General features: G+C 43.6%; 1 protein-coding gene across 1 annotated transcript; it reads left to right on the top strand.

Annotated features, from left to right (window-relative positions):
- The first annotated feature begins 25,091 nt into the window (after positions 1 to 25,091).
- FGF18 (fibroblast growth factor 18) lies at positions 25,092 to 133,081 on the top strand. Its single transcript, XM_032768766.2, has 5 exons — positions 25,092 to 25,823; positions 26,045 to 26,081; positions 71,341 to 71,521; positions 101,242 to 101,348; positions 132,220 to 133,081. Exons 1-5 carry the CDS (start codon positions 25,792 to 25,794, stop codon positions 132,484 to 132,486), a joined length of 624 nt encoding a protein of 207 aa, XP_032624657.1. The 5' UTR covers positions 25,092 to 25,791; the 3' UTR covers positions 132,487 to 133,081.
- Positions 133,082 to 144,179: the final 11,098 nt, after the last annotated feature.

The following is a 144,179-nucleotide window of genomic DNA, read 5'->3' as shown; positions in this document are numbered from 1 at the left end:
CCAGACTATTACCTTCTGCATTCCTGTGAGGTATTTGAATTACCCTACCCTCCAGTAGGTACCCAACACCACCTTTTCACACCATCCATACTTAAGTTCCATGGCACTCAAAAGTGGTGAGGCAAAGGCCACAGGTCGGTCCTTTGCCCTAGACATATGTGTTAATGCACACCCAATGGTAGTGTCGGATATCAAAGGGTACAGGTAAGAGTTTCTCCCCATCTGGGGATGCCAGCACTCACCAGGTGTTCCTTTAGTACCCTCACTGCCTCAGTCAGGGCTGGATTAACTTTTTTGGGCCCAGAGCCAAACATATTTGTGGGCCCCTCTGGGGAATGAAGGGGGTGGGGCAAGAGCACAGCAGGTAGTGTGGATTTAATTTAAATCATGATTTAAATCACTAGTTAGGAAGACTTGATTGAATCATGGTTTTCTACATAAAAGTGCTTTCTTGTTGGTTGTTATAACTTTAATACATATTCTTCACAACTCAGAGATAGATGTAGGTTTCATTTTTAGAAGGGACACACTATGCATTTTTAAACTGATTTATTTTGAAAACTTTTCAGGTGAGTTTTACAGCTATATCAAAAAATGAATGATTGGTTGGTTATTTCATTTACCAAAGATAATTGAAGCAGATATTTATGAAGTCATTGGGAGGTGAACTATCTCCAGTTCAACAGGTTAATCATTAATGTTTGGAGGATTTTCTTGCCAGGCTGTATTAGGAGGAGAACATCACCAGACAGACATTTAAATTGTTTTATTTAACTAAAACAACAACATTAAGTATTCTGGATTTTTTTTCTTCAACAGCAAACAGTATTTTTACCAAAAAAGCATATGTCCCTTGCTTCTCACATTTATTTCCAGACTTCTTCTCCCTGTCCAGATCTATTCCACCCCCAGCACTCTTCTATTTATTGAACTTTTTGAAACTCTTCACTTTTAAAGAGAGGTAAGGGATTTACTCTGTGTACACAAATTTGCAGAGGGACAATAGGGTTAAGGTCTGTTATTTCTCACCTCTATATATTATTTATTTATTTAAAAACATCTTTGCTGTTAGCAAGCATGTTACCTCTGGAGACACACATCCACAATTTGAGAATTGCAAAAGTAAGTATCTCTGATGGTATCTTCTAGACTGAGCACTGAGTCCCATTGGGTAGATAGAAAGATTAACCTAAATCATCTATACCAGTGGTTCCCAAACTTGTTCTGCCGTTTGTGCAGGGAAAGCCCCTGGCGGGCCGAGCTGGTTTGTTTACCTGCCGCGTCCGCAGGTTCGGCCAATTGCGGCTGTCGGTGGCCGCGGTTCGCTGCTCCAGGCCAATGGAAGGTGCTAGAAGCGGCATGGGCTGAGTGACGTAAATCTGATTTTTTTGAAAAAAGTCATTGATTTTTATCCACTCTGATAGTGGGGCATGGTGTGTGTGTGTGGGGGGGAAGGATTGGTCCCCAGCTGGAGTGAGGCAGGGGCCAGCGGCAGGGGCAGGAGCACAGCAGGTCATGGGGTAGGGATGGGGGAGGATTGGTCCCCAGCTGGAGTGAGGCAGGGGCCAGCGGCAGGGGCAGGAGCACAGCAGGTCATGGGGTAGGGATGGGGGAGGATTGGTCCCCAGCTGGAGTGAGGCAGGGGCCAGCGGCAGGGGCAGGAGCACAGCAGGTCATGGGGTAGGGATGGGGGAGGATTGGTCCCCAGCTGGAGTGAGGCAGGGGTCAGGGGCAATATGAGCACAGTGGGGAGTTGGACGAGAATTAGTTCCTGCTGACTGGAGCAAGGCAGGGCCTGGGGGCAAAAGCACAGCAGGGCAGGAGCTAGGGTTGGTCCCTGCAGCAAGGGAAGGGCCGGGGGTAAACGGCAAGCGCAGCAGGGCTGGGGAGGGGGTAAACAGGATCCCCCTGTCCCTCCCCACATAGAGCGGGTACCTACCTTCTCCCTGGTTCTAGCCCATTCTCTCCCTCTCTCTCTGCACTGAGCTGAGGGTGGAGGTGCACTGAGCACAGAGCTGGGGATGCAGGGTCTGGGAAGGTGTGAGGGTTAGGGAGGAGGCTCAGGGTTGGGACAAGGGGTTGGGGTGTGGAATGCTTACCTGGAGCAGCTCCCATTTAGTGTGAGGGGTGCAGGTGCAAATGGGGGGGGGCATGCAGGAGCTCCCGTTTGGTGCTCAGTGTGGGTAGAGATTGCGGAGGGGGAGTTCAGGAGTCAGGACATAGGGTGAGGCGTGAGCGACATAACTTATGCCCACTTAAGCACCGGTATGGACAGTGCTATGTTGGTGGGAGAGCATCTCCTGCTGACATAGCTATCGCTGTTCGCTGGGTCTGGAGTAATTAAGCTGATGGGAGAGGTCTCTCTACAGGAATCCTGTTTAGCTACCCTGAATGTTAGAAGGGCATTGACCTTCTGCTTAAATAGGCCCAAGCAATTTAGGAAGTCACCTGGGCTCTTCATTTCCTTCACAGCTATATCCATGATGTCCTCGATCTCTACTCAGAGACTATTGAAAGGGATATTTGGATGTATTATCACTTGTTATGGTGCTGCGGACATTCATTTGCCCCCCAAAGGATGATCGCACATTTCAACCAATTCACAGGCAACATCTGTAGCATTACTGAAGAATGTACCGGTATCTGAATTATGTAGGGTCGCTACATGGTTTTCAGTACATATGTTTTCAAAATATTATGCACTGATCCATGCTGTCAGATCTGATATGGAACTTGGGTCTTCTTCAAATGCTTGCTTATGTCCATTCCATTCTAGGTGTGCGCAGCGGTCGGAGATTTTTGCCTTAGCAGTATCTATAGGATTGGCTGTAGTGCCCTCTTGAGTGTCGCACCTATGTATCAGTATATTAGGCACCGGCAGCCCTATGCCCTCTCACTTCCTTCTTACTGCCCAGGGTGGTTAGTCGGAGCGCCTTTCCCTTCTCTTGCAAGGGCTAGGGGTTTTTCTACTTCAGTCTTCGAGCCTTATGGCCTTGTAAATAGTTTGTTTGCAATATTAGTTAATAAATAGTTGTTAAGTAGTGTAGTTAAACTTAGAGTCCCAGCGAGGGCTTTGCCCCAGGCAGGGCATGCCCCGGTCTCCAAGTTTTAAGCCCTGCTCTGACTGTAACAGGCCTGTGCCTGTTAGTGACCCCATAGCAGCTGGTTCAAATACCTAGGGGAAGCACATATGAAGGAAAAGTGTCGCATCTGTAAGAACTTTCTTCCCAGAACTCAGAAAGAGTGAGACATCCATTTGAGGGCTCTCCTCATAGAGGCTACTCTCTGCCTGGCATCTGAGCCTTTCCGTCCAGATTCTGCCCTTGGCACCTCGGCCTTGGTGTGCAGCACATCCCCGGCACCAAGCTCCACCCAGCACCACTCCCCGTCACCAGTGCCTAAGAAGAGGTTGAGAAGAGTGACTCCCTGGCACTGACCAAAAAGGGCAAAGGACCAGTTGAGGCCGACAGCCCACACAGGAGCCACATAGCCCTGACGGATCCTCCACCAACTCCAGGGAGCAGTAGAGGACCCAGAATCATGGTAGTGCCAACGCCTTCCCAGGCTCTCCCAGTGCCCAGAGAGCAGAGCCCCCTACCAGCACCGCTGGCACTGTGTGTGCCACAGGTCGCAGCAAAGGCTCCCAGTGAGGGCAAGCCAGTTGTAAAGACCCCTCCCCCCCAGAGGAAGGGCAAACGATGCCGATCTCCGGAGACGAGACAGTCTCCACACCCTAGGTCTTTGTTTCTGTGCGACGTCCTACATCACTGGCATGATGCTCACAGTCTCCGTCCTCTCAATGGGGGTCATCTAGAGGAAGGCACTGGTCACTGGATCGCCGGCACCAATCATTCTTCTGCTGGCTGTCTCCTTGGCGCAGATCCCTGCAGTGGGAGCAGTCTCTGTTGCAGTACCGATACACCTGGCCTTGGCACTGATCCTCCTACTTGAAGCACTGGTCTCCCATGGCAACGGTTAGCCATGAGATGCAAGCTTCACCGACCCCTCTGTGGTCACTGGACGCTGTTTCCTCTGGTTTGGAAAGATAATTCAGCCCTTCACCAAGACAGCACCAGAGTGAGAGGGCACCTGGGCTGCTTCTACCTCTGCAATGTCGTTATGACAGCAAAGCCAGTGACCAGCACAATGGCCCTACTGGGGCGCCTGGGGTATGCCTGTGATGCCGATGCCTCAGTCAGTTAATTCCTCAGCTGCTGTCTCAGAGCAGCAACCAGTGGCACCGGCAGCACTGAACTTGGAGGCTGGGGTAGAGGAGCAAGTGCTGACCCCAAAGCCCTCTTCCCTCACAGGGGATGATTCCTCAGGGCCTCCCCCAGTGACTCAGTTGTCATCCTTGTCCCTGGATGAAGTGGTGGCGGGCCCCTCCCATGCCAGCCCATCGGACGATTTCATAGGGTGGCTACAAACTTGGGCTTGGAAGGGGAGGAAATGGCCGAATTGGCAAACACCCTATTCAATGTGCTCTCGGTCTCTGCCCCCACTTGTGGTGCTACCAGTACACGATGGGGGACCTAAAAATAGCAAAAGCCGTTTGGCAAACTCCTTCTTCCATCCCTCCCAAGAGGGCCGAGAAAAAGTATTCATCACAACCAATGGGTTCAAATATCTGTATACTCACCCTCCTCCAGGCTCGCTGGTTGTCTCGGTGGACAACGAGAAATACAGTTGGGGCAAACCAGTTCAGCTCCCAAGAATAAAGAGGCCAAGATGCTGGACTTTTTTGGGAGAAGGATTTATTCGATGGCCAGCCTTCAGTTCTGGGTGGCCAATCACCAGGCTCTCTTCGGGAGGTACAACTTCAGGTTATATATCAGAGGGGTAGCCGTGTTAGTCTGGATCTGTAAAAGCAGCAAAGAATCCTGTGGCACTTTATAGACTAACAGACATTTTGGAGCATGAGCTTTCGTGGGTGAATACCCACTTGCATCTGACGAAGTGGATATTCACCCACGAAAGCTCATGCTCCAAAACGTCTGTTAGTCTATAAGGTGCCACAGGATTTTTTGCTGCTTTAACTTCAAGTTATGGGACTCCCTCCATAAGTTCAAGGATTAACTGCTCCAGGACTCGGCCCAGGAATCTGGGGCCCTGGTTGAGGAGGATATGAGGGCTCCAAGGTGCTCCCTCCAAATGGTGTGGGATGTGGCTGATTCGGCAGCTAGGGTGGTTGTGTTGGCGGTGGTCATGAGGCGCAGCTCCTGGCTTCAGACCACTGGCCTTTTCCAGGAAATGCAGGCCTTGATCCAGGGTCTTCCTTTTGGGAATAGTCTCTTCACAGAACAGACTGATGCGAAGCTTCACAGTCTGAAGGACACTTGGGCCACTCTTTGCTCACTGGGTCTGCATATGCCACAGTTGACGAGAAAACAGGTACAGCCACCGCTAAGGCCTTGGCAGCCTTGACAAGGGCCTGCAAGGAGAAGGGATAGAGTTGAGACATGAGTTTTGGTCAACTCCCTGGATCCGCCTCATTCTTTCCATACCCATCTTCGTCCCTACCATTCGGCCTGATCACAGGTCACCTTGGACCGTTGGGTGCTAGAGATTGTTTCTCGGGGCTACACCTTGCAATTCTCAGCCACCTCCCCTCCCACTCTCCTTTCCTGTCTTCCTTGAGGGACCTTTCTCATGAGAAACTCCTCATTCAAGAGGTCAAGAACTTAACACAGCTGTGGGAAGTGGAAGAGGTGTCCTGGAACATGAGGGGAAAAGGGTTCTACTCCTATTATTTCCTAATCTCAAAAGTGAAAGGGGGTCTAAGACCCATTCTGGACCTGCGCCTCAACAAGTCTCTCAAAAAGCTGAAATTCTGCATGGTCTCCCTGGCCTCCATCATCTCCTCCCTGGATCCGGGAGACTGGTACGCCACCCTCAATCTGAAGGACGTTTATTTACATATGTCCATCTTCCAAGGTCACAGACGGTTCCTCCATTTTGTAGTGGCCGGGCGCCATTTCCAGCTCATGGCGCTGCCCTTTGGTCTCTCATCTGCCCCAGGGGTGTTTACAAAATGAATGGCACCAGTGGTATTTACCTCAGGCGTAGAGGGGTTCAGAACTAACCATATCTCAATGATTGGCTCATCAAGGGCAGATCTTGGGATTAGGTGCAAAGAAGTCTCGATCTAGTTCATTCCACTGCTGCGGCCTGGGCCTGTTGATAAATGAAAAAAAATTGACTTTAAGGCTAGTGCAACGAATAGAGTTCACTGGGGCAGTTCTCAATTCCACACAAGCCAGAGCCTTCCTTCTGGAGGCACATTTCTAGGCCATCTTGGATCTGATCTCCCATGTGGAAAACAACCTGCTCACCACTGCTCACACTTACCTGCGGTTGTTAGGACTACATGGCCACATGTACGCACGTGGTCCAGCATGCCCAGCTCCATCTCCGGCCATGGAAAATGTGGTTCGCGTCAGTCTACATCTCCAACAGACATGATCTAGACTGCGTGCTCAGGGTGCCAGTTCACATCTGATCGTCTCAAGACTGGTGGCTGAGCCCCAAATTGGTGTTGGAGGGAGATCCTTTTGTGGCCCCAGCCCTATCACAGACCCTGGTTTCCGATGCCTCGAACCTGGGCTGTGGAGCCCACCTGAATGAGCTCATCACGCAAGGCTATTGGTTGTGGGATGACCTGTCCCTCCACATAAACATCAGGGAGCTCAAAGTGGTTCGCCTGGCCTGCCAGGCTTTCCTGCCTCATGTGAAAGACAAGGTGGAGCATGTCCTGACAGACAATACTGCAGCGATGTATTACATCAACAGGCAGGGCAGGGCCTGATGGTCGGCCCTTTGCCAAGAAGCTCCCCACCTTTGGGGTTTCTGTGTGTGGCATGCCTTCCATCTGGTGCCTGCACATCTGCCCGGGGCCAAGGATTTGGTAGCAGATTGCCTCAGCAGGACCTTCTTGTCTCGCCACACATGGTTGCTCCACCTAGAGGTGGTCAGTGTGATTTCCGGAGGTGGGGGACTCCCCAGGTGGGCCTGTTCGCATCCCATCAGAACAGGAAATGCCATGTGCTCTTCTCATTCCAGAGATTGGACAGGGGCTCCCTGTCAGATGCCTTTCTGCTCCTGTGGTTGGGGGCTGTGATGTACGCCTTCCCACTGGTGCTGCCAATCCACAAGGTCCTTATGAAGATCAAACAGGACAAGGTGAAGGTGATCCTGATAGCTCCTGCATGGCCTTGGCAACACTGGTTTGGCACACTGCTGGACCTTTCGGTGGCTGCCCCACTGCAGCTGACTCTCTGGCCAGACATGCTGTCCCAGAACCATGGCAGTATCCTGCATCTGAACCTGGCGGCGCTGCACTTGACAGCATGGCTTCTGCATGGCTAAAGATGAAAGAACAGGAATGCTTGGTCCGGGTCCAACAGGTCTTATGGGTAGCAGAAAGCCCTCCACCAGAGCCACCTATCTGGCCAAGTGGAAGAGATTCATAGGTTGGGCCTCGAACTGGGGTATCCGGGGTGAGCAGGCCTTGCTGCAGGCTATCCTGTACTATCTTATGCAAATCAAGCTTCAGGGGTTATTCTTGGCATCGATCAAAGTCCATTTGGCTGCTATTTTGGCTTTCCATCCTCTGCTCCAGGGCAGGTTGGTCTTCACTCACGATGTGATGGTCTATTTTTTGAAAGGTCTGAAGTATCTCTACCTACACATCAGGGATCCCGTCCCTCCCTGAGACCTGAATCTCGTGCTGCCGTGGCTCATGAGCCCTCCCTTTGAGCCTGTAACTTCCTGCTCCCTTTTCCTCCTCTTCTGGAAAGTTTCTTTCCTGGTCGCAATAACGTCCGCCCATAGAGTCTCTGAGATCAGGGTGTTTACTTCAGAGCTGGCCTATTCAGTCTTCTACAAAGACGAGGTCCAGCTCCGGCCTCATCCAGCGTTCCTGCCCAAGGTAGTTTCACAGTTTCATACCAGCCAAGACATATACTTACCTGTCTTCTTTCTGAAGCCCCATAAATTGGAAGAGGGGCACAAATTGCACGCCCTGGCTGTCAGGAGGGTGCTTGCCTTCTACGTTGACAGGACCAAGCCATTTTGTAAGTCAACGCAGTCAGGGGCGGCTGTAGACATTTTGCCACCCCAAGCACGGTGGCATGCCGTGGGGGCCGCTCTGCCGGTTGCTGGGAGTGCGGCAGGCAGCAGGTGGCTCCGGTGGACCAGCAGACCCTCCACAGGCACGCTTGCAGGAGGTCCACCGGAGCTGCTTGCCGCCCTCCCGGCAACCAGCAGAGCGCCCCCTGCAGCATGCCGCCCCAAGTACGCGCTTGGCATGCTGGGGCCTAGAGCTGCCCCTGAACATAGTTGTTTGTTGCCTTGGCAGACAGGATGAAAGGTGGCTCAGTGTTGTGCAGAGGATTTTGTCCTGGATCACATCCTGCATCCGTTACTGCTATAACGTGACAAAGGTGCCTCCACCGGCGATCATGACTGCCCACTCGATTAGGGTGCAGGCTTCATCGGCAGCCTTCCTGGCCCAGGTGTTGATTCAGGATATCTGCAGGGCCGCTACCTGGTCATCTATCCACTCGTTTATGTCTCATTATGTGCTTACCCAGCAGGCCAGAAATGATGCTGGCTTTGGCAGAGCGTGATGCAACCCACATGACCGGGAACTGCCAGGGATACTGCTTGTGAATGCTTGTGAATCACCTAGAATGAAATCGACATAAGCAAATGTAACCCACATACCTCCTGGGTGTGGTGTTCTGTCCCATCTAGTGGCACCGAGACCACTTAGCGAGAGAGTTAAATGAGTCTGCTCTACAGCCTTAGCTAAGAGCCAGTTGGCTTTTAGCTCTTGCAGTAGAGGCTCATGCATTAAGCTCCAGAGGTCCCTGGTTGGATCTCGCTCACCAACGGTCGGGGTCTTTCGACGTTACACAATTACTTGAAGAAGAAAAAACGGTTACCTAACTTTTATAACTGTTCTTCTTCGAGATGTGTTGTTCATGTCCATTCCATTACTCACCCTCCTGTCCCTCTGTTGGAGCTGCTGGCAAGAAGGAACTGAGAGGGCATAGGGCCAGCAGCACCTAATATACCGATGCATGGGTGCAGCACTCAAGGAGACACCACTGCCAGCCCTACAGATACCACTAAGGCAGAAATCTCTGATGGCTGCACACATGGGTGCGTGCAAACCTAGAATGGAATGGACATGAACAACACATCTCGAAGAACAACAGTTACAAAAGGAAGATAACCTTTTTTTCTTCTGTACTGTCTTCAGTTCTGGACTCTCTTCTAAAGTTCCCTCCTCCATCTGGGGTTACTGCTTGGAAATCACATGAAGCAGAGCTTTCATAGGGACACTACTCGAAGAAGAGGTTACTCACTTTGTGCAGTAATTGTGGTTCTATGAGATGCGTGTTGCTATAGGTGCTCTGCTAACCACCCTCCTTCCCCTCTTCCTTGGACTGTTCCTTTCAATTGTGAAAGAATTGAGAGCAGTTTGCCCATGCGCCCCCATATAGCCTCAGTATCTGGCATGAGGAGGCATAGAGTGCATGCCCAGTCCAAACAAACATGGCTAACTAGAACATCTCCCATCAGGCACACGTGCAGCTGAAGTGGAGCACCCTCATGAGCACGCATCTCAAAGAACCAGAGTTACTACATAAAGTGAGTAACTTCTTCTGTGTAGCTCAAAAGCTTGCCTTTTTCATCAATAGAAATTGGTCCAATAAAAGAGATTACCTCACCCACCTGTCTTTCTAATACCTGTCCAAGTTAGACTATTATTTCTTTGTGCCTGTAGACTTGGAAGCTCTATGGAATAGGCATTCTGTTTGTCGACTGACACAATCTGCCTGTGGCAGTGCCATGTGCCATGGTGTTCTTGGTAGCAGGACCCTTGCTATGGAATTCCTTACTGGAACAGATCAAATTGAGTGAGATCCTGGCCACCCTCAGCTCAGAATGAGAGACCAGAGCCTTTCGCACATAGCTATTTCGCATGTATGTGCGCAAACATACACTCTGCAGCCATGGGGCACAGAGGGAAAAGTCACTCTTGACTTGTTTGTTTTTAAAGTGAGTAAATTTGGTGCTTGGATTCCAAGATGATAGATGGCTTAGGCATACCTAGGGCAGACAGATGTGTATTATGTATAAATGAGATTAACTAAAAGGGTAGAGAAGCATTTGGACAAGTATATTAGTGGTTTCCTTTGTGTAGATATGGATCTTGAATGCAGCTTTTAACTAATAATATGCTATCTTGCTCTATCATGTGAAAAGCTCAATAAAGAAAATGCTAAAAGGCCAGAGGAGAGAGTTTGGGGAAGGAGCGCTAAATGCTGGACATGACCTTATTACTAAATGGAAAGCTCTACTTCCCCCATTAATTTAGTTACACGACTGAAGTTGTCCACAATCTCATAAATCTATTGGAGAAACACACCACTTAGTAAATTACTACTGTCTAAAAAGAGTCAATAACATTAGTGAGTCCACCATAGTATTAGGTTCATTTAAAAACCAGCTGTCTCAGTTTCACAGTGCTTGATGGGTATGGGCAATTGCAATGACCTGTGGCAATGATAACCAAAGAGTGAAGCGATAACGGCTTGTTGGACACAGTTTATCTGGGTATGTAACAGCATCCTTGCCATCTTTCTGTGAATCTGTGAATTTATCTTGGCATCATATTGCCACCCATGTGGGTCATCAACAAGATTGGAATTTTTAGATCCACCGCACAGAAACTCTGTCCCTTGAGAGAACACAGTAACTGAGAGCAGTTGGTGCAACTGTAGATTGTTTGGAGAATTATTTTTATCTGAGTTCATGCTAGAAGAAATGCTTGTAGTCCTTTTCAGATGCTGAGTGTACCCCAGTAAAGCTGGTTGTACCTGACTCTCTCCATTGTGGATGCACTGATAGTCTGTAATTTCCTTAGTTTTTAATGCTTTTATTTTCCACCCCGTGACATGTGTAATGGTGCACCTTGCACTGAATTGCATTTAACAACATTGGCTAAAACTTTCAAAGGGGTTTAAGCACTAAAATCCCATTGAAATTCACCCCTTTGGCCTCCTTGAAAAACTATGAGCTAAAGTATTCGGAGGGAGGGCATATATCAGAGGTATGGCTCAAAACATGGAGTTTTTTCCCTTTAGGTGTATCAGTGAAAATATATGGCCATTTTGTGACATGCAGAAGAACGTCTAAGCTAGTGAGTTCACAAGAATTCAACAAGGAAGGTGAGATTTTTGTTCCAAAAGCTCCCCACCCCAGCCAGGTTCTCTATTTAACTGAAGTTTTAGCTCCTGCAGACTGCAGGTCAATCAGCAGTGGTATTTCCTGTGTGTCGCCCTCATGTTCCTTTGCACTATTTTTGTTAGAAACAATCACCCACAGCATTCATTTCAACTTTGTTTCTCATGACGGACTGTAGAGGGTCGACACACTGTACGCTGCAAGGATGCACCTTACGTTGTACATAAGGTTTTCAAACTCTAAAATTTGTACAAATTGCACAGAAAATTCAAAGCTGTCAGAATTGATGTAATTTTATTATTTGTATTTTCAGTGAATCAAGTGCTTGTAAAATTGGTCACACCCTCTCTGCCTTGGTGACAACAGTCCTATATGGTTATCCGTAAAACAAGTCCCATACTGACTCTGCTAACATTTCTCAGTCTTGATCTGGAGCATATCATCTCTAGGGGAAAAAGGGTAACTCATTCTGCAGGGCCATTCTGTCTTTAGCCTTTCTTCTGAGAACACCAGCGAGGCTACTAATTATTGAGGTGTGGATATTTCTTCACTAGAAACCAGACTGAGCCCCTGAATTAATTTCACACAGGCTTCAAAGCAGCTGTTAGATGGTGACCTACAGATGAAAGTCTTTATGTCCCTTTACTGAGACCTGAACCATCCAGTCCCTACATAATTGAGTTTAGTTTTATTGAAAATTGCCATGGGTAGAAACATAAGACTCTCTTTTCATATCTGGGCTGTATCCTATTATAACACATTTTACACAAAAATGAAAATTGTTCATTATAGGTACATAAAGTTCAAAACTGAAACATTTGAAACCTAAGAAAATTGATATCGACATTATTTTTAAGATTGGTTTTAAATACAGCTTTTGTTAGTATTAAATTCAGATTATGGTATTGAATTACACACCACACACATGAACAATGATCTAGCAGAAACCCAAATGGAATAATATGAGGAGAAGCAAACTGGAATGTCATGGAGGTGAAAATGAAATAATGAATGTGAGCTCAGCAGAACAGGATATGTCCTGGTGGCCATGGCTGCTAGAAGTCACTGCAAAGGAAAAAAAAAGTCAGTGGAGTCAAAAGAGAATAATCTGACCAAGAAAGTAGAGACTTTAAGCAAAAGTGAAAATATATTGGAAGGTGAGAGTGTAGCCTACAGAGAAAAGCAGGGAACTAGGGAGTTGGGATTCCCAGCTTCTCTTCCTCATCCTGTCGCTTGCTCTGAGAAATTGGGTTAGTCACTAAGGAACAGATTTACAAAGATATTTAGGTGCCTGAAGATGCAGAGAGCTGCGTAGTGAGATTTAGAGACGTACCTAAGTCCTTTTGCTGTCAATAAGGGTTAGATGCGTGACCTGCTTAGGCACATTTGAAAATCCCACTTAGGTGCCCAAATAATTGTAAATCTGGCTCTCAGGCCAAAACGGTCATGTTTGGGTGTCTAAAGTTAGGTATCTAGCTAAATAGCCTGAGCACCCAAACGGCTTCCACTGATTCTGATTAACAGTGATATTAATCCAGAGCACTGCGGGCTAACCCTGCCCTAGGTCCCTATGGATGTGGAAGGCTCAAGAGCTAGTAGAGGTTGATTAGCCATGTTTTAGATGTGCAGAGGGACAAATTGAAGGGGGCCCCTTTGTGCCAGTGAACCCAACTCAATAGACCTTTCTGTACTGTGCTATAGGAGGGTGCAGTGAGTGGGTGAGATGGGGCCAGTGGGTTCATGGATTTGTGAACATTCCTCTTAAGGATAGTGACATAGTCACCACACTGCATTAGTGCCCACAGTGTAGTATCACATTCGAGACTGGGATTGGAGCAGAGAATCCCACCCTTAGGTCCCTATGTACCTCTCTAGGACCCAAAGCCATTCGCTATCCAGCACTTGGCCTATAGGGATTACTATTAGAACAATTCTGAGTTGAGATCGTCCAGTCCTTAGTAAATGGTATAGACACCAAAGTTAAGATTGACCATAAAGCCCCCAACCTCTCTGCATTTTCAGGAAGGAGTCTGGAGCAATGTCCTTCATAGGTAATCACACGTACACTCTTGCCAGGGACGCTGGCTGGAAGAGCTCTAGTAAACATCTGTGTGATAGGAGCAGGGTGTGGGAGCCTGATGGAGTTCTTCCCTCACCCTTCCAGAGGATCGCTGGACTGATGAGTGCATCTGATAAAATAACAGTTCTTTGCCTTACAGTTAGAGAGACTGAACATGTGCTCCAATTTTGTTCCACTGGCTCCATGGGTTTTAATTCTCTGGATGATTTTGTTCAGAGGTAGTTTGATTTAATTTTTCTTTATTTTCATGTTTTATTTCAGTATCTTGGCTAAAGTTGTGGTTGAGCATGATCAGCTCAGTGCAGTGTTGAGTGGCAGCTGTTGCATCTCAAAGACGTAGTCATTCAACTTAAAGCACAGACCTAGTGCATGAGCAACTGTATATACTTGTTATTAATTTGTGGCTCAAATGCTCAATAAGAGAGTTCAGTATTTGGGATATAAGTGTATTTATGACTTTGGAGTTTATGTTCATTTCCTATGCATAAGGGCATTTCCAAAGCACGGGTAACAGGCAGAACCACAGCAGGTGCACAGTTGGTGATCTCACCGGTTAGTTCTTCAGTAGGCTTCAGTCTTGGAAAAATTCCACTGTGAAGGAATTAGTGACATTTAAGCTGTTATGGGATAAGAAGGAAGGTCCTTTCATGGATTGGTAACTGGTTAAAAGATAGGAAACAAAGGGTAAGAATAAATGGTCAGTTTTCAGAATGGAGAGAGGTAAATAGTGGTGTCCCCCAGGGGTCTGTACTGAGCCAGGAATATTCAACATATTCATAAATGATCTGGAAAAAGGGGTAAATAGTGAGGTGGCAAAATTTGCAAATGATACAAAACTACTCAAAATAGTTAAGTCCTAGACAGACTGTGAAAAGCTACAAAAGGATCTCTCAAAACTGGGTGACTGGGCAACAAAATGGCAGATGAAATTCAATGTTGATAAATGCAGAGTAATGCCCATTGGAAAACATAATCCCAACTGCACATATAAAATGATGGGGTCTAAGTTAGCTGTTACCACTCAAGAAAGAGATCTTGGAGTCATTGTGGATAGTTCTCTGAAAATATCCACTTTGTGTGCAGCAGCAGTCAAAAAAGTGAACAGAATGTTGGGAATCATTAAGAAGGATAGATAATAAGACAGAAAATGTCATATTGTCTCTATATAAATCCATGGTACGCCCACATCTTGAATACAGCATGCAGATATGGTCACCTTACCTCAAAAAAGATATATTGGAACTGGAAAAGGTTCAGAAAAGGGCAACAAAAATGATTAGGGGTATGGAATGGTTGCCATATGAGGAGATATTAAGACTGGGACTTTTCAGCTTGGAAAAGAGGCGGCTAAGGAGGGATATGATAGATGTCTATAAAATCATGATGGATGTGGAGAAAGTAAATAAGGAAGTGTTATTTACTCCTTCTCGTAACACAAGGACTAGGGGTCATCAAATGAAATGAATAGGCAGCAGGTTTAAAACAAACAAAAGGAAATATTTCTTCACACAATGCACAGTCAACCTGTGGAAGTCCTTGCCAGAGAATGTTACAAAGCTATAACTTGTGACAATGACTATAACAAGCTTAAAAAAAGAACTAGATAAGTTCATGGAGGATAGGTCTATCAGTGGCTACTAGCCAGGATGGGCAGGGATGGTGTCCCTAGCCCAGGGTTTCTCAAAAGGGTAGCCGCTTGTGTAGCGAAAGCTCTTGGTGGGCCGGGCCGGTTTGTATTCCTGCCCTGTCTGCAAGTTCAGCCGATCGCAGATCCCACTGGCTGCAGAGCGTTGCTCCAGGCCAATGGGAGCTGCAGGAAGTGGCAGCCAGTAAGTCCCTTGGCCCATGCCACTTCCAGCAGCTCCCATTGGCCCGAAGCAGTAATCTGCGGCCAGTGGGAACCGCGATCGGCCGGACTTGCGGATGGGGCAGGTAAACAAACTGGCCCGGCCCACCAGGGGCTTTCCCTGGACAAGCAGTGACCCCTGTTTGAGAAACCCTGCTCTAGCATCTGTTTGCCAGAAGCTGGGAATGGGTGACAGGGGATGGATCACTTGATGATTACCTGTTCTGTTCATTCCCTCTGGGGCATCTGGCATTGGCCACTGTCAGAAGACAGGATTCTGGGCAAGATGGACCTTTGGGCTGACTCAGTATGGCCATTTTTATGCTCTTATATACCCTGAGTTGGTTTGGTTCCTCCACATTGTACCTACTCAGAGCTCATGTATTCCCACTGAGAAATTTCAGCATACTAAAATTTAAAGTTCCGCTTGGGTTAATTGGTAAGTAGCCCACCCTGCTTTTGATGTGCAATAGGATTTTGAAATTGCTGAGGCTGAGCCAGTGGCCTTCCAGCGCTCACCTGTCATGTCTGACAGATTACTGGTTGAACAATGCATCGGTAACACAAAACTGAACTGTGTGCACAAAACACAGACCAGCCTGATAAACATCACAACCGCCCAAACCTTTTCTAATGTTTGGATCATTGTGACATGGAATAACATTGTAAAGTGATTACCTGTGTGTTACATATTGAAGGTCACATGGGGAATGAGCAAAATTGTATTTGTTGCCTCCTGTGAATCGATGGTCCAGGCCTTTTTGAAGTAAGCCTCACTGTTGTTCAGATGTTTGTTGTGCTCTAGATCTCAGAGGTGGGTTTTTTGTTTTGTTTTGTTTTTTTTCAATTTGAAAACTACAGCTTTCCTTGTTAGGGCTTTCTAGGTCTCTTGGTATGTCTCAACTTGATATCATTGTGGCATTTATATATTCTAATGCTCAACTACCACACTGTGGTCTTACACATTTTTGTAGTCCATGTTTGTAGAATTATTCCTGTATGTTGTAAAAAAGTGTCCAAGCAAGGCTCTGGGCTTCAGAATTGAGCCCAACACTTTGTGGTTGGCTGTATTTGAATCCTGACTATCCAATCACTACACCTACAGCCATGTTGTTTGACAGATATTATACTTCTCATGAAAGGATTTGACTACATGTCACATCACAGAGGAAGGCTCTGATGATGTCTATTTGCTCATAGTTGTTTTGAGAGTGCTATTGCAGCAAATACAAACAGTTGCAAAATGTCTCTACCTAGAGCGAGCTAATCTACTGATTTCCATAACTATTTCTAAAGCCCCGTCATCATGGTATCTAAGTGTCTATTTGTGTCCAGACTGGATAAAGCTAGGATATGCACTGCATCCCTACTAAATATTTCTAATGCTTTTAACTGAGGATTTAAAACGCAAAATCCTTCAAAAACATACCTGCTTAATTTTCAGTAACATTGTTTTTTCCCCTTGGGATCGGAATATCTTGGGAGTAAATCAGGCATACGTCACCCATGTGCAGCAGCTCGAGATGCACTGCTAAGCTGTATGTCTTTTTAAAACACGAGACCACTTGTTTTCTTTTTTTAAGAAATCTTGGAACTAAAGGAGCCAAGGGCCGCTTGCCCTGCTGTACGCCAGGTGCAGTATGGCTGGATACAGCACAAGCCTTTTCTCCACTTCTTCCCATTCACATTCCTAAGTTCTGACGTGAAGGAGTGTCCGGTGGCTGTGAAGGTTTCCCACTCAAGCATGCTGTTAATTCTTTGGCCCCATTGAATACACTTCATACTTTGTGAAATGTCTGGTTGTTCAGTGATGTGGACCATTGGAGCAGAGAAAGTGAAACTCATTTCTCTGGGGGGACTTTAACAGCCATATAAGCGGAAGGTCATGCTGATCAGACTTTGAGTTGAATTGGTGAAGACTAGTAACTAGTCCAATAAGCCACCAAGGCCCTGTAGAACATAGTCTTAAATCAAGCCTTTGCGTGTGTGACTGAAAAGGATTTACACTAGGAGATCATAAGGATTGCTCTGCCGTATATAATTTCACCTGACCAGTGCATCGATTAATATAATTTGGTGAATATCAAGCTCTCAGACATATACTGCACTTGCCTTTATGCTATGAATGTGCGCTATCAAAAATAAACAATTTAAAGGTGAGGTGTTCCATTTCCAATGGGAATTTGTTGTGCTGGCTGGCTGTGTCCTGGGAATCAAATGAAACAGCAGCCTCCATCAGTGAATGAATACCATTGGGGCAGTGCTGTTGTTTATATATTTTTGAAACCAAATAAGAGCTGTTTTCCCATAAAAAATGGGAAAATAGGACTTCCAATAAACGACTGTCCTTTACCCAGCTGCTTTCAGACAGTATTCTGTTCCTTACAACTCAGCCTAACATACCATTACTGTAAACATTATTTTCAATATAGCGTATGAGATTTAAAAATTAAAGGGCTCCAGCAGGCAGTTTAAACCCAGAAGATAGGTTTTGTTTAGAAAAAAGAAATCACACACAACTTAAGGTGTCAAGAAATGTTTTAATGATTCAAATAAAATCCAAGGTGCACATCTGAAAACACCCCCTGGCAGAGCTGGCTCCTCAAGGCATCCAGTGAAGGGGCTTAGCGGGGTAGGGGACTCTCAGTGTGTGTAGATCTGTTCAATTGTGGCAGCTGAAGGGTGAGAGGCAGCAGCTGTTGCAGGTGAGCCAAACAACGAGGCTGATTCCATAATGCCAGTGTCAAAGTTGTCTCAGCGAGAAGTTTTTCTGTGCATAATTTGTAGGTTTACCATTTAATTTTCCTCAACTGCTGAGAGAAAAAATATAGCTCTGGCTTCCAAGTCCATAAGTCTGTTGTGTTGCTTCTCATTCTCTGCTAGGATCAGGTGCCATCTGATGCAGCAGGTACCATCTGTTAGTCTTAAAGGTGCCACAGGACTCTGTAGCTTGTATCAAGGATGTTGTCTCAGTCGCATATGATCAAACTGTAACTAAATGCCATCAAAAATGACATCATAAACTACAAAAGTGAAGCTCAAATTCATTCTTAATACTAGCAGCTCACAAAAAGAAGGCATAGCTGTAGGCTGCACTGCTACAACCTGGTCCATATGGGGAAACCCATATGCCCAGGCAGAGTCACACTGAAGTCAAAAGCAAGCGTTAGTCTGCCATGCACATCCTGTGTCAGGATTGATGCCTTAAGATTTTTTTGGGAGGTACCTTGTTTGATACATAATACATCTGACAAACACACTGCTGCTGAAATCTGAACCAGGCACTAATAGGATCACAGGGACAAATTAATCCATGTGTAATTCTGGCAGCTTCGTGGTGTAGCCCAAGGATGCTGGCTGTGAGTCTGCTGCTCAAAATCTCCATTTCATTCCTTCCTACTGTGCCCTGTTTGGACCCAAGTTCTTCTCCTCAAGGGACATAAAACAGCAAGATAACGGGGGTCTATTTCTTTTATTTGTGGGTTTAGATTTTTTAAACTGTGGCCTCGTCAGAACTTGAGGCAAAGCTGTTAAAAATACACATCCAATGCACCCAATGGCCACATAAATAGTCCTTCCCACCAACTCAACAATCACTCTCAATTCACTCAGCCAACCTCCCCAAAAGAGCCTGGGAAAAGAGACGGGCCTTGAGCCACCCTCTGAAAGTCAACACTCTCTGGCTCTTTTGGACCAGTGGATTCCAAAGTTAAGAGTCTTTTACTTCCTCCTTACATTTAAATCTGGGGGATGTTAGCGTGACCTCTTCTACCACCATGAGATACATGGTGCATCATGCATATCGATGCTCAAGTCGGACTAATAATTGCACTGCTATGACGCCTTCCTTCTGAGGATGTCAGAGCACCACACAACTATTGATGAATTATGCCACACAACACCCCATACATGGGAAGCTTATCCTCATTTCACAGATAAGTAAATAGACATAACTGAGGTTCCACATTGAGTGGCAGAGTCAATAATTGAATCCAGGAGTCCTGAATTCCCAGCTATAATCACTAGACAGCAATGCCTATCATGTTTGAAGAGGGGAAATTGGCCCCTTTCAGTTAGTGCCAGATTTCACAAGTTGCCAGAACAAAGCTTAAGGTTGTAAAAGTAGTGGAAAGTCATAGACTGACATTATCAGTGAAGGGACAGGTGAAATGTATGGCAGATTGGGCTATATTTTTTCATTGTTACCATATTTCTCAAAAAAAGTAAAGGGAACATTTTTTAGGAGGGAGAGGTTTTTTCCCCAAAAACGTATTGCAAAATCACCTAGCATCAAGTGTCATTTAAAACTGGAATAGACAAACAAACAATTCCAATCCTGACCTGCTGTGTGATTCTGGGAAAATCACTTCACCTCGCTGTGCCCCTGTGTCACCACCCATCCTTTCTCTGTCTTACATGTTTAGATTGTAGGCCCTTTGGGGCAGATATTATGCCTTCCATAACAGAATCCTGAGCTGAGCTGGGGCCCCTAGGTGCTACCATAATACAAATAAAAAAGATGATAATTTAATGTACATACAGAATGATCCTGCATTAGCTGAGGATGTACAAGGTGGTCTGATAGACCAGTGGTTCCCAAATTGGTCTGTAGAATCACTGCTGGCTTACAGAGCACATGTTAGTGGTTCTTGGGGAGCTGGCTATATTACGATCTGCTTCCAACTGCTTGCCAAAGTATACAGGATTTTCTTTGCCAGGAACAGATTGATTCTATAGACTGTTTCCATATCTGACATCCACATTTGTGTTTAAAAAATGTATATTGACTGTACCTCAGAAAATAGCCTTTGTAGAATTTATTTTTAGGAGGTTATACAATGCTACAGCAGTGGGGAAAACTAGAATTATTTAGCTGTGACTGGAGAAGAGTTAGAGGGAACTTGATGGAAATGCATCAGCTTCTAGAAGGCATGATGACAACGCCTAAGTCCTTTCTTTTTACCTTGTCCCATAATGTGAGAATAAAGGGGGCCTGTCAAGGTATTATTCCCACTTTGAACTTCAGTGTCCAGAAAGTGGGGATCTGCATGTACCCTTCTAAGCTTAATTCCTAGCTTAGATCTGATAGCGCTGCCACCAACCAGAAATTCCAGTGTCTGGTACACTCCCTGTCCCCTGAAACCTTCCCTGGGGGACCCAAGACCCAAACCCCTTGGGTCTTAAAACAAGGAGAAATAAACCATGTCCCCTCCTTTCCCCCTCCCAGACTTTCCCCATCCTGGGTTACCCTGAGAGACTACTGTGACCCAAACTCCTTTTAAAACAGAGAGGAATTAACCTCCCCCCCCTACTCCTTTCCCCCCACCAATCCCTAGTGAGTTCAGACCCAGTCCCCTTGGGTCTTAAACAAGGGAAAAAATCAATCAGGTTCTTAAAAAAGAAAGCTTGTAAATTTAAAGAAAGAAAAAAGTTAAAAACTATCCTGGTTAAAATCAAGATATACGATGATACAGGTTCAGCCATATTAGACTAGAAGGGACTCCCTCTCCCCCTAGCCTAGATACAAAGTTACAAAACAGATGGTAAAAATATCCTGTCCAGCAAAATACAAATTACAAGTTAAAGAAAATACAACATAAGTCTATCTGCCTTTTCTAGCTGAGTACTTACTATTTGGAATTGGAGATTACGTTTTTGGAAAGATTTGAGAAAGATCATGTGGCCACGTCTGAGTCCCTGCTAGCCCAAGAGCAAACAAACAACAAAACAAACAGCACAAACAAAGACTTCCCTCCACCAAGATTTGAAAGTATCTTGTCTCCCGATTGGTCCTCTGGTCAGGTGTCAGCTAGGTTCACTGAGCTTCTTAACCCTTTACAGGTAAAAGAGACATTAACCCTTAACTATCTGTTTATGACAAGGCCACTCAATGAAATCGATAACTAGGAAGCTAGAAAAATAGATACATGAATGTAACTATTTTTCATGCGGTTTGTGGACATCCTGTGGAATTTTCACTGCTGCAAGAGGTCATTGAGGGCCCTCTGACATTGAAGAGAGTGTTACTGTTGATGCCAATGGCAGCTGAATCAGGCCCCAAGTAAATATTGTGGCTGGATTTTAGAAGGCAGGAATAATTTGTTGACCTTTGCTGACATTGCTGGTCATGAAAACTGAGCAGGGGTAGTCAAATCAGATGCTTCAGGGTGCCTAAAGTGAGTGACAGCAGTTGTTAAGCAGGAACTACCTTCCCCTGCCCACCTCCAACCTTCAGATGGCTTTGTGTAATTAGTTATATTCATCATGCAGAATGTTCTTAAGCATCAGATACTGACCACTGCCAGGAACAAGATCCCAGACTTACTGGACCGTTGGCCTGATGTGCGTGGAAAAGCTTATATTTTTCCATTTGGAGTTACTCATCTTCCAGGTATGTGACTGAGCAATGTCCAACTACAGCTAGAAGGAAAAGTCAATTTTCTCCTTCCGACAACACCCTACCAAACACTCTGTCCTAGACAAAATAAAGTAGGCATGAAGTAATACTAGGTAGAAGTTTAATATTTTTACCTCTAAACAGAGATTTTAAAATTAGTCTCCCCATCACAGTAATTAATCCATTAATTTTCGTACCGTCTCTCCCATTGGACAATTTAGGGATTTAAACCATGATAAACAATGAACTTTCAAACCCTAACAGAACAGCTCTGATGATCTTTCACTAGCTGGTCCCTGTAAACAAGGAGCAGCTGCAGAGATGCTATGTGAGTGTCAGAGCAGACCATCATGATCATTATGGCCCGGATCCTGCAAACATTTAAACACATGCATAACTTTATTCACAGGCGTAGACCCCTTCAAGTCAGTAGGATTATTCATGTGAACAAAGATATGCACACAAGTGGCTGCAGGACTGGAGTTTATGGAGTGAAAATGGCAAAGAATAAGGATTTGTTGCTAAAAATACAGAGAGAGCGAGAGCACTGTGTCATTTAAATGTGGATGTGAGAGGGCCTGAAATACACTGGTATTTGAGTGGAGAATTTAAAAACCTTAAAGTTATGAGCTATCCTTAGGTTCTCAATTAATATTGTGTTAACTGACATTATGTTCTCTTTTGAGACTTAGAATAGTTCCAGGCATTTTTCTACTAGAAATGAATTTCCAAAGAAGGGGAAATACTCACTGTACTCTCTCAGTGCAATGGAAATCCATTGGGGTCTCCCCGCGCAGGTTCGCATCCTGCCAACTACGTGTTGTTTTACTGGCTGGGATGATTTAGTTGGGGATTGGTCCTGCTTTGAGCAGGGGGTTGGACTAGATGACCTCCTGAGGTCCCTTCCAACCCTGATATTCTATGATTCTGTGATTTACATGCATGAATGTTGTCATTTATTATTTTTAAAAATGATTTTTAACATGAGTTGAAGCAGACTCACTTGGGTCCATGCTGAGCAGTCTGAGTATTTAGATGAGGGGGTTGGAAGGCATCTATGCTCTGTTGTTGGCATGAGTAGTCCTTTGAATCTTCCTCATTAGGCCCTTACTGCATGACCTAATACCTGGGTTCTGGTGGCTTAGAGAGGCTTGCAGTGCTCCTTAACACAGCAAAGGGAACAGGTAAAACAACAGCTGCATGGGCCCAGGTAGTAGGACTATAGCTTTACAGCTCGCTCCACCTTAATCTCCCAAGGAATAAGTAGCTCTTTGGCGTCCAGCACTATGATAGGCTGGGAGTTGGGTTTTAGGCTGCTGCAGGTGATGCTTGCACATGCAAGGTTCTTCCACTAGATGGCAAGCGAAGCGTTTTGAAACTAAAACTGGCAGAGGTGGAAAACAGCTGGGATCCGGGGAAATTCCTTGACTTGCACTGTGTAAACCCAAACGACCTGCTTCTGCGGTAAATATCCCAACGTGGAAGACGTGGCAATCATAATAAATAATAAATAATAACCTGGTAAAATGCTGCCCACAGCTCCACAGGCTGAAGGGTGTCAGCAATTTCAGGGCTGAAAGCATCTCCGTGGCTGCATTTCTCCATGCGTCTGTGGCTCAGCCGTGTGTTTCAGTGTGCATTTACCATCCGGCTCAGGATGATCCGAGTTGTTTCATTAAGGGTTTACTGGTGTTAACACAGGAGACAGCTGCTGCTTTCAAAAGGGATGGCTGGTCCTGATCAGCCAGGGAGAATGTTTGTCAGGGTCTCAGGGTTCTCCGCCCTCGGGTAGCTTGACAGGTGAATTGAAGCGTGAACCGCCCGTCTGGGAAAGCTGGCCAGCGAGTGGGAATTCCTGCTGCAGCACATCTCGCAGGTGAGTGGGTCTGACACTTTCCTCCTGGATAGCAAAGACAGGCAGACACCGATCCACTCGCCTCCTCCTGCCCCAGATCCGCAGTGACACTAACCCACATTCCCAGGCGGCACACACAGCGCTCCCCTCGCGCCCCCGACACTGCCCTTACACGCAGCCTTGCACGGATTGAATCGGAGTCACTTCTCATTTCCCCTCGAGCGCGTACACACGACCAGAGGAGGATGTTTTGTGCTCACGTACCCACTAACAAAATCTGGCATGAAGCAAGAGGAGAGGGGGGCCTAGAAGCTGTTCTTCAGCAGCATCTTGATACCACCAACAAAGGACATGAGCCTGGGTTCTGAGAGTTTCCCGTGTGCGTGTGTGTGTGAAAGAGAGAGAATTTCATTCTCCTCCCATTCCATGGTTTCACCAGTCTCTTTGCCTATTCTCGGGTGTGTTGCTTTCTGAGCACCAGTGAAACAGCTTCTGTCATTCCTTTCACCCCCCAGAAACGAAGCAGCAGCCCTGGACGCAGTGGGCGCATGTGAAGTTTGGCTAACTTGGCTGGCTTGTCTAGGGATGGCAACAAAGCAACGTGCTGGATTGTTTCAGGCTGACACGTGTCTGCTGCTGTTTTCATGAGCCTTGAGGAGCTGCGCGCTTTGCAGCACACCGGGGAGCGCTCTGGACTGCGGGTGGCTCTTTGCTAGTGGTCAGCACTAAGCTCCTGGACAGAGAAGGGGCAGAGGCGAGGGGAGCATCCGCGGAACTGATGGGCCATCCAAAGAGAACGGTCAAGACGCAGCCGCTTGACTTCCTAGCTCCCACCAAGAAGCCAGTCCAGGGGTGCGGGGTGCGAGGGTTGCTTGCTTGATTTTGGGGCAAGACATTCAGCCCTGATCGGGCTGCGGATTTCCCTGCCTGCTGCTGGAGCTGGGCAAGAGACTCAGGGAGGACTGAAATTGTTTCCAAACCTGTGTAGAAAGCAAGATCGAGCTATCGGAGAAAGCTGAAGGCTGTTGTTTTTGTGGGTAGGGGTGTATGTGTGTCTGGTATTATTTGACACCCACTAGGCAAACCGAGAGAGGTTTTTTGGCTTTGGCATACCCACTCCCCCCTTACAAAAAAAAAAGACTTGTCTGTTTTGTTTTTCAAAGGATGCTTCTACCCTTTGCCGTAGGAACCTGCCCTCCGGCTTTGATGTCACGGCTCTGGATCGAGAAGGACCAGCAGCTAAGCTGTCTCCACCAGATAGTTTTGTGCAGAGCTCTGGGCTCTTCTAGCTGAACGGGACTTTTCGGAGCCAAGCCCTCAGCACTTTCCCCAATTGCACAATAAGCGAGGAGCTTCCTTCCCCTGTCTGCCTAGCCTGGTGCTGTTTCCGGGGTAGGTGTGTTTAGTTCTCACCCATCGATCTAGAACGAACCGTTAAAAATACACCGGGGCTGCCCTTGCTCGCCTGCGGATCGGGGACTCCTGCCCGGGCGCATCGCCTCTCTGAACTGCGGAGAGAGGGAGGGGGGTCAATTGTATTTATCTCGATCGCCCAGCAAGTGGAGAGATTGCTTTTTTCTGCTGCACTGATTGGAAACACCACTGGTCGATGATCTCCCTAGGTGGTGATGCTGAGGGAAGAAGACAGGGAGAGCAGGAAACATGAGCCTGCAAGAGAAGAGAGATCAGGGCTGAAGCCTTTGCTCCAGCATTGTGTGTGCGCGTTCCCCCGGCAGACTGACTATTAGCTGCGCAGGGTGCATATGAGAGCAACGATCCTTCCCCCCGTTCTCTGACCTCTCGAGGAACCTCTCCGGCGGTGGAAGAGACCTGCGAGCTGCACCCTGCCATGCTCCCCCTGAAATAACCTCCCAGGCACCGACAGATCCATCCGAAGGAAGGAGATCAGAGGGCAAACGCCAGCCATCATAACCTTAAGCAAATATTAGCTCTGCTGCTGCTGCTGCTGCTGTTGCGCCTCTATCTGAGGGAGCTGAATCCAGGAAAAGGCTTTATCCTCCTCGCAGGGTTGGGTCCTTAGCAAAGGGGGGGAGGCAAGGGGGGTTTATTTGCTGATGATCGGAAGTTACTGACAATAAGCACCTTCATCTCTCCAAAGGCGGAGAGAGAGAAAGAGGAGGAGAGACGGGGAAGAGGAGAGCTGATGCCTAAGGGAGCCGCTCGGAGGAGGCAGACCAAGCAGTATCTCAACTTCTCATCTTTGTTTACCAGCGCGAAGCGAGATCGCTGGAAATCTGCGGGGGTTTATAACTGGATCGTTCCCATGTCAAGGCTGCGGCTGGGGATTTTGCTCCATTAACTTGAAGCCACTGGCCTCCCGCCCTCCTCACTCAGCGATGTATTCACTGCTCTCAGCCTGCACTTGCTTGTAAGGATTATGACATTTTTAAAAAAAAAATTGGGGGGTTAACTTTAATCTTGTCAGGCTCCGGTTGCATTTTCCTTGCAATCAGGTGGTCATTGAGACCCGAGCCTTTCCTAACCAAAGCATCGATCTGTGTTATTAACAATAATAATAATTAATAATTAATAATAGCAGCCATTTCACGGGATCATTTGATCTTTTGTTGCTTTTTTTCTCCTCTCCAGATGTTTACATTCCCTGCTGCTGTGCTTTCAGGTACAGGTATGTGTCATTTCTGTCTTCTCTCCCTTTGGGTTGGAAAAAGAAACAAAGGAGGCGTGTTGACCTCTGAGTATCAAGCAATTTTGCAAAGGGGTTTCACCCCCCCCTCAGTTTTATAGTTTGATTTAAATGATCACCGCGCCAGACAGTGGAGTGTCACTTGTTCTGGAAACCAGCTGCACCTCCGGCTAAACCTCATTTCAGTGACTACTTCTGTTAATCCACCGTAGGAACAAATTATCTTTAATTTCTCTTACCTCCCCCCCCCCTCCACTTTCCAAATGGTCACAGCTCGATTGTGGATGCCAGTTGCCTACATTAAAAGGATTCTCTGGAGTGCATTAGCCTGGCTAATGATGTGAGCGGAGTGGTGGTCTCTACTACTCGCAGCATGTGGATGGATGGATGTATAGTGGAATAGCAGGCGCTAGATCTTTTCCTAGGGAACTTACACGAAGTGATACTGAAAAAAACCATGAATGTCCTTAGCCAGAAAAAGGAGGCTTCTTGCTCGCCCTATCTCCCCCACCCCCCAGTCATTCAGTGGAAAGCCACCCAAGCAAGATCCTGCCTTCGCGCTGCAGAAATGAAACAATTGAAAAATCAGGGGAGCGAGACTTCTGCCGTCTCGTGAAACTGACAGACAGGCGGGCTGGAGGTGGGGGGGAGGGAGGAGAGTCTGAAATTCGGGGTGGAGTGAGTTGAATCACATTTTCCACGACAACAAAAATACGGTTTAAATACAATGTGGTTTGCTTGGACATAGTTTTCGCTGGAGTAAATGCAACACGTGCGTCCGGAGAGGACACACCCGCGATCTCGAGTGTTTCGGAGTTGGCAAAGCAGGTGCTCCAGTTTTGGGAGCCCTTCTCTCTTGCCTGGCCGTGCTGGTGTGCGCTGGGCTGGGTTCCCACTCGCTTTCTAAGGCGCTGCCGTGTCAAGCGGTGGCGGTCCCAGTCCTTCCGCACCCCTAGGGTCAGTGCCGATGCAAAAGGGCCAGGAATGCACCTGTTCGTCCAGGGTTCGCTGGCGGTGTTTGAGGTGGGGAGGAACGGATCCCGTGCAAACGGATTAAAGGGGCTGAAATACGACCAGTGCCTTGGGCCAAATTTGAAAACTTTGCCATATCCACCCCCCGGAAAAATTGCAACTAGATTATAAAAACAAAAGAACTCCTTATTTCAGTAGAGTGGCCTCCTAGTCAAGAGAGGGGATCTACAGCTGTAAATTACTTTGTGGTTGGAAGGCGTTTGCTGTATTTCTCCAGTTCATCCCCCACCTCCCCCCCAAGAGGCTGGACAGGCAGGGCAATCAGCGGTTGCACCCTTCACACTAAGAAGACATTTTTGAGATTGTGTGGTAACTGAAGTTAATCAACCCTTCATTCCCTCCCCCCACCCCCAGCCCCCTTGTTGCTTTTAGTGAATCAGAAAAAGTTTGGCTCACTGCCTGGAAAGCACTTGCTAAAATCTGATCTCTTATTTCAACAGCCTTAAAACTTGGGAAGTTATTGGCATTTATACAGTTGGAGCTTGCAGGCTTCCAGAGCAATAAAATAATGAAGAAAAAAAGAGAGAGAAAGTTCTGTCCTCTCTTACTATTAGAACCATACTTTTTAGATTTTGTGCTGATTTTGCAGCATTTTGCAAGAAGATCTGACACTAGGATTTAGTCTGAGGTATCTTCTTCTACCACTTTTCTATGGTGGTGAATCAAACTAGTTGTTATAACAAGAGGCAAACGATTATGACTTGGCCTGGGGGAAGCCAAACCGTTAGGTTAGTTATACTCAAGGGCCTGAAAGAGAGTGTTTACAATGTTAATGGTAGATAAAAAGATGTGAATGCAATGAGTTTTTATTGCCCATTTTGTTACACTTGCTCTCTAGATTTATTCATGAGATTACATGTTTAGAGCCTGAATGGGAAGCAGGGATTATCGGATTTCTTTTCTAATGATCGGGTTGGGTAAGCATTAACCTTTGGTGAACTAGAGTAAATTAATGCATCTCTTATGCTTATTATTTGTTTTGCTTAGAAAGCTTTATGTTGGGAGATTTTAGGAATGTCCGAAATGAATTATATTCCAAGGCCTACGTTCACCATCCTATATAAATTAAGATCAGTAAATTGACCTACATATTAATGATTAGAGTTATGATCCATGGTTCCTGAATATTACCTGGTGGTTTAGCCGTCAGTGGTTACAGCAATTTTAGCACCTGCTAGAATATGGTTTTTACTTTTCTACTGAACTAGTACTTAAACAGTGCAGCACATCAAAATAAGACATATGAAGCCAGATGAGATTTTAGCTCATTCCATGACAAAAATCCTCCCTCTGCAGTAAATTTCTAGACAATAGAAGCAGATTACAAATCACCATAATGATCTATAAGCAGTGGGAAATTAGGGTTAATTTTTTGGACTGTCATGTCAATGTGCCATTGCTAGTTAGGTTTGCTTCATATTGTGTGGTGTCTGAAATGGGCATCCAATGTCTTAGAAGAGTTGGGGATCAATACATAGAGGAATTAAGGGAGTTAAGATAACTCAATAGTTTTCAGGAGCAGGTGGGATTTATCCTGAACCCTCAGAGAAAACACTGTGGACAAAGTTCTGTCTTTCATTATAGTCAGCTTGCTAAGACTAGAAGGATTTATCAAGTGAAGGTATGCGTACATAGTACCAGTGTTTAACAGGGACATCCTGGGTCAGCACGTGTCATTTTCAACATAAATACAATTGGGCAAGTTAGAAAAGTACGCCATTGGCAGCAACCTATTGGTAATAGAGCTGGGCCTTAAGCGCAAATGAGCCCTTTGATACGCAGGATTTTGGGGACTATATTGAGAGGAGCAATTTGAGCAAACCACCCCTTCCTCTCCTCCAGCAGGCTGGAAGGAAGGCAGCTGACTGTCCAGCCTCTTCCCCTTTTGGTGGCAAGTTCATCTGGTTTCCTTGTCCAGCTTCTTGGGACCATCCCTCCTTTTCTTGGGCCATTCAAATCCAAAATCCAGCCTTACACATAGTAGATGCCTTCACAAATACGGACGATAGGTTTCATTTATCCATGGTATTTATAAGGAATCTATCTCCATGATATCTAAGATCTATGTGTATCAGTTATGCTGAGCATTCAGCCCCTCCCCAGTTTACTTCGTCCCTGTGTCTCTGTTTCCAGGAACAGTCTGAGTTGGCTAGAATCTTCACTTTTGTGACCTTGTAGATTAGGCCCAAGGCTTTTAATAGAGTCTGGAAGTCAATGGGGAGTCAGTGGGGCGCATGGAGCAAGGCGGCTATTTGGGCACATTGTTTAAGAGCAAGGCTTCTGCATACTATATGAGTTGTAGCTTCTGTTTCTCCTAAAACTGTTCTTGTGGGCACAGTGATTGTCTGGGTTGTTGTAAAGGGAGACATAGAAAAATGTTGTTTCCACACATTCATGGGCCAGATCCTGCGGTCTGGCTGAGCTGAGCATAGCAGACATCGGAGGCATGGTTCTGCCAACATGGTGTGTAGATTAGCTTTGCAATTCCCCATTCCTGTGGTGCCTGATTGTGGGGCTGGTCCCCAGGCATAATTTAGAGCAGACTCACTTACTTGTTCTGGCTACCCAAGGGGCAGGAATTGCTGCCATTGATCTGCATAGGGTCATGCTTTTCCCCTTGGCCATGCCCCCTATGCCAGGAGCAGGATATGTGTTCTGCAGGAGTCTCTACTCAGGCTTTAGGCCACCAGAGGGTCACTCTTGCACTGCATGATCTGTCTGAAGCTAGATATACTAGCTCTGGGGCTAGAATCTGCTGCCACATCACATTAGGGGATCTAACCCATTGTGCTTGTTTTTTGTCATGGATACTAATGATGATTGTCCTTTATGTATGTTCGAAGAAGCACATGTACAAGCTAGGCCAACCTTACCCAATGCTTCAGCAAATATCTCTCCTTGCCTACATCTCCCCACCTATCCCTTCGTTCCCAACCTGTGCAAACAGACACCCAGCCCTTTCCTTCTTCTCATCCCCTCCCTCCCCACATCGCAGGCACAGCTTCTACCTTAAGAGCTGGCTTTGCAGGCTGGTGGAGGCTGCTAGAGGCAGGTGGGTAGTGCTCTTGAGACGCAGCCATGGACTTCAAACCATCCACTATAATCAGCCTGGATCTGAAGTATGTTTATGTGTCCAGTGTCTCTCTATTCCCCAGAACAAAGCACTACATGCAGTTGGAGCGGTGAGGTTACCGCTTCCCATTAATGTGTAGCAGTAGTTTCTGGAAGTGTCTGTGTTATTGGACAGTAAAATGATCACTCAGCTTGGATAGTGGAAGTAGCACGGTCAGTTTCACTCTTTGGTTCTCATGCACTGGTGCAACGTCCCTGTACTTGCCTCTACCTCCAGCCTCACAAGTGCTCTCTGAAATGAGAGTAAAACACATAGATGAAAACATCTGTATTCAGATTAGATGTCATAAACCTTCTTCCACCCGGGTTCCCTTTTCCTCCACAGCAGGACTGGGACTGTGCTTTTACTCCAGCTCAGCTCCTCCTACCCTTGTACAGATGTGCAAGAGAGAGTTGATAAAAGTGGCAGCTTGAGATACCATAGAGAACAAAGGATGCGTTTGGGAAACTTGGGCTCTTCATCCAAGTCATAAGTCTGGGTTCAACCCCATGCCGTGGAGTTTTCTATTTCCATTCTGTGGCTGTGCTTTCTTTTTATACATCCCTACCCTGATGGAAAGATCTTACTGACTGCCAGGGGTTTTGTGGTCTGCTGAGTCATTCCGCCTATCTACAGACAGTGACATTGTGAATCCACCTCTCTCAATCCACATAGTCCTTGGGGCTCACGATTTTCTGGACAAATAGGGCGCTGGTTCCCTGTATGAAAACTTGCCATGCTCATTTGGAATGAGGGAGGTCATAAATAAGCCACTGCTGCTCGACCAATGACATCGGTCTAATTACCTTGTGCTCTGATATAGTTGTTCATTCTACTAGTGGAGGAGGGCAGTAGGATGTGAAACTGAAATCAACATTCCTTGAATTAAGATATCTACAAAATCACTTGTGTACAGATAAGAAAATAGACTTTAAAAAGGACTTGTAACTGATCTGAGCAGCAGACTTTTATCCAGATTCATAGATCTTCCTGAGAAGTGTGGAATGGTATTTGTCCTCTGACACGTGTATCCACTTACCACTATGCAAAAAGGAGTAATGAAAGCTTCCCTCTCAGTGTCTTTTTTTTGATGAAGAGGCTTCCATCTCATTCCTCAGTCTCCTTTCTCCCATCTGTTGCACGAGCTTCTGCACTTGCAGGTTGCCAGTTTTGACCAAAGGCTCCAAAGTTGATGTGCCTTGTGACTAATGTGATCTCAAATGTATGTGACACAGCAATGTTTTCACAGCTCCCAGGGGGGCAGTGCACCATCTACTTTCACTTTCTGATTCAAAATGAATCATATTTTTCTTTGTACATTTAAGATGTTGGGGTAAAAACTATTCCAAACAAGGCACAAAGCATGGTCAGCACAGACACCTCATTTTCTTGCAAAGAAATTAGTTGCCACTCAAATTCTTGTTCCAGGAGTCTTGAAAGAAACACACACATAAATTTGTTCAGGATTTTGTAGCTGGTTATTTTCAATATTACAAGTGCTGACACTGCTGTACGTCTCTGGCCAGAAAAGCAGAACTGCTGCGCTCACGCTCGAATTCTTGAAGGATCTGCTGTGCTTATATCATTGTGGTTATTATTTATCATTATTTTCAAGTGTCGGAAGTGTGCTAGGTGCCTCAGAAACAAGGAAAGACCCAACCCTGCCTTGAGCTTGCAATTGAAATTGGGTGAGACGCAATAAGGGTGAAAGCAGCAAAGAATCCTGTGGCACCAGGATTCACCCCATGCAGGGTCAGGCACAAAGTCTGCGTACCAAATGATGCATAAGCCTTGCAACGGCCATCTGCACAGTGGTGAATATCACCCTGATAGAAAAGTGGGAAAGAGAAGGAAGAGAAGGGTTACAATAATACCATCTCGATGGTTCAGTTGAATGAGTGTTTTTGTCTTCACCTCTCACAGGGCAGAGTGAGGCGTTAGAAGTCATTTAAATGAAAGGAGAGAGGTACATGATTGAACAAGTGTGAGGTGGGTATTCTTTTCATAAGGGTAGCATAGAAGAATGGACAGGGATAAGAACAAATAAAAAAGGGGGGTATTCAGGCTGGCATCCTTGGTGGACTGACATCTTGTCACTTCATGCCTACTGCAAGTCAAGTCTTAATTTACTCAGTAGCTGCCTCACATACTGTGGAACAAACTAAGAACGTACTTCCCACACTGTGCCTGACGTGTGAACGTGCACACCCTGGAACTGCCTCTTGCTAAGATTTGACTAAACTGCATTGGAAGCATTTGGAAAGGGTGCAAGGTCAGGTAGGGGGCTGGTCAGACAGGTCATAGGGCAGTATGTCACTGGGGGTTCCCTTGCAGGTACAGATAAATAACATTAAAGGCCTAATCCAATATGTAAAGAATAAACAATGTACATTTCTCCTGATGTTTCCCTCAGACCTCTCCTCAGTGGTTTGTTTAATTGCATGGTGAGATAGACAGCTACAGCACAACTTAATAGTTACCGCAGCACCCCACCAATTAGTGCTAATGACCAGGAGATTCATTGCTAATTACTAAAATTTGTATATTAATAAGTAAGTGTGTTTATGGGGAAGGGGGAACAACATGAAAATCAGGGAAATTGTGTCACTATAATTGCTTATTCATGTTGTGACAGGAGCATTTTGGTTTTAATTATGATAATTCTTCCTGCTATCCTAAAAATGTACTGTAGTGAAGATTGTAAAAGTAATGGCATTTCAATAACATGAGACCGCATTACGCCATTGTCTATTAAATCATTGCTGGGAAGGCTGCCATCATGATGGTAGTAGTGATGGTTTTTGGGAGGCCTGTGAGGCACAAAAAGGACCAAATTTGCAGATTGACAACATAAGATCAAGCCAGGCTGTGATAAATATTTTTTTTTGAGGAACAGTTGATGTTGCAAAGCTTCCATCCTTACTGCAGCATCGCAGTGTGGCCTCTTCTGTCTTCTGGAGTGTAATTCTGGCATGTGAGCAAAAGAGATGGACATGCCCACCAGCACTGGGGGTCTGAAGCTAGGGGAAAGACTCTCATTGAGTTGGAATTCATTGTAGGCGCTACACCTGCTCCTGATCCCCTCTGCACATTTTTGTTGGTTTACAGTCACATTTTCTTGTTGTTCTTTTAAAATAGCATTTTCTTCTCCCTTGTTCCTGCCTGAAAGACCAACAAAAGCAACAAGGAAACTGATTATACAAGGGAAACACTGAAAATGACCATATACAACTTGCTGTCAAATGCACAAAGAAAACTAACCGGGCCCCTCCCCACAAGAAAAAACATTTTTTTGCTCTCATCTCTTCCAGCGATAGGAACCATACATGAAAAATGTTCAGCTAGTAGTGTGATTTTTAAGTTGATGTTGTCTCTTTAAAACATAGGCTACGGTGTGCTACATGTGTGAAGATAAATACACATATCAAGAGTTTCTGATATGATCACTCCAAACTGTCTACTTGGTTCGGCAAACACCCGTGTAAGTAACTGTTGGCATGGTACTCATGTGTAAAGTTACTCACATGCATGTGTTTGCAGGATTGGAGCCTTTGGGCATAAAGTATGGTTCAACTTTGAAATGTGACTGTGAAAATGGCACTTATCAGATCTGCGCTAGACAGGTGTTCAGAGTTGTAACTGCTTCAGTTTATTAAAAAACTTATAAAACTTGTTTATACAATCATATTTTTGTCACAGCTTTTTGCTCTTGTTAGTTCTGTAGAACTAACATGATATGCAATAGCGAACTGCATTCTCGTTCATCTTGCCTGACCAGCGGAGTTGCATATTATGGTATAATCGGTTAAGGTGAAGTGAATGGGACAAGTGTCACTGAGGGCATAATTTGGATGGCAGAACCTTTTTAGTGGTTATAATCTACAAGAAGGAAAGAACCCAGCTCAACTGTGTGATTCCTGATAGAGTTTGCAGGGTTAACAATTAGTCAAAAAGTATAAAAACGCTTTTTGCTTGTAAATTGAGCACACTGAACACTGAACTCGACAGAGGACAAACAGAAACCAGTGGTGCTCTTTTTACTGTGTCCCTGCTTAAGAGTAGAAGCTTGATTAAGGTTTGATCATGGCTCTTCAAGCAGAACTCCCCCTGAAGTCACTAGGAATTTGCAATGCTGATCAGTAGCAACATCAGGCCTTTTTTTCCCTTTTCTCCTGTGTTGGATTTTATATCGTTGATTGGTCACACTGTAACACCAGTAACACCAGGTTCAGCCAGAACTGACGCAAGTCTGGGACTAACTCAGCCTACCTGGTACCACTTAATATATATACTGAGGATTAGGCATCCAAAGAAATCACTGGAAAAAAGACAATCTGAGGCTGCCAAAGTACTTTCCTGTTGGCATTCAGTGGCCTCGCTATAGAATGAAGAGGGAAATAAAGGAGACCAGTGAGAGGAAAGACTAGACTTACTGTCATGGTTGGCATCTTTTCCTTTGTAATAGTTCCTTCCAGTGATCAGAGTCTGCACTGCGTGGGAGCAGACATGCCAATCATCCTGGTTTGGGAAGGGGAGGTTCACAATTTTGTGAACACCCGGAGCCGTCCCACCCGCTTGCCTTCGCTGCTGTCATTTCTCCCACTTGGCATGCTGCTGTCGATGCCTGAGAGCAGCACTCTGCTGGCACACAGAACAGATAGGCACCTAACTGCCTGATTTTCCCATGCGAACTGGAATTGAAACTAAAATTAAAAAATTCTGCAGCAGATATAATCAAGTTAGAAAAAGCATCTCCTGAATAGATGTAGTAATACTCTTTAGCTTACTTGGCAATATGCCTTGTTTATTATGAAGATTTTGTTATGATCAGATGCAAAGTTCCATTCTTTTCAAATGGAAGATGTGTTACTGTGACACCAGTATACTAGGAAATGCATTGTATTCCTTTAGTACATTAGCCACAGTGTCATAGAGTTGTTACCAAGTCTCACAACATCCTAGAATAGAAGGCTACATACTATGTTCTATGCAGATTTTGCCCAGTGTCTTTAAAGCTCATTCATGTAATTTACTGAAAACCATTCAGAGTATGGCGGTGATCTTTGTGAATAGTTACGCAGGCAAACTTTCCTTAGTGAGTGGATATGAATTTCAAAGTTAAGCAAGGGAGATTTTAGGCTGAGACTGGTGAAAATCTTCTGAGCTGTGGGATGTATTAGATTGTGGAGGAGTCTCACTATGCAGGAGACATTTAAAACTGTACTGGACAAAGCAAAGCACAATAAAATACACTAGGGAACAATCCTGCTTTGGAAAGGGAACAGAGAAGATGATCTAATAGGTCTTTCTCATCTCTATGAATGTTCAACAATTTGTAGGAAAAGAGAGAGTCCAGCTCCCAATCTTTCTCAGGAATCATTGACTCAGACATGAGAGACGAGAGGTCAGTTTCTTTGCTAAATATACCGTGACAAATTTTCAGAAAGTTGAGGCTCGCTTGAAAGTGCAACAAATGAGCATCTACTTGCAGGTAGGTGAGCAGAACCCACTGTGGGATGCAGAAAGGACCAGATTGTTTCTGGACAGGTGCACCCAGGGAGGTGAGCGCAGTCCTGACGAGAAGTCAGACACAGTCCCAGTCTTTGCATTGGGGGGGACATGGAGTGTTCCAGGCTAGTGTTGATAGTGTCACTAACCTCTTAAAAGGAGGCAGTTGGGCTATGGCCCATTTCCCTCTGTACTAGCTAATGCCCACTGCTGCTTTCAAAGGGGGTAACAGCAGCTGTGCGGCCCCCCCCCTGCACATCATGCCTGCTGGGACTCTGACTGGAGTAGCGCTGCTCCATGCAACCCCATACTAAAGGCTGTGCCTTAAAGGGATTGTTGATCTGAGACAGGGCAATTTGGGAGCCAGTGCTGTCTTATGATTAGACAAGAGACCAGGGTTCTGTTCCAGACTTTGCCCCTGACTTGTGGTCTGACTTTAATTAAGTCATTTAAAAGCCTATTCTGGGAGGAGATGAGCCTGCTGTACTCTACTTCAGTGGGAGTTGAAGGGGCTCAGCACATGTCAAGTTCGGGTCACTTCAGCTCTCCGTGCCTCAGTTTCCTGATATGTAAAGGGACCTGGATTTATACACATATATAGCATTACTATGAGGCTCATTATGTCTGGGGACATGTATATCTAGTTGTCATCCAGGGGAAACTTCCAACCCCACTTCTTGAACATTGCTTTTTTGTTTCGTGGTGAAATGCACTCTATAGAAAATCAGATTACAGGGGCAATTTCAAACCAGAAATTGTGCCTAGTGCCAATGACAAGAAAAGAAGCAGCCGAGGAAAAACAAGCTTTAAAATGAACACCAGGAAGTACTTTACCACAGCAAAAATCATCTCTGCATGGAATGGGCTACTGGGGACTGTTGGTAAGACCGAGATGCAAGGGTCATTCAATAAACAATTAGATGACATCATAGAGAGGAAACAGCATTTAAAATGGAAAGGATCCTAATGTGCTAAATGATTCTTCTGATAACCATGTTATAATAAAAGGGATACTGAGATTAATTTATGCTAAATCTCTGTGGCATTCCAATGGAATTACATAAAGCAGCTATAGAAATACCAGAACGAAGGAATTAATAATGGTTTGCACCTCCTACATGGCATCACCATCATTGCTTATTCCTCTGAGATCTTTTCCTTCCATTGTAAATCACAACTGTCTTCTCCTCTTCCCCAAGCCCCATTGTTGGCTTCTTTCTTAAGATTAGCTTGTTGGTGTTTCCAGTGTCCTTTGGGATATCCTGTATACTTCTTAGGCAAAGTCCTAAATCCTTTTTAGTCCTGCTTTGAGCAGGGGATTGGACAAGATGTCCTCTTGAGGTCTCTTCCAACTCTAATCTTCTATGATTCAGTGAGTCTGTGAAAGACAGATTTACATTAGAATATGGGGAGGAATTAAGGCATTATTAGATAGAAATAAATGTATGGGTACATGCCTGCTGGATAGCCTGAAGGAGTGATAATGGGATATAGAAGAGGGTCTCAGATACCGTGCTGTTGGGTGCAACCTGCGTGGATGGGTGAAGTGACAGAAGAATCTTTTACCACCAAGCTATTGATCTGAATCCTGCCCAGATTGGTAGTGACCTCCTGATGGCTAGTTAGTGGTTTATGTGAAATTAACTGCACATGGGGAAGGGGTTTCTCAGCATATTTCGTATTCAACAGGTGTGATAAAAACATGAATCCCTAACTGTTGGCATTGATTGTTTCACTTTCCCTGCTTGGATGAATTTAATATCAGATTTTTGGGGTGAATACTTGCATTTATGAGTTCAAAACTTAGTTTACATTAGCATGATCTGATATTCACTTAAAATGTGTTGTTGCCATGAGCATAGGAACCTGTGAACTTGTTTGTGGAATATTAGCTGAAAGTGAAAATGAAAGAGGTAAAGAAAACATCGTCAAAAAGAATGACATTTTTTGAGTTAATTTTCATAGACTTTGTGTTGAGTTATTTGTCTAGCCATGTTATATTTTCATCTGTACAGCTGCTTGGTATGTTGTGTATTGCTCCATCTATGATAGGTATGCACATAAACCTTTCACTAATATGTTAACCATGATACTAGTTGGGCTAGCACAATTCTAAAAAAATTGCTCCTCCGTGAGACGTGAAACTAAAGAGATAGCGAATCCTTTTTAATGTGTATGCAAACCATGATCACAGTTCTGCTCTCAGGTACATCAGTGTTAATCTGATAGCAAATGGTGTTCCTCCACATTTACACTAGTGTCACTGAAAGCAGAAATTAACCCTTTAAACTGCATAGGAACGGTCTTAAGGAGAAAGTACCGTGTGGGTGGGTTTAGGCACTAAATGTGATGTTGTACTGTAAATTGCATGGTGCAATTTGGTATTGACTATCTGTAAAATAAATTATGATGTATGTAGTGCAGGCTTCTGACCCTGTGGCCATGACCTTATGTTGATTGGCAAGACTTCCTACCAGCTGAGATCAGAATAGTAAACAGCCCCGTAGCAATCAATATATAGATAAACCTGAAATTCTAATTGTTGGTGCCTTTGATAGGAATACAGTTTTAGGATGGGTACTCACAACAATTTATCCAAAAGAGCAGGCAGTTTTGTTATTAACTTATGTTGGAATGATGTCTAAAATTCAGGATCTAATTTTCCATTGTGTTACCACTAGTTTTTTGCCAGTAAAACTCCATTGAAATTGCTGACAAAAACTGGTGTAATGCGGTGGAGAATGAGGCACTTAAATGTCATTAAAATAATTTTAACTGTCAACACAAATCACATAGTTCAAATTTAGAAAGAGCATAACAGGTGCAAGTCTAGCCAGTATCATGACACAACACCAATGGTATACTGGGATGTAAATCACAATCTCTAAAAACCAGACATTCAGAATTTCCAGTAGCTACACTGTACATTTAGTGAGGCTGAAATAGCACTATCTCTGATCTGGAATTCAAAAAAACTTTTGCTGAACTGTAGCCCAAACATTGATTTTAATTAGAAAGATGACTTTAGGGCTAGAGTTTCAAAGGTATTTCGGTACATACAGATGCAGATAGGAGTATAATATGATATTCAAAGCACATTGAAATCAATGGGAGTTAGGCACTAACCTACTTAGCACTTTTGAAAATCCCACTAGGTGTCTAAATATCTTTGAAAATCTGGTCCCAAATGCCAGTCAGCTCTCTGAAGACCACAGCTGGGTAACGGCTGAGTTAGGTTCTGGCCTAAAGTCTCACTGTCCCTCCTTGTATCCTTACTTAACATGGATTGTATGCTATTATTAGTGCTTTTATTTGTGTTACAGCTGACACTGGAACTCCTTTGCACCAGGCACTGTACAAATACTTGCTAATGGACAATTTTTGCCACCGCCAGCTTAACGTCTAAATAGATAAGGCAGGCAAAGGGTGGGAGGGGAAATGGAGGCCCCAAGATTTGCCATCCGTTGCACAGCAGGTCAGGAGCAGATCTAGAGACGGAGCTCAGGCATCCTGATTCCCAGTCTAGTGCTCTATCCACTGGCCAGCACTGCCTGTCGAGCTATTCAGTGCAAGGACCTTGTCTTCTCCATAAGGTTTATATACCACGTAGCCTATGGGGCTGTAGCAATAAGAATGTAACAAAACAAACAGTTAACACTGAAACTCCACCACACAGGCAACCACTTGTGGAAACTAATGCAACAGAACATAACGTGAGGACATTTTAGGGCCTATACTGTCTGCCCATAGGATTTAGTTGTGCCAAATAACATATCAATATACACTACAAATACTTGTGGCCTTCAGGGATAAAGTAATTAGAATAACATGCACTTAGGAGATGCAGTGTGTATAGGGAATTAAGAAGATCAGAATAATGGAAGATCCGTCTCCACGTCAGCCCATAGTACCTGGTTCAAAGCCAATTCAGAGTCATAAGCACCTGGTATTTTGAAACTAGACAAGTAAACAGAGGATGCCCTTTCTTGCCACGCTCTGCTTCTGCCTCAGTTGCTTACAGGTAGCGACAAACTGCCTATTCTTTTACATATTCCGACTTACTTGCAACCCAAGGCTCAGATTCTGGTTGGCCATGCCAGGGTACTCAGCACTGTGGTGAGTACGGTAGAAATGCCTAGATAGATAGACTCCCATCCCCTTTCAGTCCTAGTCCTTGTGCACTCCCCAGTGCAAGAGACAGGGAGAATATAGCACTGAGTAAATCCCTCCAAGGCTGTGGTCTTGTCCTCTTCTGCACTGGCCAGCACAGCAGGGCTGGCACAGGTGGCAGGAGAGAGAGCTTATGTTGTCCCCGCTTAGTGTGCACTGAGCCAGTGTCCATGGAGGATCTTTGGCTGAGCCTCCCAGAAGAACACAGGTAACTCCTGGTGAGGTGATGTGCCTCCATCTCCACCTCCTCCAGCCTGCATTGCCCTGAATATTAGGTAGCAATGATCAGTCTGACACTATTTTGCAAGTCATGAGGCTATGAAAAATGTTGAAGGGGATAACCATGGTGTGATTTTAAATTGGTCTAATGCGCTTCATTATTTGTAACTCTTTCTCATAGGCTTGAAAATAACAGGTTCCTCTGGCAGTCTGGTTTTTAATTAACCGGTGCTCCCTCTGATGACTGTGCGGGAAGGATGGTCAGAGATAAACTGTGCTTTTGCATTTTTTATTAGATTTACCCACTTTATTTTTCAGCTACTGAGTGACTTGTGTTCCATAAATGAAAACTAGTTGCTTAGGATCCATTCCCTATCAGATTTGTCAGTTAGACATTTGACAATTGAGCCTAATCTGCTTGAGTGTGGGGGACTAGATGGTCCAGGCAATTGGTAAAGGTCTATGGTGTCTTTAACCACCTGTCAGTTTCAATCAAGCCCAAGTTGGCAAGGACTGAAAGTTGTTACCATCTGATGGCTGTTTGGAGAGTACATGAAATCAGCATGTGAAATCAGTCCAGTTTCTAGTGGTCAAGTGCCATTGCCACAAAAAACACACCTTGCAGTTCTCTTGGCAGCTTTATCAGACACCAGTGACTGATGGGACAATGGAGACTGAAATCCTCTCTCATCCCTGGAAACTGCCCCTCCAGGGCACGGTTTAGTTACGCTGACAAGATAAGGGAAGTTTCCTTTGCTACTGTGCCTATTCTGTGGACAGAGAACTCCAGTCTCCAGCCTGTGCCATGCCAGCATCTTTTCTGGCAGTGACCCCGCCCAAATCTTTAATCTTCTTGAGTGTGTCCCCTCTAGTAGCTATGCTGTCTTGCCCAAAGTTGTCCCCCAAGCCTGTTGTCACGAAGCATTAGGTACGTGTTCCATCTAACTGTTTATTTTGAAATAGAGCATTGTCTGAAGAATATTGTTATCTTTTCCCTATAAAGTAGCTTCTGCTGAAGGTTTGACTTTGTTCCCTGGGTCTGATAGAGAGTTCACTTGCCAGAGGACAGTGACATTTCTTCAGCTATCCAGTTTTGCATTTGAATATCAAATTTCTGATAATAGTGTATGAAGCTCTGTAGGACAGAACGAAGTTAATGATAGACGTAATTAAATCTCGTGCTTATGGGTGAAAGTTGATTGGCGGCTGGAGTCAGTGAGGAATTTTCTCCGCTGTCATCAGCCCTGTGCCACTGGCAGGTTTTTGCTTTCCTCTGAATCATCAGGTGTTGGGTGTGTCAGGAAGTCAGATACTGGGCTCGAAGGACATGATCCATTATGGTGTATCTGGCATTCTGCACATGTCCTGAGCTTCCTATACCTTTCTTAGCTGTTTTTTTCTAACTCCCATTGATGGTCTGTGGACCTTGTTGAGCACATAGGAATGGCATTAGAACTATTCTTTGCTTTACCTACTCAGCTCGGCTAGGGGCTGGGCTAAATTTTCTATTTCATGAGATGTTTATATTTACTCATTAAGTTTCCTAGTTACTGTCTATGAGGGAGGGATACTAGCAGCTTGTTATTGCAGAAAGGCTCAGAAGTTGGCATAATTACAGCTCTGTGTTTCTGTGGCAAGCTCACTATTGAAATTGCTTAATGATGACTTGTGCTCCATGCCATTCATCCATCCATCCATCCATCCATCTCCATATCAGCCATTCTCAGCTCACTGAAGGGCAAAGGCCTTTTCAGCTCAGCTTTCCTCCATCTTGTTGAAAGCTCTGGCGGGAGTCTAGCCACACTTGGCCAGTGCGGGTTGGTGAGGGGTAGATGTGGATAGCCAAGTCTGCCTTCATCACTGACTTTACCATCATGATTAAACTTGCCAGGGATTGTTTTCCCGGATGGCATCGCTGAGAGGTTCTTTGTTGGACTTGTTGCCACTGACCCATTGACTATGAGGTAGTGTCTCTAGCTTTTGGGTCACTTGTGCTTTATTACTGTGATCAAAATCTTTTGAGAGGAGTTAAATAGATAAAATAACGTGTGATGTTGGCAAAGAACGTGCTTTTATGACATTTAAGTTGAATAAATAGCTTATGAGAGTTTAATTCTACATTTGCATTTATGCAAAAATGTAATTTACTTGTGAAGTTTTTATTTCTTTCGTGAGTCTGATTTCCCCAGCATGCACCAAAATCCATTCCTGCCAAGAAGCTGAATAACACCCAAGTTAGGTAATGGGTTTTCACTTCTAAAGCAATATGTGTTAGCTATGACACAGAGTCCGTGCTGGCTTCAGCTAACTGAGCTGCTACATTAGTTTAGCAGCAAGTGTGGATAGATGGAGATCAACATGCATTCCCAGAACGACTGGTGAATTTTTCTTGTAGTCTAATTGTGCATATCACTGTTCACCTAGGGAGATCCTGTACTAGGCTCTGGTATGCATATGTAAGTAGAATTTGTCTCACCTAACAGCCATCTTAGATAAGAAGTGGGATATGGGTCTGTGACCAAAGGCGAGGTATACTACAAAGTCCAGAAAAGACAGTCACAGGAACAAGTATTCCAGGAAGAAGTGGTTGTGATGGAAACTTTGCAAACCCTCTTAGATACTCTGGGTCAAATTCAGAGCCAGCATAATAAGTTGCACCTTTGCCATGGTGTCACATCTGCTCATAGCTTGTCTGAATTTAACTCCAAGGGGAAAGTAAGTGCATTAGCAAGAATCCACTTGCAATGCCTGGAAGAGCAGTGGCCAGTGACAGAGCAAGCAAAGCACATCATGTGGGTTTCAGACTACCCTGAATATTAGCAAGCAAAAATTAAATATATTGGCCAAGATTTTTAAAAGTGGCTAGTGATTTTGGGGGACACTATATAGAAATTGCCTTCCAAAAATCAGGCCCCTTTAAGATGCCTGAAGTTGGGTGTCCGAACAGCAAGACATCCCAAATTGCTAGTCACTAAAATCTTGCCCCCCGATGTGAAAGATGTGGAATTCCATTTGTCCAGCACTTGCGGTGCAAAAGTTTCTATGCAACTATACAGCCAATAGCAATCATTATAAACCCTGAATAAGACACAAACCATGGTTTTTATGGGTTTCATTAGCTAGTCTCATGCACTCATTTCGGATCCAGAATGCAGATTGCCAATTCAGTTTGGATTAAATACAACTGACAGTTTTATAACAGTGCCTTTGATAGGGCTTAATGTTAGTCGGTGTTTTGGCACAGTCTTTAGAGCATTAATGGGTTAAAGGGAGAATAGTCCATTCCGATGAGTATCATCACAGCTTAACAACTCAGGATTTTACTTCTGGAGTGTAGACTTTATTACTGACTTTAAAACTTTATAAACCTCAATGATCATTGAAGCCTATTAACTTCAGGGGAGGCAATAAACTTGACATGATGCTGTCAGATTTAAAGCTATTTTGTTAACTGATACAAAGAGCTTTTACCTTTACTTTGTTTCATTAGAAAGGCAGTCGTGAGAAATAGCTTGGATAACTCAGAGAGTTTGGAAGCAGGTTTTAATGCTTTTCCCACTAGTTCATTGCCCTAGTTCACAGTTACCTTTTTATAACTGTCCAGTGGCTTGTACGAGAAGAGTTGGTGATCACAAAAGTTATCAGGACAGCTGCATCACTTGATTTCTTTTACGTCAATCCCCATAGAAATGAACTACCTTCTAGAGTAGGCCTCTGGCTAAGGCATATTGGCTGGGCAATGCAGGGAAACTTGCCCTGTATTTGTTGTGTGGATGAATGGAAGGCTTCATTCTCCAGAGCTTTTAATCCAGCACCTTTCACCAGCACTAATTGCACTGAAAGGAAAGAAAGGAATGTAACAGTAGAGGAGAAAAGAAAAGGAGTGCATAAGTAAAGGAGGAGCTGGTAGGTGTATTTTGTTCAAACTACCAAGTATGGGACTCGGCAGAGGTTTTGGTGAGAATGTGGATGTAAAGCTGTTGAGCTGAATCCTTGCATAGAAAACTAAACTTTCAGAAACAGTAACTTGTTGTGGCTGGAATTTCAGAACCACTTAAACGTGCACACACAGGGCCAAATCCGTTCCTGATGCAGCTCCAGAAACATCAGTGGTGTTTTCATCAGGGATGAACTTGGTTATTGGCCAAAAAGAAACGGAACTGGCAGGATATAAGTCTGCCAAGTGTCCATGTATTTTTGAAACATTGGAATTGGGAGTCTGAATGGCACTGATGTGATGACAGCAGCTAGATCAGCTGAGATACCACTCTGACTTTATAGACGAGGAGGGAGTAAGTCCTGCTAGGAGATGAGGAGGAGCATAACAGGGGTAGAGAATCAGCAGCTCTGCCCAGGTCAGGAAAAGAGTGTTAATCTGAAGTTGTCTGATTTATTTGTCTTCCTTGAAGGTCTCTAAGTGAGATCTGAGTTAGGGAGATTGTTTTAGAGCAAGGGAATTTTCTGTAGGGTTTAGGATGTACCTAGTCTCTGTAAGACTGTGTAAGTGGTCTGTATCGATACTGAGTTAGCCAGAAATCTCCATACTGAAACGGAACATGGTGAGCCTCTGTTTGCACAATTAATAAGGTCCCTTCCCTCCTGAAAGCTGAACAGTTTATTGATTTCTTTGGCCGGCCCACCCCCACGTATACAGAAATAATGACCCTTTCAGCCCAACTCTAAATCATCTCAGCCTGACTCACCCGTAAGCCCTCTTATCTTTTTGGATTGTTGTTGATATTTATGCTTGTAAAGGTTTATGATCTGTGTCAGCACTGGCTGCCGAAATGCTTTATTTATCCGTATACTGGGCCACACAAGGAGCTTCCTTATTCTAGTGTCATGTTTAGGATGCTGTAGTTAAGGTTGTGTCAGTACTCCTGTGTAAAACCTTGCTATTCAGGGGTGTGCAAGAAAAAGAAAATCTGTGGAAAAGAAAATCCAGAACCTGGCACACTTCCAAAACCCCAACAACCCCACTAGCCATTTATAGATGGGCTACGTCCTTCTGCAGGGGAAAAAAGAAGACATCACCCTCTTTGGGTTTGATTTTTAAGGTGCTTATTAATGTCCTTATATCTATATTAGGAGACGAAAGATTTGCAGGTCAGGTATATTGTGGACTGGGAGTCTTTCTTAATAATAAAAATGACGGTTCAAAGCAAAACACTCCTGTTGCTGTGAATGGATCATGCACAGGGATTTCTGAAAACTGCATCAGATTTGGAAGAAAACAGTCGTATAGAACATACACAGCACATATCTGCCCTGGCTCATGGCATACACCTGCACTGGTCCAAAAGACGACCGGCTCTGTCCATAGAACTCAAACCACAGAGCTGCAATTGTCAATAAAAGACAGTATCTAGTTTGTTTAGGTAGCAGCCTGTTTAAAAAAAGTCTAATCTTGATAGATCCGAGCAGCCTCAGTGGAGCTCTTACAGTCTATTGGGTTCATAATACATGGTTTCAAAAACATCTTCACATAGTCCCCTCTGGACTTGGCTAGTTAGAATATTCTAATCAGTGTTGTGTTTAGTTTGCAGGAGACGATGTGGAGTCTGTGACAGTAGAACAGATGAGAATGCCAGCTGGGTTTCTGTTCCTCAGTCCTGCCTTGCTTCTTTCTATGAGTTGTCCTGACAAGTAGTGCCCCGTGGGAGGAATCTTGGAGGGGGTCATTACCATGCTATGGACAGTAGGTGATGCAGTATATAAATGAGATCTATTATCATCTTATGCAGGAGCTTGTGAGTTTATAAGCTGGAGATTTCTGGATAACAAAGGGAGTGTAATATAAACAGGAGAGAGGTTTTAAATTGATGTCAGAATAACTTCTTTGCAGGAGAAAAATTTTCTCAGCTACTTTGCTTGCAGCTATGCGAAAGGGTTAGATACAATGGGACAGGAAAGTGCTTAGGGAACACTGAAGTTGGGAGATTTTTCTATTGCCATGGCCTTGCTGCTGGTCAGTTTGCCAGGGAGTCAGTGGTGCTGCGAGATTCAACGCTGACAAGCCAAAATGAGAATGCTCATGTATCACATTATTCCAGAACACTGTATTTGAATTCGTCTCAGGTGATCTTTGTTTAAGCAACATTTATTGTGCCTGCTGGCTATGCCACTCATCACTGGGGCTCAGATCTTCAAAGGGATTTAGGAGCTCTGAGAGTTAGGCACCTAAATCCCTTTGAGGATGTAAGAGCTGCATTGAACAGCACTACAATATTGCCTGGTTAAACCCTCTGATATAAGGATGCTGCAGGACACACTATTATCCCACTGTGGGACCAGGGGCCTTTAAAGAAGAAATGTGAACCTAGAAAAAAAACTGAAAAAGTGCTGAGGTGCAGGGTGCAGAGGGATGGTTCAGCATTCCGTGTTAAGCAAGTGTTCTAAAACTCTTTTTCTCCTTGGTGAAATCCTCTTCTAGGTAATGAGAGGCATTCCAGAATGCATCCTTCTTTGCCATCACTGATACCATTCATCTCATGGGCTGCTGATAATACCAGTGATGTCACAGATCAGCTTTGCTTCCAACCCTGACTGGATAGAGGGATCAAGATTGCTTAGTGGATTCCCAATCCAAGCAATCAGTGTCATGGGTGAACTTGCCACTTAACCAAACTTGAAGTAAATGGCTAACTGAAGTTATATCAAGTCCTGCTAGAGTGATTAGAAGCAGAATAAAAGTGGTAGGGATCAGCACTGCCCAGATAGGTAATCATGCTAATTTGCAGTGGACCTCCTACTCTCTACACCTGCAGACCACTAACCAGCAGGATTAATAACACCAGGCATATCACAGAATGATACTTTTTGGGGGATGTCATTAGAGGGTTTCACAGAAAGGAAAAATGTCTATAAGGAGATAAGTGAAAACTCACTTTTGTGCTGAATGCCGCTCCCTCCACGTCAAAGCTGATTAGTGAGGACATTCAGCGCAGATTTCTGGACTTACCTCCATTTCCTTTTTAGTTTGGAAGGTCCCCTTTGACAGTGCAAGGCAAAGAGGGGCCCGAGATCTCAACAGAAGGTGGTTTGTGAGTTGGTGAGGGTTCAAGGCTTGGGCTCAGTAACTTTTCCTGTCAGATGGAGGGACTTTTAGGCAGTGTTTGAAATAGAGACTTTGGGTACGATGTACCCAGCCAATTTCACTGATCCTATGTGGAGTTCTGTGGGCTCAGAATTTTTGAAAACTGGGCCCATTTTTAGGTGCCTTAATGTGGATTTAGGGGACCAAATTTAAGATATGTTGGAAAATCTTGGCCTTGCAGAGAAAATGTGTTTTCACTTCCCAAAAATTGGGTGGTGAAATTTTGCTCGTCTTGGTCCCTGGCAGCCTGTTGAATCTGTCAAACCTGGTCACCCCAGTGGCCTTATTCACCAATAGCCACTGCTTTATACTCTGTTAAACATCCATCTCTAGTTCTTTTGCTCTTTGCCCTGGCTTCCAAGTGGGATTGTATTGAGGAACTGATCTCAAAAGAAAGAGAATATTATTAACTTCTATTACATTTCAGTTTTGCTAAACGCAACATCCCCAGGTAAGTTGATCTGAAGAGATTTATTTAAAAAAGTAGGTAGTCTCTCTCAAATGGAAACCAGAGCTAGACATCTCCTACTTCACCAGGGTTACCTTGGTGAGATACTGGGATGTACAGAGCAGTCCGGAGAGCATCTTCAGCCTTTGGGTTTCACAGAGGACATTGTGAAAAGCAAACTAAACAAAACATAGAAAAGGTAGAAAATATTCATTTTTCAGGGATGGGAGGGAGGAAGTTTTGCATCTTATGCTTCAAAAACTGTGTCTGAAGTTCCATGTCCCAGGAGCAGCATGCAGAACTGGGCCAGGGAAAGGTGTTTCCCCATGTCACTGTTAGAGTGTCCATTGGAGTGACGTATGGGACATAACTGTTATGTTCCAGGGTGATCAATGGGGGCAGAGTGGAGTGAACTGAGCCTGAAGGGGACAATGTTTTGGAAGGAAACACATCGGACATTGACAAAGCATGTGGCTGAAAGGGGTGAATGCTGATGAACATCACAGAGGATGCCCACCTCTTTGGCTTAAGGCTTTGGCTATGCAGCAGGCTGCACATACTGAAAGGCAAGGGCTTCTGATAAATTATGGTATGTATCTCTTTATACATTGCCTCTTCACTCCTGGCAGTTTTCACCCCTGGCTTCTTTCTATTCACTTGTCTGCCCCCATGGGACCTTTCCTCTGGCAGACGGTAGTACCTCCTGGGTTGCGGGAGGGAGGCGGTGTCTGGTGTCTGCTGTTCCTGGGAGCTGACTTTTGGCAGGGTCCCTTTGGAGGAGACTGATTCTGCAATGCCCCCATTCTCCACTGATTAAAGACGGGGGAAGTGAGCATCTCAAAGTTATTCCCAACCCTGAGCCTCCCATGTCCGCTCAGTGCTGTGCCACTGAACCATAGGCTGGCTTTTTGCTGGGTGGAGAGCAGGGCAGATGCATGCCCTGCCCCCTTCATTCCTCCTCCTTAAATGCCCCTCACTGGGGTGAGCCTAGTTTACATTTGTCAGGAGCTTTATTTTTATATATTTAGGTTTTCCTTTAATTGAAAAGTTTGGAGCATTTTGGGTCACTTCAACCACATCCTTTCCTTCTCCAACAATACCCCGTCACTGATTTATTGATTGAATTATTAGAGTTGGCAGGAAGCCAAAGGATCTTGAAGTTTTTCTGGGTGGTACAGTGTAGTGTGTGGCCAATATGGTGAACAAATAAAAATTAGGAGAAGAAAATACAGGCTGCGGCTGGGAAGTTATTTGGCATTTAAAGGCAGGGAACAGGTTGACTGAGGTTTGCCATGCATTCCTGCTACAGATAAATCTAGTTGTGAGTCTGCTGGATCTTCTTTGGATATGGTTCTGTTCCCTTCCTTCTGCCAAAGGCTTTGTTTTCCCTTTCCCCTCGCTCAGCTATTTTATTATCTCCCTTTTGTTTTCTGATTCTGGGCCCAGCCAGATTTCACAACATCCTCAGGAAAGTGGTAGCACTGGCCCTGAAAGGCAGTACCAAGTCCAACCCCAGTTAGTCACATATGAGGAGGGCATTGTGGGAGCAAGCTGAAGGGCAGGCACTGGCTTTTGCTGTGTATTTGTACAGCACCTAGCACGTTGCAGCCTTGATCTTGACTAGGGCCTCTAGGATCTACTGTTATATAAAGAAAAGTAATAAATGCCAAGTACAGTGGCTTTACTGAGAGTCGAGGGTGCATGCCTCTTTTAACAACCAGGCCCAAGAGGAACAAGCATAGCTTCATGACCATCTAACAGAGAGAGAAGGAGTTTCTTCTGTTGTTATCTGGTTCTTGAGGAGCTGAGATGAATCTAATAAGACCATGAGGCCGTCTGACAGTCAGATGGAAGACACTTTTAGGGCAGGGTCAGAGCTATTGCCTCAGTATTTCTGTCTCCTTTCCACCATCTCTTCTTTGGACTGAGCTTCAGCTAATTGTTTGTCATCCAGGTGCTTATCTCTTGCAAAGAATAATGTCTATGTGCTGGTGATGGTAGTATCAGCAGAAGATGAGGACAGCTGGGTGTCTTCAGTGTATCGGCAGTTCTGGAGCCATCAGATTAGTGTAGCGTAGTGAATCAGAATGAGATTGATTTGGGGGATAAAAGTGAGAGCAGCAGCTCAACTAGATTAGCCTTTGGCTGAGGTTAAATACACTGAGCATGTGTGTGTACTTTTCTCAGCAGATTATATTTACAATTGCAGGAGTCTGCATCAAAAATCTCCCTGCTGCTGGCGCACTTGGAAATTCATGTTCAGGGACCCATGCACTGGATGAACCACCTGCAGTATAGAGCATATGGTATACACTTTATTTAGCTGGAGTGATCTGAGCGGAAGAGTCATTAAAGAGCGCATCTATGGCCCAGTAAGCAGCTATGTTCTCACTCGTCTCCTTTAGTTTCCTTTTGCTCTCTCTCCAGGATTGGTTCCTCCTTTACTCTCCATTATTCCATGGCGCTGATGTTTAATGTTAAAGGGAGAGTCTATTCAGGGTCATGTCTGTGCACGGGGACTTCCCCTTTTGCTCCATATCACTCATACCGTAAGCATATTGCTTAACCACAGCTTTACCAATGAACCGAGGGCCTTCCTCAGGCACATTTCACAATAGCCTCAGAAAAGTCTTACCACTGGCCCTGAAAGACAGTACCAAGTCCAGCCCAGTTAGTCACATATGGGGAGGGCATTGTGGGAGCAAGCTGAAGGGCAGGCACTGGCTTGTGCTGTGTATTTGTACAGTGCCTAGCATGTTGCAGCCTTGATCTTGACTAGGGTCTCTAGAATCTACTATTATACATACAAGAGTAATAAATAAGTAACCAACGGCTTGAGAAACCCTCTATCAATTGATAATTGGGTGATATAACTTTGAGAGAGGAAGGATGGCCTAGTGGCTAGTGGACTGGCTAAGGGCATGGGATTCACGTCTCTGCTTCTCCATGGATTTCCTATGTGACCTTGGTCAAATCACCTAGCCTCTCTGCCTCAGTTCCCCATCTGTACAATGGGGAGAACAGCACTGCCCTGCCTCCCCAGGGATGTTGTGAAGAGAAATACATTAAAAGATAATTTGAGATCTACTGATGAAATACTCGGTATAAGCAATAGGCACAATAATGGCTGAGAGTCCAGAATTCAGGTAACCACAGTCATAAATATTAAATACTTTGGAAAAATGTGAAACAGAATTATCTAACATTAAGAGCGGACCAAAAGTATTTGCCAGCATTTCTTTGCCATGCATGTCATCACCGTCTTCTTTTTTTTTTAAAGCTACCAGATACTGCAGCATACTGCTTCAAAATGCATGGATAATTTTCAGTTATTTAATATTGTTGTTTAATATTTGTATTACATTGGCATCACGATCCACACCCAAGGTCAGGGTCCCATTGTGCTAGGCACTGAATATACACGTGCAAAGAGACAGACCCTGTCGCAAAGAACTTCTCATCTAAATAGGTAAGACAAAGAGCGAGGCAGCGGTATTTTTGGTGAGGGACTGAGCCACAGGGAGCTCAAGTGTCACACAGCGGCTGTGACAGAGCGATGATTTGAATGGAAGAATGCCTTGCCAATACGAGTATTTTTCCTCCCACAGATAAAGAGTACGAGTATACTTGGGTTCAGAGTGCCCCAAACTGATGACATTTTTATTTATTTATCCCCAAAATGCCTCAGGTCTTTACAGTGATAAAATGAATAACTCCTTGCCCCCAAAGTGCAGGGCCAGTGCTACCATTAAGGCAAACTAGGCGGTTGCCTAGGGTGCCAAGATATGGGGGTGCCAAAAAGCGGTGCCCCCAATTTTTTTTCACAGCGGTTCCTCCCCGAGCGCGCAGTCACTGCTCCACTTCTCCTGCTTCCCAGGCTTGCATCATCAATCAGCTGTTTGGCGCCGCAAGCCTGGGAGGAGAATTAGAGCGGGGCAGCGTGTTTGGGGAGGACACAGAGCAGTGGTGAGTTGGTGTGGGGAGATGCTGCACAGCTCCCGGGGTGGGGGGAGCCTCAGGGCAGGGGGGGAGCTGCCACGGGGGTGGAGGCGCCTCAGGGTGGAGGGGAGGGTGGGGAGCTGCCACAGGGCTGGAAGGGGGGGGCACAAGGTGGAAGTTTTGCCTAGGGCACGAAACTTCCTTGCACCAGCCCTGCCAAAGAGTTTACAATCCAGGGTCCTGATCCTGTAAATGCTTGCTGTTTAGAGCAGTGCTAACTACCACAAGTAGATGAAGTCAATGGAACTGCTCTCAGTAGGCAGGTAAATGTTCAGAACAAGTGTTGGGAGGCCCTATGTGATGAAGCAGACACACAAGTGAGGCTATAACATGAACCAACGAGGGGAGGGGTGAGAAAATGATGCTGGTTATAGAAAGAGGATTTTAATACTACTGTTTCAGAGTTTAAATCATTAAGGGCAGGCAATCCTAAAAGTAGATTGAAACGAGTCAATAATGGAGACAGGGGGATGGGGATTGGAGAAATAAGGGACAGGAATGACAATTGAATTATCAGTGGAATAATTGTAAATTAATAGTTACATGAAATTGTTCCTGAACTTTTAAGAAGTCCCCTAAGCTGCCTGCAGGTTTTGTTAAATGAATTAACACTCCTATTTCTGGTCGCAGCTATTTCCTCATATTTTTGCATTAGGCAAATTTTATTGAACCCTTGATTGAATGAAATGACACCTGAAATAAACTCCTGTCTGTTGTGCTCTCAGATGTACCTGCTTAAGTTGTCATGCAGTCAGGTCTCCAAGCTAAGTAGGGTTGGGTTTGGTCAGGATTTGAACAGGAGGCTTCCAGGGGAAATATAGGTGCTGTAACAAGTGATGTGAGAGGATTACAGTCTGATGCTCTAACAGTTGGTGACTAAAGACTTGAAGTGTAAGACTAGTAACCTCTGAGTTCTGGCCAAATTCTTCTTGGGGTAATTACCTACATGAATTTCCCCTGCAATTTCAGCTGGAAATAGTGTTCTTAAATTTATGCCCTAAACTGCTCTGTAATGTTGCTGTGCATTGCTAAACAGTTGCAGTGTTTTATGCTAGAGGTAGCTGCATTTCAATGGTGGGTGCAATTTCTGTGTATACTTTGGAAAGCACTGAAAGATTCTTTGGGATGAAAGAAGCCTAGCTATGCAAGTGTAAGATTACGATCATTGTGCGTCTACGGCAGATGTCCACTTCTGTGGAGGGAAATTGGTATCTTACGGTTCTCTCTCTCGTTCTTTCTCTGTCTTTGTGGTTGTTTCCTGAGTGTTTCTTAGATCTCATCTTCCCACATTTCTTGTTTTTGCTCTCTTCCTCACAAAGATTGTGTGCTGTGACATTAATCCTTTTGTCTGAGATGGAAGCCGTCAATGTTGCTTATAATTGAGCTAGAGAGTGTTGCTCTAGGATAGTGAATGACAGAGAGAGAGTTAAGGACCTAGTTTGAGCATGAAACTTAGGAATTTCCTCCCTGGTAATACATAGCACTACTGTAATAGCAGCAGGCTGATAATAACTAAGAGGTCAATGTAGAATATGGGCCCAAATACTCTCTTGTTCCAAGACTCACTAGCCGTGAAGCTGTCCAGGAGCCAGTTATGATTCTTTAACTCTCTGGGCTGATTTGCCCTAGCATAGGCTAGAGCAGTCTAGAGGCTGCTCTAAAGTACAACCCCCAAATGACCGTATAGTAGTTGAGGGTTGTTGAAGTACATTGTGCTCCAGCCACACCTGCTTCTCCCCAAACACATCCTTTATGAGGGCTTCTGGGTGCTGGCATAGGAGCCAGCTAGAAACACTCCAGTGCTGGTCCTAAATGCTAAGCTGTGTTTAGAGTGGTCATTACAACATCTGTCCCAGATGAGTGGCTGCCAGTTGGAAAAGTCATCTTTGCTGAAACTGAAAGAAAAAGGCAAATTATTAGCCTGTTGTGTCCCTGAACAATGGAAAATCATGTATTAAATTGGAATAATATTAGTTTTACCCTTTGGTGCAGATATTTCATTTTTATTTGGTTCCTTTTTTAACTATTTCTGATTACAATTCACTTGGCATATACTGTTCCCTTGCTCTGAAAAAGCAGGGGAGCTCAGCTGCAATATGAATGAGTGACTGGGAATCCGGAGATGATCTGCCCAAGGTCACACACCTCTCTGTGTCTCCGTTTCTCAACCCATAAAGAGTGGGGATAATGATACTCTGATATTTACTGATCTTCATAAAATGCTCTGAGATGCATGGACAGTGCTAGGTGAGGTATTTTGATTGTGAACATTCGCTGTTTAGGAAAAGAGTTTGTGCTGTGACTAGGTCTTGTAAGGGCAGGACAGTTTTGTTTTCCCTTATACCTTATTGTTTTCCATTATACATATGGTTATAAATTGGAGACATATCAGTTGGAAGTGACTGAGGAGGAGAGGGACCTCAGAGTATTGGTTGATCTCTGGGGCTCATAGTTATCCTATGTGATATGGCTGTTAAAAAAGCTAATGCGGTCTTGGGATGCATCAGGTGAGGTATTTCCAGTAAAGATAAGGAGGTGTTAGTACCGTTATACAAGGCACTGGTGAGACCTCATCTGGAATACTGTGTGCAGATCTGGTCTCCCATATTTAAGAAGGATGAATTCAAACTGGAACAGGTTCAGAGACGGGCTACTAGGATGATCCGAGGAATGGAAAACCTGTCTTATGAAAGGAGACTCAAAGAGCTTGGCTTGTTTAGCCTAACCAAAAGAAGGTTGAGGGGGGATATGATTGCTCTTTATAAATATATCAGAGGGATTAATATTAGGGAGGGAGAGGAATTATTTAAGCTTAGTACCAATGTGGACACAAGAACAAATGGGTATAAACTGGACACTAGGAAGTTTAGACTTGAAATTAGACGAAGGTTTCTAACCATTAGAGGAGTGAAGTTCTGGAACAGCCTTCCAAGGGGAGTAGTGGGGGCAAAAGACATATCTGGCTTTAAGATTAAGCTTGATAAGTTTATGGAGGGGATGGTATGATGGGATAGCCTAATTTTGGCAATTAATTTGGCAATTGATCTTTGATTATCAGCAGGTAAGTATGCCCAGTGGTCTGTGATGGGATGTTAGATGGGGTGGGATCTGAGTTACTACAGAGAATTCTTTCCTGGATGCTGGCTGGTGAGTCTTGCCCACATGCTCAGGGTTTAACTGATCACCATATTTGTGGTTGGGAAGGAATTTCCCTCCCGGGCAGATTGGCAGAGGCTGTGGAGGTTTTTTGCCTTCCTCTGCAGTGTGGGGCACGGGTCACAGGTCACTTACTCGAGGATTTTCTGCACCTGGAGGTCTTTAAACCACAATTTGAGAACTTTAATAACTCAGATATAGGTTAGGTGTTTGTTACAAGAGTGGGTGGGTGAAATTCTGTCGTCTGCATTGTGCAGGAGGTCAGACTAAATAATGGTCCCTTCTGACCTTAAAGTCTATGAGTCTATATGTGTATGTGCTGAGATAGGGATAAATCATTCTCATGCTTCAGGGTTTCAGCTGATTGCTATGGAGATCAGGAAGGGGAATCACAATTCTCCCTCCCATCCCCAAATACCCAGGTTGGCAAAACTGGCTGAGTGCACTGTGGGGTTCCACTTCCCCGAAGCATCAGGCAGTGGCAGAGAATTTTGGATTTTGAGAGTTAATGCTTTAACTGGCCTGGTAATTCCTAGGAGTGAATGATTCCTCAGATTGTTCAGCAAGGGAATATGAATCCTCTGTTAGGGTGATGGGTTATGATTTTCTGAACTAGATTATTAATATAACTGAACAGATTCAGATCCAGAGAACCTGAGTCTGGAAGTAACTTAGTGCTGAAGCAGGGGAGGGGAGGGAAGGAGTAATAGTATTTAGAATTCGGGCATGTTACGTTTTTCTCAGTGAATACTTCACTTAGTCCTAATATGCAGAAACAAGGATGGGTGATTTGTACAGAAGTGTCTTTTCTGGAGTAAACTTTGCTGTGATTCCATGGCCCAGCCTGCTGTGAAGTGTGTTGTGGTGTCCTCTGGACCCCCATTAGTGTAGCAGTCACGTAGGTCTCGTTACGATTTATCCGTTACAGCTTGTGCGTGGAACAAGACTGAACAACTGTGAACAGAACAGACATTTGGCATGTCCCCTTGTGCGCTGCTGCTGTTAGAACAGTCTATAGCCAGAACGCACACTGGTAAGTGACTCCTAGACAGCATGCCCTAATAGGGGGCCAGTTCACCCCACCAGTCCCTGCTCAAAACTCATGGAAATGATCTTCGTGTGGGGTTCAGAGGGAGTGGAATCTATCCCCCAGTTCATGGGCCTGGTATAGGACAGCTCTGGAGCTCCTCAGTGCAGACACTCCAGAGCCTCCCTAAGCCCTGTGCATCCTGTATATGTGAGTCTGTGAAACTTGGAATATGGGTCTGACAACAAGGTGTCACCTCTCAGAAGGTCCTCAACTTTCAGGGCCTGCTACACCTCTCACCTTTTCCCTTCAGCCTTTGGAGAGGGGCTATGCGTGTTTGGACATGGCTGGTGTTACTACTTATTTTCGGCCAATTTTGTTCTAGGTGGATGGTGTGGGTTGGGTTGATCTTACATTTTGTTTTATTCTGGAGTTATTTTTGTCTGCATCCATTTTAGTAAAGCACCTAGAGCTCCAGATAGATGCTTGCAAAGTATATTAGTGAACTGGGACTCTGTAGTCTTTATGTCAGCTGGCCCATTTCACTCATAGGAAATATCTCCCCCCACCCAGTGAAAAGAAACAAAATTATTTTAAGATGGCGCAGGTACTCAGAGAAGGTGAAATCCTGGCCCTGTGGAAGTCAATGGGAGTTTTGTCATTGACTTCAGCAAAACCAGGATTTCACTGGGAATTGGGCATGTATGTATCTTAAATTCTTAGCTGACTTGTTATCATCACAAGTCACCACTGATTTGGTTTGAAGAAGACCATTAGAATTTTGGACAGTACTGACACCACAATGAGCAGCAATTGAAGACGACAGCCCTACAGCTGCCTTTCCAGAGCCTTTCACGAGCCCTTTAGTATAAAAGGTGCGTTGGGGGTCAAGTGGCAGTACCTAGCCCTGCAGAGATTCTGGGCAATGCTGCAGCTGATAGGCAGGCAGGGACAAGCTGTGTAACTTAAACGGGCCCTCAAGCCTGCCTAAATTACACCTAGAGGTGTAACTGGGGGATGGGGGGGGACAAAGGCTGATCAGACCCCCCGGGCTGTGAGCTCTGTGCTGTGCCTCTCAGAGCGCAGCATCTCTCTCTCGGTCTTTACAATAGCTGCTTTCAGAAGAATTTTGTGTTGCTTACGTAAATCAAGTAAATCAATCATACTTCCTTAACCTCACTGGATTATAGGAACCAGAGCAGAGGCTATGAATCAGAGCAGTGGCATGGCAGCATTGTTCAGTTATCTGGGCAAAACAGTACTCAATGCTGGAAATGTAAAACAGGTGGCAAATGGGTGTGAATTGAAACCTCTGAAAAGAAGATCTCATCCATTCAGGAAGGTGTAATTTTTTTCACCCTCACAAAACTCCTAAGCACCTGAAGGAATTTTGTTACATTATTATTAAATATATACTAACAATAGTAAATAACTTAGATCTTATAACCAAACCAGTTGAGCAGGGACCAAGCATGGAACATTTCAGCCCTAATGGGGAATGTTTTGGAAAATTCTGATCATATAAAAACAAGGGGTTATAATGGAAACTATTGCGCAACCTTAATGATAAAGGGAACTTGCAATAAAATAGGCGTGTAGATAGATCTTCAGAGCTGCAGAAAAATCACATGCTTTCTCTTACTGTGTGTTTTTGATCAGATATCACAAACCAGATTTGATTTGCCTGGCAAATGTTTTGATTTTTGGAGGAGAAAATTGGAGATAACCTTCTATTTTTGAGCTGGCATGTACTACATGGTCACTGTTTGGCACCAATAGCAGCCTAAGAAGGTTAGACCCATGCAGGTGGCTGTATAGACACTGGTCTGGAGAGGCCATTGTACGCGGTGGGTGACCATCCCATTCCTTCACTGCAGAGGAGAGGACCAGGGTGAGCTGCAGAACTAAATAAACAGTTTGACTCTTTCAGTCCAGTTTATTCTTACGTACTTTCCAGTAAAAAAAAAAAAGAAATATTGGTGCAGTAGTAAATAGGTACTTTGTACATTGTGGAGAAATCAGTGCAGGGCATTGGAGAGGACTTGGAGCTCTTAAAACTAGACTATTCAAATTCTGTCTGGCCAGTTTAACAGCTACAGACTTAACTCTTTGCAATATCTTGTAGTTCGAGGCAGACACACACACATAAGCACTGGGTAAGCCTGAAATGACCTTGTGAAACCAACATGGGAATTTAATCCATTTCAGTAAACAAGAGGGAATTCTGCTTTTTTTTTTTCTTTTCTTTTTGAAATCTCTTCTATCTTTTCCTGCTTACCATCTGTTCTTATTCTGATGTTCTTTATTATCTTGGAAACGTTACTCTTTTACTTTTTATATAATCCTATTTTATTTGAGCTAACTTTTTTTAATTAAATGAGAGGAGAGGTATTGATTTAATTTCTCAAGAAATACAGGGCAAATCCTGTGAGATGGATTTTCAGGTGATGTAAATCAGCCCAGTTGCACTGGAGTCAATGAATCTACATTGATTTACACCAGTTGAGGATTTGGTATCGTGTATCTTTCTGGCTGGATAAACTTAGATTAGAGCTTGGTGAATGTTTTTGAGCAAATACTTTATTCACTGATAAATGCAGTTTTGGATTTGACCCAAACTATCGGGGAGTGGGATATTGCTGAATAGTCTTGGCCTCACACCCCCAAAAATGTTGGGGGCTAATTTCACAAAGGGGCTCAGGTACAATTTGCAAGACAAGAGGAGGTCAGACTAGATGATCACAATGGTCCCATCTGGCTTTGGAATTTATGAAGGTAGTGGTGGGTGCCCCCCCCCCCATCCATATAACACTATGTTTAGAGTATTCACCTGAGATGTGGGTTGGAGACCCAAGTTCATGTCCCCATTCATTCTGGTTTAGAGCAGGGATGTGAACTTGGGTCTCACACTTGGCAAGTGAGTGCCCTAATTGCTGGAGTGAGGGGGTGTCTCTGTTGAAGTTGTTCCACTTTTTAATAAAACATCTAAATAATCTTTGGGCCAGAGAGAGAGACTCTATAGCTTAGTGGTAGGAGGACACCTGGGTTCCAGTCCCTGCTCCAGTGATTATCTATTAATTTTAAGCATCTCACTTTGGATTCCAAAAATGGACATACTGAAAATTAGTTGACACTTCTGTGGCTTAGGTGCTCCATTTGCCACATTGGAGATATAAATACTTCCCTATGTAATCACAGGGGTGTTGTAAAAGTTAAGGGCCTGATATGCAGAAAAGCTGTGACACCCACAGTTCCATTTGAAGCCAAAAGGAGCTGCAGGTGTTAAGCACCTTTGCAAGATCAGGCCCTTAATGTTGACTCCAAGGTGCTCAGATACCACAGCAAGGATTATAATTACAATAACATACCAATGCCTTGTGAAATAAAATATCTTATTGCTACTTTCTTCAGGAGGAGAAGCAAAGCCAAGGAAACTGCAGGATTAAATTGGAATTATAATGGATGTCAGTGTAGGGTTAAGTCATTGGTAGAAAGATGTACAGGGGAAATGGATTTGGGTGCCACTTTAAGTTTAGATTTTGCAGTGGGCTACTAGAAATCATCCTAAAATAAAACTGCCTGCATTAACATTTAATCCGTGAGCACTAAACCAGTTGCCACAATAGAAGCACAACAAGCCCTGAAACAAATAGTCATTTGTTGTCCAATGATTTTTCGGTATTCTCCCCCTGTAAAATCATTTTAGCCCTAATTATCTCTGAATGCAAAAGTCACATTTTACTTCATAAACTTTCTTTTTTGCTTGACTGAATTTAGTTCTTGTGAGTTACTGGGTTGAAACCTTGGAGAATCAAATTTGTCCACAGGACGGGGAGCAGGGGGAAAGCTCCACAACTTCTCCTGACCCACAGAGACCACCTATGTAGCTAAGATGGTAGGTCCATCTCTATGTCCTTTCAGTCCTTGGCCTAGCTACTGGGACTATCAACAATTCTGTAGATTAGTGGTACAGGTGAAATAGACACCTGTTCTCTAGGCTCATTTTCTATAGACTTCAACAGGCAAGATATAGTAGCATTTATTTGGTCATTTCATTAATAACTTGGCTTAGATTCAAACCAGTGACTTAAAGATGAAACCATTTGTAATGTTTTGGCATCATGCAATGTTTTGTTTGCATGGTTATAATCTGTAGGCAGCATGATTTTCAGCCTATGAAAAAGAAAGAGAGAGACTCAGGCAGAAAGATATAGGCATAGAGAACTGATTTTACTGGTAATATGATCAGCACACAAAGAGAACTGCATCACAGCTGACAATAAGCATGTATCTGAGATTTAACTCCTGTATATTCAGATAAACAGAGCAAGCAAAATCATCTGTAATAATTTTATCTGATGACTTCCCAAAGTGTTAGAAGCTGCTTGACTTACCACAAGAATTTAAATTCATTCAAGAGTAAAATCTTGCTCTTTCTACTGCTGAACCTTTTCCTATATTAAAGTGTTAAAGCTAAAATTTCACCCTGTAACAAACACTGCATTTTCACATGCTTGTCTCTGGTGACAAGTAATGGGAGATCAAATCACAAAACATTTCAATTTCCACAAAACTGGCACAAATGCCATTTTGGGGCATCAGGTGGGCATTTTATATCTGATACCTTCTGATCTCATTTTGACATGATGCTTAATGTATCATGTTGTGTGAAATGAACACAGCAGGACACATTGCTTTAACAGAAATAGGATATAAAGTGCTGCATAGATTGGAAAGTCATGAGGGGCCCTAGAGCAGATGCTGAGTTATTTGGCCAAATGCCAACCACATTTCTAAAAAAAAAAGGCCTAATTCAGGGATACCCAGAGTGTGGGCTGAAGGCCACATACAGTCCATAGAGTACTGATATGCAGCCACTCCTAACTTTGAATGAGAAGGGGAGATGCTCTTAGAATGCAGGTCCCATCATGCAAAGCAACATCTTAATCCAAGTGTGTGTTATGTGGCTGATTTGTGGGTCACCTCTTCTGAACTCTAGAATATCCATCGCTGGGGTATTTCTGAGGGGAGACAGGTTTGACCCTATAGTCATCCTTCTTCCTTCTCCCTTTCAGCTCCAGCTCTAAAGGCATTTTTGTTAGAAGCATTAGCAAAGTGTTTTCAGTGAACATCACTAAATTTCGCCTTGTGCAGCAACTCAAAGGACTCCAATCGATTCTGTAACTGGTAAGCTGAAAAAGAAATTAGATTCCAACTGTACTTAATTTCAGAAAGCATCAACATAAGAGATGGAAAAGCTTGAGGAAGAGGTACACTGTGTAACTGAGCTTCCTCCAGGCTTGTTATGTAGAAGGCAGGTCGGGCAGCACCCTCAAGGCAGATATACTGGGATTCTTCCCAGTGAAGCTGGGTGCTACAATATGCCATATAAAGTGCAGTGTTCATTGTAAGTGGCCTGAGCTTGCAGTGACAGCAGTTACTGTTCCTGTGGCAGGTGAGCCGTAGAGCTGTTCCAGCATTTTGTATAGAAGGTCACCAAAATAGCACTTGATGCTATCTGAATGGTCCTTGAACACAGACTGAGGTTTGGTTCCCAAAGCCACTCTCCTCCTCCATTATCACAGCACCTCCTCCATACCACAGTTCTCTCCCCTCTCCACAAGCCCCTAGACCTCTGCCCCAATATTGCCTTGCATGTCTCCGGTTGCCAGGATGCCTGCTTCCACTCCTTCTGCTTCCTTAGTTATGAGTAACTGCCTCTGTGCCTTCAGGAGGTGTTTGGCAGCCTCTCCTGCAGCAGGTTCTTATGGGGACGTCCAAGTAAGGGTCTCTACCTTTCTAGTTCTTAAATGGGCTTATATATGGGAAAGGAGGCCAGGATGCGCCTCTCCCTCCAAACAGCCTAGTGGGAGCAGGGAAACACATTAGTTCCATCCATTGTGTCCTGAGTTCAGGAAGGGATTGACCATATTCCCTGCAGATGGGACTAGACTAGGGAACCTTGGGAGGCATGGATAGAGCACCTCTCTTCCAAACATCACCAAAGACCCTGCAAAGGTGGGTAAGCGGCATTATTATCCCTGGTTGCAAAGATGGGGACCTTGAGGCATAGCGAGATTAAGTGACTTCTCTAAAATCATGAGGCAAGTGGCACCAAGAGTCAGGAAGAGAAGCCAGGACTTCTGTTGACCAGTCTTGCTCTGAACTGCCTGTTTTCTACCTTGGTTTGTTCTACACCTGGACTATTTTGGACCATTCACCTCATAATCTGTTTAATCAGCAGAATTAAAATTACTAGAAAGGTTTGGAAGAATAGAATCCCAGAAAGATTTGAATGAGTGCCTTTAAATATAAGGCAGATACATTAGCCACCATGCTACACAGTCTTTGAATAACAGCCCTCGGAATCCACAGGCATTCTTTTAGCCACCAGAGGGCACCATAAATGTGCTAAACCTACCTTATATGAATGACTATTGCTTTTATTCTAAATGCTATAATGCTTTTAAGGCCACATAAATGTTCCCCAGTTCAGACCAAGTCCTAGCTGGAAGATACATCTAGTGAAAATGAGACTGCTTGCGGTGTGTTTTGCTTCTTCAACAACAGCAGTTGTTGGTGGGAGGGCTGTATGGGAATGGGGAGGGGTTATTGTTCTGTTTGCAGGTGGGATAGGAGGGGACCAAAGCAGGAATGGGCATGGGAAAAGAGAGGAGGACAGTCACTGGAACTCTGCTCATCCACAAAGTTTGATGGGTTAAAATGACCCTAGGGTGACAGAGAGTAGGGTCTGTGCAAAAGCACTAGAAGAATATCCCACTGCATGGCATTGTCAGAGTAATAATTATAGCAGTCTGCATTTGTATAGAGGAGGCAGGGCTACCTGTTGGCTAGAGCAACACTGAGAGTGGACTGCTGGGGCTGCTTTCTCAATTGTACTTGAGGAATGCTGGCTAACCCTTCAGTGGGGGAGAGGGGTGTGTGTGGGTGTAGGGGGGACCTGACTCTGTACCGACCTGATGCCAGCCTAAATTAAAGCAAACTCAGGGCTGCTTTTATATCATGTCAGCTCGACATGGCTGTTGGAGGTAGGGATGCACTAACTCTGTCCCCTTTCCCTTGACTTTCACCCACCCCCTTGGCCAAAAACCAGGTTTGAAGGATTTCCCAACAGAGTGAGAATTCACTGGGTCGATCCACAGGCTTCACAGGGCAGATTCGCACTGGCATAGCAGTACAAAGCTACCCTAATAGACCTGAGAACTGGGCCCTAGGGCTGTGTTCATAGGTCTCCCATTGACCCATTTTGGCAAATAGTTCATCCCTTTCGTGCCTTTGGTTTTTTCCTTTTATCCAGTGAGGACAATGATCCTAATCTGTGGTACTGCTAGATGTAGGGCATGCCTGTGCTTTGAGCTGGAGGTGTGATTTCCAGCTCTAGGAGACATGCCTGCACTAGTTCTGATCGAGTCAGCATGTGCAGCCATAGCGCAGCGGTAAGGGCCAGCTGCCCTGTGTACGTCCCTAGCGTCTTGAATGGGTACGTACTTGGGGATGCCAACCCCTCCTGCCATTTGCGCTGCCATGGCAACATTTCTGTTTTAGGGCACTAGCTTGCTCAGAGCTAGTTGTGAGTGTGTTTCCTTGTGCTGGAAATTATGTCTCTAGCTTGAAGTGCAGACATACCCTTAGTTAGCTGATATTTGTGAAATTCTTAGAGGAAAAATGCTTTTATTAACACACAAGTTGTATTGGTAAAATAAGTTATAAATAAAGCTGGATGGATTTTTTTTCCCCAAGGACAATATTGGCTTTTTGGTGGTGGGGGGGTGGGGAATCAAAACCACCAAAATATTTCAGATGAAAAAATGAAATAATTTGATTTGGAAATGCCTCTGCGATGCCTCATGGGAGTTGTAGTTTAGGTGTCTCATGCTACTTAATAGGCTGGACTCCCTGATAGAACTTCATCACCCATGACGCACCATGTTCTATCCTCTTGGAGAGGAGAGGCAGTGCATTGTGGGAATATCATGGATGTGACATATCATGCGAGATGAAGTCTGGTTGGGGACTGGCCCATACAGGAGAATGGGGACACGAGTTCATCACAGCAGTCTATCCAAATAGAAATATGACAGGCTTTGGCTGAAAACACCTCTGTTTTGGCTGTTCAGTTTTTTAACCCTAAAAACAGAAATTCTCCATGGAAAGCAGATATTTTCAGTAAAACAACATAGCCTAATCAGAAACCCAGTTTTCCATTGACAAACAGTTTTGATGGGAGATTTTTGACCAGCCCTGTTTCTTAAATAGATTTACTAAGTGGGTGCAGTTGAGGTATAGCCACCCCATATTTACTGTGCAGTATAGACCTGCATAGAGTGTTGCTGAGCAGTGCTCTCGTCTCTGAGCCCCTGCTGTGATTTTGAATACATTTGCTTCTTTCTGTCACATTAATTTCCCAATGTGCTTCCAAGCACAAAGAAGCAAATATGTCATTGTTAGCTCAAGACACATCCAATCCAGTCCCACTTCTAACTAGGTTGTATAACCTGAACCTAACAACATCCTGGCTGGCAACTGACTTTGCAATAAAGAAGAGGAAACAGCAGCAAATAAATGGTGCACTATGTTTCAACATATGCCTAAAATATCCACTCTGGAGGTGGTCTTACAAATTTTTCTAATTGTAATTGACATAGGGGAATTTTGCCAAAACCATGGAAGCAAAGGAACTGTTATTAGCTACCTTTACAAACCTGGGAAAGAGCCATCTTGAATATCCTCTTGTTGACCTTATTAACTTTCATGTCTTTAGAAGGTCACAGAGAAAATCATTAATATTCAGTTGGTTCAGTGGATGAAAGGTAATAAGTATTTCCTGCTTATCAGAGTGGGTTTTGAAAGGACTTTGAATCACTTGATTTGTTTATCTTTTGAAATCAATAAGGCCCTTATTAAGAGGGATTTTGTATTTTTATTTTAAATTTGGGAAAGGCACATGATCTGTTATCTAATGAGGTTTGGGGCCTCTGTTAAACTGTATGGAATTTCTTGACTTTTTGCTTTGTATCAAAATCCAGCTTCCAACAGCAGTGTTAATTTGGCAATGTTGGGGTCTTTTATATCTCCTCACACCTCATGACACAACAATAGCATTAAGTGGAAAATTAAAAATAGAAAATTCTATATTTGTAGAATATACAGGGTGCTGGATTAAAGATCAGATCTTGTATGCGATAGTTAGGACTTCATTGGCATTACTTACCTGCTTAAACATGTGCATGGGTGTTTGCAGACTCGTGACATAAGTGTGTGCAGGACTGAGCCCCAGTGTTGCAATCAGAATGGTGATTTTGTTGCGCTTCTTGGCTATTTCCTTGATTTTTCTTAACTGTGAAACCTTAATGTTGCATTAACACAGATTTTTTTTTCGTTTAATATGAACATGGTCTAATCCTTAAAATTCTTCTTAAAATTAATTATTGATTCTAAAAGCTACTTAAATAAAAATCCTTTGTTTTTTTTTAAAAAGTGAACTGCACAAAGCATGTGAGAAGATACTGTAGTGTACAATCCCTTATTGTCTGGAGATGGATAAGATGTCATCTCTATTTTCTATGATTGTTTGCTTGAAATCAGGTTTGGCTTGAGTGGCCACAGTCTGGGTCTTTAGACAGGTAAAACAAAAGAAGCAGCTCTGCTCATGGGTGAAGAGAGATTTCCCATGTTCAGAAATGCACACATTTCTGGTGGAGCATTTGGGATGCATCACTCATTTAAAATGCTCACTGGTTTTCTAGCAGGGATATTTAATCCCCCGCATAAACTTTTATACTGCTAGTTGTATTTTTACAATGGCTTTGTAGCTGTATATCATTACATCTTTCAGTAATGATAGGACTGTTAAATACGTATGGGACTGCTTAAAAAGAAAAAGAATGCAACAATAAAATATGAAATCTGAACTTGATACTGTCCCTTTTAGTTACTAAGATTTTATTGAATATAAACAATTAATGAAAATACAGTTGGTTGGAGGGATATACTGCTAGTTACTATGGGTGGCTGAAGTTCCCCTTCATGGAGAGCATATTCGTAGAAAACTATTAGACTATTTGAAATAAATACAAAATTCACAACACAATGCTGGAGGGCATATACTGTCGCTACATAGTCCCTGTGACATAGGAAATCATCTTCCAGTCTTCTAGGATTGTCCCAAATTGAAAGGTTTCTGGCCTGGTGTTAGAAAATGATGCGACTGAAATAACTCTTGCTATCTGCCCACTCATTCCTATTATTACAATGTTAGGAAAATGTCCTGATTTGCCAAAATTAAACAAGGGTTTAGAATTTTTTGTCACTGCAGACAAAAGTGCAGTTTGACCTGATCCTTCAAACACTTACACGTGAACTTACCTTTATGCATGTGAGCAGTCCTACTGAGGGGATTGCTCACTTCATTTTGGGCCTGAGCCAAAGTCCAAAGTGGGAAAGGCTCCCACTGATACCATGGGGTTTGGAACAAGCCCCATACATTTTAGCAGGCTCAGGGCATATGGTTGCCAAACCAAATAACATTTGTGGAAATGTGGTTGATGAGAAGAAAAGAGAAACGGCCATTCTTTTAAATGTGATGGTTCAATATACAGCAATCATAAATATTAATTAAAATGCTTAAGTTTTCAAGAGTAGCCGGTAACACAGAGAGATGTTGCCGTTCTCTTGTTTGTTTGTAACTGCAATAAAAATACCTTTTTTGGAAAAAAGACATTTTGTCTTTAGATGACCCGTGGGACAGAGCTTTGGTTACCATACATCAGCAGGCCAGTATTACTGATTCACTTTTATGGAGACTTATGGAATGGAATCTCTAGTATGGTAATGCTAGTATAGGTTTTATTTGATTAAATGAACAATATGTGACATATTGATTGTTTGTTGATTATATTGATATTCAGTGCTATGGGACAGATTCACCCCAAAGTGGCACAGCTAATTCACCCTGGTCTTGATTCAGTAAAGTATCCCTTTTTGATAAAGCAATTAGGCACATGCTTATCTGTAAGCAAATGCCTAAATTCCAGTGATTTCAGTGATGAAGTGCTTTGCTGAATCAGGGCCTGTGTGTCCAAGGGGGAGAGCAGGTAGGGGTATCTCTGCTTACTCTCCGACAGGGCTTCTGCCCCAGGAGAGCAGTTTTAAAGGTACGTCTTCACTGCACTTAACTCGAGTTATCTATGGTCAAACCAACTTCTCTTGAAAAGCTCATGTGAGAATGCCCCACTGGGAAGCCGTACTTTAGCTGCACAGAGTGTGTGTAAGCTGCTGTAAATTGAATAGTCCCCTCCCCAAGGTGTGGCTCAAGCCTCCTGCCTGGAGCTTGCTGTGTTTATGGGGAGTGACTTCTGTCTGCACACGTCTTGAGACCTCGTCAGTTCTCTTCAGTGACACCTGGTACCTGCACTGTGACCATGACACACAAGATGCTGTCTCTTGGGAAAATGAATAGTGCTACCACTGCCGGCAAGGAGTATAAATCCCTGTACACAAGAAACAATGAGGTACATTACCACAAACCCCAGCAAAGAAATGATGCACCCAAAAGTAACAATATGACAAAGGGGGACTTCACTGGGGCCATGAAAATAGGCTCTGGGGAGGGGAGGAAAGGGTTAGGGTTAACTAATCTTTAACATCAACATCTCAACATGTTTCCCACCTCCCAACACTCTCAGCACTTCCCAACCCCTTGCTCCCTCCTGGGCACCTTGCCAGCAGATGGCATGCTGAGATTGCGTCCAGAGATGAGTGCATTGGCCAGCTTACACAAAAAGGGTCCCCTTACAGTGTCTTGGCCCCTGGGTGGGGCAGAATCCCTCCCTGGCCTGCAGTCCCATGGAGAGCACAGCTGGTTCTCAGTAACTGGTACCAGGTTGGATCTCTGCCATTCTTGATGCTGGTCTCTGCAGGGTTGGCACTACCTGACCCATGCACTAGATCCCACAGCAGTTCAAAGATCCCATTTGTGGGAAATGGGAGTTAATCAGAGACTCCCTTAGCTGTTCTGCTTCTATTGCAGTTCTCAAGCTCAAACCTGAAACTAAATCTACAGTATCTGTCTGGATCAGGCTGAGCCATGTCACCAATGCGGAAGCCTTCCAATTGGCCTCATACGGAGTATTTAGTCCATTCTGTCCCCACCCCAGGCTCCAAGCATGCATGAAATGATAATCCACAGAGTAGGACCCCACCGAGGCTCAGCCCAAATAGGGGTTACAGTTGTACTGTAACCCGCTGTAGCCTTTACCCACTGACGGGCAGGCCAACTCAAGGTAAAAGCACCAGCCCGCTCAGATTAAGGATTTGTATGTATGTATGGGACTCAAATTAATCCTGCAATGAAGACATGCCCTAAATTGTGGTGGAGCCCTGCTGAAGGAGGCTACGGCAGAGGCAAGCCACTTAACTTCCTTCGGTTGCAGTTTTCAGGGGTGGCAGGTTTGTATAATTTATGGTTGTGCCCAGTCCCACCCCCCACATCTGATATTAGTGAACATAACAGAATTAATGGGGTAGGGCTGAGTGGTTTGGAGTATGGGAGGGAGCTCAGGGCTGGGGCAGAGGATTGGGGTCTGAGGGCTCTGGCTAGGGCCTGGGATGAGGGATTTTGGGTGTGGGAGGGGCCCAGGGTCAGGGTAGAGGGAAGCAGTTATGGTCCTTCTGGCCATGCGAGTTTGTGGGCTAGTGAATAGGGAAACACACTATTGATGTAGAAATCAAACTTAGCCAGGGTAAAGCAGGGGTGAAGCTATGCCAACTAATAGGTATTTTTGTGTGATGGTACAGTCCAAATTTGGTTTGGCAAATTTCTGGCCTTTGTGATTGAAAGCCTCCCTCCAAAAACCTCTAAATCCCACCTTTTTATTTTTTCCAGAAAAATCTGCAACTCATTAACATGTGGTGAAAGCAATGCAACAATGCAACCTTGATTGTAAAATCTCTTTTAAATCTTAATATTATGGAGCCAAAGTCTTAACTGCAAAGCCCCTTGCTTTTGTGGTGTGAGGCAGTGTCAACATTATTTGAACATCTCTTTTTGGTAGTTTAATTTCCTTTGTTAGACGTTTCATTTGGGTGAGGGGGGTGGGGAAGAATAAGAAGAAAGGGAAATAGGCTATTGGCAGTGCAGGCCTAATCTTGCTCATTTTACTCTCACACACAGCCCCAATGATTTGGGTGAGTATGATGAGCAGGACTTGATTAGTTCAGGGTGGGAAGCTCCTTTAACCTTGTGTACTGTATAGCATGGGGATAAGCCTGCTATTTCTGCTGTTTGTCTTTAATCTTCAGGTTGTTGCTTCTCGCTGTTCCGTTTTCTGAGAGTAGGAATTATTGCTATTGTTAGTTGAATAATTCCTTCACTGAGTTTGTCACCTTGAATGTGTTGATAGACAATCACTATGTCTCCCTGAGTCTTCTCTTCTGCAGTCTGTATACGTTCAACATCCCCAATCTCTTCTTGGCTCTCTTATCTGAACACTTGGGATACAAATATCATAATTCCAGTGTTTAACAAGGGCTGTAAAGTCAATCCTGCATTTTATAGACCCATGACCTTCATTGATGTGGCAGCTACATTGAATAAAAGTTTTTGTTGATTAAGTTGCTCAGTGAGGGGCTGAGTTTTGAGAAGGACGGACTATTTAAAAAAATTTTTTTTCCTCTTGCTACTGATCAGTGTCTTGTATCTTTCCACCAACTTGAAAGATGTGCAAATATTTGAAAGTAAAAGCTCTTTTCAGGGTCTGACTTTCCAGTAGCATTTGACTCTATAGCAAGAAATCTGCACTGTTGCACAATGATGGAACAAGTGGTCAGGGTTTGCTTTGTGTGGCCATCCATTCCTGTATGTGTCTCAGATTGGAATGGGACAGAACTGGGGCTTACCTACCCCTTTTCCTTTGTGAGTGGCATCCCTCTGTGCATACTTGCTCCTTTTCTTACTGTTTCCAAGCTAGAAGGACCAGTATTTTATGGCCCAAATATAATAGGCATAGAAGTAACATTTCTCCTTTGGCTGAAAATCACCCCATTGTAGAGGGGCAGCAGAATGCCTGACCATCACTAAATTGCCACTTGTGTCCTCTTTTGCTGTAAATTTCACCCCACATGCAGATGGTCCACAGTTTAGTTCATTAGATCCCACGGACACCGGAGAATTTAGCCAATAAACTTTGAACATTGTTTGCCTTGGCCAAACTAAAACTGCACCAATGTAAACTAGGGTTTTTTTAGTGGCTCGAGAGTTCTATGCTTCTTTTGCTTGGTGCATGATAATATGACAGACTCTCTTAATTTATTATCATTTGAGGGTAATCTGCCATCGAAATATAGTCTAAGTCTCATGGGTAGAATCCAACAAAAGGTAAAAAAGGCTCCTCTGAGTATCATTAGATTTAGGTACCAGATTGATTTCTAATTTTTGCCAGCTACTTCTCAGGTATTTGAAACTTGGATTAATGCAGCTAGTTCACATCTGGGGCTGAAGTGGTGGTTGACTAGTCATCTGATTTAGACTGAGTTGAGATGTCTCTAACTGGAGGCGGAAGTTGGTCTATGCTTTGGCAAATATGGGAAAATGTAAGCTAAAGCTGGATGCTAGATCTTCAGAAAAGTGTCTGCTGCCAAAGGGAGCTGTTAGGTCTTTAAAGCTGCAGTTAACTAAAGTTAATTCTACTCAAAGAGACAAAGGCCATAAAAATGGTGGAAAATGGCTAAGCAGAGGAACCCTGCTGATAATAGCTCATTCTGGAAAGCCTGCTCTTGCCCTCTGGTCCAAGTGGCCTTGTTCTCAAATAGCCAGTTGAGGTGGGAAGCTTGGGAAGATGCACGAGAATAGACCTTATACAATCAACTGACTCCACTTTACTTTTAAATTGACATAACTGTTTAAAGTGCTACTCTGAAAAGCAGATTTTTCTAACTCAACAGATTTTTCTCTTTGTGTGTATTTAGAGCCAGATCTATTGACTGGAGTGACAAGAATAGGGCTTTTCTTCCTTTTTAATGAAGTTGGAGCTGGAGCTGGGATTCTTCTTTGTGCATTATCATAATTGTTTACTGTGTTCCAGTTACAGACCCAATCACTCACACTTGTGTAAGCCCTTTTGCAGTGGTGGAGCCTACCCAGGTGACAGTGAGCACATCATTTGAAAACAGTGGCATTGTGCAGGTTTAAATCAGGACAGAATTGAGCCTGCGAGAGCTTTTATTACTGAGAATGATACATGAAAAGAAAGAAACCCAGTTTCTTTGTCAGCACCTAGGTAGAACTTTACGCGGAGCACCTGATCCTGTAGCCTTTATCCACATGACCACCAATGAAGTCAAGCCACAGTTGACTATTTCTGTGTGATGCACTCTTTGGCAGGCTTGGTTTGTTGTCTTCGTAGGCAAGATGCTGTATCTGTTTTATGGTCTATTGTCTCTCTCTTTTTTCATCAGATGTTCCTTGCAGAGGAGAATGTGGATTTTCGGATACACGTGGAGAATCAGACACGAGCAAGGGATGATGTGAGCAGAAAGCAGCTTAGACTCTACCAACTGTACAGCAGGACGAGTGGGAAACACATCCAAGTTCTAGGCAGGAGGATCAGTGCTAAGGGGGAAGATGGAGACAAATATGGTAAGAATATTAACCGTGACTCATCCAGGGCCAGTACAAAGGCCTGAAATGAATATGTTTGGGTGAGAACAAATGGAAAGATGGGTCACAGCCTTGCACTAGAACGGGCTTCCTGTATTTTAGCTTATGCATCAGAAAAATGAAGCTGTGAAATTGAATTAGAAAAGCTGTTTGTTCCTGAAACACTTTGAGATGTCCTTGGCGAAGATGCTTCCAGTCAACTTGATGGAGACCCCTCACTAGCAGGGATTAAGAATTGGATACTGTAAGGTACTGAGTGCTGCTCCCAACTCCCACTCAAATAAATTGGAGTCAAGAGAAATTTCAGCATCTTGCAGGATTAGATCCAGGGAATCAAAGAGCCAATCATTCTAGTTTCCTGTGAGTGCACCACTCAGTCTAGCAAAACACACAACTGCATCCTATCGAAAGGAAAATTGAAATATTTTATGAAACTTCATCTGTGTAATCCTATTTCTTTCTCTTTTCTGAATACTGCATATTATGCCTTATTGACCGTTGCCCTCTGGTTTGGTTCATTGGTTGATATGTCACTGCAGACATTCATGAACATATATTGCCTCTGACTGTGTATGTTGTACGTACGAGCATTGGGATGTGGGTGAAGGGGAAACTTTTTTGAAAATAATTCTCTCTCTCAGGGAACTGCAGACATTAACGTGCAGTACACGGCTGGCATAGAGGTGTGCCACACAGGGATGGCCTCTGCCAGTGTGCAAGGAGCATATAAAGCGGGGCAGGATAAGGCCTGTGTGCCACTGGAGAAATAGTTCAGAAATAGCTGATCTTTCTCAAAATGACCCTTCTGGTATTGCCAAAGCCCTAGTTTGTTCTACATCATGTCCTTTATATAGCTAAGAAAGGCCAGGGGGGTCGGCTTCTAGATGTTGCCTTTGCTTTTCCAACATTTCTAAGTAATATGGGTTGGAGAAGACCATTTGACTGCTGATTTTAGGCCATTAGGCTGCTTTTGTCGTGTTTCTGTCCCTCTTGTGCCTGCACAGTCTTCATAAATACTCCTCCTAGGCCGCAGAAGAGAAGGATACTGAGGTCCCATAGGGAACTGTGCAGTGGCCAGGAGGTCCAAACCTGGACCTGCACCAAGTGAAAGGCAGCACAGAGCCCTGCCTTTTTTGCGGTCCCCCCCTGTCATGCACTGAGGCGCTCCTCCCTCAATGACCTGCTGCAGCCCACCCACCTTGGAAGCCCAGTCCACTCCCAGTTGCTGAAAAGCTCCCTACCACCCTTGTTGTGACCCATGCCCAGTAATGACAGCCCTCCCCCTACCCATCTATTCCAGTTGCTGAAACCCTCTTGCATCATCCTAATAACAAGCCTCCCGGACCAGCTGCAAACCCCTCCCACCTCTAGACCAGCTGTAAGGGTTGTGGAAACCTGCTCCCTATCACACATGGCACAGGGACACTCAAAGCATGATAATCCATGTGGCAGCGAGTGGGGCCTTAGAAGCAGGATGTGGCCCCTGTGATAATGGAGTGGAGAGATGTCAGGGTCAGGGACGTGAAGAATCATCTGTGCAACAATCAACCCTGACTACCAAGGCGATGGCATAGAATGAATTATTTTCCAGAAATGCCCCCAGAGACTTTGTTAAGGTGTCACCTCTGATCAGGACCAGGGATAGACCTAACACAGGACACTGGATCTGAACGCTCCTGAACTTTGGATCCAGATCTGAAAGTTGTTGGTTAGGTGTATCTCTAACACAGAGTTTGGACGGCACCTTTCTCTCACACCCATTGGTTGACCCTTCTCCTTCTCCACATCCTCTCTTCTTCCTTCTTTGGAGTATAATTTTCATCATTTCTGAATCTGGCCCACTCAGTCAGAGTCAGGATTAGATTTGGGGAATCCCTGATTCCCAATCCCATGCTCATTCCTCTAGAGCTCGCTGCCTGTCTTGGCAATAACATTGGCAATGGATGTAAAAGAGAGTCACAGTGTTGCAGGGAGAGTGGGAATCCGTCTGAGAAGTTGCAACAAAGGAAAAGATGCCCAAGCGTATGAAATAGCTCCAAAGGCTGCTGCTGCGGGCACAAGTCTAGAGAAGGAGAAGGAAGTGTGTGGGAATCACAACTGGAACAAAGTATAATATAGTATGTTTTCCACAGGTGCCTCCGAACACTGAAGTATCACTTCAGAGAGGATGCAGGCTGGTGGGTAGGTGGGGGCAGCCTTCCCTAACCTGGGAGTTTGAACCCTTTCATCTGCCTCTCCCAGATGACATTTGAACTCCCTAGTTGCTGTCTCACTCTTTAGATGGGAGGGTGGTTTAGAGCTTAGTCTTCAAGCGAAGAGATGACCTTTTTTTCTGAATATCCAACATCCAAATAATTCATTACAAGGATGGAGAGTGGGGTTTTATTTGGGTTTTCAGGGAAGGGAGAGTTGGCTGATTTATTGCAGGCCTTACTGACTTGTGCAAATTTTCCTTGCCTCTTGGCTAAAGAGGATGCACAGAAATGGAGTCAAAATGAGGTCCCAGGCAGTGGTGTGGTGGTTTCAGATCTCATAGACTCGGTGATCACTACAGCACAATTTCATGCAGCTTCAAATCAGTAAAATAACAAACTGTAACGTGTATTAGACACCTGCTGTAGGAAGAAACCAAGATCTAAACGGAGGAAGTATGGCAGCCCAGCCACCTGATACAGGTGTGGATATGCCATTTGTAAAGACAAATACAAGTTTTGAGGTCCATAAAATAGCTAATGTAATAATCTGGGGATTCGATTTTGGGTTCGTGCAAAGCCACCTTAGCTCTGAGGCCAGGATCTGGCCCCATGTGTCTGATTTATTAAACAGAAAATTAAGTCTTTTAATAGAATTAATTGAGTCTGTTTTATCCTTTTAGTCAGATGGCTTTTATCTCTTCTCAAACATATGAAAATCCATTTGAACAGCTAAGTCAATTATCAGACTAAATTAAATCTAATAACAATGCCTACTGCTTTCAGAAACACTAATTAAATATACTTACCTATCTCACTAGGGGGTGGTGAGGCTTAATTGCTGTTCCTAAAGTGCTCTGATATCCTCAGATAAAAGGCGATATATATATGCAAAAATACTGTCTCTTAACCCACCAGAAATTAATGAAAAGACTGACAATCTATTTACAGATTACACGTTTATTTTGGATCCTTTAATCTATCCTGATGTAGTTTGCTTTGGCCCAGAAAAAACAGTATTCTTGTTACAAACTTATTACTACTTTACCAGGTGTCTAAGTGGTTCTTTTCATTCAGAAAATGAAATGGGCTGGAAGGGGGTGGGGGAGGGAAGAAGGACTTGGAACCTTTATATTCTATCTCAGATAAATGGTACAGATAGGCAAGATAGAGATCAGTGACCTGAAACACTAGAGCCTTTCATTTATTTTCATTTCACAAAAGGCAGAAGACATTCTATACTGTTTGTTCACTATCTTTGTGTCCGGTTCACTTGGCTGGATGTAGCTCTCTAGGATGGGTGAAGGCACTTTGGCTCATTTGTACTTCACAGCTGTGTGGTTTTGTTTTAAAGTATATTTGTCACAGTCTGCGGTTGTACCGGAGGGAGTGTGTGTGTGTGTGTTTAAAGTTATATCCAGGACAAGTGATTTCCCCACCCTTCACTGTTGTGTGACATGCTTTGCACCAGCTGACCCCTTGGCTGGTGCGTTCCTCCCCAGAGGTGGCAGTATTTTAGTGATGGGTGATTTATGGCTGGATCAAGGCCTTGCACCACTTAAGCCATAAAAATAGAGGCTTAAGTGAGACCTTGTGCTGGCCCTCTGTCCTGGGATTAATTTTACCTATAGTGAGTAAATTGCTTTGGAATTCTTACGGATGGAATGTGTTATATGGAGGTTTATTATTATAATTTGTTATTAGAGACTGTTCTTCTCTAAAGCACAATCACGTCAGTATTGCACTAGCGTGACCCTGGTCAAAATATTCCACAGGAATGACCCCGACAGTCCAGTTTATGCACTAGCCCCAAACACTATTGTAATCTCCTTTATAATTGGGGACAGCACCAGAAATGAGGAGCCCTCCATCCTAAACTGTCTTTCAGTTTCCAAGCCCTTCACCTTTAGACTTCCAGCCTCTCTGAGGACCTGATCCCAAGCCCATTAAAGTTCATTGAAAGACTCTTGCTGACCTCCTTGGGTTTTGGATCAAGCCCTAGTTGCCTGTGAGAAAAGATGGGCAATACATTGTTCACAGAATATTAACAAGTCTGGGCCCTGGCAGATCCTGGCGGGAAGCAAATTCCAGAGACAAGGAGAACACCCTGTGTCAGTAGCTCCCCCTGCTTATCAAGGAGGATCATCTCCAGTGTCTCCACTCACATCAGCTATGGCATTATGACCCAGGGAGAGAGCCAGTCTCTCCGGTAGTCAGGTCTCGAAACTTAAAGGTTAAATCTGGCACTGGTATACCACCTGGAAACGTATGGGGAGCCAGAGCAACTCTGAGTATTGGTGCTATATCCCCTGTGTGATGGACCACTCAGCTGTGATCACTGCATTCAGTACTAGCTTGAGCTTCCAGTTGGTGCCGGTGTACGAGCTCGTGTAGAGCGTTTTATAGCAGTATAGACATCAGACACAATCCTTCCCTGCTGGAGACTTCATTTGTGGAGTAGGTGGGCTCAGCGGTGAGGGGTGGGAAGGGTGCGGAAAGTAGTAGTATAGTAAAATAGCATCCTGTAATTGCTGAATTCCTTCTGAGGTTTCAGCCAGCCTGTGCTTTCTGAAATTACCAAGCTAATGTAGCAGTTCTTTGGGCTTGGCAGGCTGACAGCTAGCCTAGAACTCTCTCAACTCATTTCACTAATGACTCCCATTTGTTCTCTCTCAAAGCCTGGAAACAATGCAAAATACCAGGGCCATTGTTCCATGTCTAGCAAGTCATTCCATCCCCTCCATATCCCTGGCACCTTAAAGGCAAGTTGCCTTGGGAAAACCCATTAACCCTTTCCTTTCCTACTGTAGTTTATACTGAGAGTGGTTCCCTTGGGAAGGGGAGGAAGAAAAACAAATACCCTTTCAGTGTCCGGAAGGCACAGAGTAAAAGTGTTTACCTATCAGCAAAGGGAGATATCCCAAGCAGTTACTGTGGCTAGTTAAACATAGACATCTTTCCGCAAGCATCAGTTACAAGCATGACATTTAGAATCTGCTTTGTTTCCCAGGTATATGTAAAAGGACCTGCCTATCACAGTACAGATCCTCAGATACTCTGAATGAATTGTGGTTTGCTCTGTAATTTATTCAGTCAAAACATCAGGATGGCTGTTTCCTATTTAAACTACGCCTCCAGTCTCTTGCCGTTACAGTTTTGACACGACAACAAGACAAATAATTTTTCAAAAAGACCTTTTATCTTCTAAATCATTTATTTTCACTTACTTGGCCTGGGGGCAGAGCTGACCTCAGCATAGCGATGATCATTCACCATGGCAGCTGTACAGTCATACAGGGCTGTGTGATTGGGCTAAGCCAGGGACGCCTTCGCTGTCCAGCTGCTGTGTTGTCTCCCCCCCATACCCCCCAACATCTCCTTATCATTCTCTGTGTGTGATTGTCTCCCCTTCTAATTTGGGTGGAGCAGGCGTCCAGTGGCAAAGTTTTCCTTTGAAAGCAGGCAAGGGTACGCCAGGAGTGACAGAGCAGCTGGATGAATTAGAAACATTGTGAGCAGACCGGCTGCTTTGTTGAACCACTAATAGTAACTCTGTAGCCAAGCCTCCCAGGGTTCTGTGGGCTATGAGAGAACTGGGTGATAGTCACCTTAGATTCTATTCTGGAAGGTTCAGCAGCCATTTGAAATATATTATAATTGTCTTAGTTGAGCCATCTGTACATTTAAGGGACGTGTGTGTGCGGGTGTATGCATGTGTTTGCTGTGATCTGCATTTGTGGTGGGAGCTCTGCTCAAGAAAGATGAGGAATAAAAAAACAAAACCAAGGCTATGAAAATTTGTTTCAGTCAGTGAATTTTCAGCAGGCCCTTGCACATACATCCACAACGTTCGTGATTCCTAAGTCTAGCATACAATGAGTGAACAATGGTTAATTCCATATCTGACCACCCAGATGCAGTCCACCTGTTTTGTGTGCAAATGTGGATGTGAGCCTTTATTTCCCCTCCCCCCCCAGCCCAAAAGTGCGTTCCTCACTTCTGAGCTCACCCTGAGAGACCTTAAACAGTCCTGCTTTTCAAAGTGGGGGTACTGAGCACTCTCTGAAAATCAGGCTCCTTTTAAGGCGTCTTTAGTTGGATAGCCAAAAATGGAAGCACACAAAATCACTAGTCACTTTTGAAAATGTAGGCCTTTATGCATACAGATTTATTAGGTCCCCCCAAATAGTGAAAGTGCAGTGTTTAGAGACCCCACCCCATAGAATTTGACCTGTAAAGTTTTAACATGGGAAGTGCCAATGAAAGATATTTATTTTCATACAAGTTATTAAAGGATTTTCCTGTTGGTTAACTCTGTGTGTGGGGGTGGAGTGGGAGTGGTATAATTCTATACTGTGATTTAAGTGTTCCCATTAGAAATGTAGAATAGGAAATAGGATCCCATCTGTGAGCAATTTAAGAGGAAGTGAGACAATGGAGTCAATTGCTACTCCAGTTTAGATAATCAATACAAATATTATTAGTATAGTGATTTATCTTTCTAGGCACTTTATGAAAATGTGAATGCCAGACCCTGAAGACAAGGCAATATAATATTATCTGTTCCTGCTTTCCTGTGATTAAGCTTTCCTTCCACACAGCTTGTGCAGATGCCTTTCTACATGTTCTTCCCCAGCTGTGGTGAAACGTCAGAGAAACAAAATTAGGGTTCTTTCTCTTTTTGCTGATTCTGAGCGGAGGTCTTGGTAGATACCATGTGTGTTGGTACAAAAGTGACTTTATCATTTTATGCAAGAGACGTACAGTGTCAGTCAATTAATAGGAGCCTCCAAAATCTTGGAGACAATCTTTTTCATTGTTTTAAGCTTTGGTATTTTCAGAAACACAGAAGAGTGATTCTCCACTATAAAGGCAGAGAGCGCTTAAGTCTTGTTTATTGAGTTCTGGTGAGTCTTTCTACCTAGGTATTTATATCAAGCCTAGAACTGTGGTATCAGTGATTTTTCTTTATGCTAAATCATTTGAGACAGTGCAGAATTGAAGTAGGTTCTTGTAATTGCTGGGACGTGGCTAAACGTGACCTGAAAATAGAGCTGGCCAACATTTGTGGAATGAGAAGGTTTTAGCCCCAAAATGGCCTTTTCTTCCAAAAATGATTTTTTCTAAATAAATGATTGATGTCAACATTCTTTATTTTTATGAAACTTTTAGTGTCTCTTTTTAGAAAAAAGACAGAGTGGGGAGTTTTTCTATCAAAAATATTACCTAACAAGTTATTGAAATGTTCCTTTTACTGGAAACCTGGTCTTCGGTAAATGAAAAATGTCATTGGTTATTTGGATAATGGCTGCAATAAAAAAATTCCCATACAATTTTGCTCAACTTTTTAAAAAAATGAAAAAGTGTGTTTCAAATCCTTTTGAAATGAAAACAACTTTGAAATTCCAACATTTTTCATGGAAACAAATTTTCATGTTTTAAGAGCGGAAGGATGAGCAGTGGCTAAGATGGTATGTGGGATCCAAGAGTCCTGAGTTTAATTCCCAGCTTTGAAACAGACTTAATGTGTGATCTTGGGCAAGTCACTTACTCTTGCTGTGTCTCAATTCCCCATCTGTACAGTTATCCTCATTGTGAAGAAAAATATAAAAAATTATGAGGTAGTCAAATACTCTGGCAGTGGGGGACGTGCCATAGTTTAGATAGAACTAGGTATTTGCTGTTTCTGATGCTGAGAGATCAGTCCTATTTTTAGGCCATGATAGTAATAATGTCTTATAGTGCCTTTCATTCCACAGAATCTCACAGCATTTAATGTGGGGATCTCTACAGCCACCTCAGCAAATATTTTAACAATGCACAGCAGTTTGGGACAGGAAGTTAAAAAGAATACTTTCCCCTCTTGCAACTGCAAAACAGATTTACCTAGGCGGAAAGGTAAAAAGCATGAAGCCATTCACTGTGTCTCTTAAGGGGAGGAATAACCAATGTGTATTTCTTAGAAATTTGGAAGAATCCAAAACGGGAGTTAAAAATATCCCCTCCGCGCCCCCTCCCCATGACTATCTGTGGTTTGACCTAAATATTGTCCTATAAGCATTCAGCAACTGCTAACTTCACGTCCGTCCAATGCTGGCATTTTCCAGACTGCCTGCCAAGGAGGACACGTGTAGGGAGTCTGCAGTCTCCAAAGAGTTCCCAAGACATAGAAGACAAATCAGAAACAAAGGGGCTAAGAGGGCCTAGAGAACGAACATTCGTTCCTTGCGGCACATGAAGAGGGTCTGAGGGATGGAAGGAGTTGATAGCCTGGTCTGCGGCTTGCTCTGTGGGAACATCCATCTAATGATCTACATCAGCTGTAGGGGGAAAATACGCTCCAGCCATAATGTGTTTTCAGAACTCTTGCACTAGACAGTATGTGCTTTGATCCTGACACACAAGCTGGGAACCTCTGAACTTGTCTCTAACTGAATCCTCCCAGCTCTGGTTGCAAATGGGTCTCTACTCTGTGTACACTATGGCCCAGATCCTCAAAGGCATTTAGGTGTCTAACTCCATTGAAATCAATGGGAGTTAGGTGCCTAATACATGACTAATAGATACTCTGTACTATAGTATGTAACTAAGCAGAATCCTCACATAATGCATTAGGGGTTGGTGCGACTTAGTTGGCAGAATGGCTGTGTATTGCACTAACCTTCTCGCGGTATCCTTTGCAACTAGGAGACTGGAATTAGCGTCAACAAAACTTTCTGCTCCTCTGCATTCCAGAAAATGGGGGTACTCTTACCTCTCGAATAAAAAGAGGGTCTACGCTATGGACACATACATATTGTAATGCAGCCCTACCTCCCTGTAATTGTAATGAGCTCAGCTGTGTCAGCCTCAGAATCTTCTTTCAGGAAGCTATTCTCAGTACATCACAACTGGCTGGGAGCTGTTTTGGCTGAAAAGGGATGGGACCGGGTGGTGCATCATCCTACAGCCTCTTTAGTTCTTTGTCACCTGTTCAGTGGTGTCTGTTCTTGATCTTAGAACTGGGATTGGGCAAAGGAGATGGAAGGGATGTTGGGCCCCCAAGGTTGTGGATCAGTATTGTGGGTTGATCTAGACAAGAAATTGGCTTAGATGTATGGCCAATGAATATAGCAAATGGGAGGTGAATAAACTTGGGATCCAGGCTTCAAGATGGCATGGTTGTGTTTTGTTTTGTCTTTAATGGCTTTCAGGAATGGATGATAGAGAAAATCGGCAGCAGCTGGAGAAGAGTTAGGGTGGGGAAGCTGAAGGAGCAGGTGAGAATCAGCCAGACCTGCCTGTGATCCTACTGAAGATTGGAGAGTAGGTGAGGAACGCTGAGCATGGCAAAGCAGGGGGAATGGCTAAGTGTAGCACTGGAAGCATGCACAGATAAGGGTTTGAAATGATATCAAGATATAAAAAAGCCTTCCTTCTTGGCAGTGTGTTTGCTTGTGCACCAGTGGCGTTGTGAGACCTGTATTGTGCTGTGGTTCTCACTCCTGAAATTCTGGTGTGAGGGGGTATATTGCCATGAGTCACAAAACAGCAGATGCTGATATACTGGTCTTGTACTGTCTATACACAGAGTTTGGGAAATGTTCCAAAAGATTCCATTTACCGCAACCTACACTGCAACCCAGACCTCCACTTACTTAAAGAAAAGCGTTTCAAAATAGTTGTGGTGAATTATGAAGCAATTCAGAGGCATTTTTAATTCTTAGTTTAAAACGATGTACCCACCTATAGAAAGTCGGTCAGATCCTCAGCTAGTGTGATCGGCCTGGTTCCATTGACACCAGTGGATCTGTACCAGTTTACACCAGATGAGACTCTCGTCCAAGCTTTCTTTGCCTATGAAACCATAGTTCTAACAGTAACAGCAGTGTGGCAGCTCCAAAGAGGAGCATGTGCGAGTTAAAGGCCTTTGGATGCACTTTTTATCACAACTGAGGTCTGGTTCTCCTCTGACCTCCACCAGTGAAACTTCATTGACTTCAGTGGTGCAGCTCCTGATTTACATCCATGTGGGTAAGAGAGCTAAGGGTTAATGTTTCTTTTACCTGTAAAGGGTTAACAAAGGGAACCAAACACCTGACCAGAGGACCAATCAGGAAACCGGATTTTTTAAAAGCTCAGGGAGGGAATGTTTGGGTCTGTGTCTTTTGTCCGTCTCTCGGCTATGAGAGGGATCTTTCTATCTTCAAGCTTCTAATCTTCTGTTTCCCAGTTGTAAGTACAGGTATAAGACAATATAGGTTTTTATATTGTTTTTGTATTTACATGTGTGTAGTTGCTGGAATGTTTAAATTGTATTTCTTTTTTGAATAAGGTTGTTTATTCATTTTTTCTTTTAAGCAGACCCTGTATATTGTCACCTTGATACAGAGACCATTTTTGTCTTTTTCTTTCTTTTTATATAAAAGCTTTCTTTTTAAAACTTGTTGGATTTTCTTTTCTAGTGAGGCTCAAGGGGATAGGAATCTCTGTGCCAGGATTACGGTCTCTCTCAGGAAGACTGGGAGGGGGAAAAAGAAGGAGGGGGAAGGTGAATGGTCCTCTCGGTGTTGTGTTTCAGGAATTGAAGCAGATATCTTTAGTGTACCAGGGCAGGAGATCTGGGAGGAGGTAAAGAGGGGGAAGGGAAGCTGGGTTATTACCCTTTGTTGTGAGACTCAGGGCATCTGAGTCTTGGGGTTCCCAGGGAGGTTTTGAGGAACCAGAGTGAGTCAGATACTGGAATTTCTGGCTGGTGGCAGCGCTATCAGATCCAAGCTGGTAATTAAGCTTGGAGGCTCATGCAGGCACCCACATTTTGGACGCTAAGGTTCAGAATTGGGAATTATGTTTTATGACACAGGCCCCGAGTGCCTGATAGCAGTGATACTTCTTGTATCTTACACCTTCAATAAGACCTTGCATTTCAGACCATTTTAGCCAGTGGGAAGCAAAGTAACACTGTTACATTTTAGCCTGTGGTATAACTCACTGTAGTGGAGTTGCTGTGATTTAGTGCTGGCTTTTAGTCGCCCAGTGACATCTGATCAGGAGTTGCCTTTATTTGCTTTTCCATCTACATTTTTAATTGATTTTTACAGGTTACAGTTTCACTGGTGACCCATTAGCAGGCAGCTAGCCAAAAACGTATTGATTTTACACCTATTAATTTGGAGATACCGACCAATGAAATCTAAAAGCCTTGTCGCCCCTAGGAAAATCAATCCAACCGGGAGAGGGGCATGGCACTGGGAGGTAATTGTGCTTATTTCTCTAGTTGCCTGCCTTGTATGTTATACTTGTCACCCTGAAGCACTAAAAGCTTTGCCATTACCTGTCAACAAATAAACTAATACAGCCTATTTATAAGCCTCTGTAGTGGGAAAATATTCATTTTGCTCGGTGGTTTTTATGGCATTTTATTGGGAAATCTGGCCAAGTCGCGGTGGCACAAGGTGTGATCTCTGACCGACATAGCTGTGTTGGCAAAAGTTCCCCAGGTAGTTGCAGTTAGCCTGGCAAACTGAGTTTTTGCCAGGATGGCGTATGTTGCTTGTGGGTAACGGGATAACCTATGCCAGCAAAAAATGCAGTTTTGCTGGTATAAGAAGGCATTTCTTGTGTCCTCACTGAGAGTACTTCGCCGGTATTGTATACCTGTATACTAATATAGAGTGCTGGCCAAGCGCTCCCACTGTAGACTGCTGTCCTCGGTCTCTGGAATGGAAATCTTTAGCTTGTACTTAAATAGACCTTGTTCTAGCATAGGGCCCAAGCCTGCTGCTTTTGCTCGCATGAGTAGCTCTGTTGACTTCAATCTCTAAGGAGCTGATGCCAATTTATGAACTGTTTTGTTGATATTATCTGGGATTTTGTTTTCTCTTTTTTTTTTTTTTTTTTTATTACCAGAGGTGCCTTTCCCCCAAAGCAAGACTTCATCAGCTCCTCCCTCTGGGCTGTACTTGGAGGAAACAGTTTTAAGCTGTGGCAGAAGGTCTGTAGGAGCTTCTCTGGAGAGGTTTTCCTAAGCAAGTGCCACTCACCACCCAGCACTGTCCACGTTGTTGCTTCTCCACCTAAACTTGAATCTATTCTTTCATCTTAAAGCCCTTTGCAGTGAGGGCTGTACACACTGCCACTTATGTCGGTATAACCGATGTCGCTCATGGGTGTGAATAAGCCATCTCCCTGAGTGACATAAGTTACACTGACCTAAGTGCCGGTGTGGACAGCTCTCTCCTATCAGCATAGAGTGTCTTCACCAGATGTGCTACAACTGTACCACTTGTAGTGTAGACTAGCCCCGAATGAGAAATCTGTGAGGTCTCGCAACATCTTGTGAGGTAGGTAGGGCTGTGTATTCAGGCTTCAGAGGCTCCCGAATAAATATGAAAATCTTGTTTATATGCATTTGTTCTTTCTGGACTATACTTTTCCTCAGAGGTCGAAATAATGAGTTTCTGGTCTTAGATATTTCCACCAACTAGGAATTGAAATACCATGAGAAGGTCAGCTCTCGTGTTCTCTTGGTCCACATGTAGCCCCCGGAAGCATAGAACGTGAAAATCATAAACCGATACTTGAAGAAAACAGTTGCAAACCTAATTTAGACTGCAAGCTGTAGAAGGAAGGGACTTAGTCACCTTCCTTGTCTGTAAAACAGTTAGTGTAGCACATCAGTGTATGCTGATCTATAAGAATACCTGCATGCATCCATACCACGAGCTATGTAGGTAGGTATCAGTATCCCATTTTACTGATGGCTATAGACTGAGATCCAATGGGAGAAGTGTCTGCATGAGAATGTTGGGAAGGAATAGACTTAAGCTAAATCAATATAGCACTCTTTAACCAATACAAAGGAGCAGCAACTTTCTTGTGTAGACAAGACACAGTCACATAGTTGTGGCCATACCGCCTCAGAGTGATGCTTTGCTCCCTCTAGTGGTGACTAGGCCAACTAGAGTTTGATGAGCCTGCTACAGCCTGGGCTAACAGAGGGGAATCTTTTAGCTCAGGCAGCAGAGGTTCATGATTGAGAGGTCCCAGGTTTGATCCCGACTGCTGCTATTCCCCCCTTCATTCCCCTGTGGTGTTGGTGCTTCATAGTCATTGGCAGAGCTGGAAATAAGGCTGAGGACTCCCATTCCCCTTTTAACCACCGTGATCCAGTGTCTGTTTTCCACTTCTGACTACTATAAGCCTAGAATTCTGTTGTCATAAATTGTCAGCAATACTGTTCCTGCTCCCACTGAAGTCAATGGTGAAACTTTGGCTGACTTAATTGGGGCCACTAATAGCACTATTATGTTGATCTGTTCTTTTTTTGCATTGGTTTGTAACTTTCTACTCATTGTGTATTTTATAAAAATAGAGGAAAAAAGGGAAAATTCTCTACTTTGTCGTGCACATCTCTGCTGAACATTTTGCCTTTTGCCTGAGTGTGGGGTGTGCATTCAAGTCGGTGGAAGCTCTTCATGGAAAATGAGCATATAATCTGTAGTATAGACCAGTAGGGATAAAAGGTGAGCAATGTGGATTAGAGAGGCACATTTTACTCACAGGCACAGTGACTGATGCTTTATAATCTTCATTCATTCCTCAAGGATTTAACTCTTCTACATGGCCCTTTGGATGATAGACATTTCTTGGCCTGATTGAAACTCTTAAGATTCCTCCCCAAACTCTCTGGGTTACCTTAGAATTTCCACTCTGTCTCCTATTGATCCTGCTCTCTCAGAGCTAACTTTGCAAATGTGACTTTGAGCTACAAACCGTCTTCTTGCAGTTTGACCCAGCTAAAACCGATATCTGTCTCTCAGTCTCTCAGCAGGAAGAGACTGAGGGGAGACAGCAAATTTCAGCTCCTGGGGCTAAATTGCTGTGCTCTTTAGCTGCAACCTGCGTTAAACTAATTGAAGACCGGCTTTAAATATAACCCCTGATCAATCAGATTCATTGATTTATTTCCCCCCTCCCTCTTACCAAGTGCTAAGCAGTTTCCAACCTGGCTTTCTCCCCAAGAATTGCAAACCCCATCCACTATGTAATAAAGAGGATGGGATATTATGACAGCGCTACAATCTTATCAGCACGCTGGGGGAGGAAGGAATCTCCTATATTCATATGAATGTTTGGCAACTAAGAAAAGCCTCACTCAACAACAACAACAAAAGCTGATCCATTTTCTCCGGATGTCTTTGAAAGAGGCTTACCTTAGAGACAGACTAGAGAAAGGCTATTGATTTTGTTTGACCTCCAAACAGACTGCGGTCAGTATGATATTTTCCCTGTTGGAAATGAAGCAGGGCTGTGAATTTCAGGGTCAGCGTTTGTATTGTATCTATGCTTTGGAGCTTTGGGTTCTTTCTCAATACATGTCAAGTTGTGAGGAAAAGTAACACTGGAATACTCTGGATCTACCGTTCCTTCCTCTCTCTCTCTGCCACATTGTTAGTTAAATAAGACACATGTTGGGACTAGAATAACGTTTAGCAGTCCCATCCACTGAGCCCCACTGCAGGTTAGCGGGTTGAGCCATGAACATGAATGATATTTTGTAATTCCCATCTTGCTTTTTCCAGGGCCATGCCAAGCTCCTTTTCAAGCTATTAATTTCTCTTCTGCACCAGTGCTCATTATAACACCTGGTGTTAAGAAAGATCCTGCAGATTTACTGACCAGGAGGATGCAACCCTGCTGCAATCTTTATTTTTCCCTTCAGTGGAGCCTCACTAGCATTGGCCATATGGTAGATCTTGTATATTTTCCTCTCTCTCCTTTGATTATCCCCTTCCTGTATACAATAAGAAACTCTCTAAGGAGCACCTCCCTGGTTTTATTAAACTCCCCTGAGATTCTTTGCCTTTAAATGGGAAAGCCTTCCTAATTTGCACTTAGTATCCTGCAATTAAACCAAGTATCCTATTTTTACCTCCTGTGGTACAGTGTGAAAATACAGCTAGCATTGTATTTGTTAAAGAATCATATGGCTTCTTGGTAGATCTTTGCATGAGAAGTTTCATTAAATCAACATGCTTGTTCCTTGACAACAGCCTATTGAGCGGGAGTGGTTTAGAAGAATGGAAATACATCTTGGACTACAATATTGCAATAGACCATTAAGTGAAGGTTTTGGTCAACAAAACATTTAGACTTAAAGAGCAGGGGCATTTTTTTAAAGCCACAAACTCTCGAATGTCAGTTTCAAATTCCCCTTAGACTCTCTTTGAGATGAGGTATATTAATCTACAGATCTAACTGAACTGAGTCCTTCCCTATGTTATCTCCCCAACAATAATGCCTTATACATGTTATGTTTTTGCTGCTTTCCCCAACTCTATGGCAACAGTGACATGCATAAGTTTGCTGATTTCAGCATGGGACACAGATCAAAGAATAGCCATGTAAACCAGTGCAGATTGAGTCAGAGTGTTGGTAGAGGGTTTGTGATAGTCAAGCTTCCCCATCCTGAGGACCCCTGTTGGTACTAGCACATGAAGTTTCTAATTGCAGCACATGCCTCAGTTCCAGTCCAAGTGGACAGCAGTTCAAATCACCTCCAAAACCTATCCTGTCTCATTCAGAAAAATGAGTAGTCTGCATTGTCAGCGCTTGAATGCACATTTGAACTACCTTCTAGGTCAGGGTGAAGGTTACTGATATGAAAGTGTAAGACAGCCTGCATTGTGACTGCCTGCAGCCTATGTGGTCTGCTGACAATTATATATAGGTTTCCAACTGTAGTGCTTAATTTCCCAGAGCGAAATAGCCCTCTACCTCCCTAAAAAATAATGAATGATGGAATACGTATTCAGACAGTGTGAGCCAAGTTGAGCTGAGATTACAGCCTGTGTTATATATGTAACTATAGTGACTCCCAAGAGGAGTGCTTTAAGGGTCCCACAGAATCTTTGTTTTTAGCCTCAAACTAAACTTTTTTTCATACTTCAGAATATTCAGTGACATCAACCTGATTCCTTTGCAAACACCTCCAATAGTTATGGGGAAGAGAGAGCAGGGTTGGCTGTAGCTCTTGCATAAACATATAGGAAAGCAGCCAACAGAGAGAGATTATGAGAGGTGATTGAATAGCTCTTAATAAAAAGAAAAAAAAGTGTGAGCCTGCCCAAAGCTGTGCTGCTTTGCTGGACCGAACAGCATATGCCTTGAGAGATTTCATGCGCTGAGGAGTCAGTTGGGGGTGGCTTCAAGATTCACATACCCAAAACTTGCTCGTGCAATGGTGGAGGTTTGAAAATGAACCTCTTTGTGTGTACAGATGGGCATTTGTATCTGAAAAGTAGGTGATAGTATATCTAACTACCCAGTGTGCCCATGTAAAATCTCAGGCACAGTCACCAAGGCCTCTTGGAAATGGGTACCATATGGTTATATTGTCCTGTCAGACAGAACATAGGAAACACAGGCAAATAAACATACGTTTGCTGAAAGTTCACTTCCCCAAGTTGCTCTTCTGAATCCCCACATTATACAGTGATTGGTAACTGTATTCATTGTCCATTGTCCTTTGTTTACTGATAATACAGTAAAAAGTATCCATCTAGTGGGAGGAATAAGGGAAAAATTTGCAGTCCGACCTTGGCCAAGTCAGTTGACTTGTTCTTTACTCGAGGGATGTTATGAGATTTCATTAATTAACACACAGAAAACACGCTAAGATCCTTGAATGACAGGGGATGTGTCTGTACAAAGCATTATTATGAGGTCCTCTAAAGCACCAATACAGAATGTTACTATATTGCAATAGCTTTCACAAGACATCCCCAATACATCAGAATGGAAAAACCTGGGAATAAGATGTTCTTTTCTTTCATTTCTAAATTGGAGACTGAGCAAGTGAAAAGCCTAGATGTTCTTGTGTATTAAATGCTCATAAGCCATTTCTATAAGCTGGGTACCAAAGTCCCTTTGATTCTCAGAGGTAATTGTACTTTTTAATTAGCTGAAAAAATCCTCAGCCTAGGATCTTGCTATATAAATTATAATTAACCCCTTGGCACTGGAAGTTGAGATTTCCTGCCCCGAAGCACTAATGCAAAACGCATTAGCAGCACTTAACGTCAAGCACTCTAGACCACCAGTGCCAAAGGGTCATTTTGCTACCCAATAAATACTGCTTGCACTTGGAAGTCCAGTAGGAAAATGGCAAAGAAGCTGTGGAAACTTGAAGGAATTGCGGAAGACAGGATTTGAGGATGTTTGACCTGCTGCTTTGAGAGCTGCAAATGCCACAGCAGGAAGGACAACATTGAAAAACCTGGTGAGGAGATGAGAGCAAGGAGAGCGACGTGTCACGGAGAGTGGTTTTTGTTAGCGGATATGGCTGGTTGACTCGCCTTGAGAATGGCCCTGGGAATGCACAATTCATACACCTAGAGTGAAATAATTGTCTGTTGCCAAGAAGGAGAAATTGCCAGACACACTTGGCTGTGCCTGTTGTATACAGAGCACACTAGCAGCAGAGGTTTGGCCACCCACTGTTCTCATTCACTGGCATCCTGTCTTTCTGTCTCCTGTTCATCCTTGCACATTTGGGGATGAATTTTAACTCTTCAAACGGGAGGGGGCCTGAAGCAGAACACCAGGTCTGAGGGATTGTGATAAACACCCCAAATATTCTCTGAAACCTCGAGTCTCCAGTTATAACTCTCCCTTCTGTCTCCATGCCAACCCCACTCCCAAAAACCTTTGCTCATTGCTCACTAAAAACCTTTCTTGGAGAAGCGAGAGGCCTGGTGGTCTGCTGCTCTCTCTCTTTGGTGAGTCTTCTACTGATTTAGGATGAACTGATGGCCAGTTCACTCTTCTTTCAGCATCCCAGTCTCCTCTTCAGGAGCCCATAGTGAAGGTTGTGGTTGCTTCTTCTTTCTAATTAACTGGTTCATCTGCTTCCCCTGAACTTTGAGGTGGTGAAATTATTCTTCACTTCCCCCACAAAAGCTCTTGTATAGTGCTGTTGAAATAGATTGCCTGCCATGTTCCATCCCCAGAAACAATTTCATTTCAGCATTGGCTAAAGTGATTTTGATGTAGATACTCTGTAAACCATGTAGGGTTCCTAGAGGAATGCATTAAAAATATACAGACTTATTCTATAAGGACTCACTGTTGCTCCATCCTCTGCAGGTTCAGAAGATCATGACCCAGTTGAACCTGTGCAGTTCCATTGTGTTAAAGGCAGAGTGGGATGTGAGGACAGTTAAGTGCAGGTGGTCCACCTACTCACCATAGACTCCAGCATGGGGGTGCGTTAGGGAAGATCTGTAGCTGTGAAAATCACCAATCATTTGACCCTGCAGAAGTCACCAGTCACCAGCAGCAATAGCAGTTGTGAAGTGTCTCCACTGCTGTTGCATGGCCTGGAAGGAGGATTCCTTCCCCCTGCTCTTGTGGAGAAGTCCAGTGAACAGCCCTGCTCCTTGGAATTGCAAACTAGGTCAGAGATTTGGCTGTCAGGGCTGCATTTTTAAAATACAACTCGCCTATTTATAAAACCTCCTTGGGGTGGGGAAGAGACACACAGAGGTGAGCTGAAAGGCATGAGGGGAGTTCTGGAGCAGAGAACCTCCCACGCTGCAGCCACACTGTTTGCCAGTGAGCCCCAGATGTGCACAATATGAGCAGGTGAAAATGTGATCACGACTCTGTCTATAATGCATTTCACCCCACAGTGCACTCACACATCTGTTACAGAGATATTTTTACACTGGTAGCCTCAGCCTCATTTCAGCTGCTGAGGGCATCTCCACTCCTCTCTGCTTAAAGATCATAACAGGGGATAAAATAACCAGGGATAATGAGGTGGCACAATAAAGGAGGAGAGACCTGCTCCGGGCCAGTACAGCAACGAGTGCTGGAGAAGGCATGTATTTCTGAAGTTGCTTTTTAAAGTGAATTATCTGCTGGTGAAAGGTTCTGGGTTGAGAGCCCTGAGTCTGAAAGAACTGTTTATCCATGGAAAGACAGGCATAGCATGGACCTACTCATTTAAGTTCACTTGCAACCTCCAAAAGGTCACCTTAGCACCAAACTTTTGCCTAGCAAAAGATCAGGAAGCATAAAAAATAATACAATATCAATATTTAGTCAAATGAAAGGGCCACATTTAGCTCTAACTTGCTGCCCAGGCAATTGAATTGGCTTCAGCTGGGTCACATGGTGTGTAAATCAGGGCAGAATCTGGGCCTTTCTTGAAAAATCCTTCACCTACAGGTGTCAAGTAGAGCTGAGCCCAAATCAAAACCCTGATCCAATCCCCACCCCCCCAACCAGAATGTCATGGAAGTTCAGAGGGGAAGGCAGATCTTCTCTGGTTTTGGTGGCTTTGGCCCGTCTCTGGGATAGATAGGATACACAGAAAGCAACATACACAGGTATTGTGCTATCAATGTCCAGCATCTAAACCCAAAGAAAGAACCCTGGAGATCACTGAATTCCTTTAAATTTTATAGAGACCTTGGTCGTGCTTCGATAGTTAAAGATGGGTTGACTTTTTCACTTAATGGCAGGGATTCACTCTCTGTTATGTATAAAGAATATGGTATATCCTCTGCTAAATTTTAGCATTTATTATCTGAGTACTGAATTAATGTGCTGAGAATCTACAAGATTGAGTTAAAATTAGATTTAAAAGGGTCCTTTCAGAAATTTAGCATCCTGTATCAGACCTTTTTTGTCCCAGATGATCTCAGTAATGAAGTAACAGATTCTTCAAAATTTCCATACAGTTAAAATTCATCAAAAGACACTCAAACAATCATAACTGTCTTGTAGTGACCCCACAGGGGCAAACACATGAACAAAATAATGTCTTTAGAAATTAGTATCCTCTAATGTGGGACCACAGATGCTAAAATGCGTTAATTGTAATTGCATGGTTATTGCATAGTGCCAGAGGGCAGAGCTAAGGTTGTTTGGGTGCCTGTTTTTGTTGTTGCTGTTTTTAGTGTACTGAGAGAGAATTTATTTTTACTAGGTGAATAGAATAGAGCAGCTTCCACTAAAATAAGAATTTGATTCAGCTGGAAATACCCATAATGTTCCAAACTATGCAAGTCCATAGAGAAGATGGACCCTATGGACCCTGGCTCTGCAGAGGGAAAACTCCTTGCTCTTCCTTTTCGGCCCTTATCCCCAAAATGAACAGAGGGTATGTTATAATTTTTTGTCTGAAGATTACTGTAGCATATGTAGCACTTCACCACTTTCACTTATAATACATTATCCTTTACATGGCAGCAGTGTGAAGGTTAAAGATCAAGGCCGAATATATTTTCGTTTACTTTCACATCCATTTGTCATAACAAAGGCTGTTTTTAATTTTAAAAAGTGAAAAAATCCTCCCCACATTCAACCCAGGCTGCATTAGATTATGTTACTGCCTTTTCTTCCCTGAGTTCCAGAGCCACAAGAATCCTGTTGAAGATACAGTAGCATAGTGCAACTTTCTTTTCAGCATACTTCTCACTTGCTGGGGGAAAAAAAGTTACAATGAGCCCTTTTAAGAAAATGTAGAAACACACACATATTCCCATCCATAAAATTAATCATCATAATTTCAACTTTTATTGGAGGGTACAGAGTAATAAAACCTGCTCACCATACAGAGAAAATAACATCTTTTTATATCAGGCACAGCTTGTAGCATGAATCCAACCAATACTTTCAATATGCAACAGATTTTTCAGTGGTTTGAGTATTGGCCTGCTAAACCCAGGGTTGTGAGTTCTATCCTTGAGAGGGCCATTTAGGGATCTGGGGCAAAATCAGTACTTGGTCCTGCTAGTGAAGGCAGGGGACTGGACTCAATGACCTTTCAAGGTCTCTTCCAGTTCTATGAGACAGGTATATCTCCATATATTTATATTAACAGTGGGAGCTGGACAGTCTACTTTTTGGAGTATGTAAAGCCATCATGGTGTTGGCACGCTGAAAGATTTATGTGTTTGTGACTCCTCAGTAAGAGGATATAATGGTGCTAACATCACACCTACCTCATGGCTGGAGATGAGCAGCCAACCTCCAAACTTCCAAAGCTAGACAGGCAACGTGGTTCAGAGAAAATCTGATCTGACATGAATCACTAGGCAGAACTAAAATCACTTTGAGGAAGAAGATTCGTGAAGGTTACATAATTGTTGTTCTTGGTTTGTTTATTGTGTACATCAGCATTTCTTGGTCTCGGCTTGGACTGGAAACAAAAGAACCAAAATACCAAGAAGAATGTTGCTCTCGTGGTATTTTTCAACCCCCTTGGGGAGAAAGAAGTGCTAATGAGATTTCCAAACCAAGAGGTTCAAATAGCTTGCATAAGGTTCTACCAAGCATTTGGGCCCAAATTTTAAGGTCCTTATTTACTGGTCTTCACTGAGTCAACGGGCATGTGCGTGAGCAAGGACATTAGTTTTAGGTGCTTATTCAAGCATAACAGGATTTCTGAACCTTTTGAGGCTCATCCATCACTACTTCCAGACTCTGAAGCTGGCTGCTTTTCAATCAGTTTTCCTGCCTCTGTAGAAATACTGTCCACTTGAGTAGTGTGTGGAGAAGCACGATGCCCTGTTGAGATGGAGGAATTTCAGTTTTTAAATCTCACGTTTCACTTTCCAGGCCTGCTTCTTAGTCACAGGACAGTTGGAGGTGCTAAAGTTCAATCCAGAGATTGATTGTCCCTACTTGCCACACCAACAGATTTTTACAGTGTGTGGCCTATTGCCTCACTGCCATTCTACTGGATCTTGCTGAAATAAGTGTGTTTAGAATTTTGACACCTGTCTGATATATTTTTACTTTAGCTGATGGTGAATTAGGTACAAAACACCTGCATGAGTTGCAGGGCTGATTCTTTACTTACTGGCCCGATTATTATGCACGTATACCTGTGCAAAATGGGTGCAAAAGACTATCCATTCATAATGGCAACGTTTTGAATTCACTTTGCACATGAGTAAATGGGTCTGGGGGCTCAAGTCAGTGGACAATCAGGCCTGTAGCATGTGGCTTATAGCTTGAGCATTATCCTCCAAAAATCACTTTTAAAATTGGACCAAATCTGAAGGGTCTTACTTAGTTATTATTCTATCCTTGCTTTGGTTAAATTAATGAGAATTTTGCTCAAGTAGGGCCTGATTAAGGGATTCAGGTTTTAGCCTATCCTGTTTAAGTTCTTCAGAAGCACTGGTGAATAGTGATAGCTCAATGGATGGGTGTGGGGATAGATCATCTGTTTGAAGATCTATGCCATCTTTTGGAAGACCGAGGGGGTGGTTCTGAAAAAGTGTACATCGTTGTTCCATAATGGTGTAGCTCTTCTCCATATCCCCATGCTGGGCTGAGATGACAGCTCTCTCAGGGAACACTGAGCCAGATGCATCCTTGGTCTAAGACCATTGACATCCAGTAGAGATACAAGTCAAGTTCATCCCTTGAGTATGTTCTGATGTCCTTGGTGCTGACATTTGCATTCTTGTGCTTGTGTCCCTTTATGTTTGAGCCCAAGAAGGAGCAAACATGTTTGGGGTTGAAGAACATACTGGTGTGACAGATATTCGTCATAGCACTTACTGAACGACTGCAAAGTGCTCCGGTACTATGGTGAAGAGGGTGGTATAAGAACCTGAATAAAACAGAATGGAAAGTCCCATGGTAGAGATAATAGCATGTCTTGACAAAACTCCTCCAGAGAACATCTTGCCCTTGGATGAGACCCTTTGAAGACAAGTCCTTGTAAAACATGGTCAGTGGTTTTCCCTGAGATGAGCTTAGCACAGTTCTTATTGGCTTGTTCAGAGGGAAGGTACCTGTTTAATTCATCTGGGAGAGTTGCTGCCTCTGATCTCCACTGAAGCCAATGAGATGCATTATTTGTGTGTGAAAGTGTGGGTGGAATTGGGCTCTGACTTGATAAATTTCCACACAAAGTATGAAAAAATTGAACCTCTTACTTTGCATTGGGATTATGGGTTCCTTAGGGCATCTACAAGAAAATCTCATTGAAACACAGGCCCTTTTTTTTAGGAATTCTACATCTGATTCAGAATTTTAGGGTTACTCCCTTTAAATTCACCCAGATACAGAACTGGACAGTATATTATTGGCTAAAGTCATGATAAAAAATAACAGCAGCCCAAATCTTGGAGTCTGATGCACATTGTGATTGCTTTGTGCCACTGCGGTGGCACAAATCAGCAGGAATGAACCAGTGGATCTGCCCCTGGTTTTCGAATTTAACATACACTCTGTGTTAATCTTATAATTTAAGATTGCTAAATATAATGGGTGTAGGCAAGGGCTGTGCACCCAGTACTTCTCTCACTTGTAGCAGTTTTACACCAGGGTCACTCCACTGACTTCACTAGAGTTACTCTTGATTTGTACTGGAGTAAGTGAGATGAGAATCAGGTCCTATAGGCTTTACCATCTGGGATTATAAATTTTGAGAAATATGCAAATATATAAATACGATTTCAATATGTGCGCAGCATAGATTCTCTCACTTGTTCAGGACCTGCAGGTTTTATTGCACTCCACAGACTTTACATAATGTTGGCATGCTTCCCTCTTCATTATGTCATAAATGTGAAGTGGAGACAGGGTCATTCTATCGTATGTTGTGGTCATGTAATAAGATTCAACTTTTCTTGGGGCAAACTGTGTTTGAACAGATTTCAACTATTCTAAGCATGGATGTACATATGAATCCTTCCTTAGCAATCCTGGGTTTTTCATCAGAAGATATGGTCTTACAAGAAAGTAAGTCTTATTTTCTACAACTGTCACAAGGGAGAGCTAGACATGGTAGATGAGGTTTGTGGAAAACACATTCCACCTTCACTCTCTGCTTTAGATGAACTGAACTGGAAAGCTGCTCTCCCTTGCAGAAGTTGTGGTCAAAGTCAGACAGCCTCAACCTGAATTTATCCGTAAATCATTTACATTCATTAACTGAAAAGGGTTTTGTGTGTTCTCCTCTAAAAATTGTTTCACTGAATTAGTAATAATTCAAGACGCTAACCAGAAAAATGTGAGATCAGGTGTCAGATTCTGGTCCCTATGAGGGACTCTGTTGGTAAAGCCGATTTAACCTGCCTGCTGAAGATGTGCGTGTGAATCTCTGGGTTGCATAGCTGGCTCCATGTTCCTCTTCCTCATGGCTCCTGATTCAGGGGTTGTGACCAGGGAAAGTAGGCATGGCTGCAGCATCCCTGCGTTCTGGCCAAATCTGCCAGCCCTCTGAAGGACATTGCAGCAGGTGGTACTCAGAGCCACCTTGAAGCTCAAGTTGCGCTCAAGAGTCCATAAGTCAGGGAGCCCCATTTGCCATCTAATGCAATCCTGGGTTTCAGAAACAGGAGAATCTCAAGTAGGAGTAGAGAGGTTATTTTACCTCTGTATTTGGTACTGATGCAACCACGGCTGGCATCTTTTGTTCAGTTCTGATGTCCACAGTTCAAGTAGGATGTTGATAAATTGAAGAAGGTTCAGAAAAGAGCTGCAAGAATGATTAAAGGATTGGAAAATGCCTTGCAGCAATAGACTCAAGGAGCTCAATCTATTTAGCTTAACAAAGACAAGGTTAAGGCGTGACTTGATCGCACTCTGTAAGTACCTACATGGGGAGCAAATATTTAATGATGATCCCCTTCAATCTAACAGAGAAAAGTTTAACATGATCCAGTGGCTGGAAGTTGAAACTAGACAAATTTAGACTGAAAATAAAACATATATTTTTAACTGTGAGAGTAGTTAGTCATTGGAACAATTTACAAAGGGTCATGGTTGATTCTCCATCACTGGCACTTTTTAAATCCAAGTGGATGTTTGGATGTTTTTCTAAAAGATCTGCTCTAGGAATTTTTTGGGGGATGTTCTCTGGCTTGTGATGTACAGGAGGTCAGAATAGATGGTCATAATGGTCCCTTCCCAAACCTCAGACATCTGGGTTTGTGGTAATCTTATTCCCATTGAAGTCAATAGCAAAATTGTTGACTTCAGTGAGCAGGTTGAGATTCTTTGTGGGTGCCTAAAGTCAGATCTTGATGAGAAACATATTTGCAAGAAGCCAGTCCCCTCACTTCTGCTTCAACCAACCTTTCCCTCTATATTGCTAAATTTATCTGTATCTCCTTTGCCTTCCCTCAGTGAAACTGGACAGAACCTAAGGTTTTATGATAAAGGCAAGCCAAGCCTTGGCCTTTTCCGTTGCCCCCTATATCTTCATTTTACCTTTCTGGTTCCCATCCTCCCACTCAAGGGAAATATTTGAAAGATAAGTTGGCATATTTTCTACCACTTTCAAATATCTCCGTGACTTAATATTTTCTTAGCTGGAAGATAGCTTTTCAACATACATACATATATATAATTATAATCCTTTTCACCTAGACATGTGAGGAATTCCACTTTCTTCCAGTGGGAGTACTCAGGAAGGTTTAGGTTAAATGGGCCAATAAGGGAAAAGCATGTAGCAGAAGATTTTACCCTCTAAAGAATTTTTTTAAAAAATATGTCAGAGTATCTAACTGTCAAAGAATTTAAACAATAATACCTGATGTGCAGACTGGAGTGCAGTGCTTAGTAATATGAAGATTGCAATCTCCCTACAGCGCACCTAGAGATTAATTGGGTTCAAAACAATATGTCATGCAGGGCCGTCTAGCTGAAAAGTACAGCAGGGGAGAAACCTACAATCCTCTCTTACTAATTCCCACAGAAAATCTAGGAAAAATTCCCCTACAAATTATCTCCACCTGTTTGTGGAGATGTAGAGACTTTATCCAAGAGGTATCTCAAGAAAACTTGCATTTAAGCATTTCATTGAATGTTTGTGGTGATTGAAAATTGTAACTGTCTCATGCTTGTTTGTCTGGCCTATGTGCAATGAGCTGGTAACATCAGTCCTGGTTCTGGTGGTTATATGTCCATATCACAGAAACCATCATTGTGACTGGTAGTGTCAGCAGAGAGCTCAAGGCTGGAATAGACCATCGAGACTGAATTGGCCTCTCAACTTCTAGAATTGGAGGGCCAAATTCTGCCCTTGGTTATACCATGGGAAACCCGGAGTAGCCCCACTGACTTCCATGAGGTTACATCATTGTAACTGAGAACAAGATTTCGCCTGGTGCCTGTAGAGAATCATTGAGACACATGGGCAAGGCAGTATATAGAAGTTTATGTAATTATCTGTGCTTGGTCTGCATATTGGCAAAACTCCCACTGATTTCTCTGGAAGCAGGACAGAGCTTTGGTGGGTTGTCATTCCAGCATGTGTCATGATCCCTAAAAATAATAGAAATAATTAAAAAACTCAAGCATGAAAAAGAATCACAACTGTAAATCCACCTGAAGTTAGCTTCCTAAACAATAATTTGTATCTCACCTGGATAAAAGTTTAATTTCAGCTAATAACATTTTAACAACCGAGGAGTACAAGGCCAATATTTTCAAAAGTGAGTGCCTAAAGTAAGGCTTCTAAGTCAATATATATGCACCTAAATAAGCCTGACCTGACTTTTGAAAGTGCTGAACACCTGTCAGCTCCCAATGCGTTCAAGGAGAGCATCTGAGTGCTCAGCAATTTTGAAAATCAGGCCTCTTATTTAGGGTCCCAAATATACACTCAGGAGTTGAACTATAGGCACCCACTTTTGAAAATCTTGGCTAAAATAACTGCTTCTAGAATTTGAGAACCCCTTTGTGGGTTTTGTTGGGGGCCTGTTTTTATTGGTATAAATGTCACTCTTGATATTTTCCCGTCAAGGCTGCTGCTCTCAGTTTCCGTTTTGGGTACTAGTGCATGATGATGTGAGGGCACAGACATAACCTTCTGCAGCCCAGGGAAAGTAGGAGGAAAGGTAAGTATCAATTTTTTCTAAAATTATTACATTATTTTACTAGATGTTTAAACTTTATTTAAATCCTTTATTTGGCAAAAAAGTGGGGGTATCATATTTTAATTAGTAGCCGTGTCAAAGGAGAGCTAGATTAATTATTGGAAATTACTCTGTCCAGATGGTTTTAATTTTCACAGCAGGGAACTGGCCTCTTTTGAAGGTGATATTTTTCAAATTAAAATCAGCCTGGATATTACTCATACATGTTGTAGTCTGAAGGTGACATGGTGTGTCCTCTGCTTTCTAACCTACACTGCGTTCACGTCTGTGTTCTGCCCTAGTGAAACAATCCTTTAGATTAAAAAGGTGCAGGTTGCTTATCTCCAAAATGAAAGCCATCAGAGGAGTAATAGGTGACTGAAGGAACTGGTAATGGGATATGAAGTATTTTCATTGTTAGGTTGCCCTTTTGAATTCTCAAACGAAAGTGATCAAGAGTTGTTACCTGATGGTCAGCATCACAGTTAGTAGTTTTAACAGAGGCTCTAAGAACTGAATGGACACGGAGAATGAATTACTCTCTAGCCCACAGAGGCAGTGCTTCCAGAAGAAGGTTGAGGAATGCTGTCAATGTGGGGGTAACTTGTATTGTTGTTGCCTGTGCCCTCCCTGGTCTGTAGATAAATGGAGGACTTCAGTCTCCAGAGCTTCCACGTGCATTATTTTCTGATCCCTTAATTGTTCACTCATCTGGGCAGAGTTCCTCTGAGGGGTGTCCAAACTAACTTCTTGGACACCTTCTTGGAGCAGTGGGCATTATCGGGGGTTCCCTGCCTGGTGTCCTCTTCTGAATCCCTTGTTTTGACCCTGTGACCTGCACCCCTGTCCTTATTTGTTCTTTTTTTGTCTCCCACAATGTCAATTTCTGGTTTCTTTGGCCCCTCCTTGACCAAATGGTGTGGGTCTTGGTGCCCATCCCCTTAGTTGAGGGAGGGTCCAAATAACCAGCAGTAGGTTGACCCACCAGCCCCAGTGATCAAGTAGGTTGGTACATTTCTTAGACACTGAAATATATATAATACACATACATGTTGCATCCATCTGCTGTTAGACACTTAAACAATAATTTCTCTCTGCCTTGATATAAGTTTAATTTCACAGGATATCCTTTTAACAAATGAAGAATCTAAATAAATGTAAGCATCTGTTGAACATTTGGTAATCGTAAGAATAAAAATACTAAAAATCACATCTCTGTCTGAGCTGCAGAAGGAAATCTCCATTGAGGGTTAAAGTTTTGTGATATTTACACTGCTGAAAAAGCCAAATTCTGACTTTACAAGTGGGAAAAATATTAATGTGCTTAAATGAAACAAACTCGTATTTCTATCCCCTTGGTAAATCCTTACAGTGAACATATTTGATTGTAGAGGGTTTTACAGTTCTGAAATATGAAGGTCAAAAGAATGTGACTTTCTGTAGCATGGATCAAACATTCTTCAATGTTTGGCCATAGCTGTATTTTTAGGGTAAGATTTAGTTTGTATGAATTTCCAGTACAGGGCCCGGGTTTCCATGCACTGACATTTAGACATTCTCAGGTTATATTTCTATCATGTCCACTTTCTGTTCTGAGCTCTAGAGATGGGCCTGAGCCAAAAGGCTGGCTCTGAACACCCCAAACTTTATGGGAGGATGATTCAGCTTTAACCTTGGTCTTGATTTGAATGTTGCAGCTGACCCCTAACTCTGTAATGAAACATAATGAAATTCTGGATCCAAATGCGTCCCCATTGTGGGGGTGGTTGTAGCAATGGGTTGCAGGCCTGGATGCCAATTTTGGCCCATCTCTGCCAAAAACTTGTGACATGGCAAGTGGCATTGACTTAGGACTGCCCAGAGACATAAAACATCCTCCACCATGGAGGCAGGGCCAGGGAAACTCTGCACTTCAACATGGTGACCAGGTTAGATTGTGTAAGGCATTAAATGCCCACTCTATCACGGACACGGTTCTAGATTCTGCCCCACAGGATTTTCACAGTGGTAGCTGGTGGGATCCTGAGTATGCCAGGGGATGCATACAGGACTTTTAAAGAGCCAGCGTCCTCATCAAAAAAGGCACCAAAGCAATGGGTACTAATTTTCTCCCTGTTGTTGGTTTCAGTGAAATTGCCACAACCTGAAGGGGCCATGATAACCAAATGCCCTTTTGTCTGTCTTGGTTAGGGCTGGCACACCACACGTTGGCCTGTGGTAATGAATTTAGTTTTCACTTTGCTGTTAATGGCATTATTCCTGAGAATGTAATTCACATGACGTTTTATGGGGGAACTCCCCTCCCCACACAATAATAATAATATAATTTTGTTAATCTGGGCAGTAAAAGTGTGTGTGTGTAAATTCTCAATTACACTGATGTAAATCTGGGGTAATCAGATGAAGTCAGTAGCATTATTTTAGATTTATACCTGTGTAACCAAGAGCAGAATTCAGCCTGTGGTAAGGTATGTGGGTTGGTCGGTTGTGTGTGATTTTTTTTTCCCATATGGACTGTGTCTTCATTTAGTGATCCAGGTGGACATAGGAGAACTTCTTGACTTACCTCATTCATGCCATGACTTGGTCTGACTGCGCTGGTAAATGCCTTTTTTCTTCTTCCTTTTACAAGCCCAGCTTCTAGTGGAAACAGACACATTTGGCAGTCAAGTCCGGATCAAAGGGAAAGAGACAGACTTTTACCTTTGCATGAACAGGAAAGGCAAGCTAGTGGGGAAGGTAAGTGTTTCCTATTAATTCATTTGTAACATGAGCATTACCTTTAGCAGTGACTGCGAAGCCGTAATGATGTGTTCCGAACTTTGCCTGTCAACCCCAAATGAAAAGCAGGACTTGAGGAATGTGGAATTTTTAAAGCAGTCCATCCCTTTACCAACCCTTCCCCCACAATAAAATAAAGCAGCCAACCACCAGGATTTTATTACTGATGCCTTGGGTATGCACAGGTTTCCATTTTACAGTTGCATAGATTGACAAAAGATGTATGCATCTCAAAAACAATTGAGCACTCACATTACATGATATAAATCTTTTACCTTGGTGGTAAAAAAAAAATGTTAGGAACATGTTAGGGAGGTTAGCAGTGTAATGCCTGTTTTAATAACAAGAGTCAGAATATACTGTAGCAAAACTAATATTGGAATCTGAACATCTTATTAGGGCTGGGCCCCACGGTTCTAGCATTACAGGAATATTTTATTACTTTGGATCCCAGCACAATAGAAGCATGTAACAAATTACACATATTTGCCTGTGTAGCTTAACTTCTTTGCTGAAGTCATTTTTTTTTTTAATTCATTAACTTGTTTTTGTAACTTACATGGGTTCTTTGTATTGCTGGTGAATCCAAAGTTAAATAATTGGGAAGGAGGCTGTCAAAGTTAAATTCCACCAAACACACATACAAAGCACTCACCCTCTGTACCACATGAATTAAAACACTGGCTATCCCCGTGGCAGTGAAAAAGGGAAGCTGAGTTTTTTGCTTTGAGTCAACAAAGGCACTGAAAGCCATATTCCCAAATAGAAACCAGGTGTCCTAGCCACTCTGGTGAGATGTTATGTACTATGGTGGTCCCAGGAGTGACACTGTGTGTGTGTGTGGGGGGAGTCTTTTCGTAGGGTGCTTTCCTATACCTTTACTCATGCAAGTAAAGGCTACTTTAAAGACTGATGTCTACACTACCTCAGTAAGTTGACCTAAACTATGCAACTCCAGCTACGTGAATAACGTAGCCGGAGTCACCGTAGCTTAGGTTGACTTATGCGGGGTCCTCACTATGCTGGATTGATGGGAGACGTTCTCCTATTGACTTACCTTGCTCTTCTCGTTTGGGGTAGAGTACTGGGGTCGACTGGAGAGTGATCTGTGATCGATATGACAGGTCTTCACTAGACCTGCTGAATCAACCCTGATGCATCGATACCCAGACTATCAATCTGGGGGTAGTATAGATATAATTTTCAAAAGCACCCATTAATTCTGGGTGCCCAACCTAAGATGCTGACAACCTGATTCTCTGAAGTGTTGCACACTGGGATTCCATTTTAAATCAATGGGATTTGCAAATGCTCAGCATCTTGGAAAATCAGATCTAAATGCTGGATTCACCATTGCCCTTCACCTTGAGAGGAAGGATCATTCATTGGTTAAGGCCACGGCCTGGGATTTAGGAGAACCACATTTAATTTTCTGTTCTGGCACAGATGTCTTGTGTGACTTTGGCAAAGTAACATGGGGTCATAATTTTTAAGGTATTTAATCACCTAAAGATAGGTGCTTAGTGGGATCTTCAAAAGCTCCTAAGGGCCAATGGGAGTTAGGCACCTACGTGGGGCTTTTGAAAATCCTACTTGGCACCTATCTGTATCTTTAGGTGCCTAAATACCTTAAAAAATTTGGCCCTTAGCCTCTCTGTGCCTCAGTTCCCCATCTGTATGGTGTGGATAACAACACAGTCCTGCTCACGGGGAGTGTTTTGGGGATAAATATATTAACGACTGTGAGGTGTTGAGATACCACAGCCGTGACAGCCATGTAAGAATCTAAGGTGGATACATGTAAAGTGACTGTAAAATGCCAACATTCTGCTTCAGTGCCATTTACACTGGTGCAAATGACCACACATGGTGCAGGCAGCAACCAATGAGCCTTAGGGGTCTTAAACCGGATACTCAGAAACAGGCTTGTCAGATACCACTTTTGAAAATTTAGGCCTAAGTCTTTTTCAGAACCAGTCCCACAATTTGGCTCATTGGGTGTGATTCAGGACAATTATTTAGCTTTTTCTCTTCATATAATGGGATGTTTCAGTTTCTCTCAATATGCTTTTCATGATGTTAAGCTGGCAAATAGCTCATTTTAAAATAAATCTTTTCATGTAAATATCATATCTGAGCCTTCCTGCCCCACACCGGTAAAGATCCAGATTGCTGACAAGTTCATAAAACATGCCGCCTTGAGCAGGAGGGGGCACTGAACATTCTGTTTGGAAGGAAAATGTTCCAGACGCGTTGCCCATATTAACAGCTTCTCAAGAGCACAAACGAAAATAACAGCATGTCTTCTTGATACCAAAGAGTGTGGTTTTAATTAGTATCGTAGTTTCAGCTCTTTTTGTGGCAAGAGTTTGAGGGAGTGTTTTTTAGACCGAATGCTCTAAACAGCTAGTAAGCCCTGAGGAAAACGTTAGATAAAAATTCATACCTGGGCTAATGCAAATCTCAAAGTACATTCTGAGAGGAAATACGAAGCACACAATGATCATTTTGCAGTTGCCCCAGCATGTCCATCTGGCAACAGTGGAAATTTGAGGCAAAACTGGTTCTTTTTCTCTGCTCGTTTCCTCTTGCCTTACACTGCATAATCCGTAACAATACCAACAGATGCCATCTGGCTTTGTTCTCCTCCTCAGTCAGCATTTTTGGATTCTCCCCAGTTGAAAACCTGCTTTGAATTTAGTTCTTTTTTGTTTCCCGTAGTCACCTACAAAGAGTATTACAAATCGGAGCAGGTTGTTGTTATTCGCAGCTGGAACGTCTGACGAAAGTGACCATTTCAGAAACTGGGCTCGTTCCCTGCCTTGGAGCTAGTTATGTTGCAGGCAAGCAGATTAATCCTCAGGGTTCAAAAGAGCAGCCTTCATTTTTCTTTTTCATCGACTCATTTACATCTGTGCCAGCTCTTCTGAGTCCAGGCTTCCAATGTCGCTTTCTCAGCAGCTCAAAATCTGGTGTTTGCAGCATTGCTCTCCCTTCCTTGTTTCAGAGGGGCAGCCATGTTAGTCTGTATTGGCAAAAACAGCGAGGAGTCCTTGTGGCACCTTAGAGACTAACAAGCTTATTTGGGCATAAGCTTTCGTGGGCTAAAACTCACTTTTAGCCCATGAAAGCTTATGCCAAAATAAATTTGTTAGTCTCTAAAGTGCCACAAGGACTCCTCGCTGTTTTCCGTTTCTTGTTAGTTATTCTTTGTGACTTCACAGCTGACATTGGCCAAAGGTCTGAAAAGTGTCACAGGCAGGATTCTAACTCTGTTGTCACTGCTGGCCACTTCTGAGTTTTCCAAGATGCTGACCCACTACCTCCCAACTTGGGAGTCCCAAGTGCAATGTATGAAAACTGGAGACTAGGCCAGTGCTGGAAAGGGAATGACTATTTTTCTGTTACAAGTGACCTGCGCAGCAGAAAAGCAAATTGAATTGTGCATGCTCTCTAGCTGCTGCTTGATGTTGTGTAAAGAAGGCCTAATCAGGTTTTTATTTGGTTGGTGGTTTCAAATATTTGTTTTCTGCTTTAGTTATTTGTTTATTTTACCTTAGAAACAGCATGTCTTAATTTCCCTGGTTTTACTAAGTGTCTGTGGCCCACTGATGAGCTAAGTGGGATTATGACATCATGAAGAGAGAGCAATTTAGGTGGAAGGGAACTGTTAGTTTTGTTTAAAACTTTGTTTTCTGTTTGTTTTTTGTTAATGCCCATTTAACTCAGGCTTCTGACCGACACTTGGGAGAAGAACGCTCTAAGTGAAAGATTTAACACTCCGGCTCATACAAATGAAAGCTGAGAAAGTTTCAATTCCAGTTTTCTCACTTAGTAATCTCTCCTAGTTTTGAGATTTTCGTGTTAAATAAAATCAGTTTTCCTATGTGTTCCAGACAGGATGATAACCAATGGATAATATCCAGGATTTGTTCTGATTCATTTTCTCTCACCGCTGTATGCACACTGATGTCTGTGTATGCACACACATCCCTTCTCTTTCAGACTGACTGCTAATTGTAATGACACAATAGCATCAGAGACACTCTGATTTACATCAGTTGACAATCTGGCCCAATTATTTTAGATGTTGCTTAATTCTATGTCTTATGGCTAACCGGATACTTAAGGGCTCAATATTTTTGCTATAATTGAATTTTCAGTGTGAGAGAGGTGAGGCCTAGTAGTCTGTGTGCAGGATCTCCTGAATTCTAACCCTGACTCTGACAGTGGGTGTATCCACACTGGAGCAGAAAATGTAATTTCCAGCTTGGGGAGATATACCCATGTTAGTTTTGATTGAGCTAACAATACCCGTGTAGTCCTGGCAGTGTGAGTGGCGGGATGAACTGGCAGACCCAAATACTTGCCTTTGTTTTCAGACAGGACCATCCTGGGGGCAGGCACCCACTCTAGCCCAGGGTCGCCCAGAGGATTCAGGGGGCCTGGGGCAAAGCAGGGGGAGCTGCGGCCCTTGTACTCACCCGGCTGCAGTCCGGGTCTTCAGCAGCATTTCGGTGGTGGGGAGCCATTCAGTTGCTCCGCATCTTCAGCAGCATTGAAGGTCCCCACCCCCCACTAAAATGCTGCCAAAGACCCGGACTGCCACCGGGCCAGGGCATGCAGGGCCCCTGCGGGGCCTGGGGCAAATTGCCCCACTTGCCCTCCCCCGGGCGACCCTGCTCTCACGGCCTGTGGACTCGACCAGAGCTAGGACAGGTATGTCTCTCTGAGCTGGAAGTTACACCTCCAATGACTCCCACTGGGGCCTCAGACTAGTGTTTTTTCTTTCTGCTTCAGCTGCTCTATCTCAGAAATAGAGATAATAATACGTATAACGTAGGAGTTTTATGAGACAAAGTTGGTAAGGGACTTGAAGTTAAGTGCTAAGTAATATTCTGTGTGCAATAAGGACTACAAAATCTTTACAGCAGGGAATGGGAGACAGTCATGCAAGCTAATAGCTGTTGGTTGGTACACCACGAAGCATGTTGGAAGTGTTGTGTTAATGCTGAGAACTTGAATTTTCATTTCAGAATGAGCATTGGAGACGAGGCTCGTCATGCCAGGCTCCACCAGCTTGCTACCCAGTGTTCCTTCTGCTGCAGGATTAGGTGCTATATAGAATTTGGGGATGCTGTGACATTTCCCCTTTGCTCCCCCATAAGGAGGTCCATGCAGCAGTCCATTGTTATGCAGCATACACGTGATTGGTTAACCATATGAATGTCACCCTAGGAAGAGAATTCATGAGTTGGGCAGTGCATCTCCTGGAACGCACAGACAGGGTGGATTCATGTTCTATACTGTCCCGTGAACAACAGCCTGGGTCCATGCACAGTTTGTGGACCTGGGCTGATTCTATGTGCATCACTGTAAGGCATCCAGTTCCTGCTTCTGTCCCACAGGTATCTATCCCCAACTGTTGCCCTAGCTTCCATCCCCAATCCCCTCCCAATCTGAGGTGTCTTCTGAAAGATGGTGGTCTGACTTCCTCCTCCCACTTCCTCTCTGGGACAGAGCCCCATCATGTGTTCTTCAGGGGTGATGGGTAGCCCTTCCACTCATTTTACAGCTTCTGGGGAGCTGTCAAATGAAAACCACAGTGCTCCCCTGTCCCAAATCTGTAAGAATCTCTGGGGCGAGAGCTCTCTCATCAGGCACTTGTGCTCCAGTGGCAGCTACACTCTACAAAACACCCATTGACAAAAGCTGCTAAGGGCCTCAGAATTTGGCCGAGTGGGAGTTCTGCCTGAGTAAGGAGTAAGTAGATACCTCAGGATTTGGTTCCCTTTCAGCAAGTGGGGATTGGGATTGTATGACACTGTGGGCTAAAAAGAAAATGTAAGGTCACGTCCTAACAAAATCTCAGACCAATTACATTAACTCAGCTATTTACTAAGAATACAACATATAATAAGGTGCAACATATCCATATTGTACAATTCGCTGTTGTGCGCCAAACTAGCACTCTAACTTTTACCATAGCGCTCTGAGTTTTTTTTTTTTAAAAACCACAAGGACTTGAAATTCAAACTCCCCAGGAAATCACCTTTAATATTTTCAATATTTCTTGAGATAAGTTTGGAATTTTAAGGGTTTTCTTTTATTCCCCCTTCTGTATCTTTTATGGACAATTTCCACCTCCTACCCCCTGTTCCTATTAAAGGGTATAAAATGCAGCCACTTGAATGGTCTGAATTTAAACTCACTCTACTATAAAAACAGATGAATCAAAGTTTTACACTACAGTCAGGCCTATACTAGGAAGGCTTCGCCAGTATCGCTCTACTGGTATATTATACTGCCAAAGTGTTCTTAATGCGAATGCAGCTTATAGTGACAAACCTTGTAGTTTTGCTAGAATAGCTTATTTCAGCACCCTGAGCAAAATAAGCAATACGAACAAAAATCTAGCTTGCTGATCTAACTGTATCTGCATTAGGGGTTTTGCCTGCACAGTTGGTCAGAGATCACACCCCATCATAGCCCTAACCAACACAGCTATGTCAGCAAAAGAAGTTTGTAATGTAGATCTGGCCTAAGAAACTTACCATTTTCTTGTGGCTTTCCAAACCAATTTAATGTTACCAGCATGTTGCTAATACCATATGGTAAGGATCTCTGTATTTTTGCAAACTGTTGCTTGATACCCAGACTGTTTTGGCAGAGCTTTATCACTGACTCCTGCCAGCAGTGGTCTTTAGGGGAAAGTAATAATTTGGCATTGTTTACATTATAGCAAATGTAATGGGGAGTTTCTTGACGCGCGCGCGCGCGTGTGTGTGTTAAAACGGGAAGGTTGGGAGAAAAAATAAATCCCACGGCATCAAAAAGTGAAGGTGTTGGTTATTGTCTAGGCATGCAGTTCTGGTTTACAGGAAACGGGGTGTCTTCTTTTACAAGAACTTCAGTGGAACTCTCCATGCAGGATGGGAAAACCCCTTCAAGACAAAAGGGATTTTTTAAGGGCCAGGACTACCTGGTGGGAAATACGGGGTGGAGTTCTTAAAAGCACTCAGCACTGGCTTAGCTGCACCAGTGGGAGTCTTACTACTGACTTCTTTGGGAGCCTTGGGAAAAACCACCCATAAAGCACAGATTAAATAAAAACACTAGGTCATGGTAACATTAAGGGTCTGATTTAAATAGAGATGAAGAAAGATTCCAAGGTAAGGCTGGAACTGTGCCCTTAACTCATCAGAATGTGCCTATGCGGCACGCATGATGCATGATTCTCCTCTGCATGTCTGCACTTCAGATCTCTTCTCTGCAAGAGGATTCTCTATTGCCAGTCAGTGTGAGTTCTGAGTATGGACCAAATGCAGAGGGTGCCACAGAGAGCTGCGGTGCTGATAAAAAGGTGTGCATGTGGCAGTGGAGAATTTTGCCCATAGACCTAGAGCTGCATCGAACTCTGCCCTTCTCCTTTGCAGGGGTTTGTTGGGCAAACATTTTTCTCCCAGTTCAATGTGCATCAGATTTGCCCCCTTGAGTTTGAGATTAAAACTGACCCCAAACTTCAAAGCCATGTGATAATCAAAACTATCAGATTTCACTTGGCTTTGGGTCAGAACTGCAAATTTCACAATGTTTTGTCATTAAACAGTTAGTCTTACCAGGCTCACTCAGTCCTGGACCCAGGCTCATTCAAAAACCCCATAAACCCTAGCAATTCCTGGACTTAGCACTGTGCTTGCTACAAAACCAGAACCAAGGAGTGTTTGATGGAATCTGAACTTTAATCTCATACATTTTTTTCAAAGCTCTCTTGTCATGAACTGTCCTGACTGGCAATTCCTTCAGAGGCAAGGCTTGGCAGGGTTTTAAATTACCTGGCTTTTGTGAGTTCAGTCAGGGCCCTTTTTGAACTGCAGTGTGATTCTTCATATTCAGTGAGATTTGTTCTTCAAGTGAGCTGCTCCTGGCCCCTCTCCCTCCTCCTTTACTTTCTAAGCCATGTCTTTACACTTCTCTTCCTTTCCCATTTTAATTGTCTGTGTAGACACCCCAAATGCCCGAACTCTGAGGAACTTTGGTTGTAGAACTCAGCTGCAGTATTGCTAACCAGAGTGTTCAAAGATCATGAATCTGGCTTCCCAAAACCATGAGATTGACTTTAAAATGTTGAGATTTGAACAACAAATATTTGAGTTTTTTCTTTGTCTTCTTACTCAGGTCACATTTTCAGACTTTCCTCTGCAGCCATGAGGGCAAGAAATGTACTATTATTTTGACCAAAAAAAAAAAAGAAAAAAAAAAAGTGAAATTCTCATGCAATCACTTGATTCCAGAAGCTTGTGATAAACTCATGAGAATTGACAACACTATGAACTTCATAGCTTCCCCCATCTAGTATAGACTGAACCACATCCCTCAATCCACACACCTCTGATCTCTGAAGAATCTGGATCTGGGTCCAGTTGCCACAATCTTTAATCTTTTCAGTGCTTCAGTCATGTGCTACGTGTTCTCAAAGGGTGGGCGTGGGGGTAATAATGCATGTATGTTACTATATGCACTCAGTTTACTTGGACATGTAGTATGTGCTTGTAGTAGTTGTCATAATCTTTTCCTGTATATTTAACATGAAAAATATTGCATAAAACGTCATTCAGATTAAAAAAAAAGATTAAAAACTAAGGAGCAGTCCCTTCCTCTAAGGCTGTCTAAACACAACAGTTGTACCATTTTAATTATACTGGTCAAGTTAAAGTGCTACAGCTCCCCTCTAGTGTGGATGCAGCTATACCAGGGTAATAGTGCTGATATCAGTTTAGTGTATTCCCATACAGGAAGGGGAATAAGTTATAGTGATACGAGAAACCTTTTATACTGATATAACTGTGTCTGCACTTGGCGTTGTATAACTATTTCCGTAAAAAAAAAATCATCCCCCGAACTAATGTTGTTATACTGGTACATAAACTGGGTGTAGACGAGGACTAAGATATCAAGTTACTGGCACGTAGTAGCCCCTGAGCAAATGCCACTGTGAACAAATTATTTCCAGAAGCCTGAGCAGACTCAGTCTGAGCTGAATGCTTGGGTAGTTAATAAGTGCTCTGCCTTCTCTCCAGTCAGCCTGATTTCTGATCAGGCTTCTAAACATTACACACCTCCCACCCCACCCAAGTTCTACTGGACCGTTTTGTGCATCCAGAACAATCAGAATTAAATTGGAATGTTTCTTTCATTGATCACATGCTAGCTCAAGATACTGTACCCATAGAGTGCTGAATGTTGAATGGGTTTTCCAAGAATTCTTGCTATGAATAGCATTACGCCATGGTACACTGCCAGAACAGTCGCTTATTGCCCTACTGTTAAGGCCCAGTGAAACTATTCTTTTTTATATGGAGGCTGATTCATCACAACAGTGAGGTGACATAGTACATTGCAGTGACTCCTCCAAAATGGTAGGAGTTTATATAAATGAACTGTATCTTTAGGGTATTAACATTTGCAAGTAGCAGTGGTTCTGGTCCTGACTCTGGGAGCTTGCAGTCTGGTTCATACCTGACAAAAGAATTAATTTCTTCTTCCTCTTCTTCCTCCTCCTCCTATTTATTGAATGGCAACAGCGTGTCTGGTGCTGTACAAATACAGAGGAAGACAAGCACCAATGAGCTTCCATTCTAATTAAGGCACAGAAAATAGGTATAAACAAAGCATGGGTTAAGAGCTGTCTTTTTGTGGTGCAGTTATTTATAGTAACTATCTGGGTTATCAGCTCTGGGTTACTGTGAAAAGTGTTGCAGAAGAATGTGTTTCCAGGAGGAATTTGGATGAAGAGAAGGAAGTTGTTTGAGGCACAAGGAATTGGAGGACTTCTGAGTGTTGGGGAGTGTGGAAAGAAGCATGAAGATGGGAAGTGAAGATACAAACAGAGCATGTAAGAGGGATGCTTGTAAGGAAATGAGAGCAGAGATTTCGACAGAGGCAGGGCTGTGCTGGGTCACAGAAGGGAAATCTTTGAGCAGTCTGATGCAGAAGGAGAGATGAAGTAGGTGGAGGGATTCCAGGAAAGGAGTCACATTGTCAGACTGTTGGGAGGAAGATGATTCAAACAGCAGCATTTTGTATATATATATTTTTGGGGGTGGTGGCGGGGGAGAAGGAGAGCGAGGGAAAGACAAGGAGAGACCAAGATGTGGACAAGGGTTTTAATGGCCAGGATGTGGGAGAAAGGTTGGATTTTTTGCAAGGATGTAGAGGAAGAAGCAGCAGAACATGAGAGGAGCCTGGATGTGGAAAGAGAGGAGATTGCAGGTCTTGGAGATGGGGAGAGCAGTGGCGGTGATGTTAGTAGAAATGGGTGAGGCAGAGCACAGGAGGAAAGAAGAAGAAGTTTGAATCTGAGATGACCAAGGGATTTCTAGGGAGAGGTATCATAGAGGCACTTAGGTACACATGATAATGGTACAAGTCAGAAGAGACTGAGAAATCTTGCTATTCTATGTAATAAATGGACATATTGGCATATGTGGCTAAAAGTTGCTTTAATTCCATTGGGGCCCAGACTCTGCCCTGGGATGAATATCTGTGACTCTCTTTTAAACCAATTGGTGCCAAGCCTCTGATGGCCCAGGTTAGCTGACAATCTATAAGAATCATACCATGGGTTGTGAAAAGAATAGCATGTTGGATTTACATTTGTAGTCTCACTCACGTTCACTGATCTATGGAGCATTTAGTCTGTAATATTCAGAGGACATGTACTGTGCACACATTTTTAGTGTTCATTCTGTCTGGTTCTAGTCACAGATTTCATACATGCAAGTTATTAAGCATATGTAAACACCCCTTTAGTTGACGCAATTGGATTCAAATTTGGCTACTTTGCCAGGTAGAATGTTTTCAATGTTAAGACACTGTCAGCCTGACATGTATAACAATAATGTAAATATTTAAGATCTGAGCTAAGCTGCTTTACATTACGTCCAGTTTATATTGCCTTCAAAGCGCTGCAGGTTAATACAGATACTCTTGGGCTGACCTGGGGGCAGGAATCTTTTTACTTTAGCCAAACTATGGGCAACATTTTCCTCTTGGTTCCATATTTTGCGTTGCTTATCTGCAGTCTGGAACTCAGCTTTGGGTTCTATGAATGGGGTTTTCTTTGGTATCAATGGGAACCCTTTATGTGGAACTGAATTTGCAATATAACGGCACACAGGGTAATGTACAGGGCAGCTCAATGGTCTAAAGTCTGAATCACATTTTAAGCGCATATCAAAGTCTCTGCCTATCCTAGGTGTTTCAATAGTTACTACAGTGATAGGCTCTAAGTACTAGAGTACTGGTACCCAAATGCTTTTCTCTTTTTTTAAATTGAGTTTTCACCCTAAGCTAGAGCTAAATATCCCTATTGACAGCCATTTACTCTGTTATTTAAAGAAGAAAAATATTGGCATTGGAATGAGAAGTGACGTACATCAGATTATATAAGAAGGAACCATTTTCATATGCTGTGGTTACAGAGTCCACTTCCCAAAGAAAGAGCGGTACAACTGGCCACCAAGCAGAGTGAACTATGCAAGTTCCTTAGGGCCCAGTCCAGATCCTTTGGAAGTCATTAGAAAGACTCGAGTTAACTTTGCTGGGAGTTGGATCTAGTGCATAGTACAAGTTTTAAGAGATCTTTAATAATGTAGAAAAAGTAGTAAACAGGAAATACAAACCAGTAGGAATAATAAAAGGCAGGAAGAAGGGGAAGAAAGAGAGAGGGAACTCCTGCAAAGCTGTAGCACAGGTCTGAGTTGGGGAGCAGAGCCCATGGGGAGATGGGGAACTGTTTGTAAAGCTTAGCTTGGAAGCTCAAAGCAGTTGTTCTTTCCTTCTTTCTCTCTCTCTTGTCGCAATGCTGTTTTAGTTTCTTTAGCTCTATCTGTGCATCATACTCTTCCTATTCAAGAGACACTGGAAAGCGTCTTTTCATGCTTTGCTTGAGAGAAAGGTTCAGATATCAGCTGCTTGGGAACACCAGCTCACTGGGGCTTGATCTTGCTCCCATTGAAGTTCATGATAAAATTCCTATTGATTTTGACAGGAGAAAGATCAAGACAAGGGAAGGTTGCTGGTAGGTACATAATGGGCCAGATCTTCCGATGATATAAATCAGAGTACACTCTGATTCCAGTTCACACCAGCTGAGGAACTGACCCATTGATTCTTCAGTTCTAGTCCATCACTAGTCTTCAGTCAGTTGAGTAGCAAGGGATAGATATTTTGATCACAATTTTTTGATGTCTGTTCTCTATCACCTTCCAGAAGAGGCAGCTAATGAGACACAGGTTGTGGTGAACCTCATTGTCGTTCATGGACTGCTTCTGATTGGCTCTCTGGAGTGTTCTTGGAAAGTGAAGTGAGGGTCACTTAGAAGAGAGTAATTTAGAAGGGAGGAATTTAATTTACCATCTAACCACTGCAAAAAATAACTTGGTTGGTGAAGCAATTGAAAGGCTACTTTTAAGCACAAAAGCACAGAAGATATTGCTAAAAAATAGGATTTGTCCTAGGCGATTTCCTATGTTGTATTTTGTTATGTAAAGAAAGGGGTTAGGTTTTTGTAAAAGGTGATGAAGCCTTGCATTTGCTATACACCTCCATGTCAACAGAAAGAACCTTGTCATTTACAGGCTGGATCAGCTGTTGACATTATTTTTTAAGAAAGGCACCTAATTTGGTTGTGGGATAATTTCCTTTCTTCATCCTTATGAGCTGAAACACCCAGATCTGCATCTACCCTGCAGAGTCAGCGACTGCCTGTGCTGAGGCTAAACTCTACCCTAGGGCCGGTGCAACCATTTAGGCAAACTAAGCGGCCGCCTGGGGTGCCTAGTGGTTGGGGACACCTAAAAGCCCCCTCAGGCTAGGAGGGGTAGGTGAGCTGGGTGGGAGAGTGCGCGGGGATGGCTGCCCGCAGTAACGGGGGAGGGGGGGACGCACAGGGGAACCGCTCCCTACCCCAGCTCACCTCCGCTCTGCCTCCTCCGCTGAGCACACAGCCCCCACTCTAAGTCTCCTCCAATCAGCGCCGCAAGCCTGGGCGGGGAGGAGAATTAGAGCAGCGCCAGCATGCTCAGTGGAGGAGGCGGAGCTGAGGTGAGCTGGGGCGGGCTACCCAGGCAGGGTTAGCTTCCGTGGGGGGAGTCTCCCCAGGCAGGGTTAGCTGCCAGGGGAAGGGGGAAAGTCTCCCCAGGCAGGGTTAGGTGCCGGCGGCAGGGAGGGGAGAGGGGTTAGCTGTTGCGGTGGAGGGGTAGCTGCTGCGGGGGGGGCTCCCCGGGTGGGGGGCTGAGTTAGCTGCCGTGGGGGTGCAAGGTGGAAGTTTCGCCTAGGGCATGAAACTTCCTTGCACCGGCCCTGCTCTACCCTGATATAAACTCAGGTGCCAATCATGTCACTAGGATGTTAGGCTGTAATTTGTCCCTTTCTGCATAGGATTGTGTTACTGTAAATGGAATCTTATAATGTACAAAGCCAGTTTCTATGTTTATTCAGTATGAAGCCTAGGATTTGCCAGACCAGACCACTGTCTGCTGAAGCCAATGTTCTGCCTCTGGTCATAATCAATACCTGATGCTTCAAAAAAAGTGCAGTACCTCCCACCCCACCAATATATTTAGCCAAATAGGTCATGTTCTATGTGGCTGGGTGGAAATTACTTCCCTACCCTTGAAGGTAATCAATTTACATCCTGAAGCATAAGACTCAATTAGATCTATTATGTTAACATACATAGATACAGATGTTAAGGGTCATGAAATTATCCTGATCTTTTGAAACCCAGCTAGGGTGTTTGATCTGATGGCCTCCTGAAGGAATGATTTCCACAGTTGACTACACTCTATATAAAATCAGAAGTATTTCACTTCATTTACTCTTTCTGAATTTTGAATTAATTAATTACGTAAAGTTTCTATTTATGGGACAGAGCAAAAGAAGGAAGTGACTGGTTTTATTATTATTGATTATAGAAACCCTTTGCACTCAGTTAGAATGCCTCTCTTTCATACTTCTGAATTCAGCAATCAAGTTCACCTGCAAGACTCCTTTCCAAGTGAAGCAATCCTAGATTTGCTCTTGTCACGTACATACATACATTCTATCATACTGCTAATAGTAACCTGCCATGATATCAGAAAGGATGACCTTGTGATAGAGGTGAGGGACTGGGAGTAGGTCTTGACTTTGCCACAAACTGCTGTGTGACCCTAGGCAAATCACTTCACTTTTACGTGCCTCAGTTTCTCCATCAATAAAATGGGTTTAATGATACTTACCTACCTCACAAGGGTGCTAGGTGGTTTAATTTGTAAATATCAGTGAAAAATTTGAGATCTTCGGATCCATTGAGATCCTTAGATAAAAAGTGCTAGAAGACTAAAAAAAAAAAAAAAAAAGTAACCATCTTTTCCTTCTCTGAACCTCTTAAGTTTCTTCTGTACTTTCCTTAAGATGTAGTGATCAAGACTGAACATAGTACTTCAGTGTTCCCGCTATGGGTGTGTATATCCCCCAATGCATATGCAAAAATCAGGACTGTACATGCACACGTACAGGTGTGCTTGTGTTCACTATGAGGGTGTGTGTGTGTTGAAGTATGCATTTAAAAAGTGGGCCCCAAATCACTATGTGCTCTTGTTCAATATAACATCTTCACACCACATTTTATATTATTTTCCATTGCCTTTTTAAGGCAATTAGACATCCTATATATATCATTAATAACTGCAGTGCACTGGTGGTCATCTTTATTGAACTGTCTGCCATGACTGACTCCCAAGTATTTTCCTCTGAGGACTCTGCAAGTTCAGAGGCCAGTAAATTGGAGAAAGTGTTTGTGAAATCAAGTAACTCTTGGCATACAGTTACAGATATATATGGTCTGATTTACAGTGCTGTGCAGCAGCTGAAATTGCATTTGGATCAAGAAGGATCTTTGTGGTTATGGTTTCAGGATTCCTTGGCATAACTTCAGAATGCAGAACACTGGAGATGTTCATGAGAGGTCTACTCCCATTACTTCACATGGCTTGGGTCTGGTCTGCCTGCAGCCTTGCACTTGGATTTCTCAAGCTGCTGGAGGGCAAACCCTTCAAGAGCAGCCTCTGAGCATCTGGTGATAGGATCAGCCACAGCAACCTACTTGGGAGCAGTGGCAGATTAACGCACAGGTCCATGGGGTCCAGGTTCACAGGGTCCGTGCCCAGGGACCCCAGCCAATCCCACCCCCCAGGAGTGCTGGAACCTGGGCAGAAGTTGGGGGACACTGGAACTGGGACCCTGCCCCTTGCTCCTCCTCTTTCCCCGAGGCAGGAGCAGAGCAGAGGTCAGAGCTGCCCAGGGAGCCCAGGTCACTGTGCGGAGTCCCGGACCCTCCATCTGTCCTGGGTGGGGGCTGGGGTGAACACAAGCAGCTGCCACTCCATGTCCCCACCCCCCAGGGGCAGGCTGCTGCCAGTGGGACCTGGGGCGGCGGCTCCAGTCTAGCCTCCTGCCTACTCCCCAGGGCTTGCCGAACGCTCTGCAAGGAGAGGAAGCCCTGCCCCAGCTAGGTCACAGGCAGCAAGGAAGCGGGCAGGGAGGGCTCCTCTAGCGCAGCTCCCACTTCTACTGGCCTGGTGTCAGCTGCTGCCACACTCTGCCCAGGCTCACTCAGTGCCAGTGCCTGTGCCCAGCTCCTGCTGCCAGGCTGCCCTTGCCAGGTCTCTCTTGCTCCCAGTGACAGGTTGCCACTGCTGCGGCCTGGGCTGTGTGTCCAAGGCAGCAACCACATGCAGCACCTCTCCTCCTGTGCCTCTGGCCTGAACTTTGCTGTTTGGGAGTGTGTGGGGGGGAACAATGTCCCCTGCCCCCCAAATTACGCCCATGCTGCCGCCGCTTTGCACCTGCCTGAGGCTACTACGCCTGTCTTAAAAAGTGTTGGGGTATGGCCCTCCTGAGCTGTCAGTTAGGACCACCCGGGGGGGGGCGGGGCAAGTGGGGCAATTTGCCCCGGGCTCTGCAGGGACCTCCACGAGAATATAGTATTCTATAGTTTTTCTTATGGAAGGGGCCCCCAAAATTGCTTTGCCCCAGGCCACCTGAATCCTCTGGGTGGCCCTGCCTTCAGTGCTGGCACCTCTGGGCCCCCAGGGTGTGGAGGGCCCATATGTTTTGTGCCCAAGGCCCCAATAAATCTTAATTTGCCTCTGCCTGGAAGCTGCTCCACTAAAATGCAGTTCTCACCCATCCTGCTTGTCACACTGCTGGGACTTTCCAACCTGTGCATGAGTTGTGGGGTAAGCCCTTTAAGAGATATCCACTTCCTTTCCTGCCACAGGCAGTGGCAGAATCACAGCCAAGAGATGCCATGACTCCAACCTGGCCTGGGCCTACCCTTCCCCCACTGAGATTTTCTGCTCTGGGTGGGGTGAGCCCTTTGACATCCCTCCAGATTTTGGTTCCTTCACTAAACTTCTGCTAGTGTGATGAGGTGTAGGACCCTTGCAGAAAACCATGGGTCACTGTGCAGATTCTGTACAGAGAGCCCTATGTTTTCAGAAGTGATGAGTGATTTGGGGTGCCTCAGGTTTTGGTTCTTAACTTCAGGTATCTCGGGCCTCACCATCAGAAAGTGCTGAGCACCTTTTTAAGGCTTCTCAAATTGGGGACCCAAGAATGGAGACACTCTTTAATTTGTTGTCTATTATTACAATAGCACGCAAAATCACTGTTCACATTGAAAATGTAGATCATGTGTGCTATCTAATTATGTTTGGAAGGATTGGATTTTTATCTGTAAATGTCAGTAAACATGGATTTCACTGTGTACACACAAACCTACGAGAAATATTTCTGTTGATAATTGAAATTTACAGATAAGCAAAGTAAGAAGAATGCTGCTTGAGAACTCATTAGAGTTCGATTTAATGATTTTAACTTTGTATATGTTGATATGTGATGTGGACAATTTTTGTTCCAACAATTATAAAGCTTTAACTTTTTGAATCTCCAAGTCTACTGTCATTAAATAATTATCGGCTGATCCCATATAATTTCCCACAACTGAAAATTTAAACAGATAAAAATAGAAAAAATAATTAAAGCTAATCATCAATATTATCCATCAAAATTACACAAAAATACAAATCAAATTCTGCCCAGCCAATATATAATATATTGCATGCTATGAAACCATGTATAATAATGACGAATCAAAAATTCGCAATTCCAAAGGAAGCCTTTTGAGTAACAGCTAGATGCAATCATTAACTTACTGACCGTTGTGGTCCCTTCTATCTCTATGAGTCTGTACCTGTCACATGGGGGTGACATTAGAACAAGAAGCTCAGTGGCGGAGCTGGTCAGGACATCGGGAATTGTCTGCAGAAGATTTCAACATTTCTTTGAAAAAACAAAATTACAAAAACTGAAACACTTTTGGGGTTTCAGCCAAAAAGAAAAGAACTGTCAGCTTTCATTTTTTTTACTATGTTCATCTTTTCTACAGAAAGCAGGCACTTTCCCTGAACTTTTTATTTAGTCAAACCCTCAATTTTCCATCAAAAAAACAATTTAAAAAATTTTCACCCAGCTCTGCCCAGGGGGTTTGGGTTCAAAGTTTGTGAACCAAAGTTTTCCTCATTTTCAGATGGATTTACACCCTCCCAAATATCACTTTGTGATTCAGCTGTGAACAAGCCACAAGAAGGTGATAATTAATCAAAATGGGCATATCATAGTATTTGTCCCAGTCTCTCTTGAAGGGTGTGAGTCTCACTGAACCTTTCAACAAACATGCGCTCCTAGGTTGTAAAGAAACCTGCAGCTGGGCAAATTTCTTGTGGCCTGTTTGTTATTAGTTGTGATCACCGGCAATGTGCTCAGTTGAACAAGACACAAAATGGAGATCGTCCTGAAGAGCTTCCAGTCCAAGATGGGTGGGCTGCCTAACAAAAGCTTTGCATAGCATTACGTGTGAGGCTTACTGAATGAGATCATCTTTTTCAAACAGAGAAACCTTCAAATGATGGGGGCCTCTATCACTGCACCTTGTTATTATCTGAGCTGTTCATGCAAGGGTTCTCTTGCTGCAGAAGCCAAGAGAAGTGCAGGATTTGGGAGTCCTATAAAGCTTGTCTGCACAGCTGCAGTTCTGAAGCATAAATAAGAATATTCCTTGCCCTTCCTTCCCCATACAGAGCTGTTCAGGTGGCTTAGTGCCCCAGTTTAATGCGGGGAGAGAGGGGTGCTGTTGTACCTGATAATGCTTTCTCTCAATCCGGTTGCACAGAGAATTTCCTACAAGCAGGAAGCTGTTAGTGCAAGTAATGGCTAGCTCAGAGAAGCACTTCTGCTACAACAACAAAGAGCCCTTTGATCCTTTCCATTTGGAGAACTTAAAACAAGAAAACAAAACTCCAATAAGACCAAGTTGGGCTGTAAAAGGAGAGGGGGAGACAAGGAGCACCAAAGGACTCAGGAGTGTAATTGTAGAAGTAGCAAATGTTTTGGCACTTTGATCTGCTTCGTGTCAGTTCAAGATGTTTCATGTTTAATACCAGAGAGCCATTCACCAAATGCTCTGCACAAACAATACAAGGCCGCCTATTGGTAATTCCAGGGCATTTGGAGAGACACTGGCTCAAACTCAGCCCTTTTAACTTCACTGAGTTCAGTTACATCAGGGGTGACTTTGGCCTGCTGTGCATAAAAAGATCCATTTACAGAGACACCTCATTATGAAGTGGTAGCACAGGGCAGATGTTACCTTGCTGAGCCCACTGGATAAAGAAGCTCCAGCCATATATGTTCATTATCTCATGACCTGTAGCAATTTTAAAATGGGGGACAGATCTTCAGCTGGTGTGAACTGGAGATGCTCCATTGAAATCAATGGAGCTATGCCAATTTACCCCATCTGCAGTTCTGGCTCCTTTAATCCAGCGGGGTTTGTTTTCTCCTCACTGCAGTGCTGTCTCTCGCCTTTATACAAGCATGAGGGATATATGAGAATTTTCTCTAGGAGCTGGAATATAGATCAAGCTTTTTACACAGTAGTTTATAAGAAACTTATCAAAGAATAGCTAACAGTTACCACATCTTTGTGCCTGGGATGTGTAAAAAAAAAAAAATCACTGAATTAATATCCCAGGAGAGAACTGAGGTCCCAGGAAAGGGTTTTTCTAGTACCTGGTTGTTCTCCTCACTACTGGACTGGGACATTGTCCCTCTTGTAGCCCTCTCTGCAAGGATCCAGGTTGCGATTGCTCTGCCCAGCGCAGATCACAGAGTGAGTTGAGAGCCAAACCTTCTGACTGGTGCAGACTCCTGCAGATAGATGCATGTGTGCCAGATGCAAGCAAGAGGAGGCTGCTGCAAATAGTCTCTGCTTTGAGAGGGGAAGGGAGAAGGAAAGCAGAGCAACAGCAGCTAAAACAATGGACTGCAGAGAAAATCACATCCTTGGTGTTAGACGGTGGAGTGTTTGCTTCCAAATCAGCAATGCACTGTAAGGTTGGGTGTGTCTTCACTAAGTCCTGCCCCTGTTGTTTCTGGGAGTTATGTCACAGCTTTAACTAGCATTGGTTGAGAAGATGTTTTTTTTTCCACTCATAAAAATTCTACCTCTCAAAGGCAGAATATCTATTTTTGATATAAGAAAAGGGCATCTCTCTAGTACTTGATGTATCTATGGGTAGGGTAGGGTAGCTACTGGGATTGGGAAGATGTTTTGTTTGCATAGATTATTTTTCCCAGCTGTCTTTAATGAACACTTTCTCTACATATGCATTTTCCTTTGACTTTTGACTGTCTTGTGTAATTACCTGTGATTTATAGTGATGATGTGATGTAGTGCCTAGGTGTGGTGGGGTGGCACTGTGACTGGGTGTTTGTATCAAAGCAATTATGTCAGGCGAGGAAAAAAACCTCCATAGCTTGCCTTAAAAAAATGTGCTTGAAAAGATTTCTTCCAAGGAACTGAGATTGCCTGCCTTCACTCTGGAATGACATTCTCATTGGCGGTTTGTAATAAGAGTTCATTCCTTGGCTTATTTTTACATAAACCTTCAGGCATTTATATTCATTCATGATCGCAAGACTTCTGTCTTATTAATGGGTCCATGTCAGCAATACAAATGTTTGATTGGAGTATGTTTTCAGGAACTATGAGCAAAGGGATGATCTGGTGGTTTGGGCACCAGCCTGGGACTTAGGAGATCTGGGTTTAATTCCCTGTTCCACCACAGATTTCTTGTGTGAACTTGAGCAAGCCACTTAAGGCCAAATTCACAAAAGGATATAGGCACCTGAATCCCAGAATCAGGCCCCCCTGGGATTCATAAACCCCCCACTCATGTGCCCCTGAACCTGTAGGTGCCTAAACTCTCTTGGCACCTAAATTTTAGCAGTAAAAGTGCTCTAGGTGCCTGTATTTGTGCCTCTGAGCATGCACATTGCAGCTCCACACTAGGTGTGAGGATATCTAAGCCCCAGGGTGATGCACAAACCACAGAAGATGGGCATTCCTCGGCCTATCTCACCTGCATAACTCAGTCCAGTAGGAACTTACACACAGTGTTTGAGGAGGGGGAGAGGAGGAAGTCCCTTATAATGTTTAGCCCAGTGGTTAGGACTCACCTAGGATATGGGAGATCCCTGGTTCCACTCCCCACTCAGGCAGAGAAGGAATATAAAATGGGATTTGTCACCTTTCAAGGGAGTGTCCTGACCACTGGACTGTGGGATATTCTCATGGGGGGCTCTCTCCTGTTGAAACTCTTCCACTGTGGACAAATAATGAAAGAATCATTGGCCAGGAGACAGCACGCATGAGAAGGACCCTGTATCCTGGTGGTTACAACACTCACTCGGAAGGTAAAAGACCCTGGGATCCAGTTCTCTGCACTAATGACTTTTAAAAATTATTCATCCACGGTGGAACAGCCTCAGGAGGCGAGCCCCACACCAGAGTGTCCCATATCCCTGGGGTTAGGGCACTTACCTGAGAGGTAGCAGATTCCTGTTCAAATCCTCTCTCCCACTCAGGTGAAAGGGGGACTTGCCCTGGTGGTCTCCCACCTCCCAGGTGAGTGCTCCAGCCACTAGGCTCAAAGTTCTGAGGCTGCTGCTTGCAGCAGCATTATAGGCACCTAATGCCAAGAGTGTTTGCAACTGAGACTCCCAAGTAGAAGGAGGGGCCTGCTCACACCCACCTCTGAGGGAGGGGTGGGGCTTAGCATACACTCCTCAGCTTGCCTTCTCACATTGGATGCCTTAGGTGAGGAGCCTCCTACTCGTTTTTTTGTGAATCCCATTCCAAGTTTCTCTCTCTCCTCATTCATTGTATAAGGAACTCAGGAGCCTAACTCAGGGGTTGTGGATCCCAGAGGTTTTGTAGATGGCTAAAAATTAGGTGGGGTGACACTCAGTTCCCTATCTGTGCAGGGGGGATAACAGCACTGTCCTACCTTACAGGGGTTTTATGAGGAGAAATGCATTAGTGATTGTGAGGTGCTCAGTTGTTCTAGTGGTAGGGGCTGTCCATACATGACAGAAGACATTGTTTGGTGATGTTTTTGAAGACCTACCCACCCATTGTAACTCTTTGTAATGCCGAAACAAACACACACAAGTAAGGACCCACTCACCCCCTAATGTGTTACATGATTTATGGACAGCCCCATATATGTACCTATGATAGATAATTTTCTTCCTGAGAGTTGGCCTCTACAGAGCTATGCTGTTTGACACCAGCTGAGGAACTGGCATAAGTAAGGAGGATCTGATAGAGATCTATAAAATCATGACCGGTGTGCAGAAAATAAATAAGGAAGTGTTATTTACTCCTTCTCATAACACAAAAACTAGGGGTTATTCATTTCATTTGGTAGGCAGCAAGTTTAAAACAAACAAAAGAAGTACTTTTTCATACAATGCACAGTCAACCTGTGGAACTCCTTGCCAGAGAATGTTGTGAAGGTGAAGACGATAACAGGATTCAAAAAAGAAGTAGATAAGTTCTTGGAGGATAGGTCCATCAATGGCTATCAACCAGAAGCTTCTATTTGCCAGAAGCTGGGAATGGGCGACAGGGGATGACTCACTTGATGATTCTCTGTTCTGTTCATTCCCTCTGGGGCACCCGGCATTGGCCACTGTTGGAAGACAGGATACTGGGCTAAATGTCCTGACTCAGTATGGCCATTCTTATGTTCTTAAGTATAAAGTAGTTTGTCAGTATAACTGAGTTACATTGAATGTGTGAGGAAAGGGAGGCAGATCTCCATGAGCTTTTCAGTTACTATGTAAAGGATACAGGAGATAACACTCCAACTCGAGTAATTTTTCTGGCTAAGGAGTGTGTCTGAAGGAAGTAATAAAAGTTGAATGAAGCTAGCTTGGGAAAGTGAAATGGCCATAGAACTTGTCTCAGTTCTTGTGAGGAATTGGCCCCAGTAGCCCAAGTGTGCAACTGTTTGACCACTATTGTACTCAGCACATTTCACCTCAAAGGCTCTCCAGTCCTTTATGAGCAATCCACATACAGCCATCTCTGGGGAGGGTGGTGGTGGCCAGCCAGCACACAAGCACTCTGCACAGTATTAGGCAAAGAAGGACAAAGTAGGATCCTAAGCCTACGTAAAAGGATATTGTTTAATGTATAAGTGTTATAGATCAAGCTGCCTTCTCTTTTACTGGAAATTAAAGTTTGGGCCTGAACCAAGATCCTGGATCTGAGCCCTTCCAATTCCGGATCTGAACTCAAACTTCACAAGTGGAACGTCTCCTTCTCTGGTCTCAACCTGCACTGTGTCCTAGAAAGGTGCCAACCCAGCATGAAATTCACTCCTGTGCCGAGGGCGTGCACCAGGCTTGTGCTATCACATAAGTCCTATTTTTTGGGTTGAAGTAAAACTGAAGTGGTGCACAGCTTTGTGCCAACCGCATGCACTGGTGTGACTCTCCCCCTCCCGCACTGCATAGCAATGTAATCATGCAAGGGACACACTTCAGTGTCCATCTCTTATGTTTTCAGGGATTCTATACATTTAAAGAATCTGTCTCAGAATCCATTGCTTTTATTAGAGCACTACTACTTTGCATTTAGAGTGCATTTTGCCAGCTAAGTATCTATGAAATTAATACATACTGTAACTTGGCAGGATCTCCCCACTGAAGTCTACTTGAGTAGTGTGCAACCCAATATCAGCAGCATATGTTTGGACTAAGAATTCTTTGGAAAAGACAGTTAACTAGAATACAGGGTGTTTTTCTTTACCCTCAGACAGCCAGTTCTTGTGTTTGACATTTAAACCTGGTTGGGTATAAATCCCCACTTTGAACCTTAGCGTCCAAAGATGGGGTACCAGCATGAATTCCCCTAAGTTTAATTACCAGCTTAGATGTGATAGGCTGCCACCAATCAGGACTTTCAGTCCCTGGTACACTCTGGTCCCCCCAAAGCCTTCCCAGGAGACCCCCAAGACCCAGTTCCCTTGGATCTTAACACAAGGAAACTAAACCCTTTCCCCTACCGTTGTTTCCCCCAGACTTCCCCTCCCTGGGGTTACCCTGGAAGATCACTGTGATTCAAACTTCTTGAATCCCAAAACAGAGAGGAATGTTATCTTCCCCCCTCCTCTTTCCCCCTCACCAAGAGGTCATACAGATTCAAGCTCCATGAATCTAAAACAAAGAGGAAATTCACCTTTCCACCCGCCCCCTCCTCTCTCCCGGAGAGAGAGACAGAGAGAAACACCAAGAGCAGGTTTTTCCTCCCCCCTTCTCTCCTTTCTCCCACCAATTCCCTTGTGAGTGTAGACTCCCTCCCCTGGGGTCTTACACAAGATAACCAAAAAATCAATTAGATTCTAAAAAAAAGAAAAGCTTTTAATAAAAGAAAGAAAAACATAAAAGTTGTCTCTGTAATCAAGATGGTAAATTGTTACAGGGTCTTTTAGCTTATAGACACTAGAGAGAATCCTCCCCCCAGCATACATACAAATTGCAACAGAGATACAATTCTTCCAGCCANAGGCAGAAGCAGCACAATTAAGATATAGTTTGGATGTGTGGGGTCAAGGGAGGAGTCAGAGTCAGAGATGATCCCTAAGTTACAGGCCAGAATGACAAGGGAGGATGGTGGTTTTGTCCTTGGTGTCAGAGAATAGGGGTGAAGTGAAAAAGGTTTGGTAGGGAAGATCAGCAGTTCAATTTTCTAGAGAAGTAGGCTGAGATACAGGATTGGATGGATGGAGACAAGATAGGACAACTCCTGACAGAGGTAGATTTGTGACTAGCCAGCAGCATAAAGATGGTAGTTGAGGGTGAAGAAGGGAGATCATGACAGATCTTGTCAATCCGAGTTGACAACATATTGCATAGAGAAGGAAGAGAGTGTCAGAATGGGGGGGGAGTGGGGTGGGGGAAGCGGGGTATTTCAGGACAAACAAGACACCAGGGAGTACTGAACGCATTTTTAGGTTGGGGATTTACTGGTATTTTCTTCTAGAGGTTTAAATTGGAAGCGGCTTGTGATTTTGGAGCCTGAATCCGAGGACTGTGCCGCAATACAGAAAGGCATTTAACCATGTGCTTTATTTTCAGCCTGTGCTTAATTTTCATTGACTTCAATGAGACTTAGCCAAAGCTAAGGAAGTGCTGAAGTGCCCTTCCTGAACTGGTGTCTTTACCAAATAGCATTTCTTAGAAGCTTGTCTAGGTATTGTTATAGGAGACTCAGTCAGTCTGGACCAGGGGTTCTCAAACTGGGGGTCGGGACCCCTCAGGGTGTCACGAGGTTATTACTTGAGGGCAGTCACATGAGGTTGTTACATGGGGGGTCGTGAGCTCTCAACCTCCACTCCAAACCCTGCTCTGACTCCAGCATTTATAATGCTGTTAAATATATAAAAAAGTGTTTTTAATTTATAAGGGGAGTTGCACTCAGAGGCTTGCTATGTGAAAGGGGTCACCAGTAAAAAAAGTTTGAGAGCCACTGGTCTGGACTGAAGATTACAATGCACTCCAGAAAATCACCATGCTGAGGGTCAAATGCAATGCTGACATCATAACTCTTAGGCCCAAGTTCTCTGCTGAGTGCTTTGGTGTAGTAACTTGAATGGTCATTGAGGTTCTCACTGGAAGAAGGGAAATGGACCCACCTTCCAGACTGAGGATCCTCTCAGCAGATAACTCAGTGTAGGCTCTTTGGCACTAGCATCCTTGCCCCCCTACCATGCACCTCCCCGAAAGACTGGAAGTTCTGTGAACCGGTGGAACTTCTAGCTCTTTTGCTGCACTAATATTCCCCAACCAACCAGTGCACTAGGTGGTAAATCTCTCTTTTCTACCTCCCCAGTTCCTATCCTCTTCTTCTGTGTAAGGGAGCTGCATCAATATTGCTGTGTGTTGGGCCATCTGCATTCCTGGAGATGGGTGGTTGGTTGGATGGATTGTCCCTTAGACTACATAATCTGATTGGAATGAGAGGAGAACAGAGGGAGACCGAAATAGTTTTTTGTGTACCAGACACCTTAGACTCCTTCAGGACTCCATACTCACGTATTTTACTGCTTTAATTTCAATATTTTAGCTGATTTCCCAGGAGGATGGTGGGATTTTGTTCAGTTGAAGTACATTGGAATTGAATTTGAGTCAGTTCCCTCCCTGTTGTGTCTCTAGTGAAGGCAATGCAGTTACCCTAAGTCAGTTTGGCCCCATATTGATGACGTGCGCTGGCTTGACAAGAGATGTGCTCATATGTTCATACAATGAGGGCCTGATACCAATGAGAGTTTTGTCACTGATTTAAATGGGAACAGAACTGGGCCTTAACTGAGTGGCAGCTGTTGAAATTAAGGTAACATTTACAAATTACTTTATTAATAATCCCTAAAGGATGAATAGAAATTGCTTTTTCACTAATAGATTATCTCAGGGACAGATTACATGATGTAGAGACCCTGCTATATAAGTGATTTATGTTCTATATTCCCAGTCTATCGGGGTTTATAACAGATGCTATAAAATCATCTGTCTGTCTCTACAACATGCCCTAGCACACGTAAGAATGATTTACTTGGAGAAAAGCAATTTCTGTTCGTTATACATGAATTATCTTAAAGTACGTGTACATGTCACCTCAATTTCACGTTGTTATGTGATTTAGTGCCTCCTTTTCCAGGCTACATTTATTTTTATGGACCTTGTTTGCTTCAAATTAGCCCTGAACCTGGCCCAAAGTAGTATCCTCTCTTCCTACTCTTCATTGCTGTTCCTTAGACTCTGCTGGCATATTTTGAGACATAAACACAGAAAATACCTTTAATAATAATTTAACCCCCCCAACATTTTCTTCTTTTAATTCCAGTCTCACCCCTGGGTATGTCTAAGTGTTCCACAAGAAAATGACATTGTAGTGCAAGGAGAAAGCCCCAAAATGGATATATTAAAAGTGGTCAAATTTTCATAGAAACAAGGTCATGGGTCAAATCTAGGACTTTTCTGCAAAAGTAGGGAAAATGAGCTTTCCAATTCCCTGCTATACCTAATAGCTCAGAAGGAATTTGGTTGGTTCATCAGCACCTAATTTTGTATGAACTTGAGACTCAGCCACATTAGTGTTTACATTGTATTAATTGTTGAAAGGTATGTGCCAGGTCCAGTTGTGAGTGAACCAGGGGCTGTTTCTGGCTTCACATTGAAACCTGGTGGAATTCTGCAGTGTCATCTGTTTTCTCACTGTGGTTTTGATTGAACTCTGAACTCAAAGGATGAGCCCCGGTGAACTGAAACCACTGAGTTTTGCACAGTCCTGCCTTTCCTCAAAGCATTTGTAAGCTCAAAATTATAGATGATAAAATATAACCTTTATGCTTTCCCAAATATGGAGGATGCTAGTCAGTAGCAGAGCTGGCTTCAGCCCCTGTCAATGTGCATGGACTCCTGATTATGTATATTTGCTGGGCAATGTATATTTCTGGGCCTCTTCTCAAACTTTTCGCTCAGATGATTCTGTGTTGCTATTGTAGAATTGTTTATGAACTCCCCTTACCCTCTTAAGGAGACAGGTACTATACAGTTTGTGTAGCAAACAAAAGGCTTTCACAAGATGATATGTTAATGGTTTCAAGTTTAAAATAACATAAATGCATCCATGAGTTGAAGATCTAAGGAGGAATGGATAGTTCTGGAGATTAGTGGTGAATTATGGAGACTTTCCCCTTTGGTTGCCTCTTTGAGTCCAGCCTGGGTTGGCAGTGACTCTGAGTTAAGCTGATTTTAGTAGCTCATACAACGTAATTTGGAGATCACAGATCTAATGAATTCTAAACCAGCTGAGATTGGCTGTGCCTTTCTCTTGACTCAGATTTTGAGATTAACAGCATCTGACAAATTGTACCAAGCTCTGTAATGATTTTCTAGACAAGCGTTTAGAAGGGAGCAGACTGAAGAGTACCAGTTTCACTTTGTGTGCTTATGTCTCTGGAGGTGAATGGCTGGTGCTATTCCTATCTGTTCCGCCTGGCCCATTTTCAGACATACATACCGATGATTCTGCCAGAGCTCTGTGATCAATCCTTTGCCTCCTGTGACCTACTGCAGCTTCTGTGCAGTGACACGTTAATTTTATTTTTCTCAGGCATTTGGGGAATTAGTTTGCTAAGGACTGAAAGGGCTTTGACTGTTTTGTTTGTTCACAGGCAACTGTAGTTAATAATTCTACATATAAGCTATTCAGTGTAGCATAAACAGCTTCTTATATGGTACTTACCGACCTTTGGAAAGCACTTTGAGGGCTACAGATGAAAAGCCCTATATTATTTATTAGTTGTAGCAGTCTAATCCAGCTCCCACTGAAGTCAGTCGGAATCTTTCCTTTTGCTTAAGTGAGTTGTGGATTAGGCCCTATATAATGTTCCATATTTTGTTTATGGTTGTTGCCCCTTTTTGACATGAGCAGCTAGTTGACGTTTGGGGGCTTGTGCGTGTTCGAGTAGAAAGTGGTGGTAGTCAGGTATTTCTCTGATGCAGTTTTAGGTATATACAAAGAATGTATGAAGTCCTGCGTCTTGGAACACAGAAGGAATAAAATAGCAAGAAACAGCTTCTTTTACTCACAGCACCAAGAGTGCTTTTTTTTTTAGCCTGCACCCTGACCTGAAAAACCTCTACCCAGGGCCAGTGACATGCATTTAGCTGCTCGTTCAGGCTGCCTCTCTCACTCTGTTGTTGTGTGACTTCAGTTTCTGAGATCTTTCATCCCCCAACTCAGGGCCGGCTCCAGGCACCAGCTTATCAAGCAGTTGCTTGGGGCAGCAACTCCATAGCGGGGTGGCACTTTCAGGTATTCGGCTGCAATTTGGCGTAGGGTCCCTCGCTCCCGCTCAGAACCAAGGACCTCCCACTGAATTGCCTCAGACCAAGATGGCGACTTTTTTTTGTTTTTTTTGGCTGCTTGGCATGGCAAAACCCCTGGAACCAGCCATGCCCAGACCTTCCCCTATCCAAAAGAATACTCAGTCAAAAGATCCTCAGCAGGTTCCCACACACCTTTTGTCTTAGGTGGTGCTTACCATTATGCTAATTGAAGGGTGAGTTCACACCTACCAATCTCAATGGGGTATTAATTCAGTCCATAACAAGGTTTCACCCGGATCATAACACTATTGTGAAGGTTCTGTAAATATTCCCAAAGATAGGATGGATAGTTATAGTTCTGATGTATTTAGAAAAGAAAAAGAAATTAAAGAAAGACTTGATACAGGAGGCATCACTGACCTGTGGTTTGTTTCATAGACTGTTCCAGTTATTCATCAGTTAAAGGTAAAATAGCAGTATATTCTGGCATAGGATTATAGTGTTTGTAGGATTTCCGCTTGGCTGAAATACTTAAATATCCTATTATGTGATGCCGTGACTCTTGCAGTGCTGCTGCATGCATTGTATAAATTAGAGATTTGCCTGAACCTAAACCACAGATCAAAATGCTGCTGGAGTTCCAAATCCAGATCTGGTTTAGAATTTTGCAAATGGTCCCAACTGTAAATGGCCTGAACCAAAACCCTCAATAGCATTAGTCCCAAATGTTGGGATGTTTGACATCTGGATTTCTAGTATAAATGCCCCATCCTCCATTATAATGATTGCCCTTGAAAAGGAGGCTTAGGAGACCTTCCTAAGAAAGTGAGCCGAGTGCTCTGAGTACAGGCCTAGGAGCTCCAGTTCTGGCACCATCTGTAGCCTTAGTAGCCATAGTAAAGTGATGTAAAGGTAAACTTTTAAAAGTAAGTTCTTTGACGTTTGGGTGTCCATTCTTTACTCCATGATTTTTTTAAAAAAAATAGAGGCCAAAAGTTAGGTTCCACAGTTTGGCACCGAAATAAAGAGCCTGGGATGAGATTTTGAAAAATCCTGTTTACCTAAGTAAACAGCCAGATTTTCAAAAATGCTGAGCAACCCAGATGTCCCTTCGATGTCAGTGGGAGATCTAGGCACTCAACACCTTTTTGTGCTCAGCTCCCCATCTCTCCAATGAGAATCCCAATCTGCACCTCCCAGGAATCGTGTGGCTCGTTAATGTTTGGATTGCCAGTGGGCAGCATGTTGGAAATTAAGGATGAAATTTCAAAAGCACCTTAGTGAGGGAAGTTCCCCATCTTGCATGGGTGTGGTGGGTTCAATGGCAGTTAGGCATCTAACCCCTAAAGCATTCTTGAAAAGAGCAGTCTAAATTCTGGGGGGTTGGACTAACTGACTACTTCGTTTGTGGCAAGCAGGGGTCTAAATCTATTCTGCACTATCCTGTCACATACTAAGCGTCTTTGTGGACCCTGCTGCTGTGCATTAAAAGTTCCCTCGTGCTCTTTGATCTACCCCACTTCGAAATGGTAGATTGAAACCCCAGCTTGCTGACAATTTAGGACTTCTCTAAACAAACATTAAGTGTTGTTGTTCAAGATTCCTACAAGTAGGTCTTCTGATGTATGCTTCACAGAGGGATATGTTTTATTGGGACAGGCCACAATGGGGGAGGTTTACGAAGTTAAGTGACTACTTACTATTTATGTCTTTGAAAATCTCCCTACGAAAACTAGATTCCCGTGTTAGGAGTGTTTAAAAAAAAAAGAAAGAAAAAAAAACAAAACAAAAGGCACCCTTGAACAGGGCCGGTGCAAGGATGTTTCGCGCCCTAGGCGAAACGTCCACCTTATGCCCCCACCCCGCGCCCCTGCCCTGAGGTGCCCCCCCCGCAGCAACTTCCCCCCTCCGTCCTGAGGCGCCCCCCTTGCAGCAGCTCCCCACGCTGCACCCTCCACCCTGAGCCACACCCCCCGCCCCAGCTCACTCCTGCTCTGTGCACAAGCACCCTGAGTAAGCTGATTGGCGCCGCAAGCCTGGGAGGCGGGAGAAGTGAAACAGCCACGGCGTGCTCAGGGAGGAGGCAGAGCAAAGGTGAGCTGGGGCGGGGAGTTCCCCTGCATGCTGCCCCCCCACTTACTTGCTGCAGGCGGCCCTCCCCGTGCTCCCCTGCCCCAGCTCCTCCGTCTAAATGCCAGCGGCGACTGGGGCGGCCAAAGAAAATGGCACCCCCCAAATCCCAGTGCCCTAGGCGACCTCCTAGGTCACCTAAATGGTTGCACCGGCCCTGCCCTTGAATCAAATAATAGTGTTAATGGTTCATTTTGAATATTTCAACTGATATTTCTCCCCTCAGCTACTGGACTGAAAGCAGGAAAGAACAGGACCAGATCCTGGAATTGCTCTTTTATGCAAAATTGTTATTTGGCCAAGGGGTTTGCAACTGATTGAAATGAATCTTCTTTCCCTTTTGCAGCCTGATGGCACCAGCAAAGAGTGTGTCTTCATTGAAAAAGTCCTAGAAAACAACTACACAGCACTGATGTCTGCGAAATACTCTGGCTGGTACGTTGGATTTACCAAAAAGGGAAGGCCACGAAAAGGGCCCAAGACCCAGGAAAACCAACAAGATGTGCATTTTATGAAAAGGTACCCAAAAGGTCAAGTGGAGTTACAGAAACCTTTCAAGTACACCACAGTGACCAAGAGGACTAAGAGAATACGACCTACCAACCCCAGTTAAAAGATAGACAAAAACAGTGTCACAATAATAAACCACAAAAAAACTGCACCAGAGGAATATTTTTACATTAAAAATAAGGAAGAAGCTCTATTTTTGTACATTGTGTTTAAAAAATAATTAAAAAAATTAAAAAAAAATAAAAAGACTGGATGGCAAACGCTGGGGGAAGCTGTTAGGGATTTATTGTGACTTGAAAAACAAAATGAACTGCTCTATTTAAATTGACTTCTTGTTGACACATAGGTGCTTATTTCTCTTTTTGGAACGGACAACTTTTCAAGCAGATCCCCAGAGGAAAAATAATTAATATTAAATAAAATAAAACCAAAGAAAACCAAAGTTCTTTCCCAAAGTTACTGAGACCCTGCCCTGAAAATCACCAGTTTTGCAGTAATCTATTTATTGTCTGCTGCAAACTGTCCCGAGACAAGATGGTGTGTGCGGCAGTGATTGAGTTTCCGTGGAGTTCTCAATGCATCGATCTTCTGTAACCTTTCTGATGACATAAGGTGTCACGGCTCTGTGATCCTGCATTATGCTCAGTTCTGGAGAATGCTGCTAAATACATTCCATTGACTAAAAGTGACCTAATACACCAATGATAAGGGAATATTTTAAAACCAGCTATATTATATATATTATATATATATATAAGCTATTTATTTCACCTCTCTGTATATTGCAGTTCCATGAACCAAGTATTACTGCCTCAACAATTAAAAAAATTATTTAAAACACATGTACATATTGCTGTAATTCACGCTTTTTGATTATTGCTATGAACTTTTATCCGTCTATCACAGTGGTAGCCACTCTGTAGTTAAAGTCGGAGCTAGCTTCCCATTATAAGCTTGATTTTCAATCCCCTCCCAGTTTTCCCCAATAAAAACCTGTCTTTCATGGCCTAATGGGCTGAGCACTATGTTGGGAACCAGGAATTCACAGAGTTCTTCCACCACTGAAACTTTGTCCAGACTGATTGAAAGCTGTGTAGTTAGATCTTGTTTGTTTGCTCAGTCTAATGGACACTTTCTAAAACTCTAGTTTTATGCTAATCTGCCCCATAGATCTTTGATGTGACCAGTTTAACATACACTAAAGTACAACTTGTCTTGACTAGAGTTTTAGAAGGCAGTATTTGTTTCAGGCTAGCCAATATAGTTTAATATTATACCTTTTAAACCCTAGAACCTTGACTTCCTTCATGACCTTGGGTAAGTCCCTTAACATTTCTGGGACTCAGTTTCTCCACATGTAAAATGAGAATACCAGCCACTTATCTACCTTACAGGATGTTGTGAGTGTGAACTAGTTAATGGATTTGTATTGGTTTTGGACAATGAAAACCCTTATGTAAATGATAAATATTGATGAGAAACATTTAGCTACCGAATAGCATACATCAACTAGGGCTGTCAAGCGATTAAAAAAATTAATTGTGATTAATTATGTGATTAAACAACACTAAAATCCCATTTATTTAAATATTTTTCTATATTTTCTACATTTTCAAATATATTGATTTCAATTATAATAAGAATAAAAAGTGTACAGTGCTCATTTTATGTTTATTTTTATTACAAATATTTGCACGTAAAAAACAAAATAAATAGTATATTTCAATTCACCTAGTACAAGTACTGTAGTGCAATCTCTTTATTGTGAAAGTTGAACTTACAAAAGTAGAATTATGTAAAAAAAACTGCATTAAAAATAAAACATTGTAAAACTTTAAGTCCACTCAGTCCTACTTCTAGTTCAGCCAATCTCCGACAAACAAATTTGTTTACATTTGCAGGAGATAATGCTGCCTGCTTCTTGTTTACAATGTCCCCTGAAAGTGAGAGCAGGCGTTTGCATGGCACTGTTGTAGCCGGCGTTGCAAGATATTTACTTGACAGATGAGCTAACAATTTGTATGTCCCTTCATGCTTCAATCACCATTCCAGAGGACAAACATCCATGCTGATGATGGGTTCTGCTTGATAACAATCCAAAGTAGTGCAGCCCGATGCATGTTCATGTTCATTATCTGAATCAGATGATGTCACCCGCAGAAAGTTGATTTTCTCTTTTGGTGGTTTGGGTTCTGTATTTTCCGTATCAGAGTATTGCTCTTTTAAGACTCCTGAAAGCATGCTCCACACCTTGTCCCTCTCAGATTTTGGAAGGTGCTTCAGATTCTTAAACCTTGGGCTAAGTGCTGTAGCTGTCTTTAGAAATCTCACATTGGTACCTTCTTTGCATTTTGTCAAATCTGCAGTAAAAGTATTCTTAAAACAAACAACATGTGCTGGGTCATCATCCGAGACTGCTATAACATGAAATATATGGCAGAATGTGGGTAGAATAGAGCAGGAGACATACTATTAGGGTGACCAGACAGCAAATGTGAAATATCAGGATGGGGTGGTGGTGGTAATAGAAGCCTATATATGAAAAAAGCCCCCAAAATCGGGATTGATCCCTATAAAATCAGGACATCTGGTCACTCTACATACAATTCTTCCCCCAAGGAATTCAGTCACAAATTTAATTACTGCATTTTTTTTAATAAGCGTCATCAGCGTGGAATCATGTCCTCTAGAATAGTGGCCAAAGCATGAAGGGGCATACAAATGTTTATCATATCTGGCACATAAATACTGCAATGCCGGCTACAAAAATGCCATATGAACACCTGTTCTCACTTTCAGGAGACATTGTAAATAAGAAGTGGGCAGCACGATCTCCTGTAAATGTAAACATACTTGTTTGTCTTAGCAATTGGCTGAACAAGAAGTAGGACTGAGTGGACTTGTAGGCTCTGAAGTTTTACATTGTTTTCATTTTAAGTGCAGTTATATAACAAAAAAAATTCTACATTTGCAAGTTGCACTTTCACAATAAAGAGATTGCACTACAGTACTTGTATTAGGTGAATTGAAAAATACTATTTCTTTTGTTTATCATTTTTACAATGGAAATATTTGTAATAAAAAGTGAGCCTTGTACACTTTGTATTCTGCATTGTAATTGAAATCAATATATTTGAAAACAGAAAAACATTCAAAATATTTAATTTCAATTAGTTTTCTATTGTTTAACAGTGTGATTAAAAATGCAATTAATCGTTATTAATTTTTTAATCACAATTACTTTTTTTGAGTTAATCATGTGAGTTAACTGAAATTAATTGACATCCCTAGTATCAGTCTGTTCAACTCCTCTCAGAGTAGATGGGAACCATAAATATTAGGATTCCAAGCCAATACTAGTTGATCCAAACCTTTGGCCAATATCACAACCAAACCAGAATGACCTGACAACCCATCTTCCAATGAATCTGCTATGAATTGTTGTATTGTTGGTATGCCAGTAGCACCTCCAACCCTCAGCCAAACTCAGGAACCCTCTGTGCTAGGCACAAGAGACAGTGCCTGCCTTGAAGAGCTCCCAGTCTAAACAGATGAGACAGAAAAAGGGTAGGAAGAGAAGCAGAGAGACTAAGTGATTTGCTCTGGGTCACACAGTAAGTCAGCTCTGGGTCTAGAACACAGGTCTTCTGTCTCCCAGCCTACTGCATTTGTACTACCAAGCCTGTTGTTTGCAGGTAATAGGGGTGAAAGTAACTTAAAGGACTTACTGGTACACCGGAGTCCTGAGCGGGGTGTGACCACAGCAGGAGGAGGTGTGGCCTCAACCAGAAGAGGTGGGACCTTTCAAGATTTAAAGGCCCTGGGACTCCACAGGGGCGGGAGTTCCGGGACCTTTAAATCCCCTCCCAAGCCCGGCTTCCAGAGTTCCAGAGGTGATTTAAAAGGCCCGGGACTCCCCGCAGTGGCTGGAGCCCTGGGCCCTTTAAATCACCTCCGGAGAAGCCAGTCCAGTCCGGCACAGCATACTGACTCTTGCTGCTATGCCATACTGCCTTGCTTTCACCTCTGGCAGGTGACTATGTACTAAGCACTATACAGCTAACAGTTTCCTTACTCTAGCAACCACTTGGGTTTGTACTCCAACTGTTTGTATGTGTTTCGGGGAGGGTGAGAGTCCCATTAAAACAAACAAACCCCAAACCTTTCCCCAGTGGGATGTGGATCTAGGGTCTGCCGTATCAATGTGGGTCCAACCCACCTGACCCTTCCAGCAACTAGAACTGCCTCGAGGGGTTGAGAGCCCTCTGAAAACCTCACCCCATACCTCTACCACCACCTGCAGAAGGCATCTGTGTAGTAGGAGTACATCTCTGGACTGTGGAGGAAACTGAATCCGGTATTGCCAATCCCAAATGTTCAAAAATCATGAGATTGCCTTAAAATCATTAGATTTTTAAAAAAGATAAAAACAGGCTTCTTTTGTCTTGGTCTTCTGGCATTGGAACTGTTAGGTTCACAATTCCCAGCTTTTCTTCACTGCCAAGAGCCTTCAAATCTTTCTTTTTTTTTTAAAAATGGAAGCTGATATTCTCATGCTTTTCACACAGCAGCTGGGTCTATCAGCACATAGCATGAGGCCCGCAAGAGTTGACAGACCGACGTACGTCTGCCAGGAAGAGGAGTTCTGAAGGAAGACACTGAAACAGCTTTCTCTGGGGTTGTGCAGGACAAAGCTATTACAAAGACTAAGTATAGGTGGCAGCAGCGCTGGGGCCAGGACTGGAGCTGCTGCTGCACCACAGCTTTAGCCCACCCCCTGCAGCCTTGGTTTCTGTTGGGAGGAGGGAGGAATTAGTCTCTCCCTTATAGCAGCAGTATCATACTTGCAGATTGGTCAAACAGTGTATGTGGCGGGTCCTTTGGATTTGGCTTCAGCTGTGATTTGTGTGGTGAAGGAGTTGGGGAGGGTTCAGGTGGGATTTTTTGACAAGTGCTGGGTGTAAATTTGCATAGGTTGGTTTATCCAGGGTGACAGGGAGGATGGTCCCCCAGGTAAATAGAGATTTATAATCGTCTTTTCTTTGAGGCTTGGTCATGTCACCCAGCATTCTGGTTTTGGGGGCAGGGAGGAAATGGATGGGACCCCCACTTCCTAGGACAAAACCATAAGGGGGAAAGTTAAAACCATTTGGAGGCTCTAGTCTTGGGCAGGAGGAATCTCTTATGGCAATGAGACCCTTGGTGATGTGAGCGGGGTGGAGGGAGCGGAACTCCATTAGGATAAGAAGCACCATGATGGTATCTGGAAAGAGGTTTTTAACCCTTTGTATGAAGGTAAGAGGACCTTCAAACTGCAGCACAGACCTCTACCACCTGAGCTAAAGGACTGGGTTCTTTAGATGGTAGCAGTAGGAGGTGGTTAATCATGTGGACCAGCCACTAGTGGGGAGGCTGACACATACTTTGCCATTGGTTACAAAGCTATTTGACAGATAGTAGTGCATCAATATTCCTGGGTTCTCTTCTTGGCTCGGGAGAGGAGTGTTCTCTAGTGGTCACAGCACTAATTTAGGACTCCTGGAAGCTATTTGTATGTTACTAATGGCATGTTAATAATTTGCACTGATATAGTCCTCATTAATGTGTATATCTAAAAGATGGGTATGCAGGAGCAGCCTCACTTTACAGACTCTATGGACATGCACATGGACTTGGCATAGTCATGAGTTCTATTAATAGCTCTACCAAAAGTGACTATGGGCAACCTCGCAAACGATCAGTTACTTAGCTGTAAAACGGGAGGAATAATGCTTACCGGTCTCCTATGATAAGGTCATGAGGCCTTGCTCAGTATGAAGTTTGTGACATACACAAGATTATTAACACCAGTCAGCATAAGGGATGAAACAGAACCTGCTAGGCTCCTGGTTCCCAGTCCAGTGCACCTTAGGGCAGAGGGTATTCTGATGGTATGAGAAAGCAGCAACATGATGGAGGTGGAGGAAACATTCACAAAATTGGGGGCCATAGGAGATGCTGGCTTCCAAATATTTTTGAAAATCTGGCCAGTGGGGAACATCCACACTTAACTGGATCTTCATTTTCCTCCTAAGCAGCAATTCTGCAGGAGACATCTGGGTCGCTGCATGTCGGGTTGCTCTGTATTTCTGTACACAGTCTATGGCTACTGATTTGCTTCTGGGTCAGAGGTTTGCAAACAGCCTTTGAAAACTTGATTAAAACTTTCTATTTCCCCATTGGCTTGAGGATTATAGAATGGAAGAAAATCTGTGCTTAACATTTCTCTCCTTCAGAAATTCTTCCAGCGCCTTTTATGTGAGCTGAGGTTCACTGTGTAGCCTGTTACTTTTTAATTTACTTTGTGAACTGTGATTTGATTACAGTTGTTGAAATACCCTCAATAGGAAATGCAACCACAAGCCATTTGCTGAAGTAATTGATGACAGTAATGTGCCCAGAGGTTCGGGTGGGCACATTTTAAATAAATACATTAGTTAATTTAATTTAATAATAATAGCTTGTCACAAGTACTGTTCCAAAGATACTGTTGTATCAGTAGCAACATTTTTCTGTCCAGAGGCAGGCAAAGGAATGCAGTGATGGATGCAAAGATACGTTTGTTATGTCTGTTTTTTTGTCATGAATCTAGCCAATAATTCAGGATGCTATTGCATTTTCAATGTGTACATTCATCCCAGGTACCCAGAAGAGAACTCTGAGCTTTTGTTTGGTTGAGGCACATCCCTGATAAGTTTCTCAACCATGTTGAACAAACCTGTGTTGCAGGTCAGTTGGAACTACCAGATGGTGAGTGCCACATGTGACATACCCACCAGAAATGGATGTGTTTCAAGCAAGATCTCACATCCCGGCATCTGCAAGCTCAGGATATGAACTTTGAACTTTGCAGTTGTCCCTTATCTTTATGATGTGGAAAGCTAAACCCAAAGATCCAAGCACCCCAAAGATTTTGGGAAAATTTTGGATTTCAGTACAGATTTGAACTCTCTAGCTTGGGCTCACTCCTTACACTATGTTTAAAAATCATCATCACAAAGGCAAAGATGGGTAAGATGTGGGTCAGCATGTTTTGCAGCCTTTTGCTGCCCTCAAGGCAGGTGAAATCCAATTTTGGTTCCTTTCCACTGCCTTGAACTATTCTGTAGGCCCAGGACCAAGATGCCTACTACCACAGGAATCATTGAAACTCCTCTTCCAAGGAGGTACCGATTATTGGCCAAGGAAGATGAGGCAAGCCATTCACAACAACATGATCATGTCCTGGCTTGTACTTCACTTCTCCTTTAAAAGGCAGTAAATAGCCTGGCCCTTGTGCAAAGTGTGTTCAAGCTCATAGACAAAATGGTGCTGGCACATGTGATCAATTTGACAGGAAGTTTGCAACCCAAAAGCTGGAGTTTTCAGTTCCCCAGGCACAAGCTAGTACAGTGCTTCCTGTTCAACAACACGGTATTCTTGTATGGCCTCAGGATTGTTGATGCAAATACAGCTCTCACCTCACTTATCAGAATGGATCCATGTGGCTGCTGCATCTGGTCTATAGTTGGATTGTTGAGTCTTATTTGCCTACTTTCTAAACAATGGACTTTTAGCAACTCCTTCCTTTAAGCATAAAAACCATCCCTATCTAGAGTGGAACTTGTCAATACTAAGTTTCAAACCAGCCTCATGACTGATGCCTTTCTTCCTTCAATATCATCCACTGAGTTACAGGCTGGCCTGTCGAGATGCACCCATTATTCTTTTGTAGGTTAAAGCAGTGAGAAGGCCGATTCCAAGATCAGGGCTGCTGATTTTCACACTACAGAACTCTGCAGCTACCTGTGTTCTATTTGATCAAAGTAGAAAGCCACCCATGCAGAGAGATTGATGCCTTTAAGTTAATCACCTGCATAGCATAGTGTCTGAATCTGATAAGATTCAGGCAGAAGAAATACCATCTGGTATTGTATGCCCCAGGCGTACAAATGTCAACACAGCAAAGTAGTTTATAAAAAGGTGAGGAACCCCACAGTATATAATAAGGACAGAAATATCAGGGCCTGTGATAGTGACACTGAGAGTTTTGCCATTGGTTTTATTGGGAGTATAATCAGACCATGAGACCGTGACTTCATGTACATGGCTTCTGGAGTCAGGACTATAGCATACTTTAGCAAAATATTTGATCTTTCCATGCGACTGACAGTGGGCATCGTTTCAGGACATCATATGTAGCTGAGCACAATGGAAGAATAACTTTGTGGTGAATACTGCAATGTGTTATACTTCATAGCTGTAAAGACTGTGTTCAGTCCATCGCCATCTTATCTGCCACTCTTGGAATTATTTTAGCTGATTCAATCTGGCTACAAATAAGTAGAACTTGATGTAAACCTAGTTCTGATTTAAGCAAATACACAATTTTCATGAGCTGTCTCAGATTGCCTTGCTGGGCATACAACTGTGCAGGCATGTATAGAGTCTGCCACAGAATAACAGTGATGTATTGCTCAGTAGATGGTCACTGATTTTCTGGGCATGTTGGTACATTCTTTGTCTCTCTGCTACCAAATGTACTTTTAGGCTAAACTAATGGAATCAAAACAGCTTTAGCAGACAAGTTAGCTTTGTTAATCTAAGAAGGTTTTGCCACCACCAACTCCCAACAATTACATTAGTGCAGCTGTACACAAGTATGCTCAACAGGGGCTCTCAGTTATTTCCATATCATGACCTGTCCAGCATCCCCCCCCCACTCTGGGACACTCCTCCCATTTACTAATATGGGAAGAGCTGAATGGTCATGACCCCGACAGCTGTCTGTGACTTCTGTCACCAAATTACAAACCCCTGTTCTACCATTAGTTCATTGCCTTCCCCCCATCCCGGTTCATATTCAGATGCTGGAGGCAGGAAGTTCCCTGACAAAAATTTGTAACCTATGCAGACCATATAATTTCAAGCAATATTGAGGTGAGATATTAAGCAATACATGTAATAAATAATACTACCAATGGTCTAAAGTAGCATGTGATGGTATGGTGGTGTTGGAAGGTGGCCCTAAATTCTGTTATGCTACAAAACAAAACCTATGTTGCTCTAAGATGGGAGACTACTAAAGAGAAATGCTAGTGATTGTTAATTGCAAGTCTTACGTAATTAAAACTCAGCTCTTCACTTATTTTCTTCCTGGGTCAGGAGTGAGTGTTCCTTTCATAAATAATTTGTATATGTATGCTTCTATCCAGCCACGGAGGGACCCCTATTAGTAATGAGGAGGTAGCTCAGACTCTTTATCTATTCCCTCCTTGGCTTGCATAGTAACACTGTCACCAAGGGTTCTGATAAGTGCAAATAATGAGGAAATTTGTGGACATCTGTCTATTAGAAACCGGAAGGAGATCCACCAACACATGTCATGTAGGCCTCCCCGACAAGCACTGGATGATTTTCAATCTTTCCTGGTTATAGATGTACGTGGGCTGGGTTCCAAATGGTGACATCAAAGGGGGAAAAAATCAAATACTCTATCTTCAGCTTTAAAAAACATGAGAATATCAAGTCTGGGTTTGCTGGAAGCCCAGCTGGAATCTCAGGGTATTGCTTTTCGCAATCTCTTAAAGGGATTGGGGTGTCGAACCTTTAAGAGAAGTTTCCTTTTTTCAGAAAGTTACCTAGACTTTGAAGCTAAATAGGAGTTAACAAAATCAATACAGAGTTTTAAGCAGTCTAACTAAAACTCTTTTCCCTTTTCAGTTCCTCAACACTCACTCTCTTGAGATACCCTTATTTCACTAACTCTCCTATCACTCTGGGATCCTCCAAGGTAGACAAAGCCTGAATTTTTAATGGAAAAAGAAGCAGAATCATCTCAATCTCCCCCCATCCCTCTTGGCAAGTCACTTCTGGCTTAATGTTAGTTTGATTTTCAGAGTACCCTTCAGTCCCGTTGAAGTCAACAGGAGCTGATAATTTGATAATTAAGCCACTGGACTGTGACTTGCACAGTCCCTCATTGGAGCAATGTGGGGATTACAATGATCAGCTCTATTTAGGGGGAAACAGTGCCCAAATGACGCCTTGTTGGTTGCACCCTGTCACTTTGATGCCATCCCAACTGGGCTGACACTTAGCAAGGATGATGTTTCTTCAGCAAAGGCAGCCAGGTGAAAGCAATTAGAACATCCTTTCCCTTCTCCTGTCATAAAACAGATGGTAGGATCAGGTACTAGTTAAATGATATGTGTGTGTTAGGGTTAAAAATGCAAGTAGAAAGGCTATGTGTTGGGTAATAAGTTGCCACTCTGTGTTTTCTCCTATAGTGAGGGATAAGTTGCAACTCGTTTGAGGATATTGGTGTTGTCCTGTGCCATAGTTGAACAAACATTGCTTTATCAGTATATTTAACAGTTACACTTAGAGATGAGCCAAGCTTGAAGTCCTATATTGAGATAGACACTTCCGCCATGTTCAGATATGTTGCTTCCAGTGTTGTGGTTGGATCCATTTCTAGGCACAATGTTACAGAAAATCAAAGTGAAAGGTTAGGAAAATAAGAACTTTGTTTATAAAGCAATATCTGAAGACCCCTCCTGATGCATCCCACCATGTTACATCCATTAATGTTAGTTTGTCACTGAGACAAACACAGAGGTGTTGTGTGATTTGTAGGGCTGGTTATAACCCATTTTAAGGTAGATTATCATTATTAAAAGGGGGGTAGCATAACCAGGGATGGGTGAAATGTTGCAGATAAAATAAAAAAACAATCTGAGCCTTCATCCCCAGCTGGAATCAAGTGACTTTTCTTTCCCAGTTTTTCATTTTTATTTGCGCAGTCCCTGGTGCTGCCCAGGACAGCAGTGGAAGTGCCATTTCATACCAGAGCTTTAGTTTCTGGGAGGTCACAGGTGCTACTTGGATCATATGACTGCATTTGCACCAATCAGAAAGTAAAACAATGTTGGCTGGGATTTCTGAAGGCTCTTAAGAGAATAACCTCTCTACCCAGCAGACAAACAGTGCAAACCTTTCTGCTCCTTCAGGGAACTGTTTTCTGCTGAAAGCTAGCTATGTGGAGCTTAAATGTTCTTTACAGCAGTGCAGGCTGTGGGATTATGACCATCTTTGCTTAAGACCTTTCAAAAGGATAAAAACAGCCTCCTATCCTAAGGGTCAAAAATCATCTTAAATGAATAACATACTCGCCACTTTACCTTCACAGGCATACATCCTAGAGGAGCTGGAAATTCTGGTGCATGCAAATGGATGAAAACACATGTCCTTTGGTGACTGTTTTTCATTGATTCCTTCGTGCCATGACATGTTTTGGATGGCCCTGCCAACAGCGAACGCTCCTGATTCTAAAGGGTTGGCTCTCACAGCTGGCTCTGTGGCACAAGAGCTCGAGCGAGGTTTTTTCCCTCAGGGGCAGCAGCTTTCAGACCAGGCTTCTGTTCAGAGAGGCAGCTCGAGGGACCTTGGTCTCCAAGCACCCCCTGCTGGCTCTTGAGGAACAAGAGCAGCATTGAATGTGCAGGAACAACTTCCTCCCTCTTCATCTGGATAAAGATTCCAGAGGAATAGCTGGGTCTGTACAGGGAACAAGAGGAGACATGAGGGTGAGCTTTTCAAAGCACTTCAGGGGACTTAAGCCATCCATCTTCCATTAAAGCCAATGAATGATGGATGGTTAAATCTCTTGCGCTGCCTTGAAAGTTTCAGCCAAACTTTATAACAGAAAATGGCCGTGGAAGCTTTGGGCAGAAATCTTTGGAGAGTTTTGCTAACGTGGTTTCATCCATCAAGCTG

The sequence above is a fragment of the Chelonoidis abingdonii genome, chromosome 7 (assembly GCF_003597395.2).
Source record: "Chelonoidis abingdonii isolate Lonesome George chromosome 7, CheloAbing_2.0, whole genome shotgun sequence".
NCBI lineage: Eukaryota > Metazoa > Chordata > Testudines > Testudinidae > Chelonoidis > Chelonoidis abingdonii.
Note: the sequence above shows the minus strand (reverse complement) of the source record. Positions and strands in the feature narration are given on the sequence as shown.

What these genes read in the sequence shown, in the direction of transcription:
- FGF18 (XM_032768766.2), top strand. Translation starts at nt 25,792, where the DNA reads ATGTATTCACTGCTCTCAGCCTGCACTTGCTT. An exon ending in GGAAGATGGAGACAAATATG is followed by an intron (nt 71,522 to 101,241) that starts GTAAGAATATTA and finishes TCCTTTTACAAG; the next exon opens with CCCAGCTTCTAGTGGAAACA. An exon ending in AAGGCAAGCTAGTGGGGAAG is followed by an intron (nt 101,349 to 132,219) that starts GTAAGTGTTTCC and finishes TCCCTTTTGCAG; the next exon opens with CCTGATGGCACCAGCAAAGA.